Here is a 144,179-nt window from a genome sequence, read left to right on the forward strand (position 1 = left end):
TTTGGTTTTTCATTTCAGACTCAGGTAGTTTGCAGGCCATGCTATTTGCTGAGTGTAATTACAATCTTGGTGATGGGTCAAGGAATAGTTTGTTCCTTTTCACTGGAGAGATAATGAGAGGTCCATCACGCACAACAGAATTGCTCTGTAAATGTCTGTGTTTAGACTTGAATAAAGGGGCTGGTTGCAGGGTTTCCATATTCCTTCCTTCAGTCCTCATTTGCCCTTCGCAGTTATTTTTTAGCTTGAGCAGTAAGTTACTCAGCAGTGAACAAAAGTGACACAGGTAATGAGTTTCCTCATTTGGAATTGTCGAGTACTTATTTCCTATGTGCCCTTTTGGCAACACCTTAGTTATTTTCCGCATTCTTGTCCTTAAACAACTCTGATATTGTAATTTTCAATCAGCCAACTTAAATACAAATTCCAAGTACACATAAAACATATATTTGCTACACTAATCAAAGGTATTGTAGGTCTTCATACCATTTTTTTCATCTCATTCAATATTAGTAGAAGAATAGTTGTGCTTTCACAAACAGAGCTTGATTCTGCAAAGTTGCACCTGTAATTACTTATTTGTGCTTCTATACTTTAATCATTCTTGTTTTGGTGAAAGAAAACTAATTTGAACCATGCAGGGTTTGTGCAAAATACTAATTATGAGTGAGAGCAGAAAAGTGCTGCAAGTTTTAGTGGGTTTTTCAGAGGGTTTTCACCCTGCATCGAGGTGGTGGGCTGTCTTTTCGTTGATAGGTGGAAACTAAATCATTCTCTAGGGAAGTCTCAAATCTTACCTTTCAGAGGAGTTATGGGAGTGGTGATATGTGATGGTGGTTTTAAGGTAGAAAAAAAAAACAAAGAGTGTTTTAGAGGAAGCAAACATTGTGATTAATGAGGAGATAAACAAATATTTCAGTATAATAACTCATAAAAAGAGATAATGAGCAGGAGATGCATAAGAATTCAAGAGAGATTAAATGAATGGATGTACTGATGCAGCCTGCACTGAAGATGGTATCGAAGATGACTTACTTAAGTTTGTTGTGCTATACACAGGTAGGGACAGAAAGAACATTTAAGTCTAACTCATCAGGCATATAAAGCTCAGCTTCCCCATGAAGGTAAAGTTGGTCAAATTTAGGTACAGTCATCCATTTGTTGCCATCATAGGTTACTCCCCGGAGTAACGGGCATAAATCAGTAATATATTTGAGCAGAGTCAAGCACATCTCATAAATAGGACAGAACCCTTCCCAAAATGCCAGAGGACTTGAGGGGATGAAATCTGGATTATGTATCATAGTTATGGTACAAAATCTTGGTAGAATCACACAAGCAATATGTTGAAAAAAATCAATCAGAGAGCAGACATCTTAAACATAAGAAAGCCTGCATGCAGAGGAAAAAAAGTATTTTCCATAGAGTCACAATGAGTGATGAAAACATAATTACTATTATCAAGCCTTAACAACTCTGACAGACACCGACAGCATATGTCATTCCTCAACAGGCAGCTAATGCATAAAAGCAGAAGTGTTATGTTTCTGTGTAGTCGCCGGGAAAGGCCACCATTAGAAAAACTACGATGTAACAAGTTGTCATCACTTAGTTTCTTTTCATCACCATTTCTATTTATTTTAAAATAAGGCTGAGAAAAATTGTGATCCAAGCAAGACTAAAAGGCTTCCTTTACAGCACAAAGGAAAATGGACCAATAAAAAGGATATAAACATTACAAAAGTGAAAAATAACCCACAAATAAACTAATAAAAACATCTTGTACATGACATGAAGACAGCAAACATCTTATAGAAGCTGTAGAGGAACAAGTGCCGTAGCTGAGACAATGTTAAGTTGACAACAATGTAAGATATGCAAAGATGGTGGAAATGATACCCAAATGTAAGACGACTACTGAGAAAGCTTTGTCTTTATGATGCTGCAATATATGTACAGGCAAGGGAATTTAATTCGAATAACTTCTTTCAATTTATTGCAGCCCACCTTGTATTGGTTGTCTTTCTGATCAAAGTTTTGTTTCTGTATAGTGACTGCCGATCTGTTTATTGCTGGTATATGTAACATATCCTATACAACCAGCTACTAATTGTATTCCGCAGCCTAGTGAACCAAGTAATCAAAACAAATGTGATACATATTTTCTATGAAGGAACATCTGAAGTTTATGTAATATATAAATGACTTCCAAACAGTAAATAAGTCTTCTTAATCTTTCTCTCTTCTCGCTGTTTTATTTCTTTATTTGTTTCTGTCTGTGTGTGTTTTCTACCCAGTCAAACAGTTCATTGAGTCAGCTGTGTTTTTAGAGTGCAGTGGGCGTAACCCAAGTACAGTCACATGACTGATACTGTCATGTGCATTCCCTCCATAGTCAAATTAATCTGAATTCTCATTTTGATTGACTAAAAATTTGTCTTCAATATAACAAAGCTGCATTTCAGCTCCAGTGTCTGAGTGACTCATCTCAGTAATGTACATGCGACATGCTGTGATGCAGATTGTACACACAGAACATTTTCTTTAGCTTGTGCTTTCAGGTAACTTCATTAAAACATCAGTGAGGGTTTTTTTTAACTTCTGAGCTGTTCTTTGCCATATAGGTTAGCAATACATTGGTGCAATATATTGAAAAAGATTGTGCTGCTATGATGTTTTGCAGTCATTAAATGTAAAGCAGCAATACAGCCATGTTACTTCATTATTCTGCTGAGGCCAGAGAATCACCAGTTAAGTATTGTATATTCAAATTTGGGGTAGGCTTCTACATCTGCATGTATTTAAGGCTGGAAAAAATTAAATAAAATCACACCTGTTGTGTTTTAGAAGGCGCTAGAGACTATCCCAAAAGCACTGTACACCCTGGAGAGGTAACCAGTCCAAGATCAATGTCATTTTGTTCTCTCACACCAAAACGTCATGTTTTATAACAGAGCAATACTCATATATCAGATGCAAACAAAGATTATTTCGATTAACTTTATGTCATTTCAACATGATCAAAACTATTAAATGTATTAAAACAGGTTTGTCAAATAAAGAGTGCAATGGCAGAAATCTTCACACAGCTTGGTGATGCAATTATGATGATGCTTTATCAATTTATTTTAGGCTAAAGAGTTAGAAGCATTTCCACAGTTACATCATCAGTACAGACATTTTTGGCCAAAGTCATGCACAAAACTAATAAGCCACAGCAGATTAAGGAGAAGTCCTTGAAATAAGTGCCTCAGCACTCACTTCCACTTTCTATCAGTGCCACAAGGCTGCAGGTGCATGAGGTAACACATAAGTGCATTGCAAATGGCAGTTTCTTTTCTTTTTCTGAAGCAGCGGGACGAGTATATTAGTGGTGAAAGTGCTCTCAGAAGAGGCAGAGTAAGTCTTCAAGTAATTTTTCAAGTCGGAGAGAGATTCTGCTGACTGCACTTGGGTTGATAACTTGTTTCATCACCAGGTAGCATGTACAGTTTGGATTGCGTTTCCTCCCTTGCAGGCTCTCATCAATTTTCATTCCAAAAATGGAAGAAGGAGGGTTGTTCAATTTACAAGTATGCATTTTGTAAATGCCTCACAATTGATTTATATTTCTCTCCAAAACACGATTAAATTTTGAAAAAGTATTTCAATACTGATGAATTTTAAACGTACATGTCTCTGTCATTTTAAGAAAAATGGAGAAAGTTCTGTTTTGTCAGGCGGAAGTTGAAAAGCCCGCGCGGGCTTCTCCGGCCTTTTTTTTTTTTTTTCGTTTGTTGACGACCCACAGGCGACGCCATTTTCTCCCTCGCTGTGGTATTTTCTGTGGATTTGGGCTGCTTTGGACACAATAATAGTAATAAAAAACTTATCAAATATGAGCCAGAGATAGAAGGGGAGTGTTTACAATCAGATTTGAAAACGTTTAGCTTTTTATTTGCCTCGCTAATGTCGAGTAAAACCGAGTTAGTGTTGGTGCTAACTTTTAGCCTAACTGTTCTGCTGATGGCAGCGGTCATGGGTGCCGTCCTTAAATATCTCTTTATTTGTTTTTATATCTGGTCTGGTAATGTGTGCATATGTGCACGGTAGCTAGTTTGTATGGGAGAATTCATAGAATATAGGTCTATTCTCTTTTCAAATTGCGTGTGGGCGATGGGTAATTGACGTTGGCCCTGACGAAACGCCATAATTTAACAAAATGGAGGAAAACCTACTCGGCGATATTAAAGTAGATAGATGGATAGATAAAGTAGTTATTTGTTGTAGTTTTTTTAGGGCTGTCATTCTTGCTAGGCTTCAGTCAACTTATCTTATAAGTTTACTCTTTTATGTCATTTATGTTTTTGTCCTGCATTGAGTTGATGTCTACTATACACACCAACATACTGATTTTTTTGTTTTTTTATTATTATTATTTTTTTAACTGTGTGGATATCCTCCAGCCAAGGCCAATGTTTGACATGCCTGGGTGCTGCTGTGTCTAAAGCTCTGTAGTAGTGGTGAGTATTACTATTCAATTGTTTTTGTTGGTTTACTGGATCTGTTTAAACGACTGAATGGATTTCTCAGCATGATGATGATATTAATGACATTATTTAAAAAAATATTGTGAGTAAATATAATTACTGCAAGTTCTCCTGCCTTTAAAACTCTATTGTTAATTTTTGTAAGTTTTTTTGACAATTACTAAACTATATTACGAGAACTTTTATGATGCTAAGATTTCTTGATTTCTGGATTAGGCTGTTGGACTGCATTGGTTTAGGATTAAAATAAGGCCCTAATAAATTGGAACGATTATGCACTTAAAATTATGGTAAAGATTTGCTGTATTTCTGTTGGATATGTGTGGGTGAGTTGAACTTCTATTTGTCTCTATCTCTAGTGAATGTGCCTGTGTAAAGGGTGTTCAGTTGCGGTGCAAAGTAGTTTCTGATTCTTCACGAGAACAACACAACGCACTTCCAAGTGCAATTGATCAGCAGCTTGCAGCAGCCTTAATGAAATTGGAATATTTAGTCCACGTGCCAGGTACAACAATGATTTTTTTACAAGAACTTTACTACTTGATAAACACAGCATCAGTCACACCATCTAGAAGTGTTGTTACTGATATTCTCAAGCATCACAACCTACAAATTGATGATTCTGTAGAAATCACCAAAGCAGTATGCTCATCTAACCCTGTTCTAAAAGCAATTGAAAAAGGCGGGCCTCTTAGTTCTTCATATCAACGTAAACAATTTTATGAGGAATAATTCTGTGTTGTTGAACCAGTTACGTAGTTAGTATGTACCACTTTTGAAATCATTGAAGCAAATTTTGAATAATAAGGCAATTCTTGATAAGATTATTGAAAATCATAGTGGACAGCAGGACATTGAAGTTGACCCATCTGTTGAATTTAGGTCCCCTGAAGATGGTTTGCATTTTAAGAAAAACAGCTTCCTAAATGCAGAGGCTATCACTGTGACTGTATGTGGATGATTACGAGACTTCTAATCCCTGAGGCACCTCTCGGAAAAAACACAAGCTTTGTGGTGTTTACTGGATACTGGGTAACCTGCCACCAGGCTCCCACTCATCTTTATCATCGATTTATCTTGCAGTGCTTTGCAAAAGTTGTGATGTAAATGCATATGGTTATAAGACAGTCTTGGAACCCCTTCTTCAAGATCTTAAAATTCTTGAGGACCATGGTGTGTATGTGCCTTTATTGGGTAAGTCTCTTAAAGGGACAGTGCTGAGCATTGTGGCTGACAACTTGGGAGCGCATGGTATTGCAGGGTTCATAGAAAGTTTTTCTGATGATTACGTCTGTCGCTTTTGCACAGGAAAGAGTTGTGAGTTCAAGAATCACTGTGTTGCTTCTGGTGCGTTCAGCCTTACAACTAGAGAGAGCCATGCAGATCATGTAAAATCATCTTCTGAAAAGGATACACATGGCTTTGGAGTTAAGAGAGAGTGCATTTTTACCAAAACCTTTACCAAAATTTTCATGTTCTCTCTGGTTTTCCACCTGATGTTGCTCGTGGTATATTTGAAGGTATTGTGCCTGTTGAGCTGGCCCACTGCTTGGCATTGCTGATATCAAAAAAGTTTTTTACATTAGATGAACTGAATAAAGCTATACTGACTTTCCCATATAAATGGTCAGACAAAACAAAGGAGCTACATATTGTACAACAGAGTTTCTTACGTCAGAGAAGTATTGGTGGCAATTTTGGTGACCTTACTGAGGTTGCTCCCATTTGTGATAGGTCCTCTTGTCCCAGAAACTGAGCCAGCATGGCTTGTGTTGATGGATTTAAAAGATATTGTGCAGTTAGTTGTTGCTCCTGTGCATACAGATACTGATCATGACATAAGATAACAAGAAAATAAAGCAATAAAACAAGGCGCTTTTTGAATTATTCTGCTCTTGTACAAAAATTCTAATTCGATTTAAACTTACTGAAGCTTGATTGGGGTTGTCATTTTTTTTTTTCTCATTTTCAGATTAATGCTGAATTCAAGCGCATCACAACAATGCCCCTGCAGTCCAGATTTCTATCTCGGTTCGATATTCACTCTGAGAAACTGATCAGACTTTTTAAAAATAGAGGAGGACAGATAGGTAAACGCCTCGGGGGCATCATTGCACCCATGGATGAAGTAAGTATACACTCTAGGGTGGGAGTGTAACAATTGATTGTCTTCAAGACAGAAGTGCCTTTTACCTGGACAAATGAGAATGTACACAGACATGAACTCAAACAAAACAACTTGTGCTTCTGCTTTATCATGATGATGTGGATCTGGGAAGACAATGCGTCATAAAGGCACTCTGTGTTTACCTGAATGAGGACCCAGAGAATCTATTGAGACAGTATGCGGTAAGTATTACGTTGAGTATGTTGAGGTGTTATCTTTCATATTTTGTATAAGCTTTAAAACATCTACTCATTAGGGCTTCGGGCAGACTTTCACCTAGAAACTCTATTTAGGGCTAGAGTCAGACACAGAGAAGTTATATACTCTAATATAACACAACCTGCTGTATAAATAAGCATTAGCATAGTTTGTACCTGCATGAACCTTTAAACTTACAAGTGTCTCCAAAATATTTACTGTAGAAACACCAAATCGTAGGGTTAGCAGTATAAATCCACTGGCTTTTTCTTTCTGCATTGTACAGGCAGCAGATGAATCCATTAAGGAAATCACCATGGGTATATATATGTCTTGAAACACAGAGATGCCAGTGAACAACCAGATGACTTTGGCATTGTCCTCGAGTCCCAGATTGTGATGCAGGGTTTGGACAATGTTCCCTTAGCTGCTGCCATGTTGTTTGGCATTTACTCTTTAAACTTAAACTACTCTGCTGAACTCGAGTACACCTTTGAAGTGCTGCAGATGGTGGTCATGGAGCTTGAAGGCAGTGCACTGTCCAAAAAAGCCCAAGTCCTGAAGAACAGACTTTATGAGTGAACTGGCTATCCAATGTCTTAATGTGTTTACAGAGTTTTAATGTGTGTGGTGACTGTTGCTTCAGGTTCTGTGAAACGGATCTACCTTTGTTATCCACACGCACACATTTCTTACTTCTTTACTGTCCTTTCCTCTGGTTCACCTAAATTGTTGTATTTGTTGGGGAAAAACAGCTTGTTTGCTGGTGATTTCATCTACCTCTTCTAATTGTTTGATTTATATGGGTGGATGGGAGGTTCCCCTCCACTATTTATTTTTATCATACTGAAACATTACTACCCCCATTTTTAGGGTTTGGGGTGATTATTCAACACTGATACACACTCGCACTACATTCATGCCGACACACACCCACACCATATTTTTTACACAGCAATTTTTTTTAGCCACCATACGTTCTTAAAGATGTTTACTGCAGTGTTACCACTATTGATTGAAACAATGTTACAATAAATATAAATGGAAATTTTCAATTCGATAGTATTTACTTTATTTTTCCACTGAGTTGTCAATATGTGATTTACTGTACATATTAGATTACCCAGCAGGTTGTATTTTTAGTGGTTATGAATGTTTATTATACTCTGTCGGGTGTTGATAATTGTAAAGACATGTTCGTTGGCCACATGTGCTTTTTCATTTTTTGTAAATGTAGGTAAAAGATTGGACTACATTAAGTGGGGGTGTTGAAAGAATTTTTGTAAATTACAAATAAGCTTCTAAAAGTAATTTAAATACTTAAAATATACCAAACTTAATAGTGTCCGATTTACCTGTTGAAATTAGGTTACCTACACGCAAAAAAATGTTGATCCAACTGATGATAATTTTATATGATACACATTAAAGAAAACCATTCATTTAACAAAAAAATCAGTCAGTTTAGCACAAGACAATCTAATAAATATAACATCAAAATGGTTGCCCCTGTGAATTGTGGGATTTAATTCCTCATTTCTCGAACATTTAATTTGTGTGAGGCCCATCTCTTCTCTCTCTAATATTTTGCCATCAGGTTTTGTTGTTTGTTTTTCCCTCCGATTCCTTTTCTGATTCCCTCATGGCCAAAACTGAATCCAAACTTTTGTCCTGTTTGTTTGACAAACGGGGCAGAATAAAACCGCAGATAAAATCCAGTAAAAAACTGAAGAATTTGTAAATGTTTAGGGGCCTGTTACAAAAAGCTCCAAGTTTCGAAGCATGAAAACGAAAATGTGTTCATTCAGCTCTGAATGTTCTGATTAGGGAAAAAGCATAACCGATGAAGCTTCAGTACCACGGCAGCTACTCTGTGTAACTTAAAAGCAGTGCTTGCATTTTAATTCAGATGACCTAGAAATATGAATGCATGCCAGTGACTTTAAAAAAGCTCTTGAGACAGAAATCAATATGTTTAGACTACTTATTCACTTGATTTATTTACCTGCCTTGAATGATCCTGAATGGATTTGACCGGAAACCTGTTTGAACCCCACCATATATTAGATATATTTTGAGCTTCTGACAGCTGCTATAGTTGGAGGTAGGTGAAGGGCATTTAGTTCAATCCAACACACTTAGCTTTTAAGTTTATAGGCAGCCTTACTCTCTAATTTTATCTTCTCAAAGTAATTTCAACTGCACCATAATCACTCTCATTAGGATGGATGCTCCATGTGACGATTGTTCCTGGAAATCCATGCGTCATGGTGTCATAAAGAAGAAAAAACTATAGATTTTATTCTGTGGAAATGAATGCATTCGCCATTGCTTTGGTGTAGATGTCATGAATTGGGGAAATTATTTGTGAGGCAGCTGTTTCGGGAGGGCGGAGTCAGAGAAAGACTTTGTTGAAGAACACCCGTTACCATGGCAACCTCAGAATTCAAATTTCCTGTCTTCCTGGAAAAGAAAATCTCTAATATAAGCAGAATGTATCACATATTTCATACGAAAAGTAAGAACAAAATAAAAAAGATAATTTTCCACAAAATGCAAACACACACACTCATGCACACACACAAAAGCAACACAATCAAACCAAGAACACAGCATCTTAAAAAACAAATGCAGGAGAAAAAAAAAACAACACGACATCTCAAGAAACAACACAGCATCTAAAAGATATAACAAGATGTTTTAGGAATGGTGCCTTGCTTTGTGTGATTCTTTATTGTTTGTTGTGGTGTTTCCGATTTTTCTAGTTCTGACATTGTAGAAAAGCTAATGTTTGATTTCAGGACTAAAGAGCCTTGGTAAGGTCAAAGAATAATAATCACGGCCGTGATCAAACAAAATCAATCTTTGCTTAACATGGAACAGTGGTTTAACATAAACGCTGACATTTTACTGGAAAAGTAGTTCTTGCATAAATCTAAATTGCCCCAGACAGCTTTATAGAAATCGCAGTCACACAGGGTTGCTGAACCTTGGCAGAGATGTCGCTCTGAATAATTTCTAGTGTTAATCAGTTATCTGGTTAGTTTCACAGATCTGTGATCAAATCTCTTGAAGGAGTCTGGATCTTCCACGCATTTACCTTATCAGCAGTGCATAGACAGAAAGCTTCAGGCAAGGATGCTCAGCTGCGTTTCTTTCTTTTCAAGTTCAGCAGACAGCAGACTCTGATGCAAACTGGGTGTTGAGGTAAAAAGGTGAATAAGAGATTATTTGTAGTTCCCAGTCCCCGTGGTTAAAGAAAACTTATGACAGCAGTATTTAAAATGATCTTGACCTAGTTTTTGGAAGCTCCATGAGAACTGAAAGTTGGATCAAGCTGCTTCATACATGTAACCACATCTTAATCCTTCACTTTATTAAATCATTTAATTTTTACAGGAAAACCGTAAGGCAGGCAACTCCCTCAAACAAAACCAAGAAGAAAATGTATGAATTAATGTAGTTTAATAAAAAAGATTCAAGAAACCCGGGAAGAAGATAATGGCAGCAGGCGCGGAATCCAGGACCAATATTCACTTACTGAACATACAATGCATGGTTACTATTTTGTTGTGCTTTGTTCGGTGATAACTTCCACATTTGTTTCTTTCCAGGCAGCTTTGCTCGCTCCGTGTTGGCTTAAGGAATATCAAACACACAGTTCCTTAGGGAAGACGTGTTTGTCAGGCACAAAAGCCGTAGGCTGAATGAATCATTAGGAATGAGTTGAAGCCATAAGTACTTTGCACATGTGGTCTAAAAGAGCATAGAGCATGTGGCCCTTGACTCTTTAAGTGGTGAAAAAATAATGTGCTTCTCCTTATTTAAAGTTACTGTGGTGAATGAAAGTTTGGCATTTAGGGATTTATGGTTGCTGGAATGATATATCCTGCTTCAGATTATTAAAACAAGTATAAAAACTAGAAATGAAAAATATCTTTGTTTTTTTTTCTGTTTAGATTGTCTTTTCATTTCTTGCTCATACCCTAAGCTAACCGTTATTCAGACCACACTCGTTATTTATCACCGAGATGAGATACACTACACAATGATAAAACAGTTGTTTAGCAAAGAGCCAAAGATTTAAAACAAACAGGAAACAGACATCTTTATGTTGGATGTCAAATCACAAGCACAAATCAGAAAAGGTTGGGAGGGCATGGAAAATATTGTGCATTAATTTTTGCAATTCAGGCCTACAACTCCATGCAAAACTCCCCACAGAAAGGCCCCAGGTGGGGGTTGAACCTGTAACCATCTTGCTGTGAGGCAACAGTGCTAACCACCACAACACCGAGCAGGCCTGCAATTCAATAAGGAAAAAAGAACTAAGTGTGGTTCACTTATTCTGCCATTCCGGTTGAGTAGGAAAATGCACTCCTGAGGGGAAAATAGGTTTTTATTTGACTTGTTGGGGATCACACAACTTCTGTAGGGGACTGACAAGTAAAAAAAAATCTTCGCGACATGGTTTTGAAATATGTGGCAGGAATGAAAGTCACTTTCGGGCTTTTTTTTATGTTATAACGTCAAACGAACAACACCTTGTTTTTATTCACTGGCTGACTTGTTCTGCCTCTTCTCCTTTTAACTATTCCTCTTATGTATCACCCCAGATAGGCCTGTGTCTGCGAGCTGAGTTTTTTAGAGAACACATGTTTTGAGAGTGTGGTAATGGCTGCTGTGTTTGCTTACAGGTCTCTGTGTCAAGGTTAGTCGCTCTTGTCACTGCACAATTAATAGGGTTAAGAAAGGTTAGTGGACACAAAGAACTGCAGCTCCACACATAATCTCAGCAAATTCCTGCAAAGCAAGTGTGTCAGCTTAGGCAGCTCTCAGCAGTAGTGGTGACAGCTTTATTTCCATATGCAATAGACCCTCGGAAAACATTATCCATGCAGAATAGTACAAAGTGTCTGGTTTTAATTAAAGCATTCACATCAGCTCGATAATCCCTACCATACAGGTGGGGTTGCCATTTTGAGGTTTATTAGAAACTGAGACACATTTCTATGGCAAAGTGCAAAGTACCACTGTAGTCTTGGTAATGTTCTGCATTCTTTTTTTTTTTTAGCATAAACAGATTGTTTAGTGCTGGCAACAATAGAGGAGTTCATTCAAAAGGCGGCTTGACAACTCGTTGCTGTTAAATCATGACAGCTAGGCTTGTGTGACTCAGTAATTGAAAGCTGTAAACACCTTTGGTTCACAATCAAACAATGCTCCCAAAGCTTGGCTGCACTGTAAATTATGATGTTTCTCTACATTTCAAAGTCAAATTGTCATTCTGATTAAATTATTGATTAGCAACTTACAAGCAAGACAATAGTTTGATTTTTATGGGCTCATTCAACTCATAGTGGAGTACTGGCAGTTAAAAGAATAGAGAGGAGACAGAATAATGAAAGTGGACAACGTTGTTTACTGGGCACGGGAGGTTGAAACTAATCCAACATACAAATCCATATTGCTCTTTTTTTCTCTTTCCTTGCTTAGGCTGAGGGTATTAGTTGCTCTCTCCCATGATTTGCATTGCTTGTGCCAATTTCCTGATGTGGGAACCGCTGTTCCTCCCACACGCTTATCTTCCTCCTGATTGTGCTGATGTCTCCGTTCAGTCTGGTACGGACTAGTGCCACAAAACAGGGTGAGTCATAAGTGGAGGAGTTGCAGGACTGTGTTGTAATTACAGATGTCCATTGTATTCTTTGCAGTGTATCATTGAATATGGGGCTCTATGGCGGTGTGGTGGTTAGCACTGTCACCTCACAGCAAAGAAGCTTCCTGGTTAAATCCTGGATGGGACCTCTCTGTTTGAAAGTTGATGTTCTCTTCTTGTATGTATGGGCTCCCTCTTGGTACTCAAGCTTCCTCCCACCATCGAAAAACATGCATGTTAATGCAGATTAATTGGTTATTCTAAATTTGATCCTATGAGAGGGTGTTAGTCAGTGCGGTTACATGTGTGCCATCGGATCGCATTAATGGCTGAATTACAATAAGATTGAGTTATTCAGTTCATGTAGACACCTTAATCTGACAAGAAATCGGATCGGGTTACTTGAGATCGAATTAAGACCCAAATAATAACTCACTCCAAATGCCCACTTAACGTGTCTGTAGACGACAGTGGATCGGATCGAGCGTTCTGCGCATGCTCGAGATTTTTTCCCGTGATCGTCACCCGGAAGTCGAAGTAGACGATATTTCTGTTGTTGTCGCTGTCGTCAGAAAGAAACCAACAATGCGATGGAGACTGCACCGTTGTGCATCGTGTTTGTGCCATAACCAGCTCATCACAAATTAAATGTAGAGGGACGTAGCTTCATCTTGCTCTTCGTTCACCATCTTTATCGAATGCCTTCGTTTTGTTGTTGGTGGTGAAGACGTCAACAGGAAGTGGCTTTATTAGCGATAGTTGAAATGAGTACAGCGCCACTTATCTACTGCAGTGGTATTGCATGCTTTGTGCCAGTGATTCGATTAATTCACCGCCATATATCCAAGGATAATTACCCTTGCTCAGATAAGGAACATAACCCAACTATAGCTATAATCGAGTTAATCTCATCATGTAGACCCTCTAAGTGTGAATGGTTGTTTGTCACCTTTGTCTCTGTGATGGACTGGCAACCCATCCAGGGTGTAGCCCCTTTTGCTCAGTAGGACTTGAGATAGGCTGTGGCCCCCTCACAACCATGAATTCGATTTGGCAGAAGTAGAAAGTGGATTGATGGTTGGATGGATGAATACTATTGCAAATCATTCATAATTGTAGATCAGCTTATATATTTTCTTTTCTTGTATACTCAAGAAGTACAAAATCAATGTCACAACTCTAAAGCTCTAGAAGGTGTCATTGTTACCTTTTTAGTGCTCAAAAGTAAGATTTTTAGATGATTCCAGTTATACCTGAACTCAAATAAAAGCCTGAGGCTGAAGGGGTGTCTTTACTTTTGCAAATTTTTGGTCATAAACTTTAGACTTCTTTATGCCGATGAATCACTGATAGAAATTCATCCTGAGAAAGGAAACCAATGGCAAAGTTATAGGAAACGTCCGATATATAGACTAATTTAATGGCATTAATTTGAAAAAATCCTAAAGATAAGCGTTATATTTGCTGCCAGTCCATGCGGTAGATGTGGAGTAACAGTTCAAAGGTTGTGGTCTAAATTTATGTCACTGTGAGTATTGTTTAGTGAGTAGAAGTTCAACTGATCTACAAACAGCCTAAAATTACATAAGAAATGTTCTTCGATCGTAAACAGTGCAAAAGATTGTGCACCAAGAACCAAACACTAACAAAAGAAAGGAAGACCTTGTGATGTAAATTATTTTCCCTCAGTTCATCATGTCATTTAGAGCTGGCGGTGACAGGAATGGTTACGTTCAGGTCAGAAAGAATAGTTTTTGAAGGAACTGCTCATTGGATTGAAAAGGCAAATTAGAACCTCTGTTTGGCTGAGAAAGATCTAAAGGCAGACAATCATCCGACTCAGGAGTGGTGGTGCACAGTTCTACTGTGCAGCAGTACTTGCACACATGTTGTCTTTGTTTGCTTGTGAAGAATAAAAGAACAAGTTTCAAACTATTACATTTGAGATGAGTATCGCATGCTTGGGCTTTTGTTACAGCTAGTGATATGGAGGGTAAATGGGTTGAACTGAATTCAGGAATACAAGAAGTCAACATTACACATATGGATAAAGAATAACACAGTAATGATAACAAACAGAAAATAATGCTGGAGATGAAAAGAGGTTGGCCTCAACAAAAGCATGAAGATCTCAAACACACATGAAAATCCCCAATGGATAGATTGTGGTAGACCTAAAAGGAACAGTGCATACAAGACAGCCCAACAAAAAGGACTTCAATCCTTTCCCAAGAGGAATGTGCAAAAAGCCCTTAAACAAGAAATCAAAGCGTTTCATCTTGGCACAAACAGGATTTTCCAAACTGTGATACTTGCCAAAGGAGGTGTTAATAAGTACTGCCCATGCAGGGTGACCAAAGTATTGCTTGCCAAATAAGTTTTATCTGTAAGTTTATAACCACTGGAAATCAGCTCATCTTTTATTCACTAAGCTGTTACTCACAGTTCCAGAAATTTTGACCAACTATATTTTACATAATTGGCATAGCTAAGAGCTTGAGGCACATTGACTTGTCATGGTGCGACTTAAATGGAAGTCCAAATCCTCACACTGTAGCCTACAATTTTAGGATTAATAATAAGCTGCTACCCAACCACACCAGAAGCAAAGTGAAAAGAATGAACTGGAGTGGTTCAACTGAGCATCCAATGACAAAACATTATTGTCGTTGCTGTTGGTGGTAGTTAAAGCCCACCATCCCTCAGAAGGACAGAGAGGGTGTAAAGAGAGTCAACTATAACCACCCTTCCTATTCCTTCAGCCTGCAAGGATCATAGATCACTTAATGTTCATTTAAACACACCACTACACAGTTACTGAAGCTCTGCCTGGCTATACCTGTTGGATGTCACAGAGTGAAACAGAAAGGGGGATCACTTCTCATCCACTGGTAAAAGCTTTGGATTCTATGTCACTTCTTTGGCTTTCAGCCAAACCTTCCATTAGGTTGTCACCAGACCATGGCGAGAAAGCCCTCAGCCGTTCTGTTCAGCGACTGAAGAAATAGTCCAGTTTGGTATTTCACTGATGTCGCCATGTGACTTGTAATTCTTGCACCTTGATTGCTGTTCCACAGGGTGGGAATGTTTTACTGGAATACTGACTCTTACAAGCATTTATATGTTAATTTGTTGAAGAAGAACCAATCAACTATATCGGTTATTCCCTCCTTTCAGGAAGGTTTGGCTGTCTGATTTTTGTGTCTCTTTTCCATAAAATCTAATTATCTTTACACATTATGTAATTGATGGTAAACAATATAAGTAATGATTGAAGAGAAGACCTTTTGTTGTTTATTTTAAGGTTTATTTGAACTTTTTGCTGCTTTGACATTATCAGAATAAAACAACAACAAATCTTCAATCACAATGTTAGCATACCCTACACATAAAATAATGACTCTAGAGCTCAATAGACTCAAATAGACCCCCATTTAAAAATTCAGTTTGGTCATTGGATATTACACCAAGGAAACTACCCCACACATCATTTAAATTGTATTAGTTTAATGCTCTTTTCTTGATTACTGTGGCAGTGTTTTGATTTCCAAAAGATTTTGTAAATCAAACACACCAAGCTTAAAAAAAATGGTTTTGCTTTACTTTCTTTTTAGTTTTTTGTCCAATCCTGTTTCAAATACCCATCTCCAGCTTCACCCTTTTGGTTAAGTATGGTCATTTCTCACTATAAAAATACTTTGATAGCAAATACTAAATTTTAAACTTTAAAATACCAGCTCATGTAGCAAGAGGCGATGTTATGGCTGCTTCTGATATATAGTCAATGCTTCAAAGTCTCAGACTGTAAGCCTCCCTTCAGATGAAGAGTATAAAAACCACATTCACTTAACCTTTTCGCTTAGTTTAGAATCTTGATTATGTTGTTTATTTAAAAGAACATATTTATGATGGACACATCTGGACCACAATAAATACATCAATGGTCTGTCCTAAGAAACTGATTAGTTTTCAGTTATTGTGTAAAACTAATCCTGTAGAACTAACATTTCTGAGCTCTTACATTGTTAAAAAAGAAAACATTTTGTGTTGTTCTGCTCTCAAAAGGTGTATCCTGCTTTATAAACCCAAAACACATGAAAAAAATGTTTTTTTCTACAGATTGAATTCTTACCTAGTGGCTCTGAAGAGCTTTGGTCCGTTCACACTGCTTTTTACACGACCTCACCATAAATTGTATAGCTTTTTTGACTCAGTGATGCATGGACTTTGATGAGCAATAAGAAAACCTGACAAGGGTTTTTTTGTCCAAGGGTGGTTTATTTAAGAAAACAGTGCTTATTACATGACTGAACTGCAGTATTTAGCCCTATTTTTTTTCTTTTTACAACTCTAGTACAAGTCTATTCACAGGACCCACCTAACAGAAACATACATTTTCATGTGGGCCTTTATAAATTACAAAATCCTTTTGTGTCTCCAAAAATAAAAAATACAGATCGATGACTGAGAGATAAATAGATAAATACACAAACACCCAATCAAACTCAATCAGTCAATAAATAAATAGAACAATAAATAACATTCAAAGCATCTTTGGCCAAACTTGGGCCACCTCATTCTTTCCACAAAGCTGACATTGGTCTTGATGCCTCAGTCAGTCAGAGCACAGTACAGCACACTGACTGAATCTGCTCAAATTATGGAATTTCAAAACGACAACACTGGATATGTGCCATGACATAGCAAGTGAAACAAGAATTATATTGAGGCACTTTAAAGGATGTTCCAGGAAATGCAATTATTTCTGTACTTTTTCCCCAAGAGGACATAAAATGTAACACAAGAAACAACATTCAATTGAAATGAAATTGAATGGCCGCTCATCTAATCCTGGCACTATATGCTCCCTCATTCTTTTCCTTTTTTACACTTTTGGGACTGAGCATTTTAAAGTACCACCTAAAAAAGAAAACATGAACATGAAAAAAATGAAAACAAATAACGTTGGAGGAAAATATGATAAAACAGAGTTTGACGGCAGCAAAAAGAACATTGTTATGTGTTTAGTCCATGAATTTCATCAATGTGTGTTCTCTGTGGTTGTTGAGTCCGAATGAGTTTCTGATTGCTCCCCAAATATCCCTGCCAGTGTCTTAAAGCGGGGACCCCAGTCACTGAGGTAATCATAGTCCTCTTCAGGGTCTATTACAATGGACTCAATGGAACTAAGAGACTCCGCCACAGAGCCATTACCCTCATAAGCATATGTGGCCAAGGAATCGTAGGGCGGGGCAGAGTTGTCCGTGTCATGGTCTTTCAGACGCTGGTTAATGAAGTCTCGGATATCTGCGTTGTCCTGAGACACAGCTGGCCTAGGGCCTCTTTTCAGCTCAGGTTTGACATCCCTGCGGTACAGGTTCTCCTTGACAACCTTGGGATTCCGAAGTGTTCCCATGTCAAATGCATGTGTGTCCTCTTCCCCTCCTCCTTCATCATCATAATGGATCACATTATCTCGGATGTCCTCTTTGGATGACATGAGGGTTTCCTTTTTCTTTTGTCGTCTCAATCCCACGTAGAGCACCACGATAACTATGAAAACAAATCAAGAAAAGCATATGTTAAATCACTCGTGATCAACTACTGAGTTTAACGTGAGGTGAAAGTAGAAATATTTTGAGGAATGGTGTTGATGATTTGCAGCTCTAAACATGCCAAGATCAAGATTAAAATAGGCTTTACTAGTTGAAGGTTTTTTAAATTGTACCTACTGAGATGTCAGTTTTGGCCACACAAGCAGCATAGTTGTGAGGAAAGCAAGGCTGGTTGTCGAGTTCACAAATGACTAAAGTCAAGACGTCTAGAAACTGTTGAGATTTTGAATATCACTGAATATGTGTCATTACATCTTTAGTTTACACAAACACTTGTATTCAGTGGCTGGCTTTGCCATAATGCTTGCTAACCATGACAACAACACTTTCTGCATGTTTATACATGAAATTGTACATACATTTCTCTCAATAGAAATTCCACATGGAAGCATGAAAGCTGCCTTGAATTATTTTGTTAGAGTTAGGAAACAAACGTTTTGGTTATAGTTATGAAGCTTTCATGGGTGGGACTAAAACACATTCTTTACAATGCCACTATCCTAAAATGCCACTTTAATCAAAACCATTTTCATCATTACTTTTATTGGTACATCAACACATTAACACTTTGTCATCTTCTGACTGGGTTGATACAATTACATCACTCAAAACTTCTTGGTTAGGATTAAAAAACTTACTAAATATGTTCTATGTACCATGCCAAACTCATCGGATGTGATTTTAGCACTTGACAATTTCTCTCATTACCACGAGAGGTTGCATATTCTTAGAATGTGGCCTTTATAAACTGCATAAACAAATTAAATGAGATTGTTTTTACAAGAACAGTCTCTACATACAGTCTATGATTAACACGTATAAATATTCCTCCGATATATGAGGGAATATCTCCACATTAGCCAACCCATATGAATCACATTTTATACTCATGTTCATGTAGATTGATGATTTTCTTTTCTGTCTTATTTTTTTCTTCTTGTTATTTTGATATTCTTGATATTTTCTTTTTGAAACAAGGGAGGAAAAGCTCGGGTTTGTTGGAGCTACACATTGATCTTGCCTTAAACACTGTATCTCAATAACTATGAATGGCCCAAGACAATTATTCTCCCTGACGTTGATTCCCATGCCTCATCCAATTTTCAAAGTGTCTTTTTTTTTCTTGTTCAGCACTTTTTTGTCTAGGATTATAACAAAACACCAAAAAACAAAACAAAATTATGACATTATGGCATGCTAACACATCTCTAAGATACCTCTAAATTTACCTTCTACAAGTGAGCATGTTAACATGCTGACATTTGCTAATAACTCACAGGCCCACTGTGCCTAAGTACAGCTTCACAGAGCTGATAGCATGACTGTAAATTACTCTAAATCCTGTTCAGACATTTGGGTCATATGTTACAGTGCTCATTATTTCAGTTACACAGCTAGCACTTGTTTCAAGCCTCTATTAGATTTGAAAAAAATGTCATATGCACCCTCGATAAAAAAAATTTCAACCAAATTAATCCTCATTTTCATCTGCACGTCTTATTAAGTTTTGACCAGCAATTAAATTTCATATTGCCTTGGTGGGTGCACTGACTACAATTCATGCTTGAACATAATTAGCATAAGAATTGTCAACATTATTAGAGACTGACTTGTACAGATGACAATTTATCCAAAGCAAAACAGTTCCTCCAGGAGAGGTGGTCAGTGGCTTTACATATTTCAGACACCACAGCATGCCAGCACTGTGATGTTTTCAGTACATAGTGTTGCAGTAAATTTCCTGCTTTCCCTTCTCTTTTGTCAGAACAATCTGTCTTTCTGTGTCTATCTCCCCATGTGTCCCTTTCTCTGTCTATTCAATGAATAATGCAGTAAAATATGTGTTTGTCCTCTGGGTTTGTGATCTACAGCCGCACCTCAGAGGAGAAGCAATGGCTAAAATAACTCTGAAATCAGTCAGTGAAAGAGTCAAATAAATACATTGAGACTGAAAAAAAGCCTGGATGGGAATCTTCCTTTCAACCTCTCTTTATATGACTTCCTCTCTGCTTTCCTTCACTCATAAATGATTTTATCAACCTTTGTGTAGTATTCCAGCTCCCCCTAGTGGTGTCTTTCTAGACGTCGCCAGCAGGGAGCTAATATAGGGAACATTTGCTGATTGTCACATGGTACATTCACTCCACGTCAGTTTGGAGGAGACGGCTATGCAAATAGAAGTCTTAGCACTGGTTTGTTTAATCTACCTCAGCACGTTTCTTCACTGAACAACTTGGTCATCCTGCACAGAAGCTAAGAGGATCTATGGAAGTATTCTGATTCTCTCTGCCACTTATCCTCTCAGGGATAACATGGCAGTTCGGCGTCAGCCTCATCTTTTGGGGTGTTAGTCGACTTGGAGCTTTGAAGACGATCTTCAGATAAAGTGAAGACACAAGCGCTCTGAGCACACTGCTCCAGTCCACTGTGTGCTTTTATGTTTGATAACATATAAAACACTGAGACTAAGAAAAAAATTAAGATTAAAAATTAATTTCACAGTAATACAATTCATCAGGGTAATGAATGGGGATTAATTATGATGCAAAATCAAAATTTAACAGCAGATTCTCTGTCAAACTCTGAATTAGAAAAAACTAGAGAAAAGTAAATAAAGCTCTACTCAAACGTTATGGCTCCCCTTGACTTGATGTGGAAAATGAGAACTTATTTAAAAATCATCTATTGCACATTCACAATTCAGAAAAAAATATCCAATAAACCTACATTTACTTCCTCCCAATTATGTAGATGAGTCTGGACATAAATAGCAGAGAAATAAGGGGGAGTTTTACAACACTGACCTTGAGGGAAACGTAAAAGCCGTAACTTGGGAAGCAGCCACAGGGCAGTTTATAGAGATTTAGTTTATAGAGCTGAGCAGCCCTCCCTTCAATCTTTAACGTCTCATTAAATAACCAAATTCATATGGGTTCTATAATTAAATGTGCACACTTCTGGAGAGATGTCAGCCCAACTATGATGGTCAAAAAAGAGGAAAATTGCATTCCAATTAAATCAGGTTGCAGAGACGCCTATCTGTTGATTTGAGTACTGACTGTATTGTCTAACGATAGGCTTGAACTATTGGTTTCACAAGTCAGACAAAACAAGTGACAAAATTAAAAGCATCAGTTTCTTTTCTTTGTTTTTGGTTGTTCTTTTCCTGCTGCTTTCTGTTTAAATTGCTGAAATGATTATAACATGGATGAATTTAAATAAAAACAAGTCATAGAACAATTTAGAAACTTTATGTGGGCCATTTTTAGGACTATTGGACTACTTAAAATCTCTTAAATCTACTAGAAGGTGACACAGGTAGCATATACTCCAAAGCCAATGCCTGGTTTAGCAGTTTTGCATAAAGTAATCTGGATATGCACCAAAGTAAGATAGAGTTTTACTTTGCTCATGCTCCACCTCTTTGCCAAGTTTCACGGAATTCAGCTTGGTAACTTTTGTGTCCTCGCTGACAGATGGACAGATCACACATTCACTGGAAAAACTTCTCTTGAACCTTTGAGGCAGCTAAAATCACAGTATAGGAATAGTTGTGGAAAAGAAATGTCAGTAGTTTGACATTTCATAAAATGTCAACTCCCCTCTTTTTGACAAGAGTTAGACGAAAAGATCAATACCATTCTACTCAAGTGTTGTTGCTGCTATGAGATTGCTCAGCAGCCAGAGGAAACTCCAGGAAGTCATTGTGTGCGTGGCTGAAAAATAAACCTGCACAAAAACCCCAATAAAATCGAAAAGTATAGTTGTAATATCAAATTAAAATAATGGCATATTTGTTCTTCAGGGGGCTTTGGTGATACTTGCAAGCTAATTTTCATGCATTTGAATAGTGCCACACAATAAGTTTCTTCTTGCCTTCAATCTTTATGCTAAGCTAAGTCTTGTTGCCTAAGATTTACAGTCAGCAGAGACTTATTAACATGGTGTCAACTCCGTGACAGAAAGCAACTTTATATATTTCACTTAATTCTTTTTTAAAGACAATAAAGTATAGATATGGGTCAGAGGAGCATATCTGTAATTGAGATACTAACAGCTATCTTTAACAACCTTTCAAACTGCCAAAGTGTGTGGCTCGAATCAGAAAAATAGCACATGATCGTGTTCATTTATGATTATCAATAATACTGTGCAATAATTTAGATGTTTTTGTGCCAGAAAACAACAGATCTCACCTAATAAGATGACAATACACAGAAGAATGGCAATCAGAGCTCCAGTGCTAAGGCCCACAGGGAGAAAGATGGCCTCTGCGCTGCACGTCAGCAGGGAACCATCCGATTCGCAACCACAAACACGAATGGTCAGGGTCCCTGTGCTGCTCTTGGGAGGGTATCCATTGTCGTCGATCACAACAGGGAGGAAGTAGATCTCCTGTAAACGTCGTCTGAAACCACTCCGCTTTGTCACAATTCCAGCTGTGTTATCTGAGAGAAGGGAAAAAGGTCCAAAATTTGGCATATTTTGGCTATCCTCTATCAAATAAACAAAAAAATCTTGAAAAAAGTCTCTGATTTTGTGAAAAGTAGTTCAAAGAATCTTTGGAATTTGTGGAAAAAGGCCTGAAGTAGTGAAGCAACTGCCCATTCCTTGATCTCTATAGGATAGAAAGTGTTCTGACAAAGTAAAAGAAAACATTCCTCCCAGTATAACTCTACATCAATCGGACGATCCTCTGAGCTCAATCACAAGTCTTGAGGTTTTGAGAGATGAAACTTTTTTATGTATGATAACTGTGTGTTTGATATCAAATACTCTCCAAATGTGCCTCTCAGATTGGGATGAGAAACAGTTACATATCAAAGGCTTGTCTTATCAAAGTTCTCACTATATTGCAACACTTACGTTAAAAGCTGCAAGTGCCCCACCAAACTCAAAACACTATGCAGTATTTCCTTTCTTCCTGCGCTGTGAGGTCTATTGTGATCTGTTGTTATTATGTAATCGCTTTGTGAAGTTAGCATCATTTGAGAGAAGCAGCAGATAAGATATGACAGATAATAGATAGAAAAAATAAAAACATAGAAGCTGACCAACTTGCGAAGACAGCTGGGGGTGTAAGGACAGCAAGCTGAATGGAGGGCGACAATGTATACAAGGGAAAGGGAAAATGTCAGGTTGAACCTGCCTGCTCCTGTCTGCTACAGCCACGCTGTCTGACCCCTGTCAAGCCAAGTTTGTTGCACTGACGAAGCACAGCACTTTTTCTTGACAGGAGGTCAGGCATTTTAACACACCTTGCATGTCGTGCACAGCAACGATTTTGTTTGTGTTCTCCCTCTCCAGCGCTTGCCGAATCTGACTGTGTTGCCTGTGGTGTTTGTCTTTCCTGTCCCTGCCTATCAGATCGCACTCTTTATCTAGAGAGTGCGTTTCCAAGGCTACTGGCAGTCAGGAAGCTGCAAGACAGTGTGTCCAAAAGGTAGAAGTGGATCAGGGGTCCAGACCTGGGCTTGTCAAGGATGGTGAATGCATTCGTTTCCCTGGTCTCATCCTGCCATGTCCCACTTTTCCTTGCACGTCTCTCTGGTTAGACTTCAAAGGGCTTGGTGAGTGCACAAAGGAAAGTGTCATGTGTGGCCTTATCATATGACTGCATGTTTTGAAGTTATTTTTAGTACTAAGATGTGACATTCCTTTGAGATTATAGTAGCTTCAACTAGTTTCCACTAATTTATTTCTTCTTCCTCTTGATAGGTTTTTAGATGATCAAACAGGTGAGTGCACAGAAGTGAGAGGAGTTTATGGTGCACTTATATTATTATTGCTTTTATTTACTGCCGTATCTGACGCCAAATTAATTTGCTATTGTTACAGTGCTATATTTTTGGTGTTGTCATAACTGTGCCTGTCATTTAAGAATGTTTATTGCTGCTTCTTTTCCACCAGCTAAGCGCTCTTTTTTATTTTTAACCCGTTCCATTCAGTACTTTTGGAACCTTGGCGCTGTTTAGAAAAAAAGCTTGTGTATCCGTCAATTGTGAGAACTTTTTTTGCCAAGGAAGTGTCATTAATGGGGTAGGTTGCTCATCCTTTCTTTCTGTGTTTGAAAAAAAGCATTCTGTAACTGTTTGTTGTTTGAATTTGAATTCCACTTATACTTTTTCATCTCTTTTTGTGTGATTTAACTTTAACATTTCCATCCATCGAGATTTAATCTTTATCTAAGTATTTACAGTTTTTAACACTGCCCTTTTCTATATTATGCATGCTTTATGCTGTTTTTAATTGGGACTTGCACCCTGATCCTTATACATATCTCTATGTATGCTGTAATGTCTATAGGAAAGTAACAAATGAATACATCTGAATCTGTTTTCTTTTTGTTCTTGGCAAAATATACCAAACGATTTAAATGAGGTGGACAAATCATGGATGCTCTCATGAAAAATAATTATCTCCAGTAGGAAACAACTCGGTTTACATGTTTTGATTTCTAGTCTCAATCATCAAAACTTGGCAAAAGAGGACATGTTCTGAGACTCGTTTAAGTATCTCAGAGGTTGACGATGCAAAATGTTTCACACTGTACTGATTTACGTGGAAGTTTTGTAGAACTATAAGAATACTTACTTCCAAAGTCTCGAATGGTGAAATTCTTATTCTTTATATCTTCTTTTGATGTTCTGAAGGAGAACTGTTGTCCAGCACTTGGTAGATCTTGGTCTTTTGCGCTGAAGATTTGAATAACCTGATGAAAATGAACATGAGGGACACAGTCAATATTAAAAGAAAATCATTTTTTTCTTACGTATGTTGGGGAGGAGACCCCGGGGAAGACCCAGGACAAGTTGGACAGACTATGTCTCTCGGCTGGCCTGGGAATGCCTCGGGGTCCCCCCGGAAGAGCTGGAGGAAGTGGCCGGGGACAGGGACGTCTGGGTTTCTCTGTTAAAGCTGCTGCCCCCGCGACCCGACCCCCAGATAAGCGGTAGATGATGGATGGATGGATGGATGCTGTATCTGTCACTTGTTTAATTCATTTTTGAACCTTTAAGTCAGAGGTTTGGTTTTCTGGTGGTAGACTTATAACCTTTTCAACATTCTATACAGAAAATAGTTTCTGGACTGTAACAGTTGGAAGCTGAAACATACTGAAAAGAAGTGCCAACTACAACTACTGAGCAGAATGCATGATAAACCTTTCAGCACTTAAATCAGGCAGTGAATTGTTCTCCCTGTCATTTTTGATATAGCCACTGAGCACTTGATTGAAAACATCACCACCAGCATCACCTCAGCACATAGTGTGATGGATTAACTTAATTTCAGACCACTGGAGCTTCCTCAGTCGTCGTGACCAGAGACCATTTCTTGTATATTGCATTCATATTAAAGTTTATCTCCAATAATTGTTGCATAATCCCGGAAGGAAGGACGACACCTACTTTAACATACTGCTGCATATTAGCAAACCATGTTGCTTTCATGTGAAAATGTGTATATAAATAACACCAAATGTCAACTTAAAACAGATGTCTAATTTCTAGTGCTCTTCCTCACCCACTGGTCTTGACCTGCTGGAGACCTCATGCCCCAGCCTCAAAACTCCCATATGCAGCAGCCACTAATCAGGCCCCCTGCCTTGTTACATCACCCTGACTGTGTTACTCTCGCTGTTTGCCCTCTCAGTATTTGAATAAAATTCCCTGCAGGGGAGTAAACCTGACACTAGGTGTGATGAGTGTTCTGTTGTGCTCCCCGTAGCAGATGCGCAGTTCACATTATTGATTTCCTGCAACCAAATTAGCTGTGTGATGAATATATAGCGCTACAGGTAACACTTCATGTAATCAGTATTTAATCTATTGATCTTTAAATCAGTTATGTAAAAAATAATGGCAATTGTAAATTAAACATTATCAAAGCACAACGCTGTGTTCTGAGCTGTGTCCTAGTGCAAGATCCATGAATTTTAATCCATTCAACTTAGAATAGCACAAAGTAACAAAATAAGACATTTTATTATACTTTATCTGCTTTGCAATTTTTTTCTTCAAATACAATATTAATACAATTTTCATTTTCTTGTAGTCCAAAGTAGTCCCTTGTGATTATAAGTGTTGAAGTTTCTGCTTCTTTCAGGGTTATTGTGGATAGTAATCTTGTTTTGTTAATTTATAACATATTCATTTAACTTTGGGGACTTTTAGGATGAGTCTACAAGTTGTAATGCACTTAGAGGAGATAATATTTCTCATACTGACATTGCTGCAGCATCTCCTGTCACCTTCTGTTTAAAGCGCTCAGTTTTAGCTGTTTCTTTAAAGACTTCCTCCTAACAGGACCAGACGGCTCGAATTTGTCAGCTGATTGGTCAGAAATGGTGAGGTGCGAGGCAGCTGCTCAATATTTGTTTGAGGCATGCTAAACCAGCCAATAGGCAGATGTTTTGCTAATTAATTTTACATTGATGGAGTCCAAAGTGTTTTATCGATTTATAAATTCCTTATCATCAAAAAATGGAGAGAAATACAGAAGGGGATTTTGTGGTAATTTCCCTTCTTTGCCAATGATAAAGAAAGAGTAAATACTGGCATCAGGAGCAAGGAAAATGTCACCTGTTTATGAAAGAGCTACAGAGTTACACTGTCAGTGGTTTAGTTTGATACCCTGCTGGCTATACCTGAACTAAATTTTTTTTTCAAAGTCATCATAATCAACTCTGTATACTTCGTTGTTTGTCAGTGCTTTTTGTTGCTTGGAAACAAAAGTTATCTGACGCCATCTTGCATGATGACATGCACATATAGAATGGGCCTGAGTGACTGATGAGAAAACTGCAGGAAATTGAACTTCTTCTTAGGGTTTTATTTCTGAGTCAGTGTGTGAACATAATGTAGCATCTTATCTATTTTAGAATATGGCATTGGAGGACAAATGTGGATTTGGTGTGCAAAAAACTTTGTAGCCTTCCACATTATTTAGATTTTTATTTTATTTTAAAAACTGTTGCAAACTAAAAGGGGGAAACAACAACCACTCCAAAAACCCCCCAAAAAACAACACAATATGGTTTCTTTAATTCAAATCTGTCATGCAGAACTCTTTTTCTTGCACATAAAAGTACTTCCTGCCTCCTTGTGAGCACCAGTGGAGCTGTTGCTGCTGCAGCTGCTTTTTAATGGTTGCTATTGTATATGTTAGAACTTTATAATTTGTGCAATTTGCTTCTGCCCGTGGCTACAGTGTAAGTAAAGCTTGATAAGACTGCTTGCTAAATGCTATAAATATCAATGTAATTACTCCAGCATAACAGGCTGATTCAGTGGTTTAGCATTTCAATACACCACTTTAAAAACCAAAGCAAATACTTCAAACAGCAGAAACACATTAAATATACCTAATGTGTTGTCCTCAACAATAAGAAATGATTTGTTTTATGTTTCCTTTGAGGCTGCTTTTTCTCATTTCATGCTTGACCAGCTGACTCTTAGTAATTCATGAAATAATGAAAAATTCCTACTGTATAACTTTGCCTCAACTATGGTCTTTTTTCTTTGCAAATCTCCCCTCTCCTTCCTGCTGTTGCCACATATTTACATGAAAAATAATAAGTTGCTTCTTTCGCTTGGATTCATCCTGGTTACAGATTATTTTCAATCAGAGGTGCCACAGTGTGAGACCCTCCAAAACAAGCAGTTTGTATGTTTTTCAGCTGTGTAAGTGCAGATAATCATCAAGGGAGACGTGTGATAGATTTTACATGAGAAGGATCCGCAACTCTTTATCATCCCCCAGCTGCATGCGGCACCTGGTGGAATCATGCTGTGGAAACACTGCAGGGAAGTGTACATTCTAGAATGGAGGGCAATGGAGGATGCACGAGAAGTAGAAAAGGGAAAACAAGAGATAAAAAGGAGAAGATTATAGGGAATAAAAAGAGCAAGATGTATGAAAGCAGAGAGGAGAATGAATCTTAAATATTGGGTACATACTGCACGATGATAGGAACTCATCTAAATGTAAAGCAATCATTTATTTACTTATTTTTGTACTTTTAGAACAGCTTTTGATAATGTATTGCTCTGTAAATTCATAATATTTGGTTTCCAGTGGAACAATAAACTGATTGGATTGTTGGATGAGAGGCTGAATGGGGAAAGAGCGTCATGTAAGAGAATGTAAGAATATGCTGATTATTAAAACATACAACTTGGTCTGAAATGTGATCTCTCTGAAGTGTTCCCCCATAAAGTCATGATTAAAAACCTCAAGAAATGTTGTGAGGCATAGCTAATAAGTTTTTCTCTTTTTTCTGATACCGTTTTTCCACCAACAAGTTAAATCATCTGTTTCTAAATGACTGAAAAAAGATTCTAGTCATTTAATATGCCTTTCACTCTTATTTGAGAATTCTGAATAAGTCATCACGTACAGTGGAAATGCATGTTCAAAGTGGGTAGAGTATGGACTAATTGATAAATGGCATTAATCTAAATACATTTTTGGTACTCTAAGTGTATTATTTTTGTGTTGAACAATTTCAGACAGAAAAGGGGGAAAGATCACCTGGCAAAAAAGTCTTGGGCACCCCACAGGGTTTGAGATATCGGATAACCTTTGCCAAGGTGTCAGACCTTAATTAGATTTAGATAGAAGGCATGGCTAGATCACAGTCATCACTTGGAAAGGCCAGAGGATGCAAATTTCAAGCTTTGTAAATAATCCGACTCCTTAAACCTTTCCCCAACAATCACGGGCCATTAGCTCCTCCACACAGCTGCCAAGCACTCTGAACGTTACAGGAGAAGGCTGTGAGAAGACAGCAAAGCATTTTCAGATAAATGTTTTATCAGTTTTTAATGTAAATAAGAAATGGGAGCTGAAAGATTTGAAGTAGTGTGCAGTGGTGTGGTGGTTAGCACTGTTGCCTCACAACAAGAGGCTTTCCAGTTTGAATGGGCCTAGCTGTGTGTAGTTTGCATGCTCTTCCTTTGGGTTGTCTCTGGGTACTCTGGCATCCTCCCACAGTGCTGCATGTCAGGTTAATTGGTTATTCTAAATGGACAGTAGAAGCAACTGTGGGTGTGCATGGTTATTTGTTTCTACGTTGGCCCTGTGATGGACTGGTGACCTGTCCAGGGTGTGCCCTGCCTAATTGGCTCAACGAATATGGTATGACGTGAAAAAAAGGGTTGTTCAATGAACCTCAAATGAGCAAGGTAAGACAGCCTGTGACATTCACAGAAGTAGAAGCTTTTTTAGGGAAAAGTGCAATACTTGGCAAAAGGGACATTACACACAAAGCAACAAAATATGTTCCAATAGTTTTTCTGGTAGCTCACAAATCTGCATAACCATAGTTATCCAAGAGTTTTATAAATCTAGTTTAATTAAACAAAAACAAGTTATTGTCTTTGTACAACTTCAGGGTTTTATCTTAAAAATCCCAAACCAAGACAGAAATCTGGCTGTTATTACAGACCTGAACCTTCACAGACATATAAAGTCAATTATGAAGTCAGTCTCACATTACCGGAAGAATATTCCAAGAGTTAAAGACTTGTGTCTCAGAGTGATTCAGAAAAGCTGGTCCATGCATTTCTCCTTTGTAGACTTGAATACTGGTCTGCCCAAAAGAGTTATTAAACAGCTGCAGCAGATGCAGAGCACTGTAGTTCAAATCCTCACGAAGACCAGAAAAGTGGAACATATCACTCAAGTTCTGAGGTCTCTACACTGGCTTCCTGTCTGTGAAAAGGTTTTATTTTAAATAGTGCTATTGGATTATAAAGGTATAACTAGTTTAGGGCCTGAATCCAAGTAAAAAATGTGATATATTATGAACCTTCCACTCATCGAGAATAGGTTTGCTAAATGTCCCCAGAGTTAGAGCTTAACACGGGGAAGCTGCTTGCAATTGTTATGAACCTCAGGTCTGTGTCAAGTCGTGTTTCTGTTTAACTGAATATTAAGAATTTCCTGTTTTCCATTGCATTTAATTGATTGCATTAAATTAAATTACTTTTGAATGGTTACTTTCACTGCACTGTACCTTTACTCGTTTTTAAATTTACTCTTTCATAAAGTGTTTCTTATTCTATGCATGACACATTTTGTTTAAAATAGATTTAATGTTTTAAGTGAAGGTATAACTATATCTGCTTTGCCTTGTTACTAAGTACTAATCATCCAGGGTTTCCAACAGTAACTTTTGCTTCAAGTTCATTTCCTTTTTTGTTATTTCTGAAACCATAAAGGGTTCAAATGTAAACAACAATTGAAATAAATCAGAGTGAGTCAGAATTAATAACATAGGTGCCCAAAGTTTGCATGCCAGTGATATGTTTAATTTCTACATCTGTTTCTGATGTGACAAAAACATTCACAAGTACACAAAATTGTAAGCACTCAGAAACATTTTTCAGTGAGCAAATAAATAAGAAAAAAAATCTCTTGCAAAACATTCATAATTTTATATTGTAAAGGCTGAACATTCATGTAAAGTGATTAGAAGCACAATTTTAGCAGAGCTTCTCTTTAAAAAGGCTGTCTTTAATAAATTTAATGGCTTGTATCTCTCTTGAGGTCAGTGTGTTCTCATTCCCAAATCACAGTGTCTTGACTCATCATGCAGGAAGAAAACGCAGCAAAATTCACATGCCGAGGAAGACAGTGATGCCTTCAAATGAAGGGCACAGCCGTTGTTTTTGATTGCAATGGGCCTGAGGAGCGGCCAAACATCTTCAATGTGATGAGGCGTCTGCACTGATTTGATAGACTGCCAAAGAAGCTGTTTTCTTACAACGCTAACTGCATATAGATTTCAGTTAATGGGCTAATTTACAGGCGCAGGTGGTTTACAATGCACACAGGCAAATTCTCCTCTGCATCTAAAATATATCATCTGAAATTGCACTCTGAGTTCCAGATATGCAAAGCACTGCTGCGCTTTATGATCACCTCTCCAGCTGAACCGAACACTTTGACACAATCGATTCAAGATTTCAATTCAAACTTCTTGGTGATAAGTACTCCCTTGAAATAAAAAGATTTATTGGAGTGACTTTGAGTGAAGAAGCAGAATCTAGTGGATGGTTATGTGAGTTCCACACATGTGTATTTATAACTGCAATGTGGTGCTCCAAAAAGCAGAAAAATATCACTTAATTTGATCTCCACACACCATGAATTCAACGTATATCTCTGCCAAAACAGTGTAAACAGTAACAATTTTATGGTGTTGATATAAATCATCACCTTTCACATTCAATTTTACACCTTTTAGTTGTATTTCAGCAAGCAGCCTAAAGCCATATCAGCTATGATGGAGCATAAACACTCCAATCAGCAGCTGTCATTTCACTGAAAAATCAACACTTCTTAATATTGGAAAATTAGTTGTGCTTTATGGCATGAGCACCTAACATGCACAGAAAGCAAGTAAATGTGAACATACCTGTCCCACTTTGGAATTTTCACACACAAAGGTTTCATAGGGGCTGGCCAGTTCTGGGGGGAACTCGTTGATGTCCAACACATGGACAGTGACGGCCACCCGGCTGGTCAGAACTGGACTGTCTGGAGAGAAAAACACAGCACTTTTACTATTTGTTTTTCCACAGCACTGACACCATGTGGATTTCTGGAGTACTACAACCTTGTAACAAGCCAAAGCTTACAGGTTTATTTCAGTGAGATGGACGAGTGGTTAAAGAGGCCTGAATGTACAGTCAGAGTGTCCTTGAATCGAAGTAGGGAAGCTGACACAGTGTGAGTCACTGTTAAATGCTGGAAATTTCCACTACATCTAGAACATGGTGATGCACACAGTCCACCACGATGCCACAGCTGCATGATGCTTTTGATTAATGGTGCAAATGAGAATTAAGGATACAGTACATGTTCATATTCTCCCTCTTCAGAAACCATTTCCACTCTGGTTTGAGCCATAAGATGTGCAGGACTGTAATTACAGCGTGAAAGCCCCCATGAGAGGGACTAACTTGAATTCAGGGTTGTTTGTTCCAGTGTTGCCTCTCTGCAGGGGCACAATGGGGAAATGTTCTCTTCGCGTGAAAGGTAAAGTTTATGGATTTGATGTGGGAATGGGTTTTGCTGCGCAGTGGGAGACTTGGTGTGTGCTTGTTTGTGCAAGTGCCACAGCAGAGGTATACACAGTATCTGCGTGGGTGAATGTGTGGGTGGGTGTTTGGGAAGAATGCTTCGAAAGAGGGGAGGGGGGTACGTGGAGTCATCTCAAAAGGATTGGCGAAGCAGCCACGGCTCAATTGGTAACCTGTGTCTGACCTTGATAGAAAAAGCAATCTTCCCACCGAGTTATGTTACAGAGCATGGGATTTGCTGCTCCACGCTCTCAAAACTACTAACATTTATGTTCACCCAGCAAAGACACTCAGACTTTTGGGTGACAGGTCTCAGAAAAGCTGTTTTCTTCAGCAGTACTATCTAAAATATTTATCTTTAAAGTCTCAAAGTTATGGGTGCTGAAATGTACAATGTTCTCTCATTTCGAAAACTCATCTCTGTACCTGGTGTTGTTATAGGTGATGTATCATTCAAACCACTAGATGGAGCAATGGTACAGTAGTTGCAATCAGATCTGCCTTGCATGAGCAAGGCAATAACTTATGCTCTGTTTATTTAAATGGTGAATCAAAATCATTCATTGCTGTCGAATGCTTCAGAGATTAGTAATAAAGTTGCCTACATACTCTGCTTCACTACTGCACATTACTTTTTTTTTTAATTAAGCTGATTTTATTAAAATAATCCTCATTTTTGCAAGCAATCAAGCAAAGATAGAAAGATTACTTGTGGAAATTAATATGTTAAAAGTGCAGCTGCATGCAGAATAAGCAAGCAAACTCACGACACAAAACTCCATGATAAGTGTGTAACTAAATTCATTTTGTGTAAGTAGGGAGTGAGTGTGCTTTCTAATTGCTTCCTGCTGAGGTTATTATTGCATTTAATAGATCTACCCCTCTTACTTTGACTCCCCAAGAATTGCCTCTGGGTTTAAAAGCCAAAAAGCAAAAAGTGTTAATCCAGCTCTAGTCCTTATTTAGCACACCCTCTGCTTTGCACTGTACATCAGGAGAGCCGCACACACACAGCTATGCTGCATGACTGCAGTTTCTTGAGATGACTGGACTGATCTCCAAGGTTTGCAAAGTGAAAAGTCATTATGTAATAAAAGTGTTCAAGGAGAGTGTCATCCAACAACACATATTGTTGGACGAATAATTGCTCAGAAGAAGCAAGGACAGAGTATTAAGGCAGATCAAATCCAGAGGTGTACAATGACTTAACTGCTTAACCGAAGCTGCTCGAGAAAGTTGATAAGTCAGAATATCGTTGTTTATGTGCATGACTTCTCCTTAGCAAATGCATTATTTGTCAGGGCACTGAAGGTATCTTTGCCTCAGCATTTATTGTTGCTCTTCATGGTTTAAAACCCAAATAATAGACTGACACCATCCCAGCAATGACAATAGACTGCAGCACAGAGGAGCCATAGCAGCCTTTCAATACCCAGAACGCAAAGTTCTGCCAAAACGAACTCAAGGTCAGAAAGAGATTTGAACTCAAGCTGGGACACATGAACTGCTGGCTTTATCTCTGTACTTTCTGAACTAGCCCAGCAATTAGTTTGAACATTTACTCTAACTTTTTTTTTCTTCTCTCCTTTGAGTAAAACTGTCAAAACATTAGTCCCCTGAGAAGGTCTACCCAGTGAGGAGGCGGGGAATTGATAAAAAAAAGGGCATGTAAGGGGCAAAATGAGCAGAAAACGCTTTCATTCCTCCACCAAATATGACACACCGAACATATAACGGGCTTATTAAAGTCCCATCTGCGTCCTGCTACGCTGCATCCTTTCAGTCTACCTCATCCTCTAATTTTGTGACACTTAATGCACAAAAGTCACACAAGGAAACACGCACACGCTCACTGAAAACACAATTAGAATGTCACTGATATGACCTTGAGGGGAAGTGAGTAATATCAGTTTCCAAGGCGACAATGACTCAAGTTTTAACAGCCCATATTTCACAGTCTGTCCTAATGAATATAAAGCGTGTGTAATTTTGATTGAGCACCAGCCTGCCTCTGGGATAATGACTTTGACGGTTCTTAGCAGATTTGATGACTTGATGACGATGGATTTGCTTATTTATCCGGAAATTTGCTCTAGTTCCTCCATAAAAACATAATTAGCTTGATGACATGTCTTAAAGCCACAGCTCTGCATTAGTTCCATCTTGCTAAAGCTTGACTCACAGTATGCAGCATCTGCTTGCTGTAAAACTCTGGAAGCTGTACATTTTACAGAGAAGTAAGTAAAAGTTGACTTTGGCAAGGAGAGTTCCCTTCAATGCCAACGCTATCAAATGTTTTTTTTTTTTTTTTTGAAAAGGCTGTTAAAAATGAAAACACTGTTGCAGCAAGTATGCGAGAGGAGACAATGTCCTGAAGACACATTCCCCCGGGAGAGCCATCATGGTTTATAGTCACCTATAAACCTTTCCAAGAAAAGGGAATTGAGTATTGACTTCAGTAAAAGTGTTTTAAATCCTTCACACAGATTATGGTGGGGGAAGGTCAACGACACCTACATGAATAACAACTGATCTCATTGTCATACTTACTAAGTTTGGTTGCTACAATGGAGATGTTGTGCTGGGCGATGCTCTCTCTGTCAAGCAGCTCGTTTGTGGAAATCGTTCCTTCCACTGGATCGATGTCAAAGTAGCTGTCCAAGTCACTCCTCCAGTCAATGGAATACCTGAAAGAAAATGTTTGTTTAGCGGCATCCGTTTTTAACATAAACCAGAGAATTAAACCACAGCGACTCCCCCTCTGGGCTCATGTATATGAGTTAGGTGTAATGTGATGTTGAAGTAGCCTTCATTACTCATTCTGAATGGTCATTTCCAGAAAATGTGCTGACGATTGCACACACATTCCAATCTGGTAATGGAGCTCACGTTTGGCCATGCTGAGCTAATGATTTTCTTGGGATCATAAATGAATTTTAGGCACTATTGAAAGTGTATCAATCTCTCACAGCCAATGAACAATAAAGACATCGAAATCTCTGTTTGGTGTCTAAGAGTAGTAGGTCTGGTCCTCTCTGTGAAGTGCATATTTGGTCTTACCCAGCTGCTCTGAATGCAAACCATAGAGAAAAAGGGATCTGAAACCAAACCACATGTCAGTGACAGCACCATTCATCATACCATGCTATTTGATCTTTACAGGCCATTTTTCATTAATAATTTTACAATCGTCTGTGGCATTCTGTCAGGAGAAAAATAATATTTTATTCTCCTTCACAAGGTCATAGGATGAGAATTCAACGCCTTGCCCATGGGCGCTTCCTCAGAGCAGATGCTTAATTTCTCATGGGGTTGAGCCTGGACTTTTCCTATAAAGAATAGCCTTACTACGCCACCATTCTGGCATTTGTTTTCTTTCTTGTGACAAGCTTTTTGATCTTAAAAGGCTATTTCACATGAATATTTATCATGCTTGTTTTCTATATCACAGAACCTGAAACCGGACTCAACTCAGTCATTACAACAAACAAACCCAGTGCATATGCACCCCCTATAGTCTTTTAGACTAATGAGAATGATGACAAAACCACTTTTGGTTTCAGTTTCAATATTTTTCCATGTCTTGTCTGTAACTCTGTGTTGCATGCACCCATAAAGTGAACAAGATTGGGCTGAAACAGTTTAGTGTGATTCTCTTTGATAAATATTGCAGCCAAACTCCCATCAAGAGTTCAAAAGATCAATGAATTGCAATTTTTCCTCAGGGCAAAACACTTTTTTTCTTTTTTTTCATTTTTGTAGAAGGGGTAATCCTGGAATCAGGTTGCTCCTGATGCATATGATTCACTCTCTGTGTGCTTCAGTGACTAAAAGGACCATATTGATGGCATGAAGACTACAGGTTTAATTGCATATAATGTTAAAATTCCCTTCAACAAGACAATGAAACTTTATAAGCTCTCCCACAGTCTCCCAGGTTGAAAGGCAAAGATAAAAAAAATAAAATGCTATGTACACGTGGGGCAGAAAACATTTTAGAAATTGTTTTAGTTGTAATGGGTCTTAGTTACTTTTGAATTAAACTGATATAATCACCAGTCAAAAGAAAGGAATCACAGATCCAAAGCATCTACTTAACTCTGTTTTGACAGCTGTAGATATGAAAATTAATTAGTCTTATCACCTTCTTTGAAGTCCAGTGATGTTAATTACCTCCGTGTGAGCATCAAACACAATGCACATGGTAATTTCAGAAAAGGGTACGGATTGTTTCACTTTATTTTCCACAATCATTGATCTTTAGAGTTTATGGTGCTGTTGGGGTAGAGTTTTAAACTCTGTGTTCGGTGTGGCTCTTCAGTGTCTGGTGGCTTGTGATATTACCCTCTTAGTTAAAGATGGGGCCAAACTTTTCCTCTTTAAAACTCACTGTAACTTTAGGAAGTTCTTTAGAATCAGTCAACAATGCAGTATTCATGATGCCCCTCTCTTCTGTCAGGTGGAGATAACGCAATTCTATACTGCTAAATAGCCAATTCAGTACGGTCTAAAGTCTAAAAGCATGATTCGCTATGCATGATGGGTCATCGGGTCTATTGTTTTGAGGTGGAGGATGCAAGGCTGCTCTCTCAAAGTGTACAAATGAACAATGTCATCTGCGGTACTGATGAATATTTAAAGGGCTGGAGACAAAGTGGAGATCCAGAGAGCAGAGGGCATTAGCTTTCTGTTGAACAAATCTCCGCCTCTGCTGTTTCTTTTGTTTTCTCTAGAATGAAATATTCATAATAAAACAACCATGTTTTATTGCATCCATGCAACAGGTTTTTTATTTTTGCCATTTAGGCCTAACACTGGTGATTCGCATTCACAGTAGCGTCACTATGAGGCAATCAACCTGAGAAAGAGTGGCTAATACATTTTAAAAGCATTCCTCGTACATTTTTAAAAATGCACTTTCTTTTGTCTTTGCAAAGGAAAGACTATTGTTATCTTCAGCTGAAGTTGTATGGTTAGAAACAAGGATCCGGCACGTGAGTGTGCACATGGGTAATGTGTGCACATGAACAGAGAGACTGCAGGAGACAAAAGAATGATTAGCTTAGAGTATAAATCAGGAGCTTAGTGAGGCATGTCAGATCTATAAAACTGAACTGTGATTTTAAAAGTCCTACCTAATAATTACCAAGGAGAGGGAGAGCAGCAGTGCTGTACGTAGGTTTCGGGACATATTCATGAGGCAGAGAAGATGTTGATTAATAATAAGTAAGTATGTCTTATCTACATAGCACCTATCAAAATCTGGGTTACAAAGTGTTTCACATAAAAACACAGGCAAAAAGAAAAAAGTGAAAATATATGGAACAAGTCGCTTACTGAAACATCACGGATCCTGAACATGGTAAGTCAGACACAAAACTCTTTTTCAAGAAATGGATCTTTGGCTGTGACTTAAAGCACTCTTGAGATTCTGCTGTCCTGTTTCCCAGAGGAAGCGCGTTCCACAGTCTGGGACCGGGACAGCAAATGTACAATCTCTTTCTGTTCTCAGTCGACAGCAAGGAACAACTAGTGTGCCTTGATCAAAATATCTAAGGGCTGAAGTAGGAATATAAGGCTTTCAAAGTTCACTGATGTATCCTGGGACCAGGTTTCTTTTTTAAATTTTAAGCTCAGGAGCAAAATATTGACCTGAATCCTGAATTTGATTGGAAATATAGCTATATAAGCAGAGCAATAAGGACAGCTTTTGGTAAGCAGTGCTGCGGCAGCTTTAGACCTATAAATGGGTAACATCGTTTTGGTTTAAACACCAAGAAGAAGAGTTACAGTGGAAGCTTGGTGACATAAAAAAAGCAGGACATACCATTTCTAACAGCCGGGAAGATAATTGAGGCAGTATATACGCTGTTTTTCCAGTGAAAATACCTGTAGTTGGATTAAGTTTCAACTGGCTATCAAAAAACCCACCATAAGCGCGCTTATACACCAAACCAACATGAAGAACCTGTAGCCAGTGTTTGAGTCAAAAATTAAAACACCTGAATGAAGTACAAAACCCACATCCAACTGTCAGCTTGGGCATGTCATCTATGCCTGCACAAGATGATGTAACTCCAGCACAGAAGGGGGTGGCAATCTCTTTACAATATTCAACAAGGAAATAAAAAGAGATAAGAATATAAACAGCGGAATGCTAGCTTATCACCATTGTTCTGTATCGTTTGAGGAAAAAGCTAGTGAGAACTTTGTTGCCAGAGAGGCGATGGAAAAGCTCAGACTGTTAGTTATGAAATATGATAGAAAGAGTCAGAGACAAAAAAATAAGGAGAAACCACATTCAACATGTTGAATTGGCTGAAAGATACATTGATGGGCTGTGACAGCACAGACACTGTGTTGCAATCTGAAGAAACAAGAGAGTGAATTCACCAAGGCTCCAAGCGACTATCAAGGCTGTCCTGATTACCGATTGTCAGTTTGGTGTAGAGGACCTTGCAGTTATTTGCAAATAATTTTGCATTATCTATTATAAGCCGAGCGATTGTACCCCTGATTAGGGGTAAACCCCAGAAATGATTTTTTCAGAGGGTCATATTAACTTAGCTGAAGCTGTCAAAGGGCAACACAATGAATTAAATTGAAATATCAGCACAATATGCCTCACAGTCAAATAACTGTTTCAGTTGTATTACTTGCCTGGCAAGGAAAAAAAAAGTTACTCAAATTATAAAGAGTGCCCTCAGCTCAAATCCAGTATAATAGCTACACATTTCCCTCACCTTATGATTAATCAATTAGTTGCTGTATTTCATTCATTTGTCTTCATATAAGACTATTGAGGCAAAGATTGGTCTGTTCCTGGTCCTCGGACCATACTTTGCCAATGTGTAGCTTAAAGAGAGCATATATGAAGAATGTAAAACAGGTTAAAGTAGTATAGATCCCCTAGTCACCCCAACATGTAACAAGTGCAAGACATGATGCAATGTAATCAGTTGCAACAAAAAACCTTTAAAGGTTAGAGGTAAATCGCTTTAGTGCTGAACCAGAAATCCTCAGATTATCATGATGGATACTCAAATCTAAAAAGCCTAAAGTGGAAATTACCCCACTAAGTAAACAATCTCGGAGGCCACCATTAGTAACTATACAGTAAGGAGAGCTAATTACAGTCGTGTTGTTCGTGTTGTTTCTATGATGTTTTTGTTTAAGAAATAAGAAAATAAGATTTAATTTATTCAATTAATTTCACGCAATTTTAAGTAATTTTTTTTTTCAGTAGAATTCATTTAATCTTAAAAGGACTTTAAAGAGTAAACTTGTCTGCATGGAAACCACAGGGATCCAGATCCATATCAGGTCCAAATATGCATAATCAACCCACTAGTAAAGATAAAATATTGCCTCCACGTTGCACAGTGTGATCAAAAAGTGCTGACCTGAACAACAGATGATGCTTGCAGGGTTTCAGATGACATAGTCAAATGTTCTACATAGATTGATTAGTCCTCAACCTGATGAGTAAAGCTGACAAAACTCTCACAATTAAAGCTATGACAACATTGATTAATGGAGACTGCAGACGTTGATGGATGTATTCGATATTTAAAACCTTCAATCACTGGCTGCACTTACTTAGTATTTCTCCCATTTCTCCTTTATCCTCAATGGAATGACGGTTTACTTGTTCCAAAAATGAGGCTTCTAAAGATGGAAATGTGCATTTAGATAAATTAATCTATTTCACATTACAGACTAAAATAACTCAAATAATGTACATCTCTATATGAAAAGAATCTCTGAATTGCTAAAACTGTGATGCACATTCTGTCCTTATCCCTAAACTAAGATATAATCAAAACCACTTAAATGTCAGGTCTCCAAATCACTGTTCTGGGAAAACTTGGTTCCTGGAATTTACCAAAATATTCTTACAGGTGAAGCACTCTCCTCCCACATGACAATGCTGTTCCCCACTCCCCAATTGCCCCAAAGGCAGCAGCCCCCTCAAACAAGATAATGCGCACCACCAAAGCTGCTCTATGGCTGATCAACCACAACATAGTCTGCATCCACAGATGCAACATTCTACACAGGACCCAAAGCATCTGTAGTCAGAGAACAAATGGCACCCCTGGTGATCCTGTTTCCTTTAATGAGGCACCCTAACACTACAATAGGCTGGTAGAATTAATATTGTGGAAATTTACTCAAGTTACTTGACTAGATATTTATGTCTCTTTGTTTGAGTGAATAGGAAAACAAAGGGTAGTGAGATCCATAGATGAATTACATCCAGTCCATTTGGTGTCATTAACGGTACTTTTGGATCATTATTACAGTAATTCCTTAAAATGGATCTTCTTGTTGTGCTTGTCTTTGAAATAACATTTTAATAATTGTCTTAAAAATCTGAGTGAACAAAGGTTAAACAAAAGTTTAACTATAGCATTTGAAAGATATTAAATGTGTAACTTAATAACACTTCCATGTCATTCACAAATGAATAACTTTCCTTTAAACTGAGACCAAGACATTGTTTTCTACTGTGAGCAAACTGTTGACACAATATGCAGCGTTTAATTCCGAGATCTATGGAAACTTATATCAAAGGAATTTGGTTTAACACCATCATATTACACGGTGTGCTCTTTTAGAACAGGAACACTTTCACTTTACCTGACTGGGCTGCTGCTGGCATCTAAATCCTGTGCCGTCACCGCTCCGATGATGGTGCCTGCGGGTGTGTCCTCGTACACATCCATCACATAGGAGGGCTTATTGAACACCGGGGGCTCATCCACATCCAAAATGTTAATCTTCACTGTTGCTGTGTCTTTGAAGGCCCCAAAGCTCTGAAACTGTGGATCCAGATGAGCATTGGAGGCATCCACCTTAAAGGTGTATGCCTTCTTGGTTTCATAGTCCAGGGGCTGCGAATAAAACAGACAAAACTACAGTTGGTTAATTTTATCACAGCTTAGTTTGGCATGTGTGCTTGTTAGTACTTCTACTCTAATGTACCCTTCATGAAGAGTTCATTCTGTAGAAACTAAGAGCTCTTGAACAAATGCAATAACACATTATGAGCATCAGTCTCGACAGCGAATTGCCCTCAGTTAATTTTTGTTAACTGAGGCCATTTGCAAGCATGAGTAACTGCTATCAGCTGTCAACATCTACCTGTTCATTCTTCAATGTTCTTGTACTACTCTTTAAAAGCAGAACTAAAAGTCTAAAAACATTGCCAGAAAAAACATTACAAATGATGATCATGTGTTTTTCTTGCTGAACTGGCAGTAAATAGCAGAGTGGCATCCACTTCATATGAAGTACACAGCGGGCCCTGACTGGGTTAATGTTTCTCCCCCTTCAGTGTGAGAAAGTCAAGCTGCAGTTTCTTGTTTCTGCAGAACTTCACCTCAGTAACAAGAGTTCTCCAAACAACCGCTTAGGAGTTCATATGTTGTTCCTACTCGGGCTTCTGACATGTCACCTCAGGGTCAATTAGTCAAAAGGGAGGGTGAGAATCAGCATCCTTGGCATGTCTGCAGCTGAGGTGTACACATCTGACAGCAATGACGCCCCTGTTCATGCCTCTGCCTGTCTCCTGCCCTCTCATGTGTGACCAACCATTCTTGGCGAGCTTGCAGTTGGTCACGCTCTGCTGACCCGAAGTCACATGAGAGAGATTCCTTTCTGTGTATTTCAAATTGACTAACATATAACCACTGTGGCAGCAATGCTATCTCTCTGCCCCAGGACCTGGGCTTCTCTGGCATGTTGTTTCAGATGACACCAAGTGAAAACAGCTGGTAATAGTGTTTGAATATGTGCTTTTGAGGAGATACAGGGACTGTAAAAGGGGAGGTGACAGGGGAGTAACAAAAATATATACATTTTTAATAATATTAGATAAATATGGACAATTATCAGCTAGACTTTATAGGTGCATTATTAAGCAGTCTAATTGGAGTCCAATTACTAGAGATGATCCAAAGCTGTGAAACTGATTTCACAGTGACAGCAGATGGTTCTCCAGCCCTCTGTCTATCTTCCACTGATTTCACAGTCCTGAAGCTATAGCAGGTGTCCGTTAAAAGAAAAAAAAAGAGAGAGCTATGTGAGAGGAAGCCAATCTGAAAGCAATCATTGACCATCAACCACCATGATTGGTTTGATTGCAGCACACCAGATGCAACTGTCTAGGCACAGTTATAAGATCCTTTAACAGGAAATACACTCTGTCCCTTTCAATTTCTTTCAAGAGGTGGCAACACTGAGGGAAGACAAAGCAAAAGTCCTGTATACAAACTGAATTCGTTGTGGGTGTCATTCAAATGCTGATTGTTGCAATCAGGTTACACCTACGAAGTCTTCAAGAGTGGTCTGCAGTTATTATTTTAGTTTGTTGAGTTTCCTGCCAGTTCCCCTGAATTCCTTAAAGTCAGACGAAAAACAACTCCCTGAGTGAATTTCACGATAAAATGCATCAATAATGTAGTCAAAGTGTTCTCATTATGTGAAGATTATTCAGAATCAGTATTAATTAAAGAAGAATGAATAACATGTAAACACCAGAAAACCTTATATTATGCACTCTTGCATTTTATATCGCACATCATGCATATATATAACACTGTCTGTGCCTAAACCAGCACCTCTGGACAGCCATGCACAGCTCAGCTGAAACCATACACAGGTGGAGAAAGGGGGAGGGTAGGTGATGTATAAGAGGTGGACAGCAGGAGGTGTACACCAGGCCTCATTAACCAGGATCTCACCAGGGATCAGGAGAAGCTCTGCTTTCCATCTCAACATGCTGCATCACCACAATTAGGGTGCAGACCCAGAATCTCACCCTTAATAACCATCTAATTTTCATGTAATCCTCAGCTAGCTGAAGAAAGCCTTGTCGTGTGTTTAGGGAAATGCTCTCTTTGCATGCACACTTTGCAACAGTTTTGACACAAATCTTGCAGCAAGCACAGCTGGTATTTTGGGGTTCCAGCTGACAAATTACTTTCTCACTTACTTAAATGAAGCCTGAAAACAACATGAAAAAGGTTATTTGGGTGCAGGTGGAGTCAGAAATGTTAAAAGTTTCTGGTTGATAAGACACTTTAAAACTGCATTAACAGATGGTACTTAACTTAAATGTGTCTAGTCAGTGCCATTCTCAAACAAATATATATACATATATGATTGATATATATATGAGAAATGACTGTTTTTTGTGCTCTTTTAAATTATCATCACACTTACAGCTCTGTCATACAAGAAAAATGTAAAACTAAAAAGAATGGAGTGCGTAAGCATTCATTCCCTTATATTTGGCTATCAAAACTTAAAGAGAGGAACCTATACTTTTATATTCTACAGTTTGAGGTATTAAGCATGTTTAAAAGATACATTATCAGGTTCACAACATGTAACAGACACATTTGAGAGTTTTAGTTAGATTAAAACAAACTCGAGTGCAATTAAATGCTTAGTTTGTCCACCAACACCCCTTGAAAGATGAGTTGCAGTCTGGTTTGATTGAAATATGAAAGTACCAGTGGTCGAAGACAGACAAACGTATAGTACTTGATTCTTTATTGCAGGCTTACCTCATTATTTTAATCAAAAGAGCTGTGTTGCTCATTACAATTCAGTCCCAGTGTCAGATCCACCATTTTCTTGCAGTATTTATTAGTTTGTCTGTGCAAAACAGGACCTCTTAATGATATTTTTACATTATGTAATTAGAAGTAATTTGTGACATCTGTGTGTGAAACTACTACCAAATATAGCCCACACAAAGAAGTGGAGTTCTAAATAAAAAACACACACATACATAGATACCACCTCTCTATGTAATTATTCCCGTCTTCCCTGGGTTTTAACTTTGATCATCTTGGCCCTCTAGCACCCGTTGCCTGTGCATCATAAGTGAGTTTTATAAGGTTTGGTAGTTCATCATCTTGTCTTGCGTCTGTGGCTGCTCAGCACTTGAGTCCACATCACTGAATTCACATGATAATATATTTATTTTTTTTTGCCTTGCCTTGCCTTCGTGTCAAAACCAGACACTACTGCCAAACCTCACTGGTAAAAGGACAAGCCCAGTTTCACTAGAAAAAAATGAATACACACGTTTGTCCACTTCCCCAAAACGTATTAGTATCAGAATCCATGGCTGTTAATTTTAAGATGTAAAGGTTAAGATGAACAGTTTAGTGAAATCAATGGAATAATGTTTAAACCAGAAGCATCCAGATTTTTCCAATGGTCTAAATATGTTGTGTCCAACATGTAGACCAAAATATGCAGAAGAATTCTTACCCTGAACAAATAACTTCTAACCCGACCAAAACCTGAGAACGAGTCAGGAATCATGAGTAGAAAGGATGATTCTCAAACTAGCAATAACAGGTACTAACATCATTTGTATTCTCAAGGATGGTTGGATTAACATCTTCCAAGATAGCCTCTTTCCCCCGTTTAGTTTTTGTGATTAAATGAACACTAGCGAGATGTGGAAAGTTTATGTCATGATGTAAGAATGCGTATGAAGATGTACAATGTTGATGTGCTAAACAATGAAAACTTAAGCTGCATCTGCATTTTCTATACCCTTAAATACATCCCACTACAGGCACCCTAACTGATTGGTCCTACAGGTCCCAGGAGGGAACTATGCATCATATAACCATTTCCACATCTGTGTAGACATCATTTTCAAGTGTTTTCTTCCAGGAGGATGGGGATGATGTGATTATGCTCAGCTTATTTTAGCCTAAAACATTATTTACACCATTTATCACATACATTTTCTCCTCCAAACACTAGGGGGTGCATATTATTTGAACATAATATAGGTTGTTTTTGCCTGCATGAACAAACAGCTCATGGGGTCATTTTTGGGAGGACGACAGCTTTAATTTCATAAAATTAAGAAATGTGAAAGTAAAACACCATGCTTCCTTCATCTTAGTTACTTAGTTGCTATTGCAAATAAACTTTTATGTGCCACTTTGCGTGTAAGTACGTACAATTCACTCAAAGGCAATGTAACACTAACACTGACACAATGTTTTGTAGTGGAATGGTGGGCCTGTTATTGTCTTTGCAAATATATTACAGTTAGATGTTTCAGTGGCTTTTGCAAGTACAACCTAAAAAGAAAAAAAAGGCCTAATATTCTTTTGTTATATATTTTTGCCTTTCAATTAAGCATCTAGATTGGTAGAGTTACTCTTTCCTGCCTTTGAAGATAAAAGTAATACTGACATTAATACCTTTAATATATTTAACACTTTAACTCAGACTTGAAAAACAGATTTTTATGACAGATTTTATTTTAGTGAACCTCATTTTGAGATTTGCAGATACAGTTGAATTCTTATGGCCAATGTGGTAATCAGAGGTGTATGGACTGAATTTGTCTTTGACTGATTTTGTGTTGTATTTGATCATAACCTTACACCCTTTGTGAACATTGGTTCATTTGACATGTTACTTTACATATAGATTAATTGATATGCAATATATTCATCCTTTGTAATGTACACTGCTTTAATATTTAATCACAATTTTAAGGGATTTTAAAGGATTTTTCATAATAAGGCTTTCGTTAAATTGGAGCTGAGGTGATGTCACAAAAACAGTGCAGCTCATTTCCTTGACAGAAGAAGGAGGGAAATGGTACAATTCATGGACTGCCATATGACTAACTGTCAAGCAGATTCCACAGATTAATATACATACTCCACTTTGGGTGCAAAACAGTCATTTTAAGAGCTTCACTGCCTTTTAAATGTGTCTGAGACAAGATGGTTCAAGTATGTCTCGGATATCTGTTGTTAAATTGGAATAAAATGGGACCAAGAAGGGGTAATGAGAAACTCTAAGTTAATGAGAAGACGTGCTAATGTGTCAACGCTTGACTTAGAGAGAATCAAATCAGATCTGTAGGCCATAGGGGAAATTTTCCAAGAATGAAAGAAAAGACTGCAGGAATCATTTAACGTGCTTTCAGCCTTCCTCGCATATGACCTACTTACGCACCCACAACCAGGGCTGTGTGACTAAGTGTTACCCATATCCACACATACATTATCCTTAAACACGTCACATACAACTTTGCATGTTCAGTTGTGCGTTTGAAGTGTATCATTACAGCTTCAGTTGTTATGCACCTTTTACAGGTTACTGTGGACAACAAGGAAGTATATCAACAGCAGAATTTGTAAGGAGGATAGACCAAGTTCCTCTCATGTCAGTGCTGCTGCTCTTCAACATCACAACAGAACACACTTGAAATTCTACACATGGTGCTGCACCCTTTGATATGTAAATGTGCACCTTCATTGCACTAGCATTGGTACTGAATGAAGGAACTTTTTTTGTACTGCCAATTGAACCTGTTATGTTCCAAGGGAATTGGTTAATTCAGAACAAGGGACTAATCAAGGCATCGCAGTCTCACAGGTACAGTGTTATACATCAAACCACATTAAAAGGTCTTCACATCGTCAAACTCACAGAACAATGGAAAAGATTGTTTTGATGTTAAATAATGATTTATTCTAAGGGCATGACCAAAAACTCAACTTTTGTTCTCAATTGACTCTTATGTCTATTTACAGTCCCTCCTTCACAGCTTTTTTCTTCCCTTTTCAGTTTGGTGGTTATTTTTGGGGACTGGAGAAGCAGAATGATATAGTTAATGGTCTGTTTCTGTGTTTGGTACAGTATTGCAATGGCAGAGTTCAATAATCTTCCCAAACCTCAGCTATCCTCACCCACTAATGTGGGGATATCGTACTGCTACTAGCCATAGGTGAATCTTTTAACATTGATGATCTGTTTCCTTTGTAAGGCAAGTCATTAACAGGCTGATTTCATGTGTTTGTGCTGAGCACACATATTACCTAAAGAGACTGAAGATTAAATAGCTGGGAAAAGGCTTCAGTATTGTTTAATCTGTGATATGCAGAGCGACCTTAAATCTATTTAACCGCAGTATTATATATTTACATTACCACTTATGAATCATTAACGCCCCCTCCCGTGATTTATCCGCTGAGAACAAATCAAAGCGGAATCAAACATGCCTGGAATATCACACACTTCTAATTGCAGCTGCGTGAGCCAACATAGTTCTCCAAAAAGCAACATTAAGCAACGTCTGGATGCTTAATTCTTGTGAGACTAAAACCCTTTGATCCCACATAACAGCACCCATCACTGGAAAAATATAGATTTTTTTTTATTGGGTTGCAGTACACTAATAATGCTTAACAAGCACTTTATTTTGATGGCACACAGTTCCACTGAGATTGTGATATACACAACTATGTTTCAGTGGATTCAGAATGGACCACATTTTTTTATTCCTCATAAGGTCACTGCAGTCACTGGCTGACAGTTTCAGCTGAGTCTTGTCATGCAGAAGAATACTAAAGACCCATAACCATTATTGTGCCATCAGCAGGCAACTGACCACTGAGCAAAAAAAAAGCTTATCATCAGTAGAGAAAAGCTTACATGCCCCAGAGAGCCATTTCATGTCCCTCTGAACACCAGGGGGTCTTAACACTGTGGAGAAGAGATGCTCACTTTATTGTGTTGCCATCAGTCACATCAGTTTGTGTCCTCGGCTGCCTCCAAGCATCTCCATCCCCTCAGTGCTCACAACAGTGGAGTGCCATTTGAGTGCCTTGCCAGCAGCCCTGTCCACACTGCAGTTGAGTGGAGTGACTGTAAAAGACTCGCACTGCCACTCTTAATAGGACAGGGTTAGCCATGGGATGAGCCCCGAGACACCAGTTTAATCTATTACACCCACGCCTCTCCAAACCACCAGAGAGAGGGCACTTCATCGACTCCTAGCACCACCTCAGACGCCTCTTTGTCACTATCCCCCTCTTTTCATTTCTTTGTACGCATTCACTCACTCACGCAGAGTGCATGCATACGCAGAGACATGGACACACACACACACACACACTGCTTCCTGCTTGGTTACTTGGTGAGGTGTTATTCATCTGTGTTTGGCACCTGAATCTCCTGTTGTTCTGAGGTATTGTTTCCTTCTCCCTACTTCTTTTCAACCCCTGCCACACAGGTCCTAAAATAACTCACGTTGCCTCCCACTGGAACATTCAGCACTATAATCAATAGATTAGTTTGAACTTTTGTCTTTGAGCAGGGCACAGTTGGTATCATGCCATTGGAAGGATTCTTAGAGACAAATGCCTCCTAGTCTTCAGCTTTATGACACTGTGATTACCCTGCAGCAATATGTGCATACACACTCAGCCCCATGTGGGTCACCCTTCCAAGCTTTAATCCTCTACCAGAGGCCTTAGAGCTGGAGGATTTTACACAGTATCTTAATCGTTCCTAGGACTGCACTATTCTGGACAGAGATGTCAGATGTTGCTCACAAGGTCTATTGCAGCCACTCTCCTAGTTTTGGGGTCACAGGCCTGAGCTCTCCATTCAGCTCTCACCCCAAATGTTGCCTTCACTTCCCACATCTGTTCAACTTCCCCCTTTAGCCCTTGTTATATTTCAAGCTTCTTGTGTTCCTTCTTCTTGATACTGCTGTAACTTTGGATGACTACATCTATCACTTCTGCCCCCTTATGTAGTTTGATTAGCCATTACTATTCTATAAGTCTGGACCTAGAAGTCTCACAGGATCTTAGCTCTGTGATTCTCCATCACCTTTGGAGCTATCCCACTTTGACTTTTGGACCTCCAACCCATACTCAGCCCAAATGTTCCTGTACAGAGAGATCCCAGCCTCTTTTGCTCCTGTGACTCTGTGCTCCTGTGCTGTGCTTTCAGACTAGCTTATTCTAGCCATTGATAAAACCTCTTAAGATCAGCCACTTCTTCAGTCTTTCAGTGGTATATGTAGTGCAGGGGTTTGTCCTTCCATCATGGTTCATTATCTTCTTCCTCTCTTTCTCTAGCTTTCAACTCCCTGAGGCACTCATGTGGCAGTGCATCACTACGGGCCATCTTCCCCATGCATTTGCTGTTTCAATCTGGATAGCAGCTTTAACACTCACTAGCTGCTCACTGCCCTTGGAACAGTGTTTCAATTCCTGGTTGAACATTCCTCCAACAACCTTAGAAATAACACGAGCAAGATAAATACATACAGACAGTAGCTTCCTTTTCAAATAATGATATCTTCACAAAGAGATCACTATAACTTAATTTATTGCTGTTATTTCTGACCTAGCATTTGAAGTAAAGAGACCCCTGCTTCTCTACCATACCAATTATTTCTTTGGAGAGGGGACCAGGTCCACTCCACTAAATTCTCTTTCCTAAGCTCTGATAGTGGCACAGCATGTATACAATCATTTTCATGCAGCACCATACAAAGATTGCATGAGTTTCCCCTGTGAGCCTGACATACCCACACCAGCTGATTATCATCTGAAATCCCACGGGACCAATAATGAAGAAGTGAGTGGTTTTCTTCCTCCAAAGATTACCAAAGAACTGACAGGAAGTACTGAACACTAACCAACACCAGAGCGTTTCTTGCTCATGAGTGACAGCAAATCAGTTGCATATCTTTGGGATTGTGGTAAAAAAAAAAAAAAAAACAGATGCTGGACATTAGCATTAGCAGCTAAGCTGAAACTGTACATGCATTTGATTTGATTGTTTAAAGTTTGTTGTGTGATGTTTTTATACTATCATATTATTGTCTATTGAATTGAGTTGTAACTTAAATGCATGGCATACACGTACTGATGTACTTAACCGAGGAGAATTTAAAGCTCCTGCTTCTCATATGATCTTTTATCCTGTTGTACATGTATAAACTACACACACTCACAGTTCTTTCTTTTAGCTAGTTTCTTTCCATAGTTGCCTTGTGCATGCTTAGGATGGAGGATTAGCTCGAAGAGAAGTTTCGGTGCAATCTGTTGGTTTCCTTAGCAAGGCATTTTTTTAATTGGCTCTGTATGAATTGGACCAATTTGGATATTAATTAATTTGACTAGATTATGATTGTATTAGAGTGAACTGGATTCTAATTGGCTTCAACTGGAAGTTTACAAAGACTTTATCTTTGTAAAGTGCCTTGAGATGACACAGATTTGGCACTATATGACTAAAACTGAATTGGATTGAATTAAATTGATAATGAATTAAGCATATCTGATTGTGCATCACTGCTGCTAAACTTTGATAAGAAGTGTTTTGTTATCATTGTGTATGTGTACTGGGTTAACAGCTGGTTTGAAGGTTAGAGCTCAGATTCAAACCAGCACTCTCTACTTTGTGTCTTCAATATCCATAGCACACTCACACATAAAGATCATCATACATTTAAGAGTGATTCTAGTGTTCATTTGTTCCTGAAATATCAGGTGATGCTCCTCAATTAATGAATCTCATTGGTATTAAAATCTTCTTTTGGACACTTATTAATGATTGCCAACAAATGAGCCAGATTCTACCATATTCCGTACAAGATTTAATTCTGCAGTGTTTTTTATTATTCAACCAGCATAGCCAACATTATCTATCAGGCCTTCAGTCAAGTTAAGATCTTGTTCATTTGTCTGGTTGTCCAAAGTTCATTCGATCTTTCTTTCTTTCATCTTTTCTTTCTTTCATCCCTCTTTCTTCCCTCTTTTCTTTAACTCCCAAGTAGCATCTCAGCAGCATTTATGAAATGATTTACTGTTCGAACAGCCCAGTAATGACTTTGTCTGATAGAGATGTAAGACTGCAGTCCGTTGTTGGCTTTTGTAAAATTAAGTCCATAAATGAAGGCAGGGGGTGATGGAAATTTCCTCATGACTCAGTTCTGTCAGAATACTTAGGCAAAGTTTAAATGTGGTTTTCATTAAGGGAAGGAATCCAGACAGTTTTGTCACATATGCATAGTACCACTGATAACCTGAAGATAAAGGGTTTTTCTGGGAGTAAAAATGTAATCTTATGCAAGCTGGATGACTCAATTGGCCTTTTTAGTCTTATCTGATTGATATGATACCTTGAAGGAAATCTCGTTCTGTGGTGGTTAATCAATTCAAGCAAAGCTTATGAGGAATTAGTGTGCCGCAGTAGCTCTCAAACCATCACACCGGTTGTTATTTCCCTCTGTCCATGGTGCTGAAACGTTTAAGTTCATGTCAGAATTTAGTCTTTTGTTCACCGATTCACTCTTTATAAGCATATGATATGTATAGCACTGCTATATTTGCATCTATAAAGGTGACACAGTAAATCATCATGAGATCACACAGGCAAAAAAAAATTATAATTATAGTATTAAACAGTGTTTTCAGACACCACCACATCTTTTTCTGTCAGTCACAAATTTAGTGTTCTTCATTCATAAAGGGTAGTGCAGTAGTTGCAGGAAGTGTAAATTGTAAGCATATCTGAGAGTAGAGGGAGAGCAGATCAAGTAACTGAAAAGCATTTTCTGAGCAGATGAAGTTACAGAGTTGTAGCTTTCTAGAACCCAAAAGGGGTTTGAGTCTGTGCTTTTTTCTAAACTTTGACAACAAAGGTCTAGCCATACTTCAGAAAAAATCTCACAAATTACCTTTGGGAACTAGAGATGAGATAGAGTTGTGTCTAAATGTGCTGCATATGAACAAAAAATAATTGTGTCTGTACATTGTGCCTTGCAGACAATGCTGTTTATGGTGACTATTTTGTCTGGGATGACTAATGTCAGTTAAATGGAAGAAGAGGTCCAACATTAAAGCTGTACAAGAGTGATGACACCTTTGCAGGTAGTTTTATTTCACCTACTGCCTGTTGCTCCTCTTTCCTCATCTTCTTTTCAACTAGAAGAAACTCTCCTTCTGTATCACCTTAAATAATTGAGGATGGTTGTCACCCAAATAGTCTAAAATCTCTGAGATATTCAGCCCCCACATTAAGAAAAGAAATTAATGCTAGAAATTAATGCTAGCCACTATGTCTGAGAGAATAATTGCTAAAAAAGTAATTAAAAACAGCCAAGCAGAATCAGCATTACATTTTCTCTGTAAGCTTCACATAGCATGTGTGATAAAACACAGGCACTAAAATGGATGATAGAACTGAGACAAGAGGAAGTAAGACATAAAGAAATAAGTGCCATAGTAGACACCCTTTCACTAATGTTGTCAGATGCGTTTAATGGCAATCTGAGCCTGTCAGTTAATACAATCACTTTTCTTTTGTTGTGCGTGATTGCACTTGGTGTTTGTAGCCATTTCGGCATTGCCAGTTATGGCATTGCGCTTGAATATCAATAATTTACATCAACACCAAGAGGATACAGAGGAATATCAGTGTCAACTAATAAATCTGACTCCTGTTTCAGAGTCATAGCCCAGAACAATTATGGGAAACCATGGCAACCAGCCAACAAAACACCAAACAACAACTCCAAAATAACTAGCTAAACAGCCACAAAGAGAACCATTTTTCTTAACATACTGAATTATTCTTCATCGTCAGTTGAAGTTTACTAAATAAGGTAAATGCCATATTTTTTAGTCAAGGAATAGGTACTTAGAGGTATTGCAATTTACAAGACACATGCAACTCTCTGCATTTTGTTAGACCTCTCAGACACTTTGATGCAACTGGTTGTGAAGCATTGCCAGAGGTCTATACTTAAATTGGTGCATTCTGGCCACTGGGTGCACACAGTTTGTAAAGTGAGGATATAGAAATTTGAAATGGATTCCCTGAGTATGAGCCAGCAAATATTATGCCACACAAACTGTCATTAAACGATTCTGTTCCTTTAGGACTTAGAATAGCATATTTCAATTACGCGTATCTGCCATCTTCTCTTCTCCCTAGAGGAAGCAAGTAAACATGCAAATAGACAAAACGTTTAATCTGACTGAAACTATTTTACCACCACGACCCAAGGTTATCCCGTTGAATATTTTAGTGTGTGGGAGTGCTACTCTCGATATTTGTGTAGTAGTGCTTCAATGCAGCTGTGTCCTTGCACACACTTTTTCATGTTAAGCATGTTGCTCTGTATGAACACATTTGTCTGCACGTTTCCCTAGGAATTCACTGGTGGATTTACCTATTGTCTCCCATAATCTTATGTTTTGCAGATGGGATGTTCAAACCCCCTCAATGCCTCCGTGTCCCTTTTTCCTCTCCCCCTGTATCGGCAGACTGGAAAACAGATGATCATCCTTTGAACCCATTACTCAGCCTGATCCTCTTATCGTAACCAACCTTCCTGAGTCTCTAATTTGGGGTCTGCCAAACTCTGCTCTGTACAATGTGGCTTTCGTCTCTGTCCTGCTGTGCCTTTTCTCTCTTTTTCCCCCTCTGTGTGCGAGGGAGGGAAGTCAAAAGGGAAAGAAAGTGACAGAAAGAGAAAAAGAGGGAGAAGGAGTTGTCTGCACACATTTGCACACCTGTCTCTGAGGATATTCCACCACTCTGGAATAAGACAAGCCTGTGGGTGGGTCAGTACTTTGAGAACACAGTGAACAACTCACAGGCTTCATCTTCAGCTACCTACTCCTCACACCTGTCCAAAGAACAGCTCATTGTTTCTCACTGTGTCCGTGTCCTTTTAATATCACAGTCCCACATGGGGAGGAGCACATGTTTGCTGCATGACTCTGTGGGAGGGCTTAGTCAATTAAATGGGATCAGAAAGCTCCCCGATCAACAATGGCATTATGCTGCAGCCTGTCATCGAAGAGAATAAAGACTACCACAATGGCTCATTGTCGTTATAGAGGCATCAAACAGATTAAGTAAAACGATAGGGGAAAAGTTGCTTGCTCACCATGTATCTGAGGTATATATGATGTAAATGAGTAGATGTCTTGAACTGCACATTGTCTCTTTCTGTTGTTTCATTACTGTCAATGAGAAGGTCACTATACTATGATTTATAGCACAACAAGAACCTCACACATTCAGTGTACATGTGAGATTTGCACATGTTCATGCTCAGAGGGCACTGAGGAAGCTCATACACTAAGCAGGGAATCAATTACTCACTCAGCTGCATATTTTTGTGGATCAAAGGATTACGTACCTTTGTGTACTCATGCGCTGGGGCATGTACTAAAAATGTACCCGTTAACGAAGACCTAAGACTGATGTATCAGAAAAACAAATGTGAATTTGCATTCCCCCAAAGAACATTTTAGACACTTACATCAGAAATACCCTGAAAGGCACAAAAAAAGACAGAGGTGGCTGCACTTTTTTTTATTTCTGAATTATTTGAATTACTACCGCAATCCGTTGAAATATATAAGGTTTATGCCTGATTGAAACAAGAGACAAAAACAGATTTGTCATAACTCCTTTAAAGTATTTTGTTGGCAAGGAAGGAAGGATTTAATGAGAAACCCGCTTTTTTGATCTTCCAGGCGGGAATTTGCATGAAAAGCTGCATTGCTGCAGAGGAAGGCTGGCATTATTAAAAAAAAAAGTTTCAGGTCTGACGGTAAATGAGACAGAAAGTCTGATTCTTTTTATGTTCAAATATCCAACATTAAAATCTAATTTAATTTCATCTTGTGTATTGTGTGTCTAACATATTGTGATAAAACAACTGAGCGCACCAAAAATGTTTAAACAAATAAAATGTCCAATGTCCAATGTAATTTTGTCTATGATTTCTGATATGTGCAGTCTGTTAAACCTGGGTTTATTCTTACTCTCCTTGTACCTGTATAATTTTTGTCACGCTTCTGTTTTACATTTAGCTAGTATTTGCTTTATTTCCTGCTTTATTTTTGAAGATCTGGTTCCTTTGTACATTCAGTTTTGTTTTGATTGCTACCACTTGTTTCTCCCCTGGGTCCTGCTACTAATTGCCTCCGACTTGCTTCATGTTAATCACCACCCCTCTCAGTATACTGTATATACTACCAGGTTTCTTTTGATCATTGCTTGACACATGTCAATGTTTTCCCATTTTGGGTCGTGTTTAGTTTTTTGCTTTGCCTTGCTTCATGTCCAGTAAGTATAAAAAATTTACTTTTGGTTTAAGTTTGAGGATTTACTTGGGTCCTCTTCTACCAAATGTAACAGTTGGTGAGGTAAAGCACAAGGAGTTGATGCTAACGCTGCTAAATATTCTGATAAAATATCTAAATGGTATATTTTCAATATGATTTAGAATTAATGACGGAACTTTCTGATGCCAACATGTACCAGATGTCCAAACAGCATTTTGGGCAGATAAGAAAAGAATATATTGCAGGAAGGGGAACCATCTCATCCATGCAAAGGAGCATTCCTAAAAAAATTCTTCACTCTGACATTTACATTTTTCTTCTTTTCCATATCACAGAGATTGTTCGGGCCCTTTGCATTATGCAAACGTGGCATTCCTTTGCCGTTCTTTTTTCTCTTGAATCTCAAAGCCACTGACAACAAATGGCATTTAAACTCACCAAAGGGGTCTGCTGCATCCTGCCACAGAGAAATGCAGAATAGAGTAGGGAGATATCAATGCACAAGGGCTTGTGTGAGCAACTCTGACTATGAGTAACAAAACAGCAGGTTGAAAGCTTACATTTGTTCATGTTTGCTTGTGTGTTTGACGGAGTAGGAAAATTTATACGTGTGCATCTATGCAGTTCCTTTTGGTGGTAACACTTGCTTTAACACATACATATTACATGGTTCTTAACTGCTACATGGCACGTTCAGAGACGCCAAACCTGACATCTGCCAGCTGTGCTGGTGACACTGAAATGGAAATGAAAGGTAAATTGTTGAATACTGCAGTTTGTGTTAACCTGTCCTGCGTTGTGTGATACCATAGCAGAGCAGACAAATTAGCAAGGCAATCGAATCAACACCAGTAAGGCTAGAATTCTTGATTTTGATACTTGACTTTGATTAGAAATCAGTATCATGGTCATTTCATTTATCCATAATTCAATTATGACCTTTTTGTTGATGCTTGCCATCATTTTATGCGTATATGCTTAAGAGTTAGCCCCTGAAACCTTAATGAGACCATTCTGGGTGTCTTTTGTTCTCTGCCCATGCAGTACTCATATATGCACATTACCCACCCACTGCCATCAAGCTGGATTCTTTTAGTGTCTAAAGAGAACTAATGTCATGCTTTCTCTGTACAGCCATGCCTGTAGGAGGGAAGGAAATTAATTCTATTAGTGTGTCTGGACATGATGGATCTCCAAGTCTTTATTATGCATACCCTAAGGAGAGGGTCACAACATGGGGAGGGGGGGTTGTACACAGATGAGGACCTACTTTTAAATGAGAGATTTTTATGAACCGAAAGAACATGACCACATTATGAAAACTGACATTAAGGTAGATGGAGGAATTCACTGACTGGATTTGCAGAGAAGCAACAGAGTTCTTGCTCTATTACTCACTGTTGTGTTGCTTATTAATGGAATTGTTTGGAGAACTATACCGAGGCATATATGAAATTTAATTCAATTAAATATCTATCCTAAGTTAATTCCCTCCCCAGGTCCCGGAGCCATGTGATCACGGTGTTCCTAAGATGAACAAGCTGAATTTTGAAGCAGAATTTTTCTTTTTAATATATAGGCAAAAGTAATATGAATTGCCTATAAAGTCTTATTATAGCACAGCTTTTAAGTAGATTAGTACTCATTGCACTGGCTGGTCCACTATTTCTCTCCCTCTAATTTTAGTCTGAGGCTGAAATGTCCTTTTTTTTCACCTCTGGCAGTTGTGAGTACCTCTTAAAAATGAGGTGATAGATCTCAAAGGGTTTATCCTTAGAGTAATAAATTTCTCTACTATCACAAGCGTTTTTGTGCCACTCGCCACTTGTTAAGTGATATTATGGCCTGACAAATGCTTTATATGGTAAAAGTAGTTGGTATCAAATACAGTACTTTTATACAGGCCTCTAGTTGTGGATCACCATGCAGTGGATTTATTAAATCATAGGAGCATGTAGGATAGTAAATGAGCCGATACTAAGTGAATGTTTTATATGACACTCAGAGAGAGTTATGTCAATGCTCTTAGTTGTGTTTTATGTCATAGCCTACCATCCTGCAAGGACCAAATTTAAGTGAAAGGGAACTGCCATAGCATCTGCCTAACTTCCTGCTGGAGCACTGTACAAGACAACCTAGTCTCACAACAACTTGTGTACAGGTTCACTTTCCCACATGTCCAACACATAGAAGTTTTTCAAAAGAGCACCCATGGCGTGCTCCTCCCCATAAGGGCTGACTATTTTTTATGCCTTTTGAGAATGCAGAGCTAATTGTGCTGTTGTCCATCGAGGATTAGCTCCATTTTCCTGGCACCACCACCCTCAGGTTAGCCCAGCCAATCATTGGATTGAACAAAGTGTTTTCTTTATGTATTTATCTATGTATTTATATTGGTATGAGCAGCTTATCTCTACTCTTCTCGTTTCCTGGAGTATATACCTGTTTGTGACTGCCCGCTCACCTTTGAGAGGCTGTACGTACTGAAGGCAGTTCTTAATGTTGTTGGATCAATGTGTATTCAGTATGAATCGGTTGTAGCTATGCTGTTTACGTTTGATAAGCTGTAGGTTATTTAAGCAGCACTACATGTTGGTACAACCTTTCAATGTGTTTTGTCTGTAAATGTCATCTTTGCTGAAGCATTTGTAGACACTGCCTGAAATAGGGGCAGGTTTAGTTTTGTCAAAGAACACTTACACTCATATATTTCTTCTGTTTGCATCACTAGAAACAGGGATGTTCACATGTGGCTGTTATGTTGCCCTCCTGATTTCAATCAGAGGGCATAACCCGAACCAACCACGACTGACAGCAAAGTTGTTTGACAACAGTGGGTTTAATGGGACTATAACTTGGTTCTCTTGCATGATGGTCCATAGTATAAAGGACTGTTACATCTTTACAATCCATACTTTCCTTTCTCCACATAAGTGATTTCTAATAGTAATATCATCTTTGTGACAACTTCAATGTCCCAATTTGTAAAAGAAAATGTAGGCAATGTAGTGTTTTTAAAGCCTTAAAAATGTAGTATTTTTTTTGCATGAGTGACAGTTTCATGTAAAGTAAAATAATTTCAATTTGAAGCTATTTCTGTGAAACTGCTGTGTTTTGCATCGTGCCACCACTTTAGCGACTGTACATTCTGCATTGCTCCTTTAGGTTCTTCCCGCACAAAAAAGAATTGTCATTATGTCGTATTTGAACATTCATATTTAAAAGTAAGCCCACTCATTGTTTCAGCTTGAGATGTCGTTTCTGTTTCAGAAGCAAGCACATGTAGGTGTAAAAAAATAGGTAACAAGAAGTGCTTAAAAAAGTTGATCACAGCCGAAACAGTGGCAGCTGGAAGACTAAAGGTGTAGAAGCAACTAACCAAATGGAAGACTGGAAAGACGTTATGGTGTTGGGCAAGTTTAACACCCAACCCCCTCACGAAATCCCTCCTCCTCCCCATGAGGGGTTGAGGATTATTGTGTGTTTATATGCACGCGTATTTGTGAGATGTATGAAATCTGTTGTCACATCCCACCTCTCCCATTATCTGTCAGGCGTGATAACTTTTCTATTTTTAAAGTCGCGTGAGCCGAGCAAGCTCAAGCTTCATATGGTATCTTCTCCTCTTTGTTGATGTGTTGAAGCATAAAGTTTTGGACAGGATTTAGACAGCCTCTAGAACATCAAAGAAATACTGGAGTTCAAATGCAGTGTTGAACCAACAGCAGCACTTTAGAATTGGAGTGATGTCTCTGTGCCACAACTTACCAAAAGTATTCAAAACACAAAAAAATTCCAGTGTGCAGGATGTGATAGCATTTCCTTGTTCAAATTTCAACCAACCAAATACCCCAACCAGCCCGCTCTGGAGACAGTGTTTAGTTTGGCCCATCTAAGCTCTCTTAATAACTTAAAGGGGCAACATTGAGTTAAGGCATCTGTGGATATAAATTGCTCATTCTGCATTCATGAAAATACATTGAGACTTATTTCAATGCAGTTCTATACTAACTAAAACTTAGTTCTGATTATTATATTGCATCGCTGCCAACAGAATAGCCTACATGTTACATTTTGGAACTTCAAGTAAAGTCCTTTCCCATGACTGTTCATCCTGATATTAGTTTGTCTTTCTTTTTGAGACTACATACCCTTTTTAGAATGATGATCCCCTCCTGATTGTGTTCATTAGTGGTGATATCAAACATGGCACCTCCGTCACCAGGCACAATGGTGTACTCTACTTCAGCGTTTCGCCCAATGTCCAAGTCATGGGCTTTGATTCTGCCAACAGCAGACCCCACTGCAGAGGATTCAGGAACTCTCAGGTGAAAAAAACCTGTCAAAGAACATGAGAGTAGAGTCAGGCTCATCTGTTATCATCTCTTGACATCAAATGGGAACACTGAGCTTCTCATATCTGCTGCCCTTTATGTATCGACTCATCCACCAAAGCATGTCACGCATAGGCAAAGAGGTTGATATTCCCTCTGTCTGATGTCAGGCCTGTAGCTATATGCATGATAGTATTCAATGTTGAAGTGTTTGGACATCAATACTGCTCAGCACTTTGTAATTGGCTGTCTTAACCTGTAAGACCAACAGACACACAAATCCAGAGGCTCTGACACCCCAGTATCAGCAGCAGAATACTTGGCTGAGGATTTGAGAAGAAATCAGCAAACAAGCAAACAGCAGACTGACTGATTATCACTTACACCTGGAATGGAAGGAAATTAATCTTTTCTATGCCTCACTTCACTCTCTGAGATTAGTTTAAAGATTAGTTTCTGCTTGAGCCTGAGAAATGACAACTTCACGGTTGCATTACAGATCTGGCGTGTTCACTAGATGACATTATGAAGGTGTGAATACTTCACTGTCCTCCGGATAGTGTCAAAATTTTAAATTTACCTCTGATTTTAACCTCACAATCTTGTTGGTTCAAGAAATCAACATGACACCTGTTTTACACAAGTTTTAGCCAAAGGGCTACTGTTTTAGAGTATTACGAGTGAATGAGTGAAATCCCATGGGTGAATCCGATCATCCTGAGGTAATAAAAGCCCTGCACTTGAGACAGTGACTAAATCCTAACTGTGATTGGGCAAACCCCCCTTTTTGAAAATGACTGTGGCGTCAGACCTGGAGGTGTTAATTCTCCTCCTGGGTGCTTAATCCTGCTGCAAACCACCCCATGACTTGTTGGGGGTCTCTGCCCATTAAGCCAACAGGGCCACATCATCCACAAAAAACATTTTGTAATTTTTACTAAAAGGCAAAGGGCTGTTTGGGACTTTTCACTATAACTTAAAAAGTAGAGAAAATATGTGGAATTTCATGAGTGATTTAATTATAGCTTTTAAGCATCTGAACACTAAGCAACCTGTTTTCATCCTTGCACATATCTAAATTTATTTGAGCAAATTTCTTAACAAAATAATCAAGAGCACTTCAAGAAAACAGGATTTTATCTTTAAACGTTGAGTTCTTTGTCCCTTATTTATCAAAATGATCTTAAACTTAAACTTAGTGAATGATGAGAGCAGGACACATGGAAAATGCAACTGAATGTTGTGAAATTGATTTAAATTGATATAATAAATTAAATGTTGTTTTTTTTACCCCAAAACTGAAAAAGCTGCAAGTTTATTAGAGGCTAACAAATAGTGGTTATTATATGGTAGTGTTGTGGGTTAAGAAGCTTCCCAGCTACTATACGCTAGTATTAATGACAAATGAAAGCTTTCCATCAAATGATCAGTTTGGAGAAGACAGGAATCATACAGCAAAAGAGCAAGCAGCATTTCTTCAGGGAATTTGTCCAAATATGACCAACATGCATTTTTCAAAGCTGAAAGCCATCAGTGGAAGGAAAGGAGAGGAAGACAACTAGAGGATAGGAGAGGGCTTGGCCCAAGCCCAAGCCTCTGTGCTATGACAGCATTATGGAAATATCATCTTTTCCTCTCTGCCAGAGGAGCTCGACCATCTGACCGCCTGTATTTACATTCAGAGGAGACCATTCGGTGTCACCTCAAAGTACACACAGACGCAGAATCAGTACAGAGGAGTATTTTTGCTTTCCTGTCATACGCTTGGTGTCTTGGACTGGAACACAGTTTAGTATGCATGCTTGGAATATGTAAAAGAGCTTTCACAGATCAATGATTTTTCAGCATTATGTGTTTTTTGGCTTCTTACATGACCTGGTAAACGGTACAATCGAATTAATCTGGCTCAGCCGCTTATGTGAAATGCTGAACAAAATAGTGAGTTTAAATACACTGAATCCCTGATGCTGCACCAACACACTCAAATCTGATCTAAATATAGAAGGGTGCCCATGAGCAAAATAACATCAACTCTTGTTTATTTGCCAGGAGTTGTAGCTGTAGATGCAATCACACTAAATAAACAGACCATTGCTCACGAAAGCTCATAATGACAAATAATGAAAAGCAATTACAAAGAGTAGATATGATTAATACCCCAGTCTTGTTTTAACTGAACAGTGTCCATGGCAATAGCAGGGAAGAGCAGGGAATAAAAATGTATGGATGAAGCTGCATCTTTATTTTTCTATAAAAAGTTAGTTTGTGTTGTTAGTCATTACAATCATGCTTGCTTACTTTTAGAGAACCTGGGTGGATTATCGTTGACATCGCTGAGGGTAATGTTGACAATGGTCGTCCCAGCCAGTCCTCCCAACTGGCCCCCCATGTCCTTGGCCTGGATTAATACCTGGTACTGTTCCTTCACCTCTCTGTCCATATTGGGCAAAGCTGTCTTTATAACCCCTAGTGTGCAGCAAGATTGATGAGAGATATAGATAACATAGAGGAGAGAAATGGAGGAAGAAGAAGAGGAGGTAGATGAAGACAAGAGATAATTAGATAAAAAGACAAAGGGAAATGGGAGAGTAAACATGAGATTCTTAGAAACACATTTGATGCCAAGTGCACAGTTCACTTAAAAATGCACAATACATTTCCATCTAAGTAGTTCACTCCCCAGTACTGTATGAAGCTGCAGAACTGCCTCAGACCAAAGCTGAAATAGAGGTCATCTCACCAACTGGAAGCACTTGACATTCAATAGGGAGCACTGGTGAAGCCATATAATGATTCACTTGAGGATCAGAGACCCTGAGATCAGAGAGCGTTTGTACTGCAGATTAATAGCTAGGTCAGTGGGAGGTTGGCAGGCAAAAAAAGAAGCATCCAGCATAGGTTGTTCAACACTTTCCCCTTGTATTGTTACATCTAATATAGCAAGGATGTCCCATAAACCGCTGTGTAAAACTGAAATCAGACCCTGATTATGTTTTAAATGTTTCTCAGAGAGGACTGTCTCACTGTGACATGTACACCACATTTGTGCATGCTTCTGTTGTCGCCCCTCTCCTTGTTCACCTTTTACCTTCCGGTGTTTGTTCCCCCATTTTTTGGGGGAGATAACAGAAAGCCCAGCAGGGCAAACATTTGCTTTAACAGTAAGATTGTTTTTTTTTTTTTTTTTTCCAGCATCAGTCTGAAATACAGTCGCAGGAGGTGCTCTGCAAAGGTCTGGGATGAACAGCACGATCAGCAACAGATTCCACCCTATCTGGCTGTGTGATATGTATGAGCCTATTTTCATATGCTTTGAAATGTCCTAGATAGTAAGCCAGCGGCAACACTGTACCAGCAAACACTGCCGGTATGAAGTTATTTCTGATTTAGAGCAGTCACCTTCTAAACCCAGCACAGCACAGGAATAAATGAGGTGGAAACAATCAACACTGTCAATGTTATAGTGTCAAATGTTATTGTTTGATTTGTCTTTTGGGGATGTGACTTTAAGTCACCAGCTATACAGCACTGGCTATTATGCATCCATACATCAAATTTACTAAGTTTATGTGTTAATATGTTTTGGATCCACTGTAAAATATAATATTCTGCAATTCTACCAAGCACACAATCAATACACTTAGAACAACTGTACAAGAGGGAAATTATATATTTATTTTGGTTTGTTTTCCTAACTGAGCTTTCTCTAGGACAGACATTATGAATGTTTGAAAATAGCTTACAATCCTTGATTATTATGCTGAATATTTAGTATTAGCACTTCTAGATAAAACTGACACGTTATTTCAAACCTGCCAAAAGAATAATTCACACTTTTACAGTAGAACATGCAACCTGAATTGTTATGTGCCTCAGGGATCACATCTGAGGCCGAGTTTAGTCTTGATACATTTACTTGGACTGGTCCACATTGTGGTTTCGTGCTTACAGATCAATGGACAGTAAGATCACCAAAGTTGTTTTCTCCTTACAGCCCTAAAGCTTACAGTTTGTTAGGTAAAAGAAGAATTCTGTGAGAAAGGAAATATACAAATCAGTGAAATCTTGGTGCCTTGACTCGACCAGTTCTCCATTGCACAGCCTGTCCTATGTGAGTGATTGTATGCGATCATAATATTTCTACTACATGACTGGCACCAGACATGCATGGAGCTGAAGGTCAGGCCTCGAATCTCAGCTGGGGCCTTTCTGAGTGGAGTTTGCATGTTTTTCCAAGAGCATGTGTGGGTTTTCTCTGAGTACTCAAGCTTCCTCACATCAGCCTGAACATGCATGTTAGGTAAACTGGTGATTCTAAATTGCCCGTGGGTGTAAGGGTGCACGCTTGTTTGTTTGTTGTGTTGCTCCTGTAATGAACTGGCGACCTGTCCAGGGTATACTCTGGACTATGGTAGTAGTGCTGAAGTGCAGCAGAAAGGGAGGACAAGCGACCTGCAAGTAAAGTTTGCTCAAATTTTCAAGCTAAGTTCACTCTCTTTTCACAGTCACCAAGTTCTGATTTAATCATTCCCCATTTGAGAGAACACAGTTGTGTGTCGTGTGCTACATGAGTGAAAGGGCAGTCTTGCAAAATGCGCAGACCTGATTATCAGGTACAACATTAGCTAATCTCACTGAAATATAACAGTGTTAATGTGGCCAGAAACACATAACACAGTTATGATTCACTTATTCTAAGCAAAACCATCTAAGATTTTCGGATCATTTACTTTTCCTGTAACTAGTTAAATCTCTTAATTTTGACACTCAAATGCACATCAGAAAGACAGATGAACCATTTACCTGTTTTGGGGTCAACAGAGAAGTAAGGTTGGCCGTGGAGGATGCTGTACACTACTCTAGCACTGTTTCCATAGGTAGGGTCATCTGCATCTGTGGCTGTTACTTGCGTCACATAGGTCCCTGTAGAAAAGAGTGGGAGGACATATTGACTCTGAGTTAATCGGTGTTCTCAAGAGACTGAAATCCAGACTCTTTGAAGTTCATCAGCTTACCAAACGATCTCACCTGACACTAATGAATAGTGAATCACCAGTGAGAAAGCTGCATCTAATGCAGAAAAGTCAAAGAAGCCGATAGAGTGCAACGTGGAGGAGTAAGGAGAGATAATGGGCTGGAGAGCTGCTTGATTTTCCTGTTGTATACTTAGATTTGCACATTTGCAGCATAACTATTATTTAAAAAGAAAGTGCAACCAACCATTAAATAATGCTACCATTAAGAAAACAAATAGGTGGCAGGAATAGTATTAAGATGGCAGTTTTTCAAACTCCTGCTGTAGCAGGGACAGAATAATTACTTTTTGGAGATTTGACTCGTCTTCCTTAACGACCCAGCAGTGAAAAGACTCCTTAAACTAAATCAGTTCTTTCTGTAAGTGTTTAAATCCAAAAAACTTTATCAACCTTAAGTTTCCAGTTTTATCACTCTTCAGACACATTACTTCACAGCTAGATCATCTGGATGAAAAGATAAAACAGCAGGATGTGTGGAAGCTTATTATGATACAGAGACACTGACCAGAGGGGTGGCATTTACATGGTCATTTAGATACTGGTAAACTCCTGGTTGCCTGGACAGAACTTGTTGTAAACTAAATAGGCTTTTCAGTCTCAGCGGGCGTCAACAATGGAATTAAAAAATTAGGACATGAGAGATTAGTGTCTCAATCCTCTCTCATACATGCCTGATTAGACACACATGAAAAGGATTGGATCGTGCTAAATGTGTATACCATAGATGAGATAACACATAAATACCTTTTCTGTTCATGCGAAGAGTGGAGCTCCAAAGTGGTAAAAGCTCAGATATCGAGAAAGTTTGAAAGCTTTTCAGCACAGCTGACTCCTACACATTCCCAGGCAACAAAGATAACAACCTTTACCTAAGTGTGAGGCTAAAAACAAGTTGAGTAAATTCTGTTTGGGTGATAATGGAAATGGAAATGCTTGAGTGTGAGCGTGATTAAATGAAAGACACAAATCTAACTTCACCAGATATTACAGCATTCAGCAAACTAATGTAGTGTAAGTGTAGAGAAAACCAATTAGCAACACAATATTAAATGTACAAAGATTTCATATTTATGTAGGAGGCAAAGGCGATAAGAACTAGGGATGTCTTAAGAGTGAGCCGATTAAGCAATGACGTTATGGCAGATACATGTAAGAATCTGATATCAACAACTTTAAATGTAAATTTGCAGTCTTGTGGAGAAATCAACAAATTGATTGAGCCAAAGACATTTAATTTAGTGGTAATTAAAATTCTCTGAAATAGCATTTAGAATCTGTCTCATTCTCTGAACGATTCAGGGATAAGCCATTTGCTGACAACAAGGGATTAAGAAGTGATTTTGTTGCTTGCCACATGGTTGTTGAATTTACCAACCACCGCTGCCTTTCCTTAAGTTTTTATTTTTCCCTGCTAACAACCTCACTGATGACCATTTTGCCCTGCTAATCCATCCCTGTTGTTGCTAAAGACTACAAGAGGGAGACAACGGTCGCTGAATCCACTCACCACACTAACAGAGCTCCTTGTTGCTTTGATTTGAATAAAATGGTTGGATCTCAATGGTTGGGTTATTGTATTAGGCTGTTTTACCTTGTGTATTGATAAACCTTTTTTTCTTTTTTTTTTACACATGCGTGTAATTACACGTGTCCTGACTCGCATAAAACAACAGTGATTTTACATCAAGATGTCCTCATAGAGATGTTTCTAAGACTTTATGCTGGGGTGCTGACTAATGCTGAGTAGCTTTCTGCATTCTCACTTACAGTAAAGCCAATTCATAGTTTCCGTGTCTGTTCGAATGTAAGGCCTGAGTTACATAAATTTAGTCTTCTGTACTAATCTGTGAGGCCTCACCAGGTCTGTAACCTCACCATATGCAGCCCCAAGAGCTGGGACTGAGCGCACCAACCATGGACGAATCAAGGATGGGAAAAAAAAAAGAGGAAAAAAACGACAACACCTGTGGTGGGCATTGGTATGAGGAATATGGAGGCAGTCCTTCCTCAGGGACTGTTTTTTACCTCTAAGATTATCTGAGATATCATATCTATGAAGATGCCGGTCAGTCATGCGAGTTTATTGTTTACTGGGTCAGACCTAAAACAGCTGGTCAGTCACGTCATTCTAATCTATGCCAGGTCAGACGCAATTCATCCAAAGTGTTCCTGCGCATGAAGTCTTCTTTAAAACAAGTAAATCCACCTTGAGTGAGCATATATCTTTTTTTTAACATTTTTACAGGTTCCTCTCACCTTTTTTTCAAAATTCAAATCTTCTCAATACAAATCAAAAATAGCTGTGATAACTCAGATCGTGTTTCTGGCTTCATGAAGAAAATCCATTTTTACAAACTGTGAATGTAGTGTCTTTTATCTCATTTACTCTTGAAATACGAGGTCCAGCTATTTTATTGGGAGCAAGGGGAGGCATAGGTCCTTCTAAAAAAAAAAGAAAATTACATCATCATTTTTGCTGTTTTTGATTCAGCCAATGCTTTTGTTCTCTTTTCCCTCAGAGTCCATTTAAATGTGAAAGCTTTAGCACTGTAAACAGACTTGTCTCATGCTGATAATGTGTCAGAGCCCTCGTATCACAAGTTCACAACAAAATGCACTTTGCATCAGCGGTTTTTACACATGAAAAGAATGTTTTATGATCTGAATAACAAAGTTTTCCTAAATGGTTTGGAGCCTGCACTGCAACCAACAAGAGAAACAAATAATGGTCCCGAACTCTCCTTCTACCTGCACTTCTGTCGCATGTCTTATTTACTCTCACCGTCAAATCTCACAGCATACTGTTCAAAGCCGAGAGATGCAACTGGCTTTGACAAAATGATTAGTCTTGATGCCAGAGGAATGAGAACTGGTTGGGCAAGTGTCCGGGCATTGTCTGGTTTTGAAACTGCGTTTGTGGACTCATTGTCACTTAATAAGGTTTGAAAAAAACTATGTGTATTAAATGAACGAACATTACATTTCAAATTACTTTGGTAAATTCATTTGAAAAACCTGTCGGTCCTGTATCTGATCAGTTGTGTGTGGTGTTTAAAGGTAATCTCTGTACTTTGCTTTAATGGCCACAGCAGATGTTTTTTGACAAACTTCAAAGATTTGGTTTACAGTGAACAATACAATGCTGCTTTTGATTTGGGTTGCTCACTGAAGCTACACTGTGTTTTTCTTGCTTTCTACACATCCTCTTGAGACTGCCGAATTTGAAGTTTTGAGGGCTTCATTGCGATTCACATCAAGAGAAACCATTCTCCCAGTGAATTACCTTGATCTGTCCTCCCTGGGGTGAACGTGTAAAGACAAAGCTGTGAAATATTCTCAGGGCACACCAAGAATAAAATGGAACTCTGAAATGTCAAAATCTGTTATGGAGAGCAGTGTTACCCCTCTGGTTGCACCCACACTGCTCCTGAAACTGTATTGTTGTGCTCTCCTGTTCAAGGGGAACAAAAGAAAGTTTCACTGCAGAGTAACAGACTTCTTAGAATTCTAGATGGTCACTTACCAACTGGTGACATTTCAGGAACACTGGCTGTATATGGTCCCTCCAGGAACTTTGGCTCATTGTCATTGATATCTTGGACCTTGATCACAAATTCAGATTCAGGCTCCAGGGGGATATTGGTGTTGATGTCCACAGCCTGGGCACGCAGGGTATAGTAAGGCTTCTCCTCCCTGTCAAGGCTCCTTAAGGCATGGATGTCCCCTGTTGTTTTGTCAATTGTGAAAATGGAGCCAGCACCATCCCCTGAGAGGGTATACTTGACCGAACTGTCCCCCTTATCGAGGTCAGTGTGGAGCTGCAACACACAAAAAAAGGGAAAAAAAAGACAGGTTGAGTGCAAACATTGGCACAGATAATGATTCACTGAAAACACTGGGGAGGAGCTGTCATGAGGGACTGTTCCACAAAGACAGTCAAGGAAACTGACTACACATCAAAGAGCAAGTTGATTTGTCTGCAAAGATCTGCAAAACACTAAGTCAGGAGAAAAATGAAATGATCGTGCTTTCAGAGTGCTTCACAGATTAATGAGGATAAATCTTTCATAAATAATGTATTCTCTCAGTGCAATTTAGTTGCAGTGACAACTCTTCAACATTGTGCAGGCATTACTATTCAAGCATTACTCAAAAATCTTCTCTTCTGTGTGATAAGAGATGGGAGTTTAAGTCACAGAGACAAAGATCAGACTTTAAAAACATGAGGTAAAATACCCATTTATCACAAGAGGAATTTTAATACCTTCTCCCATCATCAACAGGCTTGTGACCAGAGGACTTTCAGCAGACAAACTAATTTGGGGCTGGTGGTAGAAACTTTGTTGACATCGTTATGCTAACTTTGTTGAAGAAAACAACTACAATATTCGAAACCTTTTAAATATTTACAGGCACTAATGCAGTGTGATTATAATGATGGATTTTTGCCTTCTCATCAGTTAGGAGATTTCCACTGATACTCCTGAGCAGCTGCTTTAGCAGAGGTATGTGTTAAATACCTAACTGACTAGGTTAGGTTTTGGCTTTGGACTATATGGTTTATTTTTCCTAAACAAAAAGCCTCAGTAAGTAACTATAATCACACATCATGATGGATTTTGGAGCCCCTTTCTGTTACTGTGGTGTATAAACTGGCATGGCAACAGTTTTGGTTGTTGATGGCTTCACCTTGTTCCCCTTTCTTGGTAAAGTGATTGTGGGAGCTTTCTCTGTGCTTTGCATGAATTGTGGACACAGCCTCAACATAGATTAAGGTTGAAAAGCAAGTTCACGTCATAGGTCATAAGTCTTTAAAAAGCCCAAAACATTCACCTGTTTACAAAAAAATAAAATAATAATAATATAAAATAAAAATAATAACAATAATTATGAATAGTTTCTTTAATTGTCCTTTTGATGGCATCCTGACATAATTACTGTCCTGGGAGTTGCTTTTTATTTGTGCACACCTAATGAGAGAATGGATTCATAATGTGCCAGCAGCACCTGCCATGGCAGCATCAGCTGTGGAGATAAAAAGAATGATGAAATAGCTGTATAGGTTCTCTGTAGGTTACAGTTGAAACACACTCACACACACAGATTTGCATAGACACGTAGACACACAGAGGGACCCAAGCACAAGTAATTAGTGATTCAGAGCAATTTGACAAGTTTACACCAGCATAGCACACCATTGTGATGCCGTCAGCCATGGTGCATTACTAACTGCTGTTCAAATAAATGAAAATTATTTTTGGCAACATGACCAATGTTTGATTATACCTCCAACCCCAAAATATATTCTTCATTGAGAATAAAATCTGTGATGTCGATCATTTATTGTTTGTATGAATAATGTGAGTGATGTTCTTCCTCCACAATTTAGAAAATATGACTTCAGAGAGGACTTCAAACAAAGCTTTTTACTTGTTCTCACTCAGAATTAAACTAATGGTTAGGTCTAAGCACGTAATCATTCTGCTTAATTTGCAAATTGAGTTATTTTACCATTTAAACAACAAACAAAATATACATATATACGTTAGATTTCTGTCTCCTATAATGCCTAATAAATATCATTATAGTTGTGTTTTGATAATCCATTTAAATGAATTAGGTTCTGTTACTTTCTATGCATTCCTGACAATGATCAAGTAGAGTACAAGCTTGCTTGTGAGTATTTTCAAGCACAAGATTTATTATGAGACCTGGTCAATATGTTCAGGCTTCTTACAAGATAAAAAAACATCTACAATACTCCACTTGATGTAACATTAAGTATTTGCCTCTGACCCATGATGTCCTAAAATCAAATTTGTGATAGATATACATTTCTGTAGATGATCTACTAGTGTTAGGAGATTAAAAAACTGCATCTGATTGCCCATTAGAGGCAGCCCCCTACTGATTTGTGAGATGACATCTGCATTTCTTGGTCGCAGTTCAAAGACTTTTATGATGGAAGCCTTGTCAGTTAATTCTGGAGCACAAAGAAGCGAACACCAAGTACAAAAAACTGGGACATGAAAATTTACTGCCCCCATAATTAAACTTATGGCAGCGATATTGGTGAAGTAAGCTGGGAGATGAACCTTAGCGCAGAATTAAGGAATCAGTTGATGTTGAAAGCAGTCTGACGTCACAGATCATATGATGCCATAAGTTTGAAGGCAAGGAAATCTAACAGTCAAATATGCAGCAAGTGCTTCACAAAAACTGATGGTGAATCAACAGTGCCCCAAGGCAATAGAACACTGCTTCCACTCAAGAAGGTCATGATAATTAATCTAGGCTCATGTTTTTTTCATGCGTCCTAAATTGAAATAATAAAAAAATGCTTTGGGCCGATTTTTATTTTATTTCATTACAAATTGTCTATAGGGCAACTCTGTAACTGAACGGCTCAGTCTAAAGCTGTAGGTTTGTGCTTAGTATTAAAACAGAAGGTTGAATTTGATGGGCCAGAAAACATGGAAGTAATTATGGATGTATACTGTCCACCAAGCTTTTTTTTTCCACCTGATAGACTGGTGTTAAGGGGTGAACTTCAAAGGAACATCTCCATATACATCTCTGGAGGATGAAAATCTGAGGCGTACTGTGACTACGGAAGGTAGGACCTGAGTCCATGTCACTGTACTTCGCTTAGCTTTGCCTTTTCAGATTTTGCTGCGTTTACTTTTGTTTGGTAGAAACCCGCCGTAGCATTCATGATTTTCGAGTTGGCTGCCGTTTCACATTTGGTTCCGGTGTGTGTGTGTGTGTGTGTGTGCGCGGCCGTGTCTCTCTGTGTGTGAAAGTACTGAATTCTCTTTGATATTATTCAATATGACATTTTTTCTCTGTATTTTGTTGCTCTGTGTGCTTTCAAGCATGCCCAAGCTTACATGTAGTGTCATTGCTTTCTTTTCCATTCTGAGCTCGATGCAGGTTGGCTGCAGCGCGCTATACTTCAGTGCTCGACTGGCTTCGCTCTCTTTTTGTCTTTGTTTTTCTGTCCATGAAAGTGGAAAAAAAAAACAACAACATTTGCATGGTGTGGTAGTGAAAGAGACACATTCTATAAACAATTAATTAATTTTGAGTTCCCCAAATGATTATCATTGTGTGGCGGTGAATAGATGATAGACATCATTTTTGTGCAATTGAGTTCTTTTAAACTTTGTTATTTTATGGCTTTGATCCATTTGAGTTGATGTGTTATGGTTTGTTGAAGTAACCTATGTGGTCAGGACAAATTGGGGAAATACTTTCACTTTCAGTTTTTTAACATTGTTAGAGAATGCATATTTTTCTAAAATATGAGTCTGGCTCAGGAATTATTTATCAGCTGAAAGGCTTTTAACTTGAGTTTTAACATGAGTTTAAAAAGGCAGCTATAAATATGATTCAGGGATTTCTCTGACATGTAGGCACACTGGAGTGGTGAATATTTGATGTAAGTGGTAGGTGTTTTCCACAGTGGTGGATTACTTTCATCTTGGATACAAAATGCTTCTCACATGTTTTAAATATAATGCTCATTTAGACTGTTTTTTCAGCTTAATTTATTAATTTTCTTGTTGAGCTGTGATTTTGGCTGCTGTATTTAGCTGTGCACATGTGTGCTTTATGTATTTGCAAAATCAACTTGGCAGAGAGAGCTCCATGTCTACAGTGCTGTAAAAAAAAAGTATTCATACCTTTGACCTTTTCCACATTTTGTCACATTACAACCGCAAACTTAAATGTAGTGCATGATTGTGAAGTGGAAAAAAAAATTAAGTATGGGGCTCAAAGTTTTTTACAAATAAAAGCTGAAAAGTGTGGCATGCATTTGTATTCAGCCCCCGTTACTTTTATACCCCTAAATAAAATTCAGTGCAACCAACTGCCTTCAGAAGTCACCTAATTAGTAAATAGAATCACCTGTGTGGACTTTAATCTCGGTATGAATACAGCTGTTCTGTGAAGGCCTCAGAGGTTTTCTAGAGAACAGTGGTGAACAAACAGCATCATGAAGACTAAGAAATAAACCAGACAGGCTAGGGGTGAAGTCATAGTGAAGTTTAAGCAGGGTTAGGTTATAAAAACATATCCTAAGCTTTGAACATCTCACAGAGCACTGTTCAAACCATCATCCAGAAATGGAAAGTATGGCATAACTCTACACCTGCAGAGACATGGCTGTCCACCTAAACTGAGCTGGGCAAGGAAAGCATTAATCAGACAAGCGGCCAAAAGGCTCGTGGTAACTCTGGAGGAGCAGCAGTGATCCAAAGCTAAGGTGGGAGAATCTGTTCTCAGGACAACTATTCGCTGTGCACTCCACAAATCTTGCTTTTATGGAGGAGTGGTAAGAAGAAAGTCATTGTTGAATGAAAACCATGAGAAGTCCTGTTTTCAGTTTCCCATAAGCCATGTAGGTGCCACAGCAAATATGTATAAAAAAATTTAAAAAGGTGCTCAAGTCAAACTAGACCAAAATTGAACTTTTTGGCCTACTTGCAAAACGCTATGTGTGGCAGAAACCTTCACATCGACCTGAACACACCATCCCCACTATGAAATGGTGGTGGCAGCATCATGCTATGGGGATGCTTGTCCTCAGCAGGGACAAGGAGGCTAGTTAGAGTTGATGGGAAAATGAATGGAGCTAAATGCAGGACAATCCTGAAAGGCAACCTATTGAAGGCTGCAAAAGACTTGAGACTGGGGTGGAGGTTCACCTTCCAACAGGACAACAACCCAAAACATTCAGCCAGGGCTACAACAGAATGGCTTACATCAAAGCATATTCATGTGTTAGAATGGCTCAGTCAAAGTCCAGACCTAAATCCTATTGATATTCAGTGACAAGACTTAAAAATAGCTGTTCAGATGCTCTCCATTCAATTTGACGGAACTGGAGCTATTTTGCAAAGAAGAAGGGACAAAAGTTGCCATCTCTACATCCGTAGAGCGGGTTGAGACATACCCCAAAAGACAGAATTGTGTGCTAATTTGTGTTGGTCGGTCACATGAAATCCTACTAAAAAGCATTAAAGTTTTTGGTTGTAACATGACAAATTGTGGAAAAGTTTAAGAGGTATGAATACTTTTTCCAGGCACTGTAATTTAAACTTCCATTTAAAAAAAATGGAAGTACTTATTTACGCTGCATACTGCATGTTTCTTTAAATTATTATTATGAGATCTTACACTCGTGTTTTTTTGTAAATAGGTATATATAATACATGCACTTGATGGCTTGTTGCAGAGCGATGAGCCAACACAAAAGGAAATATTTGTAGTTGAGCTTTTGTTTTCTTTAGGAGTGACAAAACTTGATGCTCAAGTTTCTGGCACACACTAAAGACCAAAGTGTATTTGTGCGTTGGTGCAGTAGTAACAGGGGACTGTCTGTTCTGTGCAACTGTTGTTCATGTATTCTGCATCTTGGTTTATGCTTTGGAATCCCGGTCTTTTGCATCATCAGTTACATTTGGATGAAAAAGCCTCTTGAGTAAACAGCGTTTTTGTTTTGTGGCTTAGCAGACATCCTCAGTCATTTTGGTTGTGACCTACCACAGATATAACAAGAACATGAAGTGTTGCAACAATATAATCTTAATAAGATCCACAGTCATTTTAATGAGTACAGTTCATGGCAAATAAAAAAGAAAAGAAAAAAAAAGAAAAAGGGAAACATTCTCAAAAACACCTGTGTCAAGTTCTAAGCATTCAAACTCAAGTAGGCTGCAACAAAGATGTGACTGGTGTGAAACTATAGCTATCCCTCTCAGTTTAGCACATTTAATGGCATAGTTAATAATTGTGATTGCACTGTCTTACAAGATCATTATCTTACTAATGGACTTACTAATGAAAACTTTACAATAAAGTCTGTACTGTCTGTGCTTTGTGGAGCTGAATCAACTTCTTTTTGACACACACTCTGGAAATGAGCAGTGTAACAGACACAGCAGTATGTGTTGCAGGACGGTTGTTTTGGATTGCATAAGAATTTCTACTTGTTAGTGAGGACCTCCATCACATGTACTACAGTCCATTAACGCAGTAGAAAGTAAAGGGATGGGAAAAATGACACGTTGCTTTGTCTGCAGGCACTGATCACTCTCGTCGTTAAAACTGAGAAATAACCTTTTTTTTTTAATCTTTTTTTTCAACCTGGTTTGAAGCCAAATTAATTTTTTTTTTTTCAAAGGAGAAAATAATTAGCAGAAATACAGGGGTGGTTTGGAGCACTGATAGAATCAGTTTGAAAATTAAAAACCTTTTAGATTAAACATCCCATTAACTACTTTTTTATAGGTGCATGCATATTATTAAACTTTTTGTAAGATTTTTAACAATTAAGTTTTTGAAATTATTTATATGGCACATAATTGGCGACTAATTTGTCATGATTTGCAGCTAAAATTAGTGGAGTTGTGTGAGTTGACAGGTAGAGCATCTTTGGACTGGGCTTGTACTGGAGCATCCCACAAATGCTCAATCGGTTGAAGATATGGGGGAGTCGGAACACCTTTTCTTCCTTTTTGCTCGAACCAGTTTTTGTTGTTGCTGCAATCAAGGTGTGTTGTTGCTTTCAGGGAAATGTGCTTCGTCTGCAACCGCAACAGTCTTGAAGTGAGTGGTGTGTCTCAAGAAAACATCCTCAAGAATGCCAGGATCTTTGTTTCCCACATGGTTCAGAATATGAAATCGAATGCAGACAGGCAAGTAAAGCTATTTAAAGAGAGATGCAGAGCAACTAAACCCTGACAAAACATAATCAAACTGTTGAGAACTATCACTGAGGAATCCCAAAGACCCTGCATCCAAAGGATCAAAGGTTGGATGCAGGAACTGACATTAGCAGCATTAAATCATTGTTTTTTTTATTAGAATATCGAGGTTGGCATTGATATTAATAGAATCAGTTAATCAGTGAGTAATTTCTATTTTGTAGCTGATTAGTGTATGCTAATTAAAATGATTGTTCATTTCTACAAATCAGCAGTCAACACAAAAATACTTTTATTAGACTTTACACCACAGTTGAATGAATTATCTCTTTCACAAATAATTGGAGAGTTTACATTAGATTACCCTTTGACTGGTAACAAAAGAAAAGCATAATTTCCATATTAGCCTAAAAAAGAAAACCATATCAGGTAATTCACTATAGTTACCGAGGAGAGGTACATTTATTCAAAAACTACACAAATGGAGATGAAAAATAAAAGCAAATTCTATGTAAACTGGACAGGCACACTGCCTCATTAATTATAAGCAGAAGCTGACTGATATTAATTAAAAATTTCATTACAGCAACAATGATAATCAGTCATATAAAAAAAGATTCATTATTAAGGTGGCCGACAGCGGCTTTGTTTAAACTACAAAACACACCACAGACAAGAGGCCCAATCACAGCCATAACCTTCCTTACAATATGAAAAGAGACGGAAGTTATTTTGCTCAAGAAAGGATAAAATTAACTGTGATTGTAATAGGGGTTCCATTTTATATCGCATTAAACAGCACAAAATGTGTTCAGAATCCAAATGATGGTATGACTGATATCTTGAAGAGAATCGGCTTGTGCAGAATGACTGAATGAGAGCTGGCTGACAGAATGTTGAGGATGACCTTCCCCTCTGTTTTCTTCGATAAGCATAATTAGTGGGATGCTCATGCTCAGGGTATCTGTTGACATGGCAGCTATAAAAAGAAAGTCTGTGTGTCGAACTGAAACTGGAGTCCAGTTAACATCCAAACTCACACTATCCGTTTGAGTAGTTTTGTTTGAATTCATGTTTTTCTTTCTCTCCATTCATATTGTTGCCTTACAGGTTGCCATGAAGGACTGTGAGACATTTCTTTAGATGATGCTTGTCAAACAGATGTTTCTGGAAACATGAAGCAGTATAGATCATCATTTAACCTAATTTCTGAAGGATGCAAAGACACAAACATCGATGGGTTAAACCTTTTTGACTTGTTCATTTCCACAATGTTCTCTTTAACCTAAAGGTCATCTTGTTCTGTCTTGACTAGTTGGGGCAATGCAGACATGCAGCTGATGCATCAATAGCGCTGTCAGTATTGGCAAGCCCATTATTCATCCACTATTCATCAGTACATAAAAAGGAAGTATTGACTGAAGCTAATCACCTACTGGTAAAATTGGGGAAATTGTAGCTGACATTACAGGCTGTGGAATAGTCGCATGCTCAAAAAGGTGGCTGTGCTTTAGAGGGAATTCTTGACTCTTAGGGTAGCGTTCCTTGTTACTGTCAGGATTAGCAGCACATGGTCTCTCATTGGCTAGGCAGTAAACCCGCATATTGATTAATTCAAGTGATTTCAGCAGAGAACGTAACCAACCTCTGTAGAAAAGGCTGTAATTGGATTTCTGCAGCCAGGATTATGTAGCACTTCTCAAGAATGCATATCAAAGCTGCAACTCTGTGCTGATAGCCAGCCAACATTGTTCTTTGTATGGTCCAGCAATCCTGCTCCAGCAAGTACATTTATTAATCTGTAAACACCCTGAATGGGGTTTTGTCCTTAAAAGCAATAAAATGATTGGATTGTATAATTTCTTCTTCCTGTTTACTACTATAATATAAATATGTCACTGCCATAAACATTTTATTGGTATTTTTTTGTTTTGGAAGAAATGTAATCTGATTGGTATCTAATGGTGGGTTTTACTTTTGTCAAAACTACCTCCTACACTAAATGTCACCCATCAGAAGTCACGCTGTGTATTGTTAATGAGTGTAAGTCATTCAGTACTTCGTTTGCATCCCAATCATACTGCTGTATTGAATTTATTCCAATGCTACCATTTGCTACGACATCTGAAATCACTACTCAGTCCAACTATCATTCACCCACCGGCCTCCCAGCTCAGTTGTATAATGACATACTGACAGTCTGTTGGTATGTTGCAGGTGGCTTCATGCTCACATATTGTCAGGCATGTGCTATATCTTCCCACATTGTGACTGCTGGTTGCATCGTAAGTTTTTGAGGGTAGTCACTGTACTGGTGAGCAGGTGACGGGAAGAAAACACTATGTCAAATCCTGCAAGCTTATTATAGCTGATCGATATTGTCGTGTGAGCCATTCCTTTGCTGTTGACAGCTCTGAGCTCCCTATCTGGATTGTGTCATGCCACAGTCGGGTAATAAGGATGGAAGGAAAAACACACATGGTGTTAGACCGGCAAATATGCAACCACAGAGAACTTCTGTGTGTGAAAAGGGAAGAGGAGGAATGAGAGACTGCTAGCTTACATGTGTGAGCACAAAGTCAATGAGTTGTATTCTCAGTGATGTTGTTTAAATAGTAATCCGCCAAAACCCCAGGTGGATAGTTGCACTTCCAAGTAAATGGCTAAAGTTCATAATTATGGTTATGGAAACACATGTTGCTTAAATTGGTGGTCTAAGGAATTGACTAATACATTCAGTATGTTCTTTTAAAGATATGCATTTTCATCTGAGGCCATGCTTTGTATTTCAAATAAGTGTGTATAAGTCTGATTTTTGACATATGTCATTTTACATCATTATTACTGATATTTTGAGATCACGCTTAAGGTATGATCCCCTTTTCTCATATCATGCATGATTAAACAGTGTAGTGATATTGATACAACGTACAGATTGCAATTTTCTACCCAAGATCACAACAATATTGCCCATCAATGTCAACCTCCAAATGGAAAATGTTGACCATGGTTGTAAGTGATACTGATTGGGACATTAGCAGGCCATTTGGAAATATGATTCGGGCAATTCAGGAGAAAAGTCCATTACCCAACAGGACAAAATATATGAAATTTATTACTTTGGCAGGACAGATGAATGGCATCATTAGCCATATTTCAGCTGTTCTCCTCAGGATTTCCAGTAACATTCATCATCAACATATATTTCAATTGTAAATGCTTTCAACCTCTTAATATGTTCCAACGAGCTGCTGTATCACTGACGAGCCTTGTGTATAATATCTAGAATAACTATCTTTTCAATTTACTTAGCATATTATTTAGATATTTCACCTTATTCAACTTGCTGTCTGTTGGTTTACAAGCATTCAAACATATAGAATTGAGAGTTTATTTCCTAACAGGATATGCACGTAAGAGTTATGTGAGTATAATTTTGGTTAATGTAATCATCGTATATACATGTGCACCTTAATCTCCAGTATTGTGATGCGAGAGAATCAGTTTGTGGGCATTCTTTCAGGATTTTGTCTATAAATGAACAAGATTATGCAAGATTATTGTTTTGCACTGGATTTGAAATCTGCATGTGGTAGCCTCACTGAGCTGTAGGTCACAGAATAAACATGTGCATAGCTCAGTGCAAAGCAATTAATTTATGAAGCCTGTGATTTTGGAGATGAAGTTAATTAGCTGCTGGATTGCCTTGCAGCCAGTCCCACTGAAGTATTTTACAGCAGTGGATGTCATTATCATGGCATGAAAACAGTAGTCCTGTTTTTATTTGAAGGCTCCTCTGGTTTTAGCCTCATAGCCAAATTCCAGAGCATTTAAACTGAACAACATTTAACAGTGTGGAACACACTATCACTAGTAAGGCTTGTAAATTTCTTATGGCCAGTTGATGAAATCTTTCTTTGTTGGGCCTGGTGTATAAGTCTTGTTGAAAAGGTTTTTATGTCTCTCTTATAGGTTCTCATCGAAAGATTAAATTGCGGACTCAACATCAGTAATAAATCTCAGACTGGTGTGGGGTGGGACTGAAAGGAAGAGCTATCAATAAAAACAAGGATGGTCATTCTTTGTCAGGCAGGAAGCAAGGGAATAAACAAGTTGTAGGAGAAACAGTGCTGCCCTTTATAGAAAAAGTGGCATATTGACTTATATGTAAATAAGTGACCTTTTGTCTGTGTGTGAGAAATGGGGCGTTGGAGCACACGATTGCATGCGCTGTATTTCAATAGGACCAATCCTTATATTGGTTCAAAGTGTCCCATTCAAAATGTATTTATGCTTCTGTGTTTGTGCTATTAAAGCTAAAATTGTATTCTCCAATATTCAGAATTTGCCTTTACAGAGTAAAACGTGTGCAGTGTTGGTGAGGGTTTATTTTCCTTTTTTTAATGGAAGTAATTCCCTCTTTACATTTTCTTTTGCCAAAGGTATAATTTGTTTTGTATCCTTTTGAGAGCTCTGATTCGCGTTCCCAGGACTTCTAAATAAGATGTGGTTGTGTCTGAAAATTTGCGAAACATTGTGGTTCCAGTAAAGCTGTTTACCAAACTTGATCTTCTGGAAGTCCAACATCTTTCAATTCTAAAGACCGCATCAAGTATCCACAGGAATTAGGTGGGAAGTAGCAGCCAGGTGCTGCTAATCAAATGTTCTTGATTAAATGATCGTCTGCAAGTGTGACCACCTGTTTAAAACCAAATGCCTTGACTGTCAAAATTGAGAACGTGCAATGTTTAGAGAAATTCTCTCAGCAAAAATGACTTGTTTGGATGCAGATTTACAACTGAATGTCTGGAAAATGAATATATCAATGTGTTGCAATGACCTAGTCAAAGTCCAGACTTCAGCCTAATGGAAATGTGGTGGAATTTTCAGAGAGTGCTCACAAACCTTGATGAGCTAAAGTAAAGTTATAAACAAGTGAACCAGAATATCCCCTCAATTATGAAACTGATGATGTCACAAAGAGAACGATTGCCTCAAGTTATTGCTGCCAAAGGTGTTTTGATGTGCTGTTGAATCATGGTGTACTTTTTGGCTTAGATTCTGTTAAATAGTTCATGAGACCAGAAGTTATATAAAAGGACCAAATTATTATTTATTTATTCAAATTATGTCCTGAAACATTAATCTGAAGTTTGATGATAGAATGATACTTTGAGAATTACACTCAACTGGAAATCAAAGTTGGATGCACATAATACAGGTTCAAGCTAGCTTAGCACGGTTCCACCAGCGCGATGAGGACTCACTTCTTTAAATGTCACAAAAAGCTTCAGGAGCAATATGTCCAGACAGAAAGATGACAAATAGTGATTGGCTTTGATGTAGCTAAACACTCGTGTGACGGCAAACAACAGGAACAATCACTTGCTTAATGACTAATTTTGGTTTGATGATGACATCACAATGAAGTCACACCTGATCCATTTTGGCTTGTTTATTGACCTCAGAAACCTCAAAAACCTCAAAAATCACTTCAAATGCCCATGCCCAATTCTAGCAATTCTAGTAGTGGTTTCAAACTGCTTTGCAAGCAGCCGACAGTCTGTTTTTCTTTTATCCATCCATCCTTCCAGCTTTGTAGTCATAGAACAAATTTGTGGAGAACTGTTGTGTTTGGACGCAGCTCTAAGTTTGCTTTCTTTTTTTACACGGTTTGCTTTCTTTGGAAGAGCCTTTGAACCTCTGCTTAAATTCAGCTGACGTCAGGGTTTCTGCCTGTGAATGATCTGTGTTTTGCGTATAATTTACATGTTATCCAACTTTTTTGCAGATGGAGTTAGATGTGTGTAAATATACAAATACATTTGTGTATCTTTTAGAGAGTTTCACAGTTTTTGTTCTCAAATTAGGTTGCATACATTAAATGGTATAAAAGGCTTAGCATAAACACATTCCTTATTATGTAGTCGTAACATACCACCAAGACAAGCAGAAATGCAGACATGGCATATATTTTTATGCATGTTGTAGAACAAAAGAAACTTTGCTGGCATTCATTAATCCAAAATAGAACAGGTAACACATAATAAAAGTGTTATTTTATTTATTCTTTTTGTTCCATAAGCTTTTGGAACTGGGTAGTGTATTTACTTTTTTCCCCCCTTAATATATATCGATATGTTTTCAAACAAGATAAAGGATGAGACAATTCTTCTTAATCTTACAGCTTTCATTTTGGATATAGAGCAGCAAGACTACGACCTAGATTCAGGGGATTCGACATTTGCGAGTAAGCTGGGGAAGGAAATGGAAATCGCTGCCCTACAGTTTTAAGAAATGATAGACTGGCTGGAGAAGGGCAGTAGACAGCAGGTATTTGTCATCCTGTGTTGTGAAAGTGTTGGTTTGCATGCGAGCAAACAAATATCTGGCTTTACTTCAAGCAGAAAAATAGTCCCACTAAGTTAGATATAGTGTTATTCTATTAGTGGGAACTGTGGTTCTTAACGTATATTTTAGTATTTTGAGAGGGGGGGGGGCATTCTTTTGTCCTTGAAATGCCAACACATAAACAATCCAGGTGATTACATCAAATGCAGTTGTCTGAAGCATTATATGTAGTGAGTTGACCTTACATAAATACCAATAGAGGCTTAGGGTTCCCCAGAACTTAATGATCCTTTGGATCCTGTCTGGAGAGTAATTGTTTTAGAGTAATTGTATTGGTTACTTATGATCTCAGTACTGAGCAAAGGGATGATCATGATTATGATTTTTCCAATTATCAAGCAATACTAAAAAAAAAAAAATGTGTATGTCTCTGTGTAGTGTACAGCTATGGGTTACAAATCAAAGTGTGTTTTTATTTTTCTTTCCTTTCCACCATGGGCAAATATTAGAAAAGCAGCGTAGAGCTGAGAGTGTAAATGATTGGTTTATCATAATCAGATAATAGCTTAAAAAATGTAGTCATGCACATGGTCTAAATGATAAAGCAGACTGCTTTAAAGTCTGTCTCCAATGAACATGACCATCAGGCATTCGCAAGGACAACTACAATGTGTCTCGCTGGGTCCAAACATCTGCCTTCACCACATACAACTGCTGGTACTGATTCTGGTGTGAATCACTAGTTAATAGCCAAAGGAGTTGAACCGTAACACCAGTACCGACTGTGCACTCCATCGTGACTTGTCTCCCTTTTTCCTCCAGTGTCAGAGTTGACAAAATTACCATCTTGTTAGTAATGTGAATGATGTTTTAATGGCCAGCACTAATTAGTAGTGATTTTGCTTTTGCAATTACAGATGGCAGTGACGCGTTTATTGCACTGGTCTTGAAAAAGATGTTTATCATTCCCAACAAGATCAGGTTTTGTTGAAAAAATGGAAAAGAAACCAATGTGAGACCGAGTTATATCTCCCTTTGTCAGTAATCACACACCGAGACCAAAATACTTTTGTATTTATAAAAACAGAAGAAAAAAAAAATCCCTGGAGTAGTTGTGCTAAAATGCTGGCAGAATATTTGTAATATTAGAAAAGCTGAAACTCTAATGGGACAATAGCCTTGATTTTACCATTTCTACTGTTCGGAATTTTCTAGACAAAGCGACTTCCTTCCCCACTGAAACCAGTCCATTGTCCCAGGGTCGCTTTAATGGCTCGATTCAGTGTAAGTCTGTGTATGCAGCAAAAACAGTAGTAATTCAATTCAATAACTCAATAAATTCAATAAAACAAGCCCTCTGCAGCTCATTCCCTTGTTCAACCAGAAGGCTTTTTACTCCATGTAATTATCTTGCCTCACATTTCCTGTCAATATCTACAACCACTACTACTATAGGCCAAAAAATCTTAAAAGAATATTTTTTTTAGGTAAAATGAATGTGCACAACATCCGAACAAGTATGCATTTAACATGCACACTGTCATGTTACTTGCATTGTTATGTCTGCCTGTATGTATTTGGTCACAGAATGACACTCGACACACGTAGTGATTTTCTTGCTCAGCTTAAAGGGTTGTGGCAACAAGTGTAGCAAATATGCATTGCTGTAGTGTTAACTTCCTTGGCAATGTCATCGTCCATCAATTTGGCTGAACTATTCCACCCCTATTTGCACATGCTTTGGATCCAGCATAGCAAAAAAAAACAAAAAAAACTCTAAAGCTGCCTTATTCAATATCCTCTCTCTGGATCATTTGCCTCTCTTTTGAGATTGCTGTCAGATTTGATAATTACTACCTCGGTTGGTCCACCGTGGCTCCTTCGTCACTGAGGAGAAAGCAAGTCTTGTAAGCCACCATAGCATCGGAACTAGGCAGTTCACTGAATGGAAATCACATTCATTCTCTGGGGTGAAAACATTGCCACAATACGGCATTGAGGCATTATTGAACAATCTTTCATTGCGGACCCAATATCCATTACAGTTAATTTATGCAGTTTACTTAAGGCCTCTGATAATACTTGATGAATTCTAGAAACAACCTGCCATCTGCACCTTCTCCTCTCTGTATTCGGGCATTATTATGATATAGCTACAGTGATTATAAAGCAAAACTAAGCAAGTCCCTCAAGAATGTTCTGACAACAATTTAGGGATGTCTGAATGCTTTTTATATGCTGAAGAATCAGTCAATTATTTTGAAGCAATGCAGCAGTCCAGGATTAAGGGACTTAGAAGTGAAACAGACATCAACCTTCCTCTCCTGCTTTAGCCTCGGAGACTTCCACAGACAGCATGGCTTGTCAGGGCTGATTGCAGTGGCACTGGGGCAGATAAGTCAGTCTTACCATTATCCTATGTAAGCTAGGAGTGCCAAATTACAACTTTAGCTTTAAACCCCCACAGAGTTTGCTTACGAATTTCCTAAGCTACAGCAGTGAATAAGAAATCGGACGAGGTTTGAGATGACAAAAAGAGGTGAGTCTGATGGGACGTGTTTATATATGTTTGAGCCTGGATTCTGATCAGGCTGTTGGGTCTCTGCTGTCATTTTATTGCCGTCGGCATCTCCCCTGGCTCATAACTATGACGTTCTGACAGCTTTACAGTGACTGTAAGTTAAATTTATTTCTTCCAGGCCATTGATTCTCTCACCACTTCATTGCCATGTGTGTCTGGCCTCTCTAACATATAATGTTGTGGCACAGCCCCATTCAGATGTATAGATTTCCCTCCACAACTTATGCAGAGACAGTTTTACAACAAAAGCATCATTAGTTTAAAGTGGTAAAATTTAGGGGCAAATTAAAAAGGTCAGCTTGTTGTAACAGTCATCACAATAGTAGTACAATTGCATCTGTATTTCAATGCTGTATGTGTCATTTACCAAATGTATACATATGTACTAATAATGGATATATTTATTGCAGTAATTCAATTCTTGATAGTGTTCTGCTGAAACCACACACATTTAAACTTCTCTATCCCCTTTATCCAAATTTTTCCTCACATTTTGTTGCTCCCTCCTTTTACCACAGATTCACTTTCTCAGATGCTCCTTACCATGTGATTTATGACTTCTACTGCACCATAAATAACTGTAAAAACTGCTTCTTACCTTGCCCACGTACTGTGGGTCTGACCCCATATACTCCTCCAGTACAAAGAACTGGTTCCACACCCATCCTCTCTTGACCCGCTGAGATCCGGGCACCCCATTCCTCATCGGGCCCACCAAGCTCCTGGCGTGCTCCCTCCCTGCCCTGCTCCGTCCCAGTGGTGATGGAGGTGGACGCAAATAAGAGACTGAACCCTCGCTGACAAGAATCCACAGGAACAGCAGCAGGCAGTTCCTTGTTAGCATTGGCAATCTGTGAAGTTCCGGTCCCCAAGTTGAAGTCGAGTGACGAGGACTGAGCCACAGTGAAAACAACTGGTGGTGACGTATCAGAGGAATGAGTGAGGTTCGGAGCTGTGCTGGGTGGGCGAACCCAAAAGCAGATTTCCCACGGTGTTTCAGGATCCCTTTCAGAGAATCATGGAGGTAATCACCTTGAACGAAAGACAACAAAAACTCAGTTATTACTTGTTGCCTAATCTTGCATTACTTTCATCATATATCAGTAATACATTATCAATGTTCTGATTAGAGGCTGTCCAGGGTTGTCTCGTGGCACTCGTCATCATTGTAGACTGTGCTGTTAATAGCTTTCTTTTCCTAAATGTCAATGTTTCAGTGGCACCCCACACCCTGTGTTCTTTTCCTCCATTGCCTACCTGCTTTAGTTTTTAACTGCTCAATGATAAATTACAGTACTTTCATTCTTAAGCATAAAAGTAAGCGCTGTAATTATGAGCCCCGTGATAGATTACTTCTCCACCAGACAGCTCTCATAGATGCATGCTCTAATTAGCTAGAATACTTCTCTCTGTAGTGAAAACTGACTTTATTTTTGCTGTCAATTACAGGCCACCACACACTGTGCCACAGACCTGTCACCATGACTGCAGTTCCTTTCCCATAAAGGTTGAAAGTCATTATTTTTTAATGACACTTTAATTAGCAGGTTCTGATGAATGTCATAATTTACTTAGAAAAAGCTTGTCTCTGTATTTTTGATCAAACCTATTAGAAAGTTGCTGTTATATCAGTTGTAGGCAAAATCTAAAGATGAAGCATGATGAATTGGTAGTTCTTTTATCAAGTTGGCATGTGTATTGTAATGATTGTCAGCGCAAAGGAGCATCCTCACAGTGATGTCTGTAACATGTGGCGTTATCTGAGACATCACTCTAGTGAGGAGCACATTCATTTGAGACTTGAGATTGAGCTTTTTTTTTACAGCATATCATTAGACAGGTGTGTGTCATACAAAAGTTATGCTGGAGATAACCAGTATGAAATCCAGCTCACAACAATGACTGAATAGTTAATTCATATTTTTGCCAGATAGGGTTGGTATAACCAAAGAAAGTGCATGTGATACATGTTGCGTTTACTATGAGATGATTAAAAGGTGATTGTAATTTAACTGTCATTGCACATGCAATAAAAGAGAATGAAATATTATAGACCCAACCTAATTTGGTAAACCTTATTCGTTATTAAGCGAGGGACTGTTGTTGTTCACATCTTGTTTACAGTTTGCACTTCCTTGTCAACATTTGAGTATTCAGCTCTCGCCTTGTTACAACACACTTAATTGTGCAGAAAACAAGAAGGGAACCACAAATGTCTGGGATGAAGAATGAAGCTAATGGTTGCCACACCTGGTTTATCGTTCCTCGTAATGCACTTATAAGCAGTACAGTAATACAAGGCTGTGGGCCTCTAATTTCATAACTGAAGCCCTCATTGACATCATTGTCTTTGATTAATTATACAGACTTGGAACATCGGCTTCACAGGAAGATTACTCCAGCAAGGTTATGCTGTGCAACCAGAGACATTTATTCTCTGTCACCACAGTGCCTTAAAAGTCAAAACTGATCTGCAAAGTTCTGCTCACGAAATTGGCAGGAACTGGCTTGACATGGGTCAGACATGCCTCTCCCACAGGTCACTTCTCATTTAGCATCGACATAATGGAAAATGACTGTTCCCATAATTCCTGCAAGATCACGCCTCTGCCACTGTTCGGTCCTGGGAGGGCTTGATGCATATTTTATGAGATGAGTTCATTAGCATATGTCGGGCTACGGTTGTGAGCCTTGACCTGTGTGTCTACTTCAGATAACACAACGCAGTAGGCTGACAGTGCTCTCACACATCACCTTCAATAATCAAAGAACATATGGCTCGCCGATCTGCTGGTGCAGATTACCACCCACAAGAAACTCCCACAGAAAGTTATTAGTTGTCAAGGCTGCCATAAACATGACAAACAAATAAGCAGGCATTGACTACTAAAATGCAGGGGAGAAATGAGTCATCTGGCTGTAGTTTTTGTTTTGCATACACTTTCATTTCCTGATAAGTGGGCATATTCTTTCTTTTCTTTTTTGCTCTTTAAGAACTTCATTGTTTTGCATTGGGTACCAACATTGTTATTCAGACGTAGAAAGTATAGTTGGTTTAATAAGGTTGGTAACCAGCCTACTCATTATTCAAAGGAATTTTAAATAGTGTGTTATGCACATTTGAATTAGAGTCATAGAAAGATATTCACAGAAGGTTAACGTAGAAGAAATAAAGTTTGTCTCATGCTTATGTGTGGAAATTCATCTACATCAGGTTATTACTTATATTTGTGTATAAGGATGCATTTCAAACTATGCAGAGCATTGGAAAAAAAAATCTTCAAATGATCTTGTAGCCCAAGCATGGACCTTCTTCTTCTTCTTCTTTTAAAGATCTATTTTTCAAGAGTGTCCTAGCTAAGACGGGCAGCAGCACATTAAACAGTTTCAGTCAAACGCAGGCAATCATACACAAAAAAATTTAAAAAACAAGATTTCAATCCATTAAGAAACACAAAATCAAGTCAAATTTTAGTCAGGCAATTTTGCTAAAATTGTCTGAGATAAAGATTAAGAACATCAGTCAAAACATCTGCAGTCAGGTGTGTCCGCATCCAAGTCGCCCAACATCCTCTTAAAAGAGTGTTTCCAGTGAAACTAGATATTTAAGTTTCAGGTCTTTTTCTTGTTCATTCCACGTAAATGGAGTCGTAAACCTAAACCCCGTTTTTCCCTGCTCAGTGCCTGACTGGAAAAAAAAAGATCCTGAGAATGAAGATTATAGGATTCTGTGCTCCTCTGACTGATGCAAGTCAGAAGGTAGGATTGGAGTGGCCCTAGAATAGACTTAGAAATTAGAATACACCACTGACTGAGTCTACGAGCAGACAAAGAAGACCATCCAACACGAGCATACAGCAAACAATGTGTAAGAGATTTAAAATTGGTGATGAACCTCCATGATACACGGTATCCAGGGACTGTAAGCTTTGAGAGGGCGCATGCATATACAAGACATCACCGTAGTTCAGCACAGACATGAATGTAGCAGAAACCAGTCTCTTTCTAGATCCAAAAGAGAGACATGCTTTTAGTCGAAAGAAAAAAAAACTAGTTTCAGTTTTAGTTTTTTAAAAAGCTGCTGAATCTCAGTAGTTAAAGAAAGGGAATTGTCAATTAAAATGCCTAGATATCTGTAGGAAGAGACTAATTCTAATTCTAGTTCCCTTAGAAAGGCTTGAACTGACCATTCTTGGTTTAAAGTTGTGTTTATATTAACATGGCACATTACATAATGCAGCAGGAATGCCTTTCCATCTCCAGTCTCACTTATAATCACGTCCTTGTTGAGTGTCAGCTTAATGCACTCACTGAGGAGACAGTGATTCATTTCTGTAAAACATTTACTATGTAGATTTAGCTGCCGCTATATTTGGTGTGTGCTTGTTATTCTGAAGGATCTGAAAAGACTGAAATGTTGCAACAAGAGTGCTCAGGTGGCAGAAAAATTACCCAGTTAGCCTTCTGCCTATGAATGACCAGGTATTGATTCGGTGAATTATTGCGTGTTGAGGGGAGGGGCTGATACGACATTTGTCTGTGTAGAAAGTTTGAGAAAGACAGAGAGAGGGGGTGAATAGATGCATTGCAAGCAGCTCTACAGTAAAACAACACTCTGTTATTTTGGATAATATGCATTTAGAAAATATATAATTACCTCTGCAGTTTGGGGGAGTAACACAAAGTCACGTCTTGGTTTCACCCCTGATTTGGTGCTTCTTGTAGGGCACACTCATTCTTTGGCATATTACCATTCAGTCTTCTCGCGAGTAGCTCAAACAATGTGTTGTCCAAATCTGTTGACAAATTGGTTGTAGCCTCATTTGTTGAGCTTGATGGATTGACTGAATTCAATTAAAATACTATAATACTAAAATAATATAATACTATTAAAATACAATTTATGTCAATAGCAATTGACATAAATTTGAATTTCTGGAGTTAGCCCCCTGTTCAGGACATTTCTCAATGACTGGAGAACACTGTGTTATTCCATTCAAACACTATTGTCTTAGGCTGACAGCTTCCTCACTATTTGCAGGAGAGTTGAATCAATTAACATTACATGAATACTAATAGCAACACTCATTATCAATACTTCAGTTTCAACCAAATGGGAACTGGTACCAATTAGGCGCTAATTTATGATGAAAATCCCTGGTCTAAAGGAATATGCCTATCTAAAAATGTTTCCATATAAGAAAAACAGATCCTTGACTTCAGCATGTCATTTTAATACTTGTCAAGGTATCCCTGTTACCATCATGCTTACAAAAAGTGATTTCAGCTGAACTACAATCATGACTGATGAGGAAATATGTGCCCTAAGGTTGAGCAGATGTAGAAAAGGGGTTAGTTGGGGAAATCACTGTGAAGACATTGTTTTTCTTGTCTCAGGTAGTAGAAGACAGTAATATCATTGAAACCCCTGAGGAAAAGAGTGGGAGGGGAGAACTGTGGGTTGGCGCAAAGTAATGAAAATGGGAATAACTACACAGCTGGCCAGTCAAGCTAAATTACCAAATCACACCTCATGTGTAGGTTATTGCACGACCAAGGTGATGAAAAGTAAAGAAAATGACTGTTTGTTTCTGAGATGCATTCAGTCATTTAAAATGTACTTGAGCTTCAACTGTTCTGTTTGCACAATGGATAAATATTTCTGCTGTTCAGAGAAAAGGAGAAATAATACAAGATGGGTCCTCAAAATTGATTTTTGTTTCCCATTAAAATTGTTACTGAGCAGTTGTTGAATGTGAAGGTGGGTATGAAATGTCAGTAACCTTGCATGTCGGTAACAATGTCCCCAACAATGTAAGGTCCAGTCCTTTAAAAAGGTACTTCAATGAAAAGTAATCTTACAGTTAAGCATTTGCTGGAATTAGTCTGCCTCCCTTTTGTGCATCTTAGTTTAAGCATCGCTTTGGTTTTGGCTACCAGCCGAGCACTACTTTGACAAAAAAATGTTTCAGTCTTAAATAATCTGGTGATTTAAAAGAGATTATCTCACTATTGACCGTCGGTACCGCAGTTTTATTCTAAGCTACAGCTTTGGACTGTAGACGCATACCTCTGTTTTTCAGTGGGTTCATTGGAACACGTAGACAGTAGACCAAAACACATTCTTTTAATGGTGACAAATGGAAACAACGTTTGTTGCCAAGACTGCTTCTGTGATAAATGTGCTTTGATGCTTCCTAAAGTGCTACATCTGCAAAACCTTCCTGGTTTTCTGTGTACATGGGAAAGAGACTTTGCTGATCTGGAAGTGCAGTTCGGAAGTTTGTGAAGATGAAGCGTGATTGCCTCTGCTGCTTTCAATGCTTTCAAAGTGAACATGGCAGCAGATGTCATGGCAAGGAGCAGGAGAGAATGGCTGCAGCTCCGCTTAATATGACTGGTTCTGTTCCCACTTCCACTGAGTTCATGATGGCTTAACTTCTTAAGGACTGCTATCTGCTAAAATAAAGTTGTTTAGAGGTTGTAGTCCACCTCAGCTTGTAGGTGTTGCAGCTTACAGTTCAGCTCTGCAGTGCAGCATGTAATTTAGATGCAGATGACAAGTTCCTCCAGTTCCATGGAGTCTCAATTTTGACCCCAGAACAGCCAAATAGAATAGAATACACTGCTCTTCACAGTCCCTTGTGATAATCAATTGAAATTCTGGTTAAAATTATGCTTGGCCAAAATGAAACCCTGCACTTTGTTCAAATTGCACTCTGTTGCTATCTGTACCCCGTTTAAGATTATGGATGAGGATGCTCCACTCTGAGTGTTTTGTTCTGCAAGCCCAGCATAATGAAGGGTCTTCACTCCAACAGATAATTTTATATTATTTTCAAGAAGTCTACTTTCCTTTTAAATCTTTAACTATGATTAATAAGGTAAGCTTATTACAGTTAAGACGTTTTGAACAAGGACCTTTGGATGAAGTAGTGTTGTTGCAAAACAATGTTCCAAGTTAAGTAAACTGTAATTCCAGTGTGCCAAATACATATCTTGTCAATATTTAGGCATTAGGAATTGCAATATGGAGAGAAAGTATCATATTCATATATTACCAGAAAAATGGGAAAAGATCGTTTGTACAATTCTAATGGGCCTAGAATTCATTAAGTTGTCTGCAAACACAACACTTGTTCAGTCCTTGGGTTAGGTGCATCTTTTATGCTTGAATGATTTCACTAGTTGTTTAATAAACATAAAAACACATTCGCCACCAGAAAAACAGGCGGAACATGAGCTAAAAAAAGCAGTATTTGTCCAAAGAAAAGCTTTGAAGACTTTCACAAAGCCTGGAGAACAATTGCTCGAGGTCACAGTAAAAGATCACAGTGAAGTCTGGCTCCTTGAAAACAAAATGTAAAGAAATGAGGGTCTGTTATACAGCAAAAGTACAGTAGACTTATTTTATTTGAAATGGATATCAGCTCATCACTCATTTGTTTTTGGCCCTTGAGCTAAAAAAGTGAGTGTCAGTTTTACTGTTAGAAATAGTAAAAAATTATATGAAAACAGGATAAAACTGGCCACCCTAATATTTGACACGTAAGAGCTTACAGAATATATTTTACCTTTTTTTTTTAATCGCACGTATAAAAAAATCTAAATGATACATTTAGTTTTCAACATCCATATAAACCATCGCTCAGCTCTTTTTTTTTTTTTTTTTTTTTTAATCTCATCTTTGACGTCTGAAGTTTTGACAGATACAAATATCCACAGTCAGGAGACATGCCTGATCTTATTCTGGTGCAGTGAAAGACGGGCAGCTACTGACATGAAATGAAACAGCACTCTTGCCCCAAGGCAGCTGTGGAGCACCGCTGGTGCAACTGTTGTCATCCAGTCAGTCACTACTGTATCATGCAGAGCGACAACAATTCTTTAACCTTGTGACTTAAGCTGCTTAAAACCCCTCCCTTACCCCATTAGGAGCAGATGCAGCACGTGTGTACATCTGTTTTCATGTTTAACAAATGTTCCCAGACTTTTGACCGGTGCACCAAAACCTGAAGACCTATCAATACACAGCCTGAGTCATACATTCAAAATCATGCAGTAAATAGTACTTACATCACCCCCTCTTCCACTGTGTGAATGTGTTTTTTTCTGGGGGCGTGTACCAGCAGCTACTTTGTGCCATACTGACCTCAGACAGGCTGCACATGGAAAGCACAATTTGTGTTGATTAATGTACTATGAAATTTCCGCAGCAGTGGCCACAATTCAGTAGCAATAATGCACCGCTGACTTTTCTCCAGATACACAGTTTGATTCTCCATTTTTGAGCCAAGGGGAGTGTTTCATAACTTGTGTTTTAGAACTGTTCCACTCTTCTACACAGAGTATTGGATACCATTGTGAGTCAAACTTAGACACTCAAAGGTTTCAACCAAGGCAGCTGTAATGTGTTCAAAGCTTCAAATGGAGAGGTTTTGGTTTATATTTGGAATCTACCTGATGATTTTGGTTCAGTCTCAAATCATATAACGATCATTATCTTGTGAATGACGTATATCCCATCATTTGACAAAAGACATTTTCTAAAATTTTGTTTGTTTTTTGCTTTGCAATATAGCAGTATTTGAGCAGTATAAGAGCTATACTATGAGCAGAGAGTCAATTTTCTTCAGAAGTTTTTGGACAAAGTCTTTTTATCACTGATTCCTCTGAGATTGTATACACCTTGATTATAATCCTGTGATGATCAAAAATTAATTAGACACGTGGGCTGCTGAACAAAGGTTACCTCTCTATGTCAGAAACTGAACTTTTCCCCTCTGAAGATATGGAAGGTTTTACTTTAGAGACAAAACTGGCCCGAGGCAATAAAGAAACACCACTCTGACTCAGCTCTCCCCAGAGTGAACATGTCTGGATCCCCTGCCAACAAATCCATGATGCAACAGAAATCGCTGCTATAGAAGGTTATGATTAAAGGGAAGATGCATCTACAATTTAAGATGAGAGTCATGATCGGAATGTTAAGATATCTTAAATCAGCTATCCTGGAGATGATCTGAGAAATGATGTGCACACATATGCACATATTAAAAAAAGAAAAGAAAAAATGCCTCCAACAGTGGAACAGCTTAAAACTGATAACAGGTTCCAGTTTGAATTCTCTGATCTTAACTGACACAATCTACATTGAATTAAAAAGTGAAACTGTCGAGACCTGTTAGCACTCAGTTTGAACATGAATTGAAGTGGCTTTACCTTCTTCTATAGGGTATTTGTTACAGACGCAGATGGTGCTGCAGCCTCCACTGCATCAGTGTGAACAAGGCAAAGAAAGTTTTTAACTTTGTTTTTGTGTTACAAAGTGTGCCAACGGACAAAGTTATACAAGGAAAATAAGACTTTGATCAGACATGTCGTCAGGGAGGTGGTCAAGCACTTGTTCCCCTTTAGGTGGAATAGCTCAGATTTACCAACCTTGAAATCCTTTTTTATTCACATTAAATAAGATCGTAAGCACTAAGTAATGTTAGAAGGAAAAGAACAGTGCTGTTAAATTTCTTTATTTACCACCTCTATCCACAAGTCACATCACTGTAATGAGTTTCAATAAGTTTTAGCTAACCTTTTCAGGTACTAAATGTGCAAAGTTTATTGAAAGATTAACCACACAAGCACTGAATAAAATATATCATGAAAGTCATTGAATAGTGAGAAAAAATAAAATAATATAATAATAATAAATATAAATATAAAATCAAAGGAGTGGGCTGCACGGTGGTGTGGTGGTTAGCACCCTCACAAACCGTCACCCCACAGCAAGAAGGTTCCAGGTTCAACTCCCAGCTGGGGCCTTTCTGTGTGGAGTTTGCATGTTCTCCCCATGTATGCGTGGGTTCTCTCCATGTACTCCAGCTTCCTCCCACCATCCAAAAACATGCATGTTTGGTTAATTGGTGTCTCTAAAAAATTGTCCTTAAGAGTGAGTGTGAGCATGTGTGTGGCTGTTCGTCTCATTTGTCTCTGTGTGGCCCTGTGATGGACTGGCAACCTGTCCAGGGCGTACCCCGCCTCTCGCCCGATGACTGCTGGGATAGGTCCCTGTGACCCAACAGATGGATTAAGCGGGTATAGATGGATGAAAGTCAAAGGAGTTCGAAATGCCTCCATTAGTAGTAATGCTGTATTTGTCAGGAATGTGTGACAAGTGTATTAAAATCAGTCTTGGGTGCATTGTTTAATAAAGCATCATTTCATGTTTTAATGCCCTTGAAATACGAACTATTTCTAAAACCTTACACAGTGCACCATATAAACTGGTAATTATTTTATAATATGAAATTAAGAGATATTCCTCGTATACTTCCTGTTAATGTTAATTTGGCAACACATCAAGAAAGATTGTAATAGCCAGTAAAAAGTTTTTTTTTTTTAAGCCACTCCGTGTCCCTTGTTCAGCAGGCCATAACACAGTGTTAATTACAAGTACATTTTTACTGGGTGGAAGATATTCATTAATTACTTCAATATCTGCTCAAGTTTTGTTTGCAGGAAACCAATCAACACATCTAGTTTAAGTATTGAATTGTGCAAACCCAGCAGTAAGTTTCTAGGCAATGGAACAGCAACAGCTGACCAGATAATGCAGTTATTTAACTGACATTAAACATGATATGCAGTTAAAAATCTTATATGTTGCAGAAATGTATCTATTTTTGTTGCTATTGCAATTTATACACGCACCTATATAATATACATTCAGCCCTATTGCTCAGTTTTTGCTACTGGTGATCTTAATTCCGTGTATTAGGCCAATTTGCGGTGATCCACCACAAATAATTTGTGCTATCTGTAGCAGATTATCCAAAACAGCATTCTCAAATTTTGTAGTTTTGTTTTCTTTTAAGCGACCCCTCGGTGAACATATTAAATGGCTTTTTTTGACCCTTCTCAGTCATTTGAATAGCTGTAATGTGTTTGAAAAACCACAGATACACCCCACATTGGCCTCTTAATCACAGCCAAATGGCTTTTACCCATTAAAGCAGTTTCCTTCTTCTAATTACCCTGATCTAATAAGTGCATGTGCTTGCTGTGACAGACACATATCCCAAACTGTTATGACTGTCATTACCCGGCCGCAGCATATTTCAGCCAGAGCAATTCCCAGTTTTGCCTAATTAGACATTGCTAAATGTTAACAGATAAAGCCTGGGCGAGCAAGTCAGTCTGTGTTTAGATTTACACTCAGCCTGAGCAGATGGCAATAAATTAGAAATGAGAGCAAGACAGGGAGAAAAAAAACGAGCTGAAACGATCTCTGAATTCCTGAGAAAGAACCAGCCAATCCCACTTTCCTTCCTACTGTTTATTTAAATTTTGATGGTCCTCAGGTTATAACCTGAGATTCAAAGCTGTAGATGGCTGTTGGAATGGAGAATTTTCTATTCAATATTGTGATAAAAAGCTTTTCATCCAATAATGGTCCTCAGATTAAACACACCCACTCTGTTGTACATTTCATGTTGATGCAGTGGAAAGATAACCAACATTTCTCAAAAAGTGCGTAAACTTTCCTGAGGTTTCTGCTAAATACATTCTTTTAAACTGTACTGAATACAGTCTCTGAACTTTTGAGTAGTACAAATGAATGACTTGTAAGTATCTGAACATTGTTGCTCGCTGAAGCTTCAAAAGACTAACATTTTAACCTCTGCAGACAACTGAATGCTAATAGAATCTGGCACTAAATTGAAGTTTGTGTTGTACAATTAGATTCATTCTGAAAGAAATGAAAAATGAAAGCCTTTAATGCAGGTGTTATGGAGTAACATTTACCAAGTTTAAGAGATGACAGCACTGCAGCCAAACAAGGCGACTCAGTATGAAATAAGTGCAAGCTGAATTAATTTTCTCTTACTTGTGTGCAGTTCTATCTCTTTCCCTTCCCCATTCATGGCTGCAGTTAAGGTCTCACCCAATGAATGGCTTATTATTTGATTATTTGAACATGTGTAGAGTGCTGGTGCTGCTTAATTAAGTGGCTCTGATACTGTGGAGCTTACTTCTTGGAATGGAGGATGAGGAAGAAGAGAAAACAAATTGGTATGCACTATTGACAAACAATGTGATGCTCATGAATATAAACACCATGCAGGTAAATACCTCATGTGACTATGTGACTGAAACATAATGGATTTAGCTTTTTCCACGTCTCTTATAATTATACACATGTAGTTATAAGTTATATTGTGCTATTTTATCCTGTGAGGAGTTAATATTCAGAAAGCATTGGTAACATAAACAATGGTTCATGTTGATAGCTTTCATAATTTGGCATTATTAGTTCATTTGTGGTGCACATAGAGAAAGGGTAAGGTTAATAACAACAGAGGTGATGACAATTGCTTAGCTAATCATACAGATGCATACAGAAGAACCACTTACAGTTCTTTTAGTTCAATATGCTTTCCACATATTTGGAAGTAGAGATTTGCTGGTACTGTGTAAGTTAGATGGATTTTGATTCCATTTCACATGATTTCATGTGAGTGTTTAACTCTACAATTTCATTCAAAATACAACCACATTAGTCTCTTTTTCAGAACAAGATTCATCGCCATGGTCTTTCTATTACCGCAGTAATCTAAATGCAAATTTTAACTGTCCCTTTTTCCACCAGGATGATGCTCCTGGCACAGCATGTGCAGTAGAATTGAGATGTGTTTTCCTTCTACTATTCTATTACTGTTACATGGAAATTGAACTCTAAATGAAGATTGCTTACCATGTTGACATGTTGTAAGTGAAGATGTCACTAATTGAACAAAATTGGAGTCTTTTGGCCAAATTTTGACATACAAATAGTTGTGCAAAACTTGAGCCTTCAGAGGATAAAAAAATCTTTGAAAATGATTTATTACATAACAATGTGCACTCACTGCCTGAGTTATTGATCAACAGTGTGCTATGATCCAGATAATAAAATGAGAGTTTGATAACATTAAGATTGGTCCTTTTAAATAAAGTGTTTGCCTGTAACTCACATGGATGAGAGGCATTTCTACTGTTGAAATAAAGAGGTGCTTCACATGGTTTTCCACTCTGAAGATTTCACTTTCATGAACTTGGATTTTGGAAACACAGTGCGATGCTGCAGCTATCATCTGTACACTGATATGGATTGGTGGCAGTGAAAGGCTTCATCATTCCCGCCGAGGCGCCACCCCTCTTGCCCCATCATCAATTTTCCCTGCATGGATGTAGTTCTGAGTGACACCTGGTGTGTTTCTTCCTCCCATCTCTTCTTCCTCAGCACTGTAAATACATCAGCACAGGAGCTGAATGTGCCTGTCCTTGTGCAATTTTAAATCCATGTGTTGGTGGTCTGATACCAATAATCTTCCTCTGCATGTTGCTACTTTGGCATTGCTTCTCAATAGTACTTGATAATTGTGGTCAGGGGTGCTCGCTGTGGCCTTTTTTCATATGCTATTCATTAGAGAACTGATGATATCTGATCCATATCTTTACATTTTGTTTTCTACCTCTTGCATGTGTCTGAAATTAAACTCATCTATTTCTCATCAGTCTATGTCAAAAAGTTAGTCTGCAACTCAGAAATAGTGTTCAATTCATCCAAGTTATTACATGATTGCCTTCTCTATATTAATGTTGAGAAATGTGCTTCATCATACAAAAAGTGTTGCAGTTTGTGAAAAGGTCAAAGTAAGATATCAGATCTTGGTCTGATCTGGGTTAGAGAGGACAGGGCTCTTATAAGAGTGTTCGACCTTCAAGAAAATAGAATTATCAGCTAAATACAGAAATGCCAGTTTTTAGGTAATTACTGGGTATATCAGAGATCTCAGGTTATTTTTTTCAGATTTGAATGACTTAGACTTATAAATGAGACAGTCAAAGTTCTCTTTTTACATTAACATTAAAAGAAGGCTGTCTGAAAAGATTATTTAGATGAAAATCCAGCTTCCTCTACCAAACTTCTACAGTGTGTCCGTGTTATCCAGCAGTAAAAATCGCTTCCGTTCAACTTCATGTTCATTTTGATTACAACTGCTTTCCGATTGCTACTTTTTTATGTATGTGCCTGAATTAACTCGTGTTCTTCAGCGGACTCTGTGACAGAATATGTCAAGGGATCATCACTTTTTGAGCGTTCTGAGTCTTGTGATACATGGACTCTGCTGTGAAAGTCAAAACTGTTTTAATCTTCTCACTTGTGTCAGAAAGGGAGAATTTCCAATAAAGATTGACCTTTCCTTTAAAACAAAGAAGAACGTGAAGGACCGGAATAAAGCCAACTCTTTGGGTGCGATTCGTGATGGTAGAAGTACCTGATTAGAGACGAATGAGTGCAAAGACGATCTCTCAGTTGAGGCTAATTACATATTTCACAGTCTCTGGTGACTAATTGTACTGTCTGGGTATTGTTTTTTTTGTTTTTTTTGGGGGGGTGATTTAAACTCGGGTTTTAATGTTTGAGCTAACATTTTGGCATTTTAGTAGATGGATCCAAAATAACAAGAACTAAAAAGGAAATTTTGAGACATCATACATTTACTGGTCTGATGTCTTGATTATATTAACCTAATTTGTCAGCTTTTGTTTAATAAACCACATTTATTTCACATAAATAAACCTTTAAGTGGAGTCCTATTTGCATTCTTTCGGGCATTTTGCAACCTGTCTCATTATTAACCGTCGACCAATTTGAGGAAACCTTAAAGGAATCACCCTTCATCTTTTATCTGTATTGGACAACATTGCAATCCTCTATACTGATGTGCCAATATTGTGCTCTGATGGGTAGAAATCGGTTATTATAGTTTAATAACTTCGAATGATAATCATGTCTGAAACTACATCCTGCATTATCTGATAAGGATTTCAAATAAATAATGCAGAAATTCAATGCAGAGAAAGGTCTGCTTAATTATTTAATGACTCAAATTGAGTGGTTTGCAAAAATAGATGGACCAAAGGAGGATAACGGGATTACGTCTCCATCACAGAGCTTTCTATTTACTTTGCAACCCACTGATTTTCCTCAATTTCATAATTGGAGTGGTCACAAATAATGAGAAGGATGCAGTGTTACTACATGAATTCCACTGTAATCCTGGCACACAGAGCAGTATATTTGCATTTAAATTCATTATGCAGAGCTGTTGTGTACACGGGTTCAGTGTGACTTTTAATTACCCTGTGTGACAGAGGGCAGAGCTATTGATGGCTGCCGCATGGATTGAATATTGACATGTGGCATTTTATTTTAGGAAAGTCGGCACAGTCTCCAGAACAACAACAAAAAAAAGAACAATAGCTTCATGAATTAAAGCTCCCATTTTAGATCTATGGATTAAATATGGTCAAGCTTATAAGGCACTCCATGTTGAGGATCATGATATGAGTAGATTGTGTTGTGTGCCCCACTTGTTGAGTCAAAACTCAAACTGTGATCATAATCCAGTAGTCTATGTATGGGGGAACTTGAGTATACATGATTATGAACAATTTAGAGAAGGAAAAAAAAAGTCAGTCTCAGACAAAGTGCATGTTAAGCAGACTGTTTTCATGCTGATGGAGCCAGGCCAGGCTTTCTGTCAAAACTGTGTTCGACACCAGTAGTGGGCCAGTATTAGCCAAGAATATGAATCTTTACTTGTATTGGTTTTAATTATCTAGACGAGTTAGATTTTCTGAACCCTGCATTTTTATAGATTTTACATTATTTGTGGAGGCTGCAGTGTGGATAGCTAAACAAAATGCCTCTGGGGTCTGAAAATCAATAATCTCTCCAGTTCTGGGTGTCAGACTGTTGGCACAGCACATTTTTGTCTCAGGTGAAATTGTCTCAGGTTTATTTGATAAGTGACAACAACTCTTTGGTAACTGTTTGCACTTTTATTACCCTTTCATCTCATCCTTCCAATAAAACAAGCCCCCTCAAAAAGTGAAAGGAAAAGTGTTCAGAAAGCACCAATTTTCAGCCAGACAGAGCCTGCATGGCTGATCGTGGTACTCTATGTCTTGCTATGGGTGTTTGATGATACCTGTATCAGGGAAAGTAGGGCTATGTCTGCATTTTAAAGTATTGAGGTGTAATATTTGCATCCTATAATTCTGACTATATCTGAACCTTACAGCATGAATAAACATGTACTTCCCCTCTTGTTTATAAATTCATACACTACATCAAGGAACAAGGAACTGATCCTGTACTGTTTTGTGTAAACATTTTGTGGAGTACAGATGCCAGCTGATCCATTCTTTCTTGGAAACATCTGCAGGCATCGCAGCCAAAATGAAGCATGATATACAAGCAGTCATAATTTTCCAATGAGATTTACGCTACTTTGGTAGGCGGAGAACACGTCTCACATTTCAGTGCTGATCTTCAGTTGTCTGTCTCATGTGCCTTTATGAACTTATCTGGAAACATTCAGAAGCCAAACTTTCAGGTTTTTTTGGAGGTGGAGTTGAGGACATCAGTGCAGCAGAACTGTCCGTAACACACATGTATATTTTTGTTCTTGCTGTGCTCATATAAGCAGTCACTGTGAAATACTTGCTTTCATTTTGTGTCACAGTCTTATGGATGAAACCTGTGGAATTTGGTTCATGAGACAACTGTTTAAACCGAATTGTTGTAGGTGGCTATAAACTGATTTTAAGTAAGAGCAACATCCATGGTACTGAGAGGTTGAAGACACATATCTCACTTATTCTTTATTCATACTTTATCTGCAAGGTATCTTTATGTACCTATATGTGGTGTGAGCCATCTGGAGAATATAATTTCAGTATGACAGCCTGGCTTTTTCCTTTTATTGGAGCAATATCCTTGAAACAAAGCCTCACTACAAATCACTCTGAACCTAATTCCATTAAACTTTGCGTTTTGCCAAGTCAGTGAACCTAAAATGAAGCAGTTGAACTCTATGATCTCCGGTCACTAGGGGAGGAGGGTGGTACCTTATACCAGGTTACCATGCTGTGGCCACCAGGCCACCTCACTCTATTTCATCTTTCTTTATTCCTGTATGTAGTGTATTTTCTGCTCAACTGTGCTGCAAAATAAAAGTAGAATATGAGAGACAAAGCAAATATTTCTTTCATGACGTTATGGGTTATTAGACACAGAGAGTCACATTAAGCTGAGTCTCATTATCGGGGCAAAGATAAACTCAAAAAGCATTAGGGTTGGAGCTCACTGATGTATAGTTATGATCATCACATTGGTTATCCTAATGGGTGTTTGTGTTTTCAATCTATTTATGTACTAGTCTAATGGTCATGCTCACTGCCGTGTCTGTGTGTACACGTGTTCATGGCTGCAAATGCCACTTTGAAATTGAATAGAGAGTGTGCCAACTGTTTTATGTAAGATGCGTTTACACACAAACAGAGGAATAAATCTTTCCACAAAAGCCATTCATTGACTTTTCCAGCGTTCGAAAGCCAGTGTTCGAATCACATTGTTTCAGCTAATGGGCTATCATGCACATTGCACACACTGGAAATTTGTTGCAATAATGATCTAATTAATTAATGATGATCACAGTAATGCAAGTAGAAGAGAGTGTTTAGGATTTTGCCTTAGGTGGCTCTCAGTGACCACAGCATGTGATATAATGATACGCCTCATAGAATCCCATCTACCTCCCCTTTAGCAATTTTCACTGCAAGCTATTGATGTTTGCAGCGTTGCACTCTGCACTGCTGGGTGATATTACTCGCAGATAAGTACCTGCGAAAAGGTCCACTTTAACCTGTGCTACCTTTTGTGCAAATAAGAGTTGGCTGCTCTGTGGGATTATCTCTTTGAAATGGTTGGGAGCTTCTTTCTTTGCCACCTCCGTTGTCTGCTGTCATCTGACTCTGATTACCGAAAACAATACGAGGCACAGAGCTGACAGAGAGCATTAGGAAAGGCAACGGTGATGTGCTTTCAATTAAAAAGAAGTAGGGTGTTTTTTTTTAGTTTTTACCTTTAAGTGTCTTTGCTCAGTGTGCCTGCGTGGCCCATACATTTGATGCTTGTCTAAAATATAATACAGATTGTATCAGCAAATAACAAGCCAGTTGAATGTTTCTTTATTTATTCTTGGATAATCTGTTCCTTTGAGAGTTTCTGTCTCTGAGCAGATTTTCACTGTCATGCCTCTCCTACTTCTCGAGATTCTTGTTTTTTTCAGGCTGTCAAGCTCCTATCTCAAATCACAGATAATCTAATGGACCCTCAACTGAGCCTAACTGTTAAACTGGAGGGATCTGACCTCCAAGGCATTTAGAGAGCTGTTTAAACAGCAGTGTTTTTCAGCACTTAGTTAAAGGTATGTGAGCTATATTTCCAGAGTGTTTAATCAAAGCATTGTTGAAGGTGTGACACAGTAGATTACTGTTCCTATGCAGCTGAGGGAGTTTTGAGAGGCACAGGCCATACAGGTATAGAGCATGCCACCTACCTAGCCTACATTAGAATAGAACAACAGAAGAAGTGAATAGCAGAATTAATCAGGGCACCTCCTATTAAAACAAAAAAGGCTTTCAGTATGTGGTGTTAAAGAAATTAATTCATATTGTTTATTTGATTAATATCTAATTATTTCAAGTTTCGAAGGCTACTTTGAGTGCTGTCACAGAGGGCTCATCAGCATTTGTAATCAAGCATCACAGTTCAACATTATTAGCCTCAAGCAGGGCTGGAATAATGAGTCAGCCAGGTAATATTAAAAGGTGGGTTCTTGCAGGCTCTCAAGTGACATAACTGCCTTAATCAAACAGTTATCACACAAGAGGCCAGGGGGGAGAGAATAATGAGAAAGCAATATCCCAGATTAAGAATGAGACTTTTCTGTAATGGCTCTGTCTCCTTGGTTCAATGGTACATAATGGCACAGCATACAAAAATGTAGGAAGAACTTTTGAGGATGATGCACTGCAGTTTCATGGGTCACACTGATGAGAAGAGGATGGAACACATTTATTTCATGGACTGAGTGGAGGAGTAAATGTTAGCGGAGTCTGATGGTCGGTGTCAGTTTTAACTGACAAGCACTGGTTTCTGGTTCAATGGTGTGTCGTGATTTTATTTTTTTGTGAGGAGGCTAATGAAAACCATTACAATATTTGTATTAAACTGATAAGAGGATATTTACTGCATAATATATAGAGGGATGCATTTGTTGACATTTAGAAATGGGAACCTGATGCTGCACTGGTTGGGTTTTAGGAATGACTATTCAATATTTCAGATATTATAATATCTTTACTCTGTGTGACAACAGTACTGGCCCTAAAAGTCCCGCAGGGAGGAACTTTCTCCTTCGCTCTCTTTCTATTTGTAGTTCATTCTTTGCAAGCTGTATTGAAATATTGAATAGATCGAGTCAATGGGTATAAAAAGGCTCATGAATAACTTCACATTCTGCATTTTATCTCCTCTACTTTATTCAGTTCCAGTTAGCAAGTAAACTTTGAAAAAGCTATTGCCCTAACTGGAGAAGATTAATGTGAATTTCTTAAGACTGGGTAAATCTTCTTTGGAAAAATACAATCTGTTCATTCATAATTCTTTGAGGTGCAGTGAACACATAACTATCATATACATAGTTTTTTTTCAAAGCTATCATTTACTGCAGGCTCTACGGTATGCACAGGTGTATGCTTAGGAAATGAAGGGGGATGCTTTTCTTTCTTTGTCTCTATACTTGGTTGCATTTGTCTGGCTCTAGTCTTTATCACAGCATGTGTAGCTGAGACAGAATTCTATAGACAGACTCCTAAAATGTGTTATGTTTTAATCATAATCTGTCTTTTCAGATGCACTCTGTTTATTTCAGTGTGAAAAGTAACAGTAATAAAATTCTAAACAAAGATGTCAACCATAACTTCAAAAACAGTTTACTGTTGTTTAGGTTCCTCTTGTGCCAAAAAAAATAGCTCTGACCCCTCAGGGCATGTGCTCGGGACCTCTGCTGAGGGTTTCTATGATGTCTGGGACCAGGACGCTGGTATTGGACGAGGCCTCTGTGGGTAGTGTTTGTTCTGGCATATTGCTTGATTGGATTTGGGGAGTTGGGAAGCTGGGTCAACACCTTAGGCTGTTTGTCATGTTCCACAAGCCATTCCTGAGCAGTTTCCACACTGTGGTGGGGCGCATTGTTCTGCGGGAGGAAGTAGCTGCTATCAGGGAGTATTGTTGCCTTGGGGATGTGTGTGCATGGTCTGCACCAACTTTCAAGTGGGTGGTACTTGTAAAAGTAAGATCTACATGGATGCCAGGACTCAGGTTTTCCTTTCAGAAATTTGCATATTAAAGAGATTATCACAGTTGTTCTCCACAGCTCATGTAAGTGGCTTTAATATTGTGCCTGATAGAGGCCTGTACAAGTTAATATGTGATAGGATTTAAATGAGTAGAAATTGCATTCATTCAGTGCTGGAAAATAAATTGAGCATAATCGTGCCAAACTTATCTCAGTGACAGTCGGTTGCTTAATTGCAAAAAAGTCTCTACCCATGGATTTCTATAACACGGGGAAAAAGCGATTAGGTTTTGTTGAACAGCTACTGTGAGGCATCATCTGCCTAATGTGGTGACTCTGTGCTGCACCCTTTTCCAGCAGCTCCAACCATCAAATCACGATTTCCCCCGAGCAGCTGTTAATTATGTAATTCATGTTCATATGATAAGATAGCAGATCATCCATGCACTTCCTGAATGAGTCTCATGTAGCAGTTATTTGTCTTTTTTATTCATTTTTACGTGGTTATCATGAGCAGCATGTGGAGACGTAATCACCGCTCACCCCAAAACATCTGCAGAATGTTGTAATTATATTTCTTTGAGGTAAAAGATAAAGGAATTTCTGCAGGAGTGAAGTACACTGAGTAAATCTTTGTACTGCTGTTTGAAGAGCCGCATATACACATTCTAGCGTGTTGTAACTGTACTACATGCTTGTTTTCTAAAAGGAAATTCAAGTTCGTTAGCACGTTACGCATTCTAAACTATGATTATTAATCTTATTTAAAAAAGTAGGACTGACTACACTGAAAATAACTTTTGTAAAATGGTAAATGGCATTTTAACCTCATCTAGGCTCCACAAAGTGGTTTATTATATTTGGGTTTTTTTTATTATTCACCCATTTACACTTAAACACACATACACTGCTTATTGTACATTACACATTATCCATGCAATGAGTTTTTCCACACAGTGACACACTGATAAGCATATATTTCTAAAGGGACACTTTGTTTTTGATGATATTATACACCAAGTGCTCAGGATTACAGAACGGTATCATTAAAAACTACAAACTACCTTTTAGCAGGTTGCGTCATTACTGTAACACAACATTCAAAAAGCATTTTTAATTCTGGTAATGGTAAAGAGGTGATTTCTGTCCATTTTTTTAATTGCTGACACCAGTAAAAGATGGTTTTCACAAGCTTTAATTTTAGCTGCTTTGTTAGCTTTAAATTGGGGAAGTTCAGCAGAAAGAAGCTGTTTTTCAAATTAAGTTTGTTGCACCAAATGTTTTGATGGTTGTTCTTCCACAGCATATTCTCAGCGTGCAGATATTAAAAACTGAGAGATTTGGGTCCTGCTGACTTGCAGTGAAAAACCTCCACACTGAACACATGCTGCTGTGTGAGTGCAGTGTGAATCTCTGTTTAACTAGTTGTTCATATGATGTGTTCAATACTTTTAAAACACATCTGCAACAGCATAAAAAATTTGTCTCCTCAGTCATAGCATTTTCCTATGACGTTAGTGAGCCTTTCCCCACTAAACGTTGGTAAAATATTCAATGTCAAACATAAAACATTCACTTTTTTAAAGACATGGGTAGATTTCTTCTGTCAGAGTTAGTTCAGTAAAAGCAATGCAAGGGATGCTTTTTGTTCCTGAAAATACACGATTTATGAGGAGCGAATCTTAGCTTTGACAAGGAAAATATGTTTTTGCTAATACTGTAACATAGGTTAATGTAGAAAGAAGGGTTTGAATGGAATTTATCAGCAAAAATAATCATGATAACACACCAAGAAGTGAGATTTTTTAGGGGGGGTGGGTTACTGACAGCCCCTACATACAGATGAAAAACAGAAGACATGAATCCCTGTGTAATGTCCGAGAACACTGTCGAACAACAGTTTTCATCACTGAAAGTTGTATTTTTAAAAACTATGTTCTATTGTTACTAAAACATAACTCAAGTGATTTATGGGTCTGTATAAGAAAGATAGATTTGTCAGTTCCAGAGGATTGTGGAGACAATAAGAAATGGGGTGTGGAGACGGCCTTGCTTGCACAGCGGCGACTGAGCACATAGTTGTTTATCTTCTACACAATGAAGTCAACGGACTTACGCTCATCAGGAAAACTCAGCAGGCTAGGTCACAGCTGTCAAATTCAGAGGCCCGAGCCTTTGGGGCGATGTTTTCAATTTAGCTTTGTCTTACTCATAGCTCAGCTCAGATGAAGTACCATAAAACTGGACCCTGGAAAGTTCAATAGTATGTAAGAGTACCTGCACTTTGATGATACCTGGTATTAACAAAACACACATTAACACTCCGAGACACAGGTAATTTACCACTTAATGAGGCAGCATACATTACAACATAAATTTTCATTAAAGTAGTTGTTCATCCTAAGAAACGTTCTCTGGTAGTAAATTTTAATTTTCCAACTCAGTGATAATTCAACAAGATTCAATTCAATAAGATAGTAAGGTGACGTACCATCTTAAACTATCACCTTACTATCAATAAGATAGTAAAAAAAATTTAAATGTCACAATGAACAAAACCTTTAGAAGTGCATTGGATCATTTTAGATACAGGCTGTGGAAGGTGGTGCAGTGCCCATGCTGCCTGAATGGACTAACACATGCAATACCCACGGCTCATCAAAGCTACAAATACTGGACACAAAAACTAGTGGAGAATCATTGGCATCCACACTACCATGTAATTCCAGATAATCAAACTATTACTAAACATTGCTACCCCACTGTGTGCTCCTGCTTCTTTTCTGTATGGCCCTGTACTGGTCCATATTGCTACCTGGCTCTAGTCACAGCAACCATTTAGAGGTATGATGAGTTGTTTGTTTCTTTTTCATAACAACCAAAGCTTGGAATCATTCAAATTCAGGCTACGTATTCAGATTCTCTCATTTTTAAATGGTCATTTTTGTTTTTTGCTCCGTTTCATGCAAATTAAATCCTTGTTTCTACTCTCCAGAGTAAGGCAGCCTTCTTCTTTCAGTGTGCTTTCGATGCATGTCACCTTGATGTATGTGGACACATCTGTGATGTCTCCTTTGGACTGTAGAGCATCCCTTGTCTCTCAACCTTAGACATCCATACCCAGACGAACCAGCTGGGGTTCATCAAGCTTAAACGTATGTGCAGGCAGCACTACGCATCCTGCAGTTCTTCTGATCCAGTCACATTTAAGCAACTTGGGTGGCCTTAGAGGTCGAGTCAATGGTCGTCAGCCCACTGGCCCCAGTGATGCCCAGCATGTTTACTTTAGTGTAATTTTCTCTTATTTCTGCCTATCTATCCATATTTTCTCTTTCTTTCTTAATTCATTCATTCATTCATTCATTTGTAATTAAAAATAAGTGTAGCCCTCAACTTACATAAAATAGTGGTGATATTTTAAATGATTAATTACATGTAATAACCAGCTGATTAACTTTTACTCTTGGCTATTCTTGTGACTTGAATCTAAAGGGTAACTAAATTCTTAAGAAATCATTCAAGTACAGCAGATATATTCAGTGGCCTATATAGAGTTGACTGCCTGTGAATCTGATTATATCAATAGTTAAATAAGGAAGTCAGGACTTGCTGTTTCATACTTGGTCACAACTAAGATGTGCACAACTCTCGTTGGCCTCCATTTGCAGGTAAACGCAATACATTAACCTCCTGAATGTTCATCACTCTTTTCCCCTGATCCTCGCGTCCTCTCCCCCAAACGCTGTGTCCTATTCATCACAAGTGCTGCGCACTCCAAGAAAGTGCGATCATGCTGACCTTGAAGAAGTCTTGATCATGAGAAGACTCTCCTAGTCCAAGATCCTAGGGTCTGTCAGGATGATTTCTTATTCTATTTAATGGAAGAAGTGCTACGCTTTATCATTTTCCTGGTTCACGGTTTATATAAACCATAAGGGCAAAATGGTAAGCTGTTAAGTTAAAAACCCTGCACACAAAAAAAGATGTCCTTAAGAGTCACAGTAATTTAGGTGTAGAGGGTGTGAATGGGTAATTTTATGTTAGACCGGCACTCTTCTCAATGAAAAAACTAAAATAGTCAACAGTGTCCCATATCTCCTCGGTGACATTTTCCACAAGTGCATTTGTCTGAAGATAAGCATGAATGAATAAAGAGAGAAGTGTTTCTTTGTCCTTACACTCTCATTGGAGAGCACACTTAAGAGTAAGATTGTTTTGTTCCAACAAAATTTTTTTAATGGACTTGAATATTTTTTTGCAGGATACAATTGGCAGAATTTGTACTGGATTACTGTCAGTCTCGTAACTGATATAGTTTCCTTAAAAAAAATCTTCCTGTGTTTTTTAGATAATTTAATTTGGAAATAGTAGAAATTATGTGAAGGGAATTGATGACAATGCTATTTGCTCTTTTTACCATGACATTAACTGATTGAGCCAACTTTCACTGACACTATTAGCATATCCCTCTGCTGCCCGTAGTTCAATAAAGTTTGAGGAAATAGTATATTAAAAGAGACCCTGTTTAGCATTTGATAGATTAAGCTTTGTAACTTTTTACAGACTTGTAACATAGATTTGACCTCATCAGCAGCAAGCAACATACCAAATTCTAATATAAGCTCAGATCATGACAGTAATGTAAATGAGCAGACTGGTTTTTCATGTCCAACTGAGTTTAGCGGTAAGCTTTAGTATCAGCCACCTGCTGCCATTCTATTCCACTTGGTAGAACAGAGGCCTAATAGTCTGCCTCGATAATAATAGAATGAGATACCACATTAGCAACTTCCAGTTGTACATATTTCAAATAAAACTTTAGCACCTATGCAAGCCATTATTTCCACACAGACTTGGAATAACGCCCCAGTTAATATAACTCACATTCAGTACGAAGTGTGTCTATATCCTCCATCTTCTGTCAGTTTGTTGGCACACCTTTAGCTGTTGAGCAAAGTTTTCTTTTACAACCATAAATCTTCCTTCTGTATTCACCAAAGTATCCTAGACTGATAATACGTGAATATAGTGTGAGGTACTGTGATAGGATTACTGAACAGAAGGGAAATAGACTAAAACATTCATGCTGCACACTGCACTAATAGCAGTCTATATGCCAGGGAGGGTAGCCTGCTCAAGTGTGTTAAGCAAAATGGGAAATGTCCTATGTGAGAGGTACTTCACAGAAAGTTGGTGTCTGCAGCACAGGGAATTGTGTCATTTAAAGACCGCCTTTTTCCTTTTAATGAAACAAAGATGATTTTGGACATGCATGAATAAAAGGAAAAAAAAATTATGTGACTTACAATAGAAGATGAAATTAATTTCAGAGGCTTCTTTAAAATAGGAAAAAATTAAATGCTTTTGCCAACATATGTATCCCAAAGAGCAGCACAACCACTGCTTTTTATTTGTTCACATAACACAGCATATTTTTAGCAACAAGATGTGACCATATGGTGTGATGTTAAACCTTAAATTGCTAAGTATTCAGTGGTGTTAAAGGAAGGTTAAACATTTCACCCCCTCCCTTTCAAACAAACAGATTCAAAATGTTTTTTTTTGTATACATTAATAAATATTTAGGATGTTGAGTTACGACAGAATGACTCAACTCGTCAACCAAAAAACATTTATTGGATTTAGTGTTGAATCTAAAAATGTTTGTTTGAATTTTTTGGTTTTTGAACTAAATATAAGACTAAGTATGAGTAAGTGTGTGTTATGGACCCTTAGATATATGAGTAATCATGAACAAGAATAAACTGCAGATGAAATGACAATCAGAATCAGTCATTGCAGCTGTAATGTCAAACTCTATAAATAGCACTGCAGCTCAGTGGTCATCTGATCATTAATGAAGGATTAACTGATGGACTGCCACGTAACACACATACTGAAGTTTTAAAGACCCTAGCTCAAATGAAACATGTATTGACCAAGTAAAGTTATACAGAAAAAGCACAAACTAAGGGCCTTGAAGACATCTGCAAGATTTGATCAGTTAACCAGACCTGAGTATTCCACATTTGTTTTTACCTTACACTTTCCTGCAGTCCTGCTCAGCCCCAGTAATGAAAAGCCCCCTGGCACCCTCTCTAGAAATCATTACAATCTCACTTTACCTCCAGGGTCACTAAACTAATAGTCATTCACCTATGTGACAGGAAATCTTTCCCAAGTTGCCAATGGGGGCTGGTGAGGTTGTGTTTAAGACTGTGGAGTTGAGTCCAGCCAGAGATGACTGTTTATTGTTCGTATAGGTCCAGATGATTAAGTGCGTGTCAGATCGAAACCTATTCATCACAAATGCAAAGGGTGGAGATTGCATATAACCTCCTAATTGCCTGTTTTTGTGAAACTGGCATGCAGTGGAAACCTGCTCTCATAATACGGAAGCACAACAAAGAAAAAACTTTGTAAACAGTAATGGAAATGCTTTGGCAAAGAAACACTCTCCATCATTCATTTGTACTTGTGCCTATGCACAGCCCCAAGTGATGTTATGACCAAAACTGCTCGTGCTTACTATTGGCTTAGAATCTGTGGTGAATTCCTCAAAGGGATGGTACAAATATACTCAACGGCAAAAAAGCACCAGGGTCGTTTAGATATTTTAAGACTGCATGCAGTATTCACAGCGACTTTACTTTATTTATGATTTTTTATTGAACAAAAGGGGAAGCGATAAGCTGACCTCACTTGAGAGAGATCTTTGAAAGGGATGGCTGTGAACTGAAGTGGATTTGTTGAACAAAAATATGTGAAAGCAGCTGACTAATGTCTAATTGCTGTTGTTTTCCTTGAGCCCCTTTAACAGTGGGCATTCTAAGATAAGCCACAGCAGTGCTCAGATATGAGTAATAATCAGTGTTCAAACTCTGCACAGTGGAGTCTCAGAGGACCTGCCTCACCTTTTATCTGACACAGAGCTACACACTGAGCTCACTTCTTTGTCTTTTCACTGGGCAAAACAGTAGTGTACTCAGTGTAAAATGGTATCGTCAGGTAACGGCATCCTTCCTACATCTATTTTCATCGCCGTTTCAGACAATATACGCATACCACAGGGGAAGTTGTATTAGTTTGTTTTCCAGAAAAATGCTCGGAATCAGTAGGCTGCAGAGTTTGAGCTTTTACATCTGCAGGGTATTTCTTCCAGAGAGGAAGGAATGCCATGTCTGAAAAACTGACAAATGAACACAGACAAATCTATATAAATAATTGCTAAGTGGAGTGGAGAGGAGTTGCCCATCATTCAGACAAGAAGCGTGTGCAATATCTCCAGGAGATTGAGAGTCATCCATCACTGTAAGACTTTAATTTGAGATGTTTAGGACTGTTGCCGATGATTGTCTGAGAGCCATGGAGGGCCTGGTCGTAGAGGTCTGCAGGGGTCTTTGCCAAATGTTGCTCGCTGTCGGAGAAATTGCCGCCTGACACAAAGTGCGTTACAATAGTTTCTTTTGAGATTGGCTGTAAGAGCGCAGACAGAATGGGCAAATCACTGTCTGATTAGCATTCAGATGCTTGTAAGAGTGGAAGCAAGTTTCTGACAGCTTACTGCATCTTATGGCGCTACAGTAATGCACAAAGACAGATGCACTTTAGTGCTCACGTTCATGCACACAGAGATTCACATACACACACACTCCGACACACCTCATTTAGAGCGGAATGATGTCAAAATGAGTCCACTGAGTGGGGGGCGGAGAGTGAAGAGCCCAAGGTAAAGAGAGTCTGGAGATCCAAATAATCTCAAGTATTGATTTCATTTAAGCACCGAGGCCCTTGATGGACACTCACTTAAAAATGCAGTGATAGGTGGCATATCCGTATGACTGATCGCTGGAGTTCTGCTTACGGTAAAGGCTGCAGACTATCTATAAATAACAGCTCTCTCTAATCAAACAGAGCAGCAGATCCGAAGATGTGATGACAGTTTAGTAGACGTATGTTGTAATTTACCACAGACCACTTAGACTTGCCATTAAATTTACATGGACAAAGTGCAGAGAAAGGTATAAGGAGCTGGTTGACTTTTCATTGGCCTAGATATGTGGTCTTGCTTTGGTTGATCTCCATCTGTCTGCATGTGATGGCAATGGATACTTAATTTTGGCATTTCAAATTTTCTTCAGGCCGTATTCATTACACCAAGAGCTTTAAAGTGTTGCTTAACAGGATCAAAAACAGTTTTTAGAAACAGAATTTTAGAAATCTTTGTAATTAGAAGTTGATGTGGAACAGTGTGTAACAAGGCAATGTGACCTAACGCTGTTTAGTGTTGTGCATTGATATAGGATACTATGTTCTGTCCTTTTCCAGGACTCTCATCCACCAAGGGCAGCGCTGAACATGTGCAACAACAGCAGACAAGATCAAGGATGCAAAATTCTGCCATTTATTTACAAGTAAAGAAAATCTGCAAGTTATCTTAGTTTTCTTCTAGCTCTTCATATCATCGGATAGGGGGGAAATTATTGCCATCATACGCATCCGAGTCTATCAGTAACTTCGTTGTCACTTGATAACCACAAACATATTGCATGTCTCCTCATTTATGCCCTCTAATGCAGTTATAATACCTGAGTGGTCGGTGGCTGCATGCCCTGAATGCTCATTTTCTGCACAGTAGCCTCTGTGTACTCAAAGGGTCCAGCTTCTCTTTTCGTCTGGAAGTGGACTCCTTGGAGCGTTATTTGATTATTCCAAAGCAGGTGTTTTCAGCTGAATGCTGATAAGAGGACTCAGTGCCTCTGACACTAAAGTGAGTTACATTAGATATGCCTAAAGCAGTGAAAGGTAAAGGCTTATTTATTTATTTCCTTTATTTTATCTGATAAGTAAGTGAGGATGAGATTGACTGAAAAGCTCTTTTAGAATTCACATGGCATCTCTATAGTGAGACTGCAATAACTTTGCACATACTGAGAATGGGAAATGAGTGATCTTGATTGTTCTTTGGGATTCACGTGGCTTCAAAATTCCAAAAAGTGGATTTAGTTTATCCTGCTCAATGTGGCTGCCGCTTGTTCACACAAGATATCCATGCCTAATACAATTACAACTTTCAGTGGGATTACTAAATCAAGACTGAAAAACATAAGCTAACAACACAACTCTTTATTTTCTTGTTCTACTTCCTACCTGGCTCATCTGACAAAGCATCTGCTACTGTGTAACTGGGAAATGTTGCATCCTTAATCCCTTGTTTTTTTCAATAAATCACATTTTGAAAAACCTCTTTGATATCCTCACAGATTGTTCTCTAATCCCCTTCCACACCACAAGAATGGTCCTAGTATTTTATTTTCGCTGATAATCATTCTGTGCAAACAAAAGGTATCCTCTTGTGCCTGTGATTGAGCCGTCAGACCTTGTGTGCGTTTACGCTCAACACTTTTAACAGCATCTTGTAAACAGACGTGAAACATCTGTTACATTTAAGTCAAACACATAAGGCTGTCCACATTAAATACAATGTTCGTTTTCATAAGTGTGTAAGAGGAGAATTATTTCTTTATTTTAATTTTTTTCACAGTTTGGTGGCACAAGCACAGCTAAGATCAACTTGCCAAAACCTCCTGACACAACATAGTGTGATAATCAGTGTTGAGCACTGACTTAAAAGCTGCACATTATTTCATGTGCGGATGAACTAAAAGAACACAGACAAATAAATGAGGTCAGCACATTCAGTGTTTCCCGATGCTTTCTTCAGTCATCATTTCACGCTATAAGCTATGACAGAAATCACGAGAGGCACGCAACTGCCAAAGTGTCTGCGGAGCTCTGACTTAAACTGCATTACAACACTGTCAAGAACACTAGCCGATTCACATTTCATCTCACTTAACTAGCTGATAGATAGAAGTGTTTCAACTGTGTTTGCCAAGGAAATAATGAGCTCTGAAATAAATTAACTACCCAAACCAAGTGACTGTGGAGTTGCTGGGTAATAGTTCCGTTTCTGTAAAGAATGCATGTGAAATGCAAAGAGACAGAGACAATAGCTCGAAGAGAAGATGCACTTACCTTTAATGGTAACTTCTGAGCAGAGGTGGAGCCACTTTAATCCAAATGTTCACAGAATCAAACTGTCCTCCCACCTTTATGCACGAGCAGGCTCCCTTCTCTCCTTTTAATTCCTGCTCTCACTCTGCTTTCCTCTTTGGTGTTTTTCACTCATTTTCCCGCTCTCTAGGTACAGTTTTAGCACAAGCTGGACCATAACAGATGCATATGAGCGTTTGCACTGCGCAAGGTGCCAAGACGGCAGCGGTAGCTGGAGAATGCACAGGAGCTGTACCAAAGTGGAGCGTGTCCGCACGGTTTCAGAACGACGACTGAAGGGGGGAGCGAGCTATTGAGTGAGCAGTGGAGTGTGTGTGCATGTATTAGAGAGTGAGTGAGCAAGAGAGGGGAAGTGTGTGTGAAGGAGAGAGGGTCTGCGAGCGCTGCTGGGCTCAGTGGTGAGCGACAGTCGTGATTGCATTGGCGCAAGGCAGAAGAGCAACACCCCCCCCCGCAAGCCTCCATCCTTCTTTAAAACCCCCCACCAGGTCCCCCTGAGCACTCAGGATCTTCATCATCAAGCAGATTAGAGCCAACTAACACCCCACCCCCATGCCCCCTAAAGACACACACATGCGAACAGACAGAGCAAGTGCTGTGGTCACTGGGGACATTCTAATTGGAGAGACAATTCAAGATGCTTCTTTTGTTATGAACTCATGCGGTTGCTGACCCTTAGAAGACAAAGTTTGGCCGTTTTCTTATCTTTTAAGGTCTAAGTTTATAATGGTTCCAAAAATTCTTGGTATTGGCCCAATAATGAGTGAGAATACCATAACCAGCATCCCCAAAGTGTCTGCAATGCAATTTAAAGTTAAAGTGTTGGACTTTGCCACTGACAGGCTCAGACTGATATGTCACCCAAGATAAACGCAGAAATAAGCTGCCTAGCACAAACCATGCTGCTAACGTTAATGGAGATCTTCATCCAAAATGCTTGCAGTCTGACCCATGGGAAGAAGCAAACATCATGATATGTTTCGTGTCCACAAGTTTGCACGTTGCAAGAAAAAGAGGACGAGATAGACATGAAGTTTTACAAGTGCTCTCTTTGGTCTGTCTTTGCCATTTCCTCATATTGACTCTAGAAAAAAGTGAAACACCATCTACAGAAGGATGAAGTTTATCAGAGCTATGTGGTGTCATTCAAGATATCGGTTTACTTGGATTTTACCTTCTGAGTGGGCGCAAAAAAACAAAAAATACATATAAATATGAAAGGATATGTTGAGCAATCTATTTTACCCACAGATTCAGCTGTCTGATTCAGCAGAAGATGTCTGAGTTTTCTTTGTCCATACTTCTAGAAATTAGGAGAAGAGGGGTAAATAGATGAAATAACTGGAATCCAGGCATGAAAACATGGGTTTACACTGAACTCTTAGTGTCTGGTGTCTTCTTCTATTTTTGGGTAACACTTATTGCACAGGATTTTGACAAACCATAGGCTATTTTTCATCTCCCATTTATACTCTGTATAACTGGAATGTTTTTGCTAGCATTGTCTATCCGGCTGTGTTTGACCTTGTTTGTACACACCGGTCTGTATATGGCGAGAACATCAGATGGGGTCCTTGTCACTTAGAATACTTACAAGAATACAATCCTTGAAGCCGGCATTGAGAAATTTCATGAAATTGACATAAAATCTTACAAGTTGGAACTCAGCAAGTATTATAATACAAAGTATGTTAAAACTGAGATAATTGTAATAGTGGGTACAAACAAAAAGAGAGATTGTGTGTGTATGTGACGTATAATGGAGGATCAGATAAATATCTGTCTAGATGTTGTCATTGGTAGGATTTTTTTTCTTTTATAGCCTCAATTCTTTGTTTTTTCTTCTGTTTGATGTTGGTTCTCTTCAGTGTAGTTGAGGTTCGATACGTTAAGCCGACTATTAAAGTGAAACGGAAAAGTATTAACAGTCCCCTGGGTATCTGCCACTGTATGTTAGTGCTCCTGGAAAATTTTCCTCAGTCTGCAAACAGACCAGCTATTGGGAGTGAATATAATTTGATGAATATAGCAGTGATTAGGTCAGTTGTCAAAGTGACCTGAATAGAGATAATACAGTTAACTATATGGTTGAGCTAGGCACCTCATTTCATGCAAATCAAGCACTTTTTGATGGAGAAAATTGGCCAGCAGTGTTGAGCTAAAGTACTACACAATTGCTGGTTATAGTGTTCCTGCAAAGTATGGGACACAACTCCAGATGTTTTGGCCCCTGCCCAATAGAGCAGATGGTTTAAAGATAGTTTAATATTATTTTAAGGTTAACTTAAATTGTAAGAAGCATGATACACTGTGCCCAGCAAGGATTTGTTAAGGGTCTTGCAGTAGGGGTTGTGTTGTTGGGAGATCCCATTATTCTTGATTGACAGCTGAACCAGCAGGATAAAAGGGTTGTATTTTGGTTAGACTCATTCTGCTTACAGTGGCATACAAGCAAAGGCCTGCTTATCAAATTGCAGTTTTGCTGTTGTTTGTTTTGGGCCGGAGAAGTGGAGCTCTATGATGTAGTAATATCATTTTCATGCCTCTGAAAGTGATCTGAAAGGTATAGATTAGCCAGATCTTCTAATCAGCTACTATTGGCAACCTTATGTAAAGCTGGTCTTCTAATTATTACCAAGTGGGCACATAGGTTTTGCTATCAGGTTCTGCTAGCAAGGTTATCAGATGATTTAATTGTATATGCTTGTTGACCAACTCATTGTGTTTTTTTCATACTTCCAGAGAAAAAAAGGCACATTCAAGCATAAAAACAGTTTACTGCATGCAGCAGGCAACTTAAAAACAATTGCTATACACTGTTTTTTTTTCTTTTTTGAGTGACCATTATTGAGCAACTTCTGTGCTACATCTATTTACCGACCTACAACTATCATTTAGCATTTCTGCCAATAGATAACATTAAATTTTACATCCTAGATCTCTAAAAAAAAGACACAAACAAAAGCAGTCCAAAGGTGGTGAGGAATTAAGGATGAGTTTTGGCTCCCGATGTTATATATAGATACCCTTAATTTAAGTTTGTATATTGAAAAAGGATGGTGACAGTGGGGGTAATTATTAGCAGTAAAGAAGTTAACATGGATGGCTAAAGTTATCTGATGGGCAGTATTGGTTGGTTGATAATAATATAATTGTTTAATCTAGTTTAATTGTTTAATCTAGTAAAGAATAATGCATCTCAGTGTATGTGCAGAGATAGATTGTTGGAGCTGTCAAATGTGTGTATGTATGAACACTAACAATAAAATGGGTGACAAAGCACATGGCAAGGGGGGATAGCCTCAGGAGGATTGGAGGTGGGGGAATCTAAGTGGAAAAGGAGGCATCAGCTGGTTCCTGCTAATACCCATAACCTCTCAAAGAAGGAGAGCCAATAAAGAAACCCAACATCCCCACCCCCACCCCCAACCTCCACCCCACCCCCATGCCCAACAGAAATCAGCACACACACAAAAAAGATATTACATCATACAAACATCAAAACTTTACGGGTTTCTCTGAAGTCTGGCAGTTGTCGCTGATGGTGACCTAAATTCTCTCATTTTCATGTAGTGCATGATTTTCATGCACTGCTACTCTCTTTTCTTGGTCATGCAGAACACAGATGTCATCTTACCTTCCTCTCGCATACTGAAGAGCACCCTCACACTTTAACCTTTAAAGACTTGATGGGGAAATCAAAGGTGGCACGCATCACTCTATGGAAAAGGTTATTGAGGCATTAGCATTTCGTCCTCTTTATATTTCATTCTGACTGTCTTGAAGATGGACAGGATTTGAGCTAAATTCCTATTTTTCCTTTTTCATCATAACAGTTTTTTCTTAGAATAAACACTTGTCATCGTGATGGAATTGAAAAAAAGAATACAACAAGAAATTTCCTTCTACTCTTTGGCTGAAGAATTACATAAAAAGACAACAATGCAGAGAATAGAAAGAATGAATCGCACAAAAAGTGTCTTAAATAAAAACCTATCTAAGGGGCTGAGAGCTGTATTTTAATGTAGTTATGCAGTATTTTATGCACTCAGCAATCCTGGCTGACAACCCTGCTCCCAGATCAACTCTGTCCAGATGGCATGGCGTGGCCCTAGAGAACTCCATTTTTAATCCTCTTGGCTCAAGCTCTGCTAAGCAAGAGGTGGAACGGCTGCTCGGAGTCAGGCGTCAATCAGGGCATTTCAGACTGACCCACTGCTGGATGGGACACAAGAGCATCCCACGCTCGCATGCTTACAGAACAGAAATAGGAAAAACAAATGCACTGTGGCCATTCCACAGGAAAAAAAGTGACTGACACTTCATGATAGGTCACAATATGTTACTGGTCAGCCATGTAGGCGGACTGCTGATATGGTTGGAGTGTCCAGCTGTGAACACATTGCTGACCAAAGGCCTAAGGAACTCTTGTTCCGAAAAACTGTGGCATAGTGCTTAATCACATTGGGTATGTAAAATGACAAAACATAGCAATTTAACTATTACACTAAACCAAAAATAGATAACTAAATGAAAATGCTTTTATGTGTATTGATGGTACAAGACAAGTATTTAAAAACAAAGAGATAACCTGAACAATGAGTTATGGCTGCTTAAGTTACTGATACATAGGGGCAGCAGAGTTATTAGATTTGTCTTGTCATACTTTCCATTCATATGCGTAGGATCTCGGTGTGTAATCATAGAATAGAAAGAAAGAAACCATTATAAATCAAAACAGTTACAATAACAGATCTTTCATTGTGCTTTGAACTTCATACAAAGACAGGTATATCAGTGCATTTATGGCAATTTTTTTGACTTGCTTTAAACTTTTGACAGACACAGTTGACTGGAGAACATTCATGGTGAGACGGGAGAAAGTTTATGAATTTAAGGTCTGTTAAATGAAAATCATGAAAATCATTTATAAGTTTGGCTCCAGACAAATTTTTGAATCCGAAAAATACACTTTAATGCAACACTTTCCTTTTTTTAAACTTATTTTTATTTAGTTACTTGAAATATCAGTGTCACTTCCATTGAGCTGCACATCTGATTTTTCAGTGTCAGATGTTCACAGTTGTAAGCTTGTTTTGTTCTGGTGACAGCCGCCAGCTCAGTGCTGTGAACCCAACCCAACCCAACGTGTTCGACTGCTACTGAGAGAAGGGGCTGTGTCCCTCTGTTTGCAGTGGTGCTGTGTTGGGTCAACTGGAGAAGATAAAGACAACTGTTTTGGTCATGTCATTTGATTACAGTTAAAACAAGGCTGTAAATCCAAAGAAGCAGTGCCATTGACATTATATTGCTTTCCTAATGGAATAAAAATAAGATGAACAAAAGAAATGTAATGTGGTAGTCAGATTTCTTTTCTTTTTTTTCTTTTGATAGAACACTTTCTTTTTCATTCATTTATTTTTTTTCAAAATGCCTAAACTATTATTATTTTTGGGTGTACTTATTACTGTTTTCTTGGAGCACAACTGGGATGAAGAGACGGATGATATGGTGTGTTCTGCAGGACAACAAGGACCCAGGTGTAGTTTCTTATTAGAGGCTTCGCTAATGGAATCACCAGACTGTCTCTTGCTGGATCATGCTGCTCAGGACAAGACGAGCCTGTCCTGAGGGAGGTCTGGCCCAGAAGAGGGCATCTGGAGCCTCGGTCTGCCACTTCCTCTCTGATTCACTTAATTTCACTAGTGTGAGAGACGCAGGCATTATACTGTGACTAGTAAACCAAATCACGATTTCTGTTTTTTCAGTGGCTTCAAATCAGTGATGGAAATGAACATAAACAACCAGGGGTTTCATTTTCACATGCTTTGGTCGGAGATTTACTTTGGCAGTCAGATACCTGCCTGAGTGTATATCAATGCAAACTCACTGTTTATTCGTACAAGATATGGTATAATTTACAAAGTCACAGTAAAATAAAGGTAAAAAGAAGGTGACATAATTACGTCAAATGTTACTGCAGAGATTATCAAGTGAGACATTTAATTTTTCACTTCCATCGTCTACCATATTTGTTCATCCTAGGATACTAATAAGATTTACCCATCTGTTTTAGGCAAACCTTGTGGCTTTTATTTGATTGAGAGAACATACAAAATGTTAAATCAGAGCAGAATAATCTTTCATTAAGCCTGTGGGGCTCTTCACAATCAAGATCTTAGGCACAACAAGGAGTTTTTAAGAAAAAGCAAATACTGAATACTGATCACACTGTCAATGATGCATTGATCTGAATGGAGCAGTAATTAGAAGAGCTGTTGTTTGACTGGAGCAAACCACACACTCATTTTGACTATGCCCCTGCAATACAGGTTTCCATTAACAGCAATTGGTACAGGCACTAGGAATGAAACATCTAATCAGTTCCTCAAAGCTGTAATGCCAGCGTAATGAAAGAGATTAAAAATGTTTATTTGAGAAAGGCCGGCACATGTTTCCCTGATGATGTGTTTCTTCCTTTTGATGAACATAAAAGAAAGGTAATGCTACTGGATGAGTTCTTCTCAGCTTAGATTCAGGATAGTGGAAATGGGCTTAATATTCATTGGCCACACAGGAGAAAAACCCACACACAGTTTGATTTTAGAGTCACATCAGCCTCTGTCTGAAAAATGTGGATATCACAGAAACTGCTCCCATCTAAAATGGGGTCTTATTTTCAGCAGGTTGGTGTGAAAACAGTTTCAAAGTTTGAATGATTTCACAATTCGATCAGCAATCATTGTAAGTATTCAGTTGTGGCAGACAAAAGTCAACCCTGTTAGCACCATGGGATGCTGCAGAACGAGACAATATTACTTGCCTGCTGAAAAAGCTGAGAGATGCGTTGTCAGGCAAGCGTTTGGCATCGGTTTGAAGTAAGAGTGGGAAGGAAAGAGCACATTAAATACTGTGGAGAGATGAAGCAGGCCAGTATATGAGCTCCAGCCTGCAGAGGTGGCAATATATTGAGCAAGTGTATGAGGATGGACTGAACAGCCGGAAGGGCTGTCATGCAGAAACCTCCGCAACTCACATCGCAACTCACAGCAGGCTCCGAGTTGTGCTCCACAGCCACTGTATATTAGGTTTCCATGTTGTCCACCTGAATGCAGCCCACAACCTCACACTTAAGCCTATTGAGAGTATTCTAGTTTGTCACTCAGGCAGCATAATTGTAGCCCCAGCCCGGTGTGGTGAAAATGATTTTGTTGTTTTCTCATTTGAAAAGAAGTAACATACTTTATACAGCATGCTGTCGGGTTATATGGTGCATTGTAGGTGACACAGTTACTCAAATGTCGCCTATGTTCTGGCCAGTCCCTTGCATTGGGATGAGTACTAAGGTCTATCCTTTAGTGAGCCAACTTGGATGTTATGATGCAAGCGAGAGACGTGTAATCTCTGAAGAAAAAACGGTGCCAGGGAAACGGCTTTCCCGCTTGTCCACCACATGGAATTAGATCCCTTCATCCCAGCCCTCTCCCACTGCCTTCTCAGTGTTATTATTCACTGGATTCCCACAGTGTGGCCAATAAACAGATGTGCTTAAACTGAATTTGTCAGCCCTCCCAACAAGCCACAAGCCACCTGCTTAACTAGTGATATTATATCATCAAACAGAACATGGCAAATTCATTGTTATTGCCAAGGTATTGTTCCCAAACAGTGGACATGCATAGTCTCGTAGGGGTTGTTGGTAGTAGGGCCTATTAACTGCTTCCCTTCACTATAAGCAATATTTTGGTAAGAGTTTTTCCTCTTGCCTTTTTCTGAGAGCAAACAAAGCAGTACAACAGCTGGCAGCTGAGAGCATGTAGAGACCAGATTATGTTTGAAAGGCTAAATGGCTGGCTGAAACGCTCACTTCAATTCAATTCATTTCAGTTCAGTCATACTTAATCAATCCCCGAAGGGAAATTATATTGCTGTCATATAAGTTATTGTTATGGAAGACAAAATGAAAAATAAATTAATAGAAAGTTTAGGTGAAAGCTTAGCAACAACTCACATGATATGTCACACACATTGTCAGTAGGTAACATAGGTGACTGTCTCAGAAGACAACATGGACAAAAACTCACAGCCAGTAGTTAAACGTCTGGGGTTCAGAGAGGCCTCTACTTACTGACAAGTTCAGGATTATCTGCTGTTTAAAAGCACTGCAGTATTTTGTCTTGTACCCCTACCGCTCTGTCTGCAAGCTTTGTTAGCCTATATCGTCTGAAAGCTGGCTAGAGAGGTATTAGAGTTGTGTTTGTGTGGTCATTTCTTGATGAAACAAATATTGCTTCCCCGATATTCCTGCTGCTTCTTTGTCAGCGCTCCAAGGTCCTCATTTTTTATCTGCCAGTGATCTCACAGTTCCCATGAGGATCAGAAATTGTAAAAACTTCCTCCTCCTTTCTCTCCGTTTAGTTCTGCTCTGCATCCTAGTTATGTCATCTTCATCTGGATTTTGGGTCTCATCCCAGGCATCATTGAGCGTGGGACAGCTCCATTAGCTGCTCTGAAATGCAGAAAAACAATCCTGTTGTCATAGTTATGCATCATGACAGATGTATAAAAAAAAGTGTCACAGTTAGCGACAGCACAGCATCCAAACCAGCATAAAAAAAGGTTTAAAAATATATTGTTTTTACAGAAAAAAGCCTATTGGAAAATCCTGGGATGTGAAGTAGGACACAATATGTACCTCTATGACACTAGGACATAAACACTCAGAGCATCATGCAAAGTTGTAGTTTTTAAATGCCTCCTAAGTAAATCAGTTATGTAATAACTGTAGGCTTCTTACCTTTAAAGAAGTAACAATAATGATATTAATTAAATGATAATAATTGTAATCAACCATAATAGCCATTGATGTGTTGCCAAACAACCAAGGGATCTTACTCAACCAGTCCCTCATGATAGGGTTACTTCAAAATGTGTTCAAACATGAATGTTAGCGTCTAAACATGTTGTGAGATTCAAGATTCAGCATTAACTTTTTTAAAATATAAAATATAACCTGATGCTATTAAACAGCATTTAAGAGACAGTCCCCATCAGCCAATGGGAAGCTGGCTTTCTCACCAGTACAGCATGTTTAGTTGAAATCATGCATGTATTTCTGGATAAGGAGGTGAATTCATATCACAGCTTATTTTGTAGTGCAATTTGTGATGTGAACTGCGTGTTATACTTTGCTTGTTTCCTGTGTATGTTTATGTTTGTGTGAGCATTAAGTAAGCTATATTTTCATATCACTGATTTAATTATTTAAACCATAACAGCTCATAATATAAGCTTAGCGCATACAGAATGCTATCAGTCACATACTCAGCCTTATTCTTTCTTCCATTACACTTGTAGTTATTTTTAACATTTGCCAAAGCTAAGATCAGAGGTAACTGGGAAGAGTTAACCTACTAAACCTCATTTTCAACTATGTGAGACTGATCATTTATTCATGAAAGCAAAGAAAAAATGTATTTCAGACATCATCAGACCAGGGGCCTGTCATATGAAGTAGATTCACCATATCCAGATTAACTTCGGGTGATCTGGCTCAACAAACTATCAGCAGAGATCTCGCTACAACACTGCTTATCAAGTCTTTGTGTCAACCCAGCTTTTCTGGCCCTGGACTTGTGCGTTCTCATGTAAAACAGGTGGAGATGGCAGCAGATGACCGTTCACAATCCTGTATTTCTAGACGACTGAAAAGTAACACAGCAGCTGCAGGTGAAGTAGACAGGAAAGTTGACCAAAAGAAAAACTAAGAAGTTCCAACTATTTACGATTGTCCGTTTTATCAAATGAATGTGCTGCAGGTGTCTTCTTGCTGCATGTGAGAAAGTTCAAGTCATGTTCTGTCAGATGTAACACTGATTGTTTTGAAAATTATTTGCACAAATATAGAACAAACATAAAAGCAATTCAAACCAGTCAGTGAGCTGATTGTAAATGTCTAAGTTGACCCTCATGCTTAAATGCTTAACAAAAAGGGTTTCAGTCTTTTAGTTATTTCAATCCATTTTTACAATATTTTATAAGATGGATGTGGTACTGAATATATACATACGCTGACAACTTGATGAAGTTTTGCAAGTTTGATATTCTTGCACGCTCATATACTATGAGAGAATGGCAAGAATATCTCTGAAAGGTCAGGGACTTTAATTAATAAGAATGTCTCTCATGTAGAGACCTCTCTGTAAAAGTTAATCTGTGTTGTCAGTCCTTGAATCTGAGAGTCAGAGATATCCTCTATCTCTTTTTTCATTTTCTAAGTGAATATTTTTCTCCTACAAGAATAAGAAATGCTTCATGAACATCATTTTGAGCACACAAGTCTTAGTGTTTAGTTGGGCCCTGTTTGACAAATGTAAATTGTCAGGCTTTTAAGCTACAAATTCTCAAGCAGCACATCATTAAAGAAAACTCATTTCAGCTTCTCTTCTATTAGAATGCATGACAGCACTGTTTGCAATGTTCACTCATAGTCATTTGAAATCAAAGCCTTTAGCTGGGATCATGAATATTAGTTTAGGTTAGGCACCACAAAAGCAGAGATAACCGCCTGTAGAGTTCTCATATAAAGGGAACATTTGTGTCCACATAGTGAATGCTGCTTTTACTAGCATACTGGCTTTATTGGGGATAGATTCAAAGGGAACAATATGAACAATATGTGTCTTTGATCATCATGGTTGTGGCTGATGTAAGCAACAAAAATGCAGAATTTTACTTGAAATGTGAGGTGAGTTACCAACAGAGCTGTTAAATATATTTGCACTAGTCTATAATGTATAACTGATTACTTCTCTTGTGTTTTGAATGGAATATGAAACATTGCTAGTTTGTAGTGCACAGTTTCAAACATTTACCAATAAAAGTCACAAGCAGCCTTTATGGTTATGGAAACAATTATCAGGCTTGAAACTTCAGCATTAAATAAGTTTATATGGAGAAAAGAAAAACAAATGAAAAGTTGTTAATCTACAGCCTCATCGCTAACAATCACAGTTATGTGAGATGTGAGATGATGATAACTGACTGCATATTCGTCCAAATTGTCTGTTTGAAAACAGCTGGTGAAACCAACATAAATATCATATTTCCACATCATTTTCCATCCTTTATTTATGAGCTTTATTCACCCTTAAAGATGCAATGTTAAGCTCTTGAACTCTGCTATAGACACAGCTTGTCTGCTATGTAAACATTCTTTTTATCGTATGAAGCGCTAAAGACAACATTATATACATATCATAGATATTCCTGCATTCATTTACAATGGATGTCTCCCATTCTTTACAAATTCTTACAGAAATATGAGCAAAGACAGTAATATGAATTACAATTATTAGGTTATCGTGACGGCTCTAATTATGAACGGATTCCATGTCATAGGCAGCCCAATATGGCAACCATCCTTACAGTGCCTGAGGAATATACTTTGACACCATGTAACCTCTGGTTATTGTGTGTAAACGTTTTTATTATTATTATATTTTGAAAGAGGGTTTAGGTTGAAACTGTGTGCCCTGCATTTTCTTGTCATTGTTGTTCCATCCTGAGTCCTGCCTGCTCTTTACACTCAGAGCAGCAGGTCTTTGATACCTGACATGCTGTTACTGGCTGGTGACAACATGCTCGCCTGCCAAAAATGTTGCAGACCAGAAACGTCTCAAACTCTGCAAACGAAGAGGAACAAAGGGCAAAGACTGTGCAGATAAATATGCCACCACACACCCATCAAAGGCGTTGCAGTTCCCCCTAGCAGCCTGTGTGAACCCTATTTATTCAGTTAGAATGGTGGAGAAAAAAAACAATGAGTCCTGCACATGATTCTCGGGTAGATTAGATATTACAAACATTACAGGTGGCTCTGCAGCAGTTACCATACATATCATTCATTTGTTACCGAAGATGATGCCAGCAATTCTCTTTCAAAATTGGGTCAATAAATTGCTGTCAGTGGAATTCATTTGGCACTGGGACATTAGAGCCAATATGATGCTGCTGTAGCACTGCTGCAACCACCATACTTGGCGAGCAAGGCTCAAATTAATATTTAGCTGGCATCGGTTTGTATGCTCACACAGACACACGCATATACTCACACTAAGGGAAGGGCAGATAAAGACAGAGGCAGAGTGAGTATACAAAAATTATGGCAGCAGTAGAGGCAAATGACTTGCTTCACCTTCTCCCTCAGGAACCATTTTCAACATGAGTAATGAGATACCCTAAAAACCAAGACATACACACATCCATAAACCCCAGAAACGTGCATGACATGCGGCACTTTATTAGTGTAACTGAAACATCAGATTGCATGTAACGAGTCATCTTAGTGACTTCACAGCTGTTGCTGTGTTATATATATATATGTATGTATGTATGTATAGCTGCATATTGTATCTTTGGCACTTGCTAGTTTAAACATTTTCTTTTTTTTGGTACATATTTAGCTAGTAGCATGACATTGCACGCTTCTTATTTAGGAAACCGTATGGGAGTTCTTCAATCCATTAGTCACACATGGTTTATCAGTGGTCAACATGTGTGGTAAATTAAATGAAGGGCTATTGTTAATTTGTATATCTGCAGGGAATGTAGAAAAAAGTTCAAAATGGACTGGAATCTCTCTAAAAAATGTCACTTTTTAATGCTGTAATCTCTACCAGTGGCTACTGGGACTTGCTGCTGCCTTTGAATATGGAAGTTAATTGTGGAATATCATGTGATACGGTCATTGGCTTTGAACACAGTTCGTAGTACTTTTCTGATGCACACTTTAAGAAGGAAACACTCGTTGGATATTGGAATTAGGCTCTTTGAGGCTATAGAGAGTGTGATCTTCTTACATGCAAGGGCACTTTCAATTTCCTCTTTTTACCAAAAGAAATCAAGTTTTTAGATGTTCTGCATTTTATGTTCTGTTTAAAGGGGAAATTATAAGGCATTCTTCAGTAATGTCAACAGGCTTGTATGGGAAAGATAATAGTGTCCCTGCTTAAGTGCACTTTGTAACTGAGATTTTAATCTGGACGTTTGGTTTTTATTTTTCCGAAAATTCAGAAAGAAAAAAATAAAACAAAAAACTACCTTTGAAGTACGGAAAAAAGGGAAAAATAAGGCTCTGCTCTGGGCTTTGCACATTTTGCAGGGCTGTTTCCAGAATGGATGTCATTTCACAGTCTGTCAACACATACTTTTCTGTGACCTGGCAGGAACAGGTCCAGTCTGCCTGATGAGAGTTCTGGTCATTACTGAACTTCACTTCTGGTGATGTCGAGTGCGACATCATTATTAAAATAGTTTCCTCCAACAGGCACAGGCAAAGAGGATTGTTGGCAGCCTTGGGCCTCAAGCTGTTCAACCTTACGCTCACTAATTGCTCTCTGTTAGGAAGGACAGAATGTGATTGCTCAACAGTGTTCAAAGCTCAGGGATGAACTGTGGCAATGACACAAATTCAAGAAAGAAAGAAACAAGTGGACCCCATATGGACATGAGAAAATAAGTGTGGATGTGGGTGAACAGATTCAACATAGAATATTAATTATCTTCAATGTGACAAGCACAAAACTTCATTTGTAGTATTCTGACTCAACAATAATGGACTAGAATTATTTTCATTATCAATTATATAACTTTTCTCAATGAATCTTTGTTAAATAATAAAATATTTAATATGATGGAGCAATGAGAAAATCATACTTTAGTCATATCTTGTACATTTTCGTCAGATTTGCTAAAGAAATGATTTCGACTCATTTTAACCTCGGACCTTTTACAGTAAGGTGTATCTATCCTTGTCACGCTGATATTGGGATTTTTTTTTTTTTTTACTAAAGGTAACATGACTAAAAACTGTCTTTAGATATGAATGTTTTTAGATAGTTCTGCAAAGGTCACCATTCACAAAATAATTCAATGTTGTTTTTTATTTATTTATTTGTTTTTAAGGGAAATTTACATGAGGATAAACTGTTGAAATGCATTGAAAAAAGTGGGCTGCAGTAATCTGTACACATTTCTTTTTCTGTTCCACTCTGTCATGGCACAAATGGGAAGACACATCAAAAGGGCATCCTTGTTAACTCCATCACGCCACCAGTTTCCACTTTTTCTTCACAACCCAAGAAAACTAAGGCTTATTAACGCTCTCATGCCTCCCCAGAGTCCCCTCAACAATTACTGTCTACCCAACATGCTGCATGCTTCCTGTGTGGGGCTTGAGGTAGCACATATATTGATTGGTAGTAGTGTTCATGTTATTGAATGTCACAGTTTGCATGACACAAGACTAAGGACTTTGAAGGACTTTCATTAGATTGTCAAGAGGGCAAAAATACATCCGACAGCTTGGACTAAATTGTACATCCATCTTACATCAAATTATCATATATGTAGCATTGCAAAACTTGTAGAATTTAATTTTTCTGCTGTAGTTAAATCACTGGAACCACTCTTTGGTCTAAAGGTTGGTACAAGGTGGACGCTGAAAGAAACAAAGATGAGCTGTAACAACAGAGCAAATGAGAACTGAACAAGCAATGCTATAAAACTGAACTGAATGGAATGCAATGCATGAGACGTGCACTGTGATCGCACATATGCAGAAGAAGGGAATTACTTTTTTGAGTCATCTCTATCTTTCACAGTAGGGAACACCTCTTGAAGCACACAGCAAAGGAGGACAGTTTGTGCCGCTTTGACAGTTTCCCCTTTATTACACCCCTTGTTGCCTTCCTGGTGAACGGCCTCCTTCCGAATAAAGATGATGAAAAGAAGTTCTCGAAGAAGAGACCTCCATTCATTTTTTAAATGATAAAATCACAAAATCTATTATTTATTCGCCAAATGTCCGGCTTTGGATATCAAATGCACTTTTGAAGTCTAGAAGGGTATATCTTTTCACCTTGTTTGAAGCTGTTCTCAACAATATGAAAGGAGGTGAGTGTGTTGATAGAATATCAAGCTGAGTGAGTGTTTACTTATTTATCTGTTCATGCATTTACTCTTTTAGGACTCGGTTCACAGGAAGTGCATGATGGACATTTTAGCTTTTTGGGTTGGGTTGCAATAAGCGTTGTGCTCAGGTGGTTAGTTTTTCCTCTTAGGAAGAAACTCCCTTGGGAGTTATGTGTTACTTTTCCCATCCTGGTTTGGCAGCTGTTTAAAATTTATATAGCTAGAGAAATAATGACTGCATTGACAACGAATGCATTGCTGCTACTTTTTCAATGATCAAGTTCTAGTATTTAAAATGTAGTACTTTTCAACACTTTCATAATACCGATATGAGCACTCAAACATTACACTTAACTAACAGAGAGCTTCAATTCGTTCATCAGGTGTTGTTCTTTCTCACTGTTACAAAAAGGATTCTGTCACATTATTAAGTTCATCTGTGTGCTTTCCTGAGCAAACATTGGGCCACAGCAATATCTTAATTAAATGTAGGATTTTCTCCAGATGTCAGTACCAGACATCAGCTGTAGCAGAACAACTAAAATGACATGTAATATGTCAGTCCTGTCTGTACGGGCTAAGCTTTTCTGAGAAAAAAGCTTTTCTACATTATCAGCTGCCAGCTTTATATGATTATCATCTACAGTAAGTGACACTGAACTGGAGACTCAATGCTTTCCACACTGTCGGATAGTGTCTGTGTTACATTTCAACCTTAGTGGAAGACTGCACTTTGTTAACTCCCAACATTGTAGTGGTTTCATCTTTCTATTTTTTTCATTTATTATGAAAGTGTAGGATTTGCACATTCATTGGGTCAAAATGCTAGCTTGGGTACCACTTGAGTCTCTTGCAGCTAGTGGGTGATGGTACAGCAGAATGGATTTTTTTAGCGCTGGAGTGGCACCACATCAGCCACATTTTTTTGGGCTGAAAGACCTTCACTAACAGCTAGCTGAAGGCTGCAAGTTGCACAGCATTGCTAATGTTTTAACCAAGTTTTTTGTACAAATACAACATGAAACCTTTCTGAATGAATGTCATCTGAGGTTGATATGACTTGGCTTTTGTGCAAACCCTGAAGCTGCTGGGCGAGATATTGGACCCATATTGTTAGGTCAGATATCACGGGTGAAACTGAGGGTTGAAATGTTTTTCAGAAAACTGTTGGTTTGTAGTTTCTTTCTTTTTTCCTCTAGGACTGCGCAGCTTTGGTCATAGAAAGTCTGTGAAATGGTGCATCAATTCTAAGCCTAAACATGTATTTTTAGCACCTGACACTCACCCTTTTCTGTTGGAAGTGAAATAAAAAAGTTAGTAATCAGGTAGGTCAAGCCAAAGTAGATAAATGGATGGATTGTAGAAAAGATTTGAACCTGAAATCTCTCGCTTGAAGGTCAGTGGTTTGATACAAGCCACCAGCCTCTCGTTTCCAACTATACGGCATCTGTGTCTTAGTCAAGAATGACTTGATCACATCGTGTTTCAACAAAGTTGGAAACATCAAACAGCAGCAGTGATGGCTCCTGTATGGCAATAGAAAGAAAAAAATAGCTATTGTTGAATTTTTTTCAGCCTTGATTGTGAACATATTTTTTCTTTGTAGTTTATTATATTTACTATTTCATTTTTGAAACTTTCAGAGATTCAGAGAATTATAATACAGCCTAAGTTTTTTTTAATATATCTAACAGTACTTAACTTAATCAGTTTCTATCACTTTTTTAACTATAAAAACTCTATAAAGTTGTAAAGAATTTGCTTTCAATCTCATGTTTGCGTTCTTTGTACACCTAAAGTCCCGCATTTCTACACTCTGCTTCGGTTTAGTCGGGGTTTCTTATTTATATATAACATAGGAGTAGCTTTAAGTTCACAATTGCACAAGCACAATAAGAGATTGATTCCTGAAAAAAAGGTTAGTCTTTCCAGGTAAGTGAAAATGGATGGATGGTATCATTGCACCCCTAAATGTTACAAACTGAAACAGTTTCGACAGTGCAAGGCGAAGGAACTTCAATAAAGTTAAGGGCAGCTCTGTGGGTGTGTATGTGTGTTTACAGATTTGGAGATCTTTCAGAGTTGTTCCTCAATTCTAAAAGCCTCAAAGCCTTGAGACTTCTTTGCTGTTTATTAGGTTTCTCCTGACCTTTTCTTTTGATTGACACGTTGGCTCTTAAGATTGCCAAAAGATGAACAAAACCGAGGAAAAGTCTGACTCTCTCCGCAAAGTTTTGGTCACTAAGCCCTATTCGCACGGGTTGGATTCTTTTCCCTTTGTTTAAATTGAAGCTTATGATACTTGGTTGTTTTTGTCCTGCCAGTTCAAAGTATATAAATCACACACCCAGGATTTAGAATGGTAAAGAATTAATATGGATATCCCGCTTATGTCTGTAAAGGAAATGGGAAATACAGTAAGGCTACAACATTCAATTACAATTGTACACTGGACAGCTGTTTGTGAAAAACTATTATCTGATTGTACAATTCATAAACCCCAAAGCTTGTTCATAGTTCATTAATTACCTAAGGTCCACACATAATGAAGGTCTCAGGAGAGCAGGGCTTAAGGCTCATTTCTGATGATATAATCATCTGACATAGATGTGCTTGCATGCATACAGTGATGCACACTGAAAAAGAACACAAACACTATTTACAAAAGCCAAGAAGAGGAAAATGTAAGTGTAAAGTTTAGGTAACAAGTTCAAACTGTGCTCTTTTGAGGAAGAGCAGCACGTGATCTTAGGCTTCTTCCTGACGTAAATTCTGGCTTCTTTTAGATGGAGACACAAATTGTCTCCATCTAATTAGGAGATGCATTAACTCTATTTGAGTTTCATCAAATGGTTAAGCAAACTGTCTTCTGCCAATCTGGTAACAAGTAAAACATACTGTCAACATTTCCATGAAATTGCGTGGCTAAAATGCATGACATGAATATTTCATAACCCCGTACTTGAGTCAGCAGTGTCAGTTGTAAAAGTCTGAGTTTGAGGTTCTTCCCAGTGAGATGATATGAGTCAGCTAACAGTTGGTGGATCCCTTGTGCTTCCCTTCATACATACACATTAAAAACCCATGCAAGTTTGAAGATGCAGTGTTAATATCACTGATAATAGGAGAGAAAAAGAAAAAACAAGCTCACAGCGAGAAATATATTTTTAAAATTGTCAAAATTTGCATTCACATATGCAGCCCACTACTTGTGATACCACTAATGTGAAGAGGGGCTGTAGAATGTTTGAATTTGAATTCTAAATGCCCTTAAACAGTAGCCCAAGAGTTTCAGCAGCATGCATTTTCTCACTCTTTACATTGTCACTGGTGATAAATCCAAATACCCGTGCCATTACTCATCCTGGAATACTTCTGTGCTTCTGCTTTCAGGCTGAACCGGTAATGTGGAAATGAAAAGTGAAAAGTTGCAAATTAAAGTCCTCACTTGCTTTGGCAGGTTCTTTTCAAGAGGAGCTGACACGGCTCAACTGGAGAGCTGATCCCACTCAAGGAAATAAAAATCAAATCACGAAAGGCCCACGTTTCACACACTCGACAGTATGGATTTGGGATTTATCTCCAGTTTCAACTACCCTGCCATTCCATACAATCAATATTTGATCAAGGTCCCAGGCATCAAAGCCTGTGCATCTCCATCTTAACTTCTAATGCCATACCCAGATGTGTAATTCCCTGATTCTAGAATGGCAGCTTGTGCCAATATTTGATTTTTCTAAGTGTGCAACCGCAGTCACAGCCCTTTGAACTTTAATTAACTAAACTGTGGCTAGATTCTTTGTGCTATGAATTATCCGATGATTGGGTTGTATAAAGTTATCAAAAAGGTATGTCCAAACTTATTTACCATCTAAAGAAGGAAGTTGTTCAACCTTGTTGGAAGTCTTTGCATAGAAGCCTCATATAATTTTGTAGTGGTGTCAAACATGCCACATAAATTCACTTCACATTTATGCTACTGCATAAACTGACATCTCTTGTATGTGATGATCCAGGGGTTCAATTATAAACTCTTAGGCTTTGATAATATTTTGGATTTGCTGTTTATGTGGTGGACTTTAGAATATTAGTGTGGAATTATTAAGAGGGAGCCAAGGTTATAGCTACTCAGATAATACATTTTTGCCATATAAAACAACCCAAAGCTTTAGTTTAGAGTTGTTTCATTCCATGCATGGTGGCTGTTGAATGCAGCTTTCCTCCTTTTGGGAAAAGACCAGTAGAAATGCTGTTCACAGATGCACATTCTTGTGTTTCCATGTGCAACGCATGAACAGAATTCTCCAGAACATTTTATTTATCCAAGGGCATCAGCCTCACAGAGCAAGAATTAAGGTGACAGGTGACAAAGAATACTTCCCATTTAACAGGATGAGAATTTGAGAAGAACTAAACTTGGACATACATACCTGATGATGGCAGGGTCGAGAGATTCAGAAGCAGAAGAGTGTGCAGAAGTTACAGCCCTTAATGCCTGATAGCAATAAAATCAACTATTTAATCAGTTAAACATACATTTATTCATCTCTAAAATGAAATATTTCATGACATTTTGATTTAAAAGTATTTAAAAGAATGCATTTAATTTAGAAATAAACAAATAAAAAATGGATAGTTCTTTTTCCAGCTTTGTGAGCCCATAAGTATTTAAGGGATTCAGTCACTCTCAGGACAGATGACTAACATCTGAAGTTTTAGCAGTTGTGGACAACCCGAACTACTTGAATATATATTATTTGAAGTTTTCTTCTTTAATTTGAGGAAAAGCTCGAAGGGAAATCACATAGGACTGACTTTATTCCCTGTTCGACAACCACTTTGATGACACTTGGAAAGGGGCAATAATTAAAACCCAATTTGCATAATTTTCCTCAAAAACTTTATGGACAGCAAATTTAATTAAACCATCATACTTAATCACTAAGACCTTGTCACAACTGAGAAAAAGATGCATTTTTTCCCTTTCAAAGGTATGCTAATGATATCATTTGAAAACATCTTAAACCCCATGTGTTTTTTTTTTTTTCCTTCAACATCTTACGATCCTATGAAATATCAGTTTGGCACTTAAAGTTTGAACTTGTAAGCAGGACAATTAGGAACCTCTCTGTGGTAAATATTAAGCGGATAGTGTGCATTTGAGTAGAAATTAGGGATTATCTTCTTAAAATGTTCTGCCTGATCCCTTGACTGGACTTCAAAGTGAAGTTTTGTTGGAAGAAGGGCGTTTGAGGGACCATTTTCTGCAGCCCTGTCGCACTACTGACACTGAGAAGTCAGAGTGCTTCCAAGAAAGTTTGAACCCCATGAAAGCACACTAAGATCCCAAGAGAGTAACGTGCTGCATGCACACGGTAACCGTAAAGTATTTGGATAACCTGAAGATATCAGGCTCATTTAAAACTATTCCAAATATGTTTTATGATTAAGACATTTGGAGAAGCAACTGTCTGTCAGAAGTACTACGTGCCGTGATTTAATTTGTTTCTTAGTGAAATTAATGAAGGGGGAAATGTACAAACTCCATCTATGAGACTATTTACCGTCATTTTATTATGCAAAACAGTTTCCTGTGTTGATAAAAGTACATTTCTCAAACTTTAGTTAAGAAACATACCTGCTTTTTTATTATGAGTCTGCAAGCCTAATAATTAACGCCTCACGTATATACTGCCTCTGTTTGAAGTGACAGCTCTGCATGTCCTCAGACATTAACATTACATATTTTTAGTTTGCAGTTGCAGACATAACGAGGCTCACCTCAGTGATTATGCTGGTGTTTTAAATTCTCTTTGTCTGATGAGGAATAACTGACAAATTGGTTTACACCATTTCTTTCTCTTGTCACATTTTTAAAGCTTGGTTGACCTTCTTTTTTCTAATCCATCAGTTTTGTCTTAAAATGAAGAAGAAAAGTAAGCATCAACTGTTTAATTTCATACTCAGTTTGGAAAAGGACAAAAATTAAATTATCGACGGTACTTGTTTGCCACCGCTGACTTTCAGGTCTCCTTTTATTTTTCCTTTTTTCTTCCAGAAGTGATCACTGAAGTTTGTCTGTGAGCAATGTATTCTCTATCGGAGCCTGTGGAAATATGTTGAAAGACGGAAGCAGCGCTTAATCAGTCATCATTAAAAAATTGATTAATTAAAAAATTTTTGCTCGATTTTGGAAAAAAGATTGACTTTTTTAAAGATGGATAACCATTTAAGGGGAAAAATGTCTGGATTTTGATGGCAGGGTAATACGGCTGTTCTATAAATAGAAAGTGGTTTATCTGTCCTTCTCACAGCGAGAGGGTTCCAGGTTCAACTCCCACCTGGGGCCTTTCTGTGAGGAGTTTGCATGTTCTCCCCATGTATGCGTGAGTTCTCTCCAGGTACCTTGGGTTCCTCCCACTGTCCAAAACATGCATGTTAGGTTAACTGGTGTCTTAAAATTGTCCTTAGGAGTGTGTGCGGTCGTTTATCTCTGTGTGGCCCTGTGATGGACCTGTCCTGTGTGTACCCCGCCTCTTGCCCGATGACTGCTGAGATAGGCCCCAGCACCCCCGGCAACCCGACCAACAGATTAAGCGGGTATAGAAAATGGATGGATGGATGCTCAATCTTTTTGTTTTGGTAAATTTTTCTGGTAAAGTTGTGAACAACTAAACATGGGACTACATGACTGTTAATGCTGATAACACAAATATAAGATGTTGCCTGGATACACTTATTAGGATCTTTCGTAACTATTTGGTTGGAGCACATTTGGCTGTAATGACAAGCTTTTAAACCTTTTGTTGTTTTCATATAAAAGCTCTAAGCACCTACCAGCTGGTCGTCTCTACAGTGATGGGTTTCAACTCGCTTCAGAGATTTACAATATGATTTATATCCTGACTCGGTGATGGCTGGTTTAAAACAGTCCTTTCTCTTTTTTCACAACCTTACTTTTGTGTGCTGTCAGATGTGTGTTTTGGATTGATGTCCTGCTGAAAGATTCAAGACGTTTGCCTGAAATCAGATTTTTCCAAATCAGTACAGTACCACATTTCTCCCTAAAATGGCCCAGGACGTCTCTGATCTTATCATTCTTTTTATAAGTCCAATACCTCCAGAACTACCAAGGCAGCCTCACTGAATGATTGATCCTCCAACCTGTTTGACTTGCTGTTCTTTTTCTGTATCGACTTCAATGTGTAACCTACCAATGGACTGATGTAATTCACTCGTAAAGCGCTTTATGGTTTCCTCTATACTGCAGAACCATATCCTTGGAAGACTGCGCTTTACCTACGGGGGTTTTTGCAAACACGGGTCTTGCCCTTTCGTGGTTTCCTTTGAATATTTGAATCAGTGCAGGGTATGATACAGGCTACAAGCACCACAGCTTACGATTCCGCAATGCTCATAATTCTGACCAGGACTGTTCATTTTCCCACTCAGTTTGATTTGTGAAAACCTCAGAGTATTATCAAAGCACAAATTTGTAGATGGTACGAATCTGAAATACTGTATTAATGCACATTTTCAAATACAATCTCAGCATGAGAAATTCTGCCATTCTTGAGTATAAGTCAACAGGGAGTAAACCCCTGATTAGCTCTATGAGTATCTTATTACAACATTAAATCTCCAAGGACAAAACTACTCTGAAGCAGACGTTTTTATGGTTTTAATTATGCATGTACCAGATAACGAGACCCTGTGATTGAGCTTATGGCAAGGTTTTACTACCTTAGGTCAAGGACAAGCGCAACTGTACACATCTAAGTGCTAGTCCTTCCCATTATTCTTCTTCCTGGAAAGTAGAACAAAGTGATGCCAGTGAGGAGCAAAAAGGGCCAGTAGAAAAATAGCAATAAGAAAATGAATATTTCAAACATGATTCATTGCTTGACGTGTTATGACTAAAGCCATTCGGAGTAAAAATTTGCATGTTCAAGAAAAATTCAAGGTTGTAATGCTGGACAAAGGGAATTGGCTATACAGAGACTAGTTAGTTTTTTTTATAGTAGACTTTTCTATCGGCCATTTCATCTCATGTAAGTAATTAGAGCCATAAAGGAATTGAAATCTCATCACAGTTAAAAGATCTGATAGGACACATCTAAAGCTGTTTTAGATCTCCAACTTGACTTCTTTAGACAATGAGAGCTTGGGAAATTAAATCTTGGAACGCCAATGTTTTCAGCTGATTCTCTGTTAGGCTTTTAAAGGGACATTGTCCTGAATGATATATCTGTTACTATTGTTTAGAACAACGTTAGACTATCAAAAGGCAAATGACCCATCTTTTAAATGCATCATTAGTCACACTGAATGCTGTCGCAGTATCCCATGGTATACAAGTCAAATTATAACCAAAAGACTGTAAATGAATGTGTAATTTGTGTAATTTTGTACTTATTGTGAAAGCAGCCTTGTTTTAGAGATGAAAAAGGGTTTTATTTCATCATCTAGCTCACAAAGAATCTTTTCTGCATTCTGATGGGAACATGAGCTTCTCTTGCTTTCTGAGCACGGCTCTTTTTCCTTTTATCCCCTGCAAATATATTACTGCAGCACGTTCAAGTTTTCAGACATTCATAATTGAGCAGAATATGATGAATAGCACAAGGGTGTTCCATTTTAGGCTGACTGGAAAACAGTGGCGGGATCTGCAATGAGTCAGTGCTTTCTTCCAGTCATCCAGTTCCATTTATCTCAATACATAGTGCAATCTTTGGCACTTAGAGGGAGTACAAATTTTATAACATGACACTTTTATCGTTTGTATTTGAATGCCAAGTAAATGTTTGTCTGGGTGTTTGTGTTATAAAGTTTTATTTGTTTAGTGTCATATGACAGTGGTTACATATGGTCATGGAGGTCTCTGCTTCACCGAATAATATCTTACTGAAGATTTTGATAAACAGTATGTTATAATTTCCACTAATTCAAAGAATATATAGATGTATGTTTGGAAGTAATGTAGTAATGTTGCATTGAGCTGATTTACATCCTTAAGATGGTTCCTTGTGTGTTTGGTATTTTCTCTTATTAATTGCCTGCCACTCTAAAGTTTAAACCCTTTATTCAAGCTAATATAAATCCCTCATACTTGCTTTTTAGAATTTTGAAAGCTGTTTGATGGGTGGTAAACTACTTCATGGCAGAGCGTCATTCAAACTTTACAAGGATTAAAAAAAATGCCATTAGCTTAGAAAATGCAATACAAAGTAGTGCTGGAGTCTTACACATCTCAGATTGACTGTCTTCCAGTCATTATATCAAGCAGGAACCTTTTACACTTTTTGACCGTGACCTTTGTATATGGAAACCATACCAAAATGGTCTGGCTGCAAAGGTGATGGATTATCACCGGTGTCATTTTTGTGATCACCACAGTAATGCTTGCTGTGAGCCATTTAATCACCCAATTTGTGTAGGCAGTATGTGACAATCTTTTCTTTTTTTTTTCAGATGTAAAATGGGATAAAAAAGCAAAAATACTTCTTGGCTAATTGCCTCACTCACATTAGAGCCGTTCTTCATATACTAAGTTCATCACCTTTGTCAGATTTCGACAGGAAACGCCTTGTGAGCGCTCTAACAGCAATATCTGATATGAAAGTGTTTTTTTTTCTTCCCCATGACATTTCAAGGTTTGAACATTAGTTACCTTAGAACACGAAACATGAAAATACCAAAGTTCTTGCTCTTGGGAAAACTGGGATAAATGGCATTTGCTGCAGCTTACATACACCTGATGTTTGTTCAAGTGGTCCTACCATATTACATTTTTTTCTTTTTAGTTGTGCAGAGTTCTGACACACAAAGATTTAGATTGGCCAGTTTGTTATTTTTCTTGTAGCTCTTTCATAGGGGCTGCCACAGCTGATAAGCCAAACTCAATCCACTACAGGGGGCTATTTTAATTTGTTTTTGTCCTCATGCTTGTAAAGTCATCCTGTCCCTTTTTGGATGACAGTTTATGCTTTTGAACAAAAGTGCCTCGAAAGTTTAAAGAAGGATTTATTGGTTCTTGATGATAAGACAGGTGTATAAATAAAAGCAATGACGGCTGCATCACTGCCCAAGGTGACACTGGGTCTACCTTTTTTCAGCACAAGTGTTTATTAGAAAGGGCACTCACTTGATTAAAATATGATTTAGATTGCTGTCCGAGATGGGGGGTATTTTGCTTTGTTCATTATCGCTAAACGACTTAATGGGAGGTATTAAAACATTTAGGTCCTTTAGGGGGTGCATGCATTTAAGACTTGCTGTACTTGCTGCTGTTACATAAATCATCTTTATAGCTTGAAACCTTTTTTTAGGGAGGAATTTGCTTTCATTAATTGGATCATTCTTCTTGGGAGTCAAAATCTTCAAGTCAAAGTGTGGTATCTGCTTGTGTTTGCCTATTTTATTTTGATGAAGGTGGCTGGAGAAACAGGGAGAGCATTTTTCTTCAGTATGGGCATGCCATCTTAAATTTTCAACAACAGGCATCTTTCAAGTCTCCTAAAATCTTTTTTGACATTCAGTCAAAAGCGGCTTTTTTGATCTGAGAATATCTGTCCCAAGTGCTGAGATTCCACAGTTCAGAAATAAAGAACAGAAGGATTTGACCAAGTGGTTTGTTAAACATGGACTGCTTAAATGTAGAGGGATTACATGCTAGAAGGTGAAATAAAAATTCCAGAGAGTTCTTTGATCGCTAGTTCAAAATACATTACTTTGGCTCAGATAGAGACAGGGGATCCAGTGGTATGAATCAACATCAAAGGCAGGTCAGCTAATGGAGAAAGGTCTAACCCCATACTAAAAGAAAAAAGAAAGGAAGAACTATCAAGCCCTTACCTATCTGTTTTAATTATTCTGCAAGAATTTAGAACATTGCTTGAAGCCAGTTTTAAAATTCAGCAGATTTAGTGTTTCTGTCCTTTTGAATTATTTAGTTTTGACATTTTGATGATTTTTAATCAGCTTTATGAGAACCGGAGCACATACTTTTGGTGTAAAAAATATGAAGTGTGAATAGTTTCCAGTGGTTTAAGTATACATTTGGAGCTGATACATCATAAATAAGATAGAATGGGGAAAAAAAAGGATTTATTTATTTTTAAAGCACCAATTCTGTTAAGGATTTGTGAGCCTATGTTTAAGAATATATTACAGTTTTATTATCATAACTAGGCCATCGTTGCTTATGATCTTTTATGTAATAATTCAGAATCTAAGCTTTTAGGGAAATGCAAAACAGAAAGTCATTCACATACAGTAGTTTGTAGAAAAATTGGGCACCCTAATTCAAAAGGCATTAATGTGAGTAGTTAAATAAGTAAAAGATCTTCAGAGTGCAAAATGTTTATTTCATTCATTTAGTTTTATATTATGCTCATTATATTTTATTTTACTTGTTGCTATATTTGTTAATGATTAGAATGGGTGTTAAAAAGTTTAAAAGGAATGAAACATGATGTCGAAGTTTTAGCGAACCAAAAGATTAGTTCAACTGATTTGATTAAAACCAGAGACTTGACAGGATTAAGAAAGGCTAAATGGAACAGGTGAAGCTGACGTTTGGAAGACCATACTTTAGAAACCTCATGAGGTCAAAGCACAATCTTAGCAAATGTTTTGGAAAACAAAACAAAAAAAAAAAACACCCATCACACTCAGTGGGTCTACGTGATGAGATTAACTCGATTATAGCTATATTTGGGTTATGTTCCTTATCTGAGCAAGGGTAATAATCCTTTGTTACATGGCGGCAAATGAATCGAATCACTGGCACAAAGCATGCAATACCACAGTAGATAAGTGGCGCTGTACCCATTTCAACTATCACTAATAAAGCCACTTCTGGTTCACATCTTCGCCACCAACAACAACAAAACGAAGGCATTCGAGAAAGATGGCGAATGAAGAGCAAGATGAAGCTACGTCCCTCTACATTTGTGATGAGCTAGTTATGACACAAACACGATGCACAACGGCGCATTCTCCATCGTGTTGTTTATTTCTTTATGACAACAACAACAGTAATATCGTCTACTTCGACTTTCGGGTGACGATTGCGTGAAAAAATCGCGGGAACGCTCGATCGTCTACATGCACGTTCAGTGTACATTTGGACCGAGTTATGCCGGGGTCTTAATTCAATCGCAAGTAACCCGATCCGATTCGATTTCTTGTTAGATTAAGGTGTCTACATGAACTTAATAACTCAATTTTATTGTAATTTAGCCATTAATCTGTTCCGATGGCACGCATGTCACCTCACTCCCCATTACTCACCTCATCGTGGACTTAAACCGAAACTTGTGCAGGGCACATTGTTAATTATATAATGTAACACAGTTAATTCTCAAGTAGGCAAATTGACACGTTATGAGGACGTACAACCCTTTCAGTTCTGTTGAAATGGAGGGATTACAGTTTTAAAGAACCTAGAGAGGAACATATAATGTTGTGTTGTGATGTCAGACAGCTGAAGGTTCACTTTTGCTTTTCCTATGGGAGAGGAGAAAAAATCTAATCCATTTAAGTTGTACTTATTGAAGTATTCCATTTATGCTACAGAGGTTTTGCTCTTTATTTGCTTCTGTCGTGTCATTCAGATAATTGTAATGGAAAACAAGTTGATAGACTTTCTTTGTCTTCAAGGAGAGGTTGGTCACATTAGAAAAGATTAAAGGGCACAGACAGTCTTCATTTATTTATTTTTTTCCTTCAACATTTTTCTTTTCCTGAAATGTATAAATAAATCATGTATTAAGAAATCGATACAGAAATACATTTTATCTATGTATAGTAAATTAAAGGGAAGAGCAGGTTTCATTGTCACTACACAGGATTTCAGAGGGTAGAATTAATTTGTATCGAGAAACCCTTAGAAACTTTTGTAAATCAAGTTATTTTCCTTGAAGTTTCATTGAGACAAGATTTTCCATGTGCAGTGCCTAGGAGATAATCTCAAGTGAAATACATCATTTTTCATTTGCCGATTAGCAACAATCTTTGATGGATGAATTCCTTGTGGTTTTCCTGTGCAATCATCATCCTGGTGCAGCAATATCCATCTAATCAAGACATATGAGCTGCAGAGTCCTGTTAGAAATCCTTTCTTTCCCTCTCTGAACTGCGGTTTGCTCACTAAATGGGATGATGGATACATTTCCCGCAAGACAAGACCTTTAATTAACTGTCGATCGTCATTAAAAGGAGCAGCCAAAAATTGTGATGGCTGATGAGGGCACCCAAAACTATGGCCTCCATTAGCAGTTACAATACCATACCCATAGAATAGTGAATGTAAAATCAAATGAGGGGCAAGGTGATGTCATGCATACTGAGCTATTCAGCTCAGTGCTCCTTTTTTCACTCAGAACTAATGAGTTACCCTTGGAAGTAATTGTCACATTGGTCTCATTAACACCAAGGCTAATTCTTTCAAGTGCCTTTGCCCTCTGAACTGTTACAGAGTTTTACCTCTGTAGGTAAGAGGAATTTCATGTGTTATAAAAGCTTTATGACAGCTAGTTTTTCAGGAGCGCATTAATGCACAGGGTTGCACAGAGTTCAAACAGAGAATGAGAGAATTTATCTGAAAAGAAAACAGTTCAAACATGTTCATTCTATAAACAATTTAGGTGCTGCAGTTTACGCCACTATACTACCAGTACTTTTGTGTTCCTAACAACCCAATTCCTAAGTGGAGGTAACTGCTGCCTTACTGAACTCAAAAGGCTGAAACTCTCAGGATGATCGCTTATCACCTGTGGTTTCAGCACAGCACACCTTAGCTACAATCTCCACCACTACAGCTACCACATCACCCCTTCAAAATGCTAATGAACACAAACAGCGGGGTGGGTGGGTGTGAGCACAAAGGGTGAAATCATGTTCCGGTTGTTCCGTGTCAGCGTGAGCATTTTCCTGGGTCTGACAGATCGGCCAATTAACCTTATTTACCACATCTCCCCTCATCCTCTAACGAGCTCCACTGGGCTCATTTCTAATAAGGAGCTGTTGAGATTGGGGACCATTAGTTGTTGGTTCCAGTTGCGTTTGTCCTACAATTACTAAGGTGACAAGATAGTGGCTCATGTTCTCCTGTGTTTCCTGTGCAAGAGTACTGATGCTGTTGTTGAGGTTTTATCTATAGCTGGTATACCTCATGTGGAGTTACTTGGGCTTAAATTAGTGTGACCATATTTTACTTTAATGATTTTGGCTTACAGGGAAAAGAAATAGTATAATAAGAGTACCTAAAGGCATAGAGATTTTTTTTGATGGAGGACCAACTTTTTTAAACATTTCTTGAGATAAAAAAAATCTTGTTATCATAATGTGAGTCTGCCATGAAGTCTACATTCATTTGCAACTAATATTTCAAACAGCCTATTAGTGCTTATATAATGAATATAAACCAGGGAAAGTAGCCCTTTTGCAGTGGAGGTGAACATAGTGTGCTGGTATATTCTGAGGTCCGTAGAGGTTTCAGAATGTCTTAACAGGGCAAGTTGTCGCTTTTTGTATTTCTTAAATCAAATGACCTGCCCAAACCTCATGGACCTAAAATTGAGTCCAACCCTGAGAATGTGCTTGTCCTGGTGACTGCAGACACTCAGGATGATGGTTGTCATTC

At 38.3% G+C, this 144,179-nt stretch overlaps 1 protein-coding gene across 1 annotated transcript; it reads right to left on the bottom strand.

The window, feature by feature from the left end:
- Positions 1–16,831: 16,831 nt before the first annotated feature.
- LOC140284824 (cadherin-12-like) lies at positions 16,832–114,611 on the bottom strand. The gene is made up of 12 exons (XM_072378824.1): positions 114,521–114,611; positions 84,826–85,259; positions 68,107–68,401; positions 64,351–64,470; positions 61,846–62,013; positions 59,365–59,552; positions 40,902–41,155; positions 34,809–34,945; positions 31,592–31,713; positions 24,763–24,880; positions 22,365–22,616; positions 16,832–18,106 (listed from the first exon to the last, which is right to left on the bottom strand). Exons 2-12 carry the CDS (start codon positions 85,069–85,071, stop codon positions 17,595–17,597), a joined length of 2,412 nt encoding a protein of 803 aa, XP_072234925.1. The 5' UTR covers positions 85,072–85,259; positions 114,521–114,611; the 3' UTR covers positions 16,832–17,594.
- Positions 114,612–144,179: the final 29,568 nt, after the last annotated feature.

The sequence above is a fragment of the Leuresthes tenuis genome, unplaced genomic scaffold (genome assembly GCF_036924035.1).
Source record: "Leuresthes tenuis unplaced genomic scaffold, fLeuTen1.0.hap1 SCAF_24, whole genome shotgun sequence".
NCBI classification, from domain to species: Eukaryota; Metazoa; Chordata; class Actinopteri; order Atheriniformes; family Atherinopsidae; genus Leuresthes; species Leuresthes tenuis.

Coding starts and splice junctions, on each gene's coding strand:
- LOC140284824 (XM_072378824.1), bottom strand. CDS start 85,071: ATGCTAACAAGGAACTGCCTGCTGCTGTTCCTGTGGATTCTTGTCAGC. Junction 62,014..64,350: donor CTCTGTTGACCCCAAAACAG/GTAAATGGTTCA, acceptor GCTGCACACTAG/GGGTTATAAAGACAGCTTTG. Junction 24,881..31,591: donor AAAATTCCAAAGTGGGACAG/GTATGTTCACAT, acceptor CATTTTCATCAG/GTTATTCAAATCTTCAGCGC.